Source organism: Fistularia commersonii, chromosome 12 (assembly GCF_037954325.1).
Source record: "Fistularia commersonii isolate RoL2024-O1a breed Wild chromosome 12, RoL_Fcom_v1.0, whole genome shotgun sequence".
NCBI classification, from domain to species: Eukaryota; Metazoa; Chordata; class Actinopteri; order Syngnathiformes; family Fistulariidae; genus Fistularia; species Fistularia commersonii.
In genome coordinates, this window is record NC_141295.1 from 14,041,816 (window position 1) to 14,185,994 (window position 144,179).

The 144,179-nt window shown below is 41.1% G+C and overlaps 5 protein-coding genes across 12 annotated transcripts; 3 read left to right on the forward strand and 2 right to left on the reverse strand.

Moving 5' to 3' along the window:
* Positions 1–34,002: 34,002 nt before the first annotated feature.
* Positions 34,003–50,561, reverse strand: papss1 (3'-phosphoadenosine 5'-phosphosulfate synthase 1). Its single transcript, XM_086157255.1, has 12 exons — positions 50,301–50,561; positions 46,311–46,425; positions 45,981–46,216; positions 45,461–45,599; positions 44,743–44,861; positions 44,455–44,568; positions 44,177–44,288; positions 42,168–42,373; positions 39,703–39,838; positions 39,068–39,336; positions 38,074–38,303; positions 34,003–35,183 (listed from the first exon to the last, which is right to left on the reverse strand). The coding sequence occupies exons 1-12, from the start codon at positions 50,382–50,384 to the stop codon at positions 35,045–35,047; spliced, it is 1,899 nt and encodes a 632-aa protein (XP_086013381.1). The 5' UTR covers positions 50,385–50,561; the 3' UTR covers positions 34,003–35,044.
* Positions 50,562–50,967: 406 nt separating this feature from the next.
* Positions 50,968–62,042, forward strand: sgms2a (sphingomyelin synthase 2a). Its single transcript, XM_086157257.1, has 6 exons — positions 50,968–51,091; positions 57,327–57,821; positions 58,102–58,219; positions 59,150–59,303; positions 59,633–59,799; positions 61,341–62,042. Exons 2-6 carry the CDS (start codon positions 57,376–57,378, stop codon positions 61,524–61,526), a joined length of 1,071 nt encoding a protein of 356 aa, XP_086013383.1. The 5' UTR covers positions 50,968–51,091; positions 57,327–57,375; the 3' UTR covers positions 61,527–62,042.
* Positions 62,043–63,092: 1,050 nt separating this feature from the next.
* cyp2u1 (cytochrome P450, family 2, subfamily U, polypeptide 1) lies at positions 63,093–67,746 on the forward strand. 3 transcript variants are annotated; one of them, XM_086157260.1, is made up of 6 exons: positions 63,093–63,741; positions 64,263–64,424; positions 64,497–64,985; positions 65,519–65,680; positions 65,854–66,021; positions 67,377–67,746. In XM_086157260.1, the coding sequence occupies exons 1-6, from the start codon at positions 63,312–63,314 to the stop codon at positions 67,556–67,558; spliced, it is 1,593 nt and encodes a 530-aa protein (XP_086013386.1). In that variant the 5' UTR covers positions 63,093–63,311; the 3' UTR covers positions 67,559–67,746. The 3 variants fall into 3 exon arrangements, with proteins under 3 accessions (XP_086013386.1, XP_086013384.1, XP_086013385.1); XM_086157258.1 differs by having other exon boundaries at positions 64,263–64,985; XM_086157259.1 differs by having other exon boundaries at positions 64,263–64,913.
* Positions 67,747–69,101: 1,355 nt separating this feature from the next.
* hadh (hydroxyacyl-CoA dehydrogenase) lies at positions 69,102–74,239 on the forward strand. The gene is made up of 8 exons (XM_086157276.1): positions 69,102–69,267; positions 70,601–70,729; positions 70,820–70,977; positions 71,629–71,755; positions 72,929–73,018; positions 73,515–73,587; positions 73,734–73,850; positions 73,922–74,239. The coding sequence occupies exons 1-8, from the start codon at positions 69,151–69,153 to the stop codon at positions 74,038–74,040; spliced, it is 930 nt and encodes a 309-aa protein (XP_086013402.1). The 5' UTR covers positions 69,102–69,150; the 3' UTR covers positions 74,041–74,239.
* A 1,763-nt stretch (positions 74,240–76,002) lies between these two features.
* Positions 76,003–116,662, reverse strand: lef1 (lymphoid enhancer-binding factor 1). 6 transcript variants are annotated; one of them, XM_086157275.1, is made up of 11 exons: positions 115,516–116,662; positions 113,596–113,662; positions 112,309–112,436; positions 93,904–94,036; positions 90,127–90,217; positions 88,593–88,712; positions 87,710–87,872; positions 86,813–86,920; positions 85,052–85,091; positions 84,371–84,412; positions 76,003–77,591 (listed from the first exon to the last, which is right to left on the reverse strand). In XM_086157275.1, the coding sequence occupies exons 1-10, from the start codon at positions 115,717–115,719 to the stop codon at positions 84,378–84,380; spliced, it is 1,089 nt and encodes a 362-aa protein (XP_086013401.1). In that variant the 5' UTR covers positions 115,720–116,662; the 3' UTR covers positions 76,003–77,591; positions 84,371–84,377. The 6 variants fall into 6 exon arrangements, with proteins under 6 accessions (XP_086013401.1, XP_086013400.1, XP_086013399.1 ...); XM_086157274.1 differs by having other exon boundaries at positions 85,052–85,094; XM_086157273.1 differs by having other exon boundaries at positions 85,052–85,100.
* Positions 116,663–144,179: the final 27,517 nt, after the last annotated feature.

A 144,179-nucleotide genomic window follows, 5' to 3' on the forward strand; every position in this document is an offset into this window, starting at 1 on the left:
GAAGCAAACCCCATTGTGTGTAAATCAAGAGCAAGTCTTTATCAGTGCGAAAGCTGTAATGCAAATGAAATTGAATAACAACTTGACATTTTTTTTGAAGAATCGTAAAATACCAAAACTATCTTTCCCACAAGGGCTCAATGACTCCTCTTCCAATAATGCTTTACAACCTCCAATCACCTATTCAGGGGCTGTGAGCTCGGCTGGGCTGGGATGAAACCAGTATACCGGTAAAGGCTTCTGACCTCAAAAGCTATCCATCACAGGCTCCAATTCAAAGTGTCAAATTCTTTTGTCTGAGACAATAGAAGACCAACTGAAGTGGGGAGTGGGAGGAAGTATTGGACTTGTTTGATGTAACTATATATGCTTAGAGGTGATAATATTTTAGCCACCTTTTGTCACAGAGTGCACAGTGATTTACCTTGAAAGATGGCCGTCAGGCAAGCTGCATTTAGCTGGGATGAAAGCTTTTTAATCCATTGTCAAGGGAGAAGACAATGCACAGAAAGACGTGCATCTTCAAAAACCGGCGCAAAAAGCTCCGACGGCATCGTTAAAACGTCCCCTGGTATGAATTTAGAAAAAGATTTTGTCTGAACAACCAAAGCAAACAAAGCAGTGACTAACAGAAAAGAAAAAAAACCAACTGTGCAATGATTTATTTGTCAGAATCCTATGTTGATGCCAAGATGGATTTGTCTGACTTTAATACCGCTGATTAAAAAGCTGGAAAAGTCCCTAGAAAGAGCGGCAGACGTGTTTCAGGTCTCGCAGCGAGACAGAAAAAAAAAGCAGGGTGGGATCGGACCGGTTCGGAGGGTCTGCGACATTTCACACAGTCATCATTAAAACACATTGCAAGCGAGACACAGGAGGCCGTTGAAGTGACGCAGAACCAAAACCCCATCGATGCTCAGAGTCCGTTAAATGTGGGAATAAGGAGCAGCGGGAGTTGGTAGTTGACAGCCAATGGTATCGTATAACATTCTAAATTATTATCATTATTGGTGGTGGTGGTGGTTTGGGTGGGACTGGGGGTCGCGGTAATGGATAATCTGATAAAAACAACATTATCAGTCTATTGCGTGTGCATGTATGAATTGTTTTTTTTGCAGATTCAACCTTTTTGAATGAAATTCTGCACCAACTGCCCTCAGAAACATTATACATTTTGAATTTCTCCCGTAACTCACTATGATCGGTATGCCTTCAGCTACAAGTCACCTGCCGGTGACGTCTCCTTAAGGAGTTTTATTCAAGCTTTCAGGAGATCACATCGTTTTAACACACAGTCCGGTTTCTCTACAGCAAACTCGTGGATACCTCCGGGTTTGCCGCATTCTTTTTTCTTTTTCGGTTGACGACCTCTTGTGCAAAGTCAGTGAAGCAACTAAGAGAGGCAATCAATAACGTTAAATCGATAGCTAAGAAATATGAAACGTATGCAAGGAAGGAGTTCACAAGGCAACGGGTGACAAGTGAATCATTTAAATGGGATTTGGATATAGAAACTCTGAAAGTCTGGGGTTTTAGCAGCAGTTTTACATTTGTTGCAAACCACACTTTGAGAGATGGATCTCACAAACCTGAAAAAGACATTACGTTTGACTTTTAGTTGTTTAAGCAGTAAAAGAAGAAGACTTACTTAATTGTAGTCTATGATCAATACCCATCACATGTATTTAGCACTAGTGAGACGTCCAAGCTGCTGGTAGAGCTGAACAATGTCAGGTCAATGTCAAGTCTTTTTATGGAAGTCACATTAGTTTACCTGTAAATAAACCAGACTTGGAGAAGGAGAAGTTCATTACCAGGTAAATAAAACAGATTGATGCAGACTGTCTGTTCATTTTAAGCTCTCGTAAAGGCTGTTTTTTGGCCGCGTATGGCCCCGATCATCTGTTTGGCCTTAAACGGCACAGAGGATCCTGGTCTCGAGACATCTGCTTTTCCGCACCTCGGTTCTCGGATATGTTTTCCTGTCTTATTCACGCACACGTACACACAATTCAACCGTTCGGTAAATGGCTATGACACCATACACTCGCCAGTGAAATCTTTTAGAGCTATGCTTACTTACAAAGTATACATACTTTAAAGTATAACATCTTGGATGCTGGGTGAACTGAGGCTGGAAATTAACTTTCTTGGAATTGGGTTAAAGGACTCATTAGGAGTTGGTCCTTTCATGTAACTGAAGACAATGTAAAGACTTTCACTGTGGTGAGGTGAGACTGGTTCTTATTAATGGATCACACGGTCCGGGACCGGTTTCACCCTTTTGGTTGACCACCCGCAGCCACGCATCAGTACAACACATCAGTCAGCCCACCGTGTTTGCCTTTGATTCAGGGCTGTTCAGAAATTGGGGTGTTTATATACAGGGCAGAATACGGGGTTCCCCGCACATGAAACCGGGCTTTGGGTCAGTAAATCATGCTTTGTTAGTGTGGCGGAGCCCGGCGGACGACTGCTTTGCTGACTTTGACGTGAGTCACGCCGAACATGCATATGGGCTATACCCAGACAAGATGATAAACAAATGAGCCAAGAGACTGTCTCTCTCCTCCTTGCTTGATAACCGCCTAACTACTATGTGGCCTGTGCATGTGGCTCATCATTAGGTCAACAGCTGAAGAGGAAGCGGGTCTGATTCCAGACAACGGAACATCTGAAATCTTCAAATGCAGATGACTGATCTTATTGCTTCGCAGACAGACGTTGATGATGGATTAAGGCTGTTTCTTGACAGGATCTCTGTTGGCAGTTTTGGTCATTTGCAGAGACAAGTACATGTCTGGGCACTTTACTTCTTATTATTGTTTTAAAGTGTTTCCAAATCTGTTGTTAAAAAAAAAAAAAAAAGAATAAAAACATCCTATGCATGTGTTTATAATTGACACCGAACATCGTTGCAGACAAAATAAATGGGCTAAAATAAGACACAAACATTTGAAGTTTGGAATCTCTTTAGCCTTTCAAGAAATATTCTAATTTCTTGCATTTTTTTTTTTTTTTTTTGATTTCTCAAATGCCACAAGACTCACTTTGTTCTTTTCAAAGTCCTTGCAAAGTCCTTCCTCATTTATCCTGAATTTAATTCATAATCCCCTGACACTTGATCGGGGAGAGGAACTCCAAGTCAGTCCTATAAAAAAAGCTTCCCACGAGGCCGGGGACCACTCATCTTCCACATATAGGCCATTTGTTCGGGCAAGTGTTATGTAAGGATATTGGGACGAGCACACAGATGACACAATATATCTGAGCCTATCAACGAAGGGAGTTGGAACAGGCTGGACCAATTATATATTATATATGGGCTCCTCTTAGTCCCTTTAATAACAAGATGTGCCTGGTAAAGCCTCGTGAGCGGACTTAGTGGATGATCTTTACATTGAATGTATAAGCTTCTCAGTCTGCTTAAATAAACGGATGAATTACTGCAACGTCATCCCCTCTATGTAATCCCATTTATCTTGAGTCATTTTATTGATGCCTTCAAAAAACCAAGCGTCTGAGATTATACAAGCTGGCCTAATAAGTTTATTATACAGCAAAGGAAGCTATCTTATAATGGCAACCAAAATGTATGTAGGAGTAAATCAAAAAAAATAATCCTTTAATTCAAGCTAGATTTTTTTTTTTACGTCGCAGTTGTAAATAATGTTTTATATTGCGTTTTGGAGTCATTTGAGTAAACGTGCACACAGGCACCGAGCAACACGGCAGTTAGCGCTTTCGCCCCGCAACAGAAAGGTCCCCTGTTCAATTCCGACAGGTGGCCTTTCTTTTCGTTTGCATGTTCTCGCCCCATCTGCGTGGGTTTCCTCCCGCAGCTCCAAAAACATGCAGGAGGTCCATTGGATATCCTAAATTGCCCTGGCGTGCGAATGACAAAGGGAATGATTGGTTGTCTCCACATGACGTGTGAATGAGAGAGAGAATGGTAGTATGTCTTTATATGTGGGCCTGTGATCATCCACGAGGAGAATCCTGCCTTTGCCCAGCGTTGGGTTGGACTGCAGGATAACAAATGGATGAATGAATACAGTGGCAGTTTTGTATAGAAGCAAATAAAGTTTCCTCTCTGCTGAGATGCCATGAGAATGCTATGTGAGATTTGGAAAGCCTTTCCCTAAGCTTGAGGAAAAAGAAGGAAGAGGCACTCCTCTTAATCCCATCCCTGCTAAGTTTGTATCCAATAACTAATTTCTGCAGCTGAGAAAAGCACTTGTCATGGTATGCAAACAAGGTATTTGAAAAAAGGAATAAACATGCATGTTTTTGTTTGTTTGTTTGTTTGATATTTGGATAAATGTAAGTAACTGATCCAGAAGGTGGCATTGTGTATTTACGAAATTGGTGAATGCAACCAACCATCAATAATAAGAAGTCCCGCGTGCATTCTTGTGCGTTGCCAACCATTAAATTAGCAATGTTTCCAAAGCAATTTACATTTTAGATGTGCCAAGATGCATGTGTGAAGGTATATGCTTCCAGCATTGTCAACATTCTCACATGCGCACCAGAGACCTGCACTCATTCCTGTGTGAGTAGTAATACTCATCTGCTATTTGCCGTTGCTTTGTTGATAATTCAACTTCCTGGTCATGCTAGTGGGCATCAGCAAGCCCACTGAGTCAGACTGAGTTGAAAGCCCACTTTCTTTCCATGGGTCAACTTTATAACAGTTTCAGTGATAGTTTATTAACACGGATGACACACACACACGCACACACACACCATCAAAGAATATGAACAAAAGAAAGAAATGAGAGTTAATAATAATAATACCATAATGACTGAAAGCTAATAATATTGCATAATCTGCTATACTGCTATTTTATTCATCAGGTTGAAGTGACATGAAACGAATGCAATGAAATGATTATTCGTACCATTCTAGATAAAGACTCATACCATTCAATGTTTTTTTCCGTAGGTCTTAAGCATTAGGTTTCATTATATGACAGACGGGGAAGAGTACTTATTTTGTCATTAGAGCAGTATAAATTTCTGATTAGGTCACCTTAACCGTATGTGGTCGTTCATTAGTCAAAAAAGGAAAGTCATTTGAAACCAAAATGAGGACATTTTGCTCTCAAGAATGAAACAGCACCGGGCCAGTTGAAGGCAAGCCAATGAATACTTCCCTTCGGAAATCAAGTGATTCATTGTTCCACCCGTGGCCACTTGACACACAGGACACGTCCTGTGGCTCTGATTTGGATCGTTAGCATTCTCCCTTTAATCAAAAGTCCAACACTGCTTTCATAATTTCTTTCAACTGCACATTCCAGCAAGATCAACTGGAGGCTGCAGCGAGCAGTGGGCATGACTCTCTTTAAAAGAGGACATGTTGCTCTGCAGATAATTGTTCCTATCCTCTCATTTCCCTGGAAGATGGATTAGGCCATTTCCGAAAGACTCGGGCCTTCAGTTGGAAGCATGAATGCGCCCTGTTGCTCGCTTTAACCGCCCCAGATTATTTAATCGATAACAGTGACCCCTCTCTGGCAGCGTGCTGACCACATGAAAGCATGTAGGGTTCTGGTAATCAAGGGCCTAGAAGGCCATTCCTGCCTTTAAATCAAATGATGCCCTCTTTGCCTTGGGCTGTGAAGAGTGGCAACACACAGAGGCACACTGTCATTGCTGCCTCTGCTTTTTGAAGTCCTTTTTTTTTGTTCTTTTTTTTTTTTTTTAAAGACGTCGCTCTCTATCCTCCTGATGTTTCATTACAGACAACTGATACAAGAGAACCGCTAGGATTAGCATTCCATTATCGTGTCTCACAGGTCAATCCGAAGATGTGTAAAATACAAGGAGGCGATGAAACGCAGGTATTCCGACAGAAACAGATGGTTTTCTCTTTCATCTATGGATCTACTTTTCTTAATGTGAATTCACAAAATAGAGTTTATTTGTGCGTGGTACTGAGGAGTAAATAGAAATAACATTTTAACATTAACATCTCATTTCCAAATCCTACAACTTTTTTTTTTCCTTTCCACTGGAGCAAACAACTTTGTACAAACTACTATTCTTATTGAAAAGTCCTTCTACAAGTACGCTGATCACTAAGCAAACCGGTATATATGCAACCAGTTGACATATCCGAAAACCCATTTCCATTGACTCCTGCAACCAATTGCTGCAGACTTTTATGATTTCATCAAAAATGTGATTTTTTTTTTTTGTTTCCCTTTGATGGCTATCATTTGTCGTCACGATCCAACTGGTAATTCCAAACACAACAGTCCACAGGGCCCAACATCTGAACAGTGTTTTTATTCATGTCTGGGGAATAAATCGGCCAAAGCTTAGGCGTATATTCATGAAATCTTTTGCCGACCGTTTCACAACACACTGGTAATGCAAACACACAACATTGAATTTCATCTTTCGATAACATCGAAGTGTTTCCTCTGATGGTAATTCTTGCCTGCTCCAGCTGAGGATTCTCATAGACGCACGCTGACACCTTCCCCTGAGATCAGAGAGAGGCTACGGTTACATGAACAAACACTCGTTCATAATGAGAGCTTGTCGGACACGATGTTAAAATTCAGAGGCTTAAAGCGTCTAAAACAAGCGAGTCCTTTTAGTGACCGAGCTTTGCTGTGTGACATTCCCCGTGATTTTACATAGTGTCCTTTTACAGGCAGCTAACTTGCTGCACCTAATAATTTGGGTCCCTATCAATCATTCTGACACCCACACATGGAGAAATAGAACCCTGGTTGAAAAATACAAGAAATTCTCTATAAACAGTGCGGCCGCCGAGATATTACATGCTGAGGCCGACATATTTGAAGAAAATATCATCTTGCGGGTTACATACACCAGGTACAACTCAGCAGAGCTCTATACGACAGGGGCCGAGTCTGGCAGATTGTGGCGAACTCTCCAAATGAGACTTACAATGTGTCTGACCAATACAGGCTATAAATACTGTGTTTTCATGATAAACGGCGATTTTCTAAATATTCCACTGAATCAATATGGTAAACCAGAAAATTAGGTAATACCATCTGTGGGATTCTAATAACACACTTAGAGCTCAGCAGTGCATGAACAGCACAGATAAATGTAAGCTTGATTATTGTTGCTGAGATCCCCGAGAGGAGTGTTGATTAGTTTTGACAGTAATAGTGTTTTAATTGAATCCAGTCCCAGCCACATGTATGTGTGCTTGGTGGTATACATGCTATGTCTGGCTGATGCATTCACTCAGCAGTTCAGCCCAGAGTAATTAGAGTAGTATACAATTTTTGGTCTGCAACTCATAGGGTTTGTCTGTGGATGTCCAGTAGCGTTTTTGTGTTTTCACATTTAACACTTACTTGGTCCAATTTTTTTTTTTTTTATTTCGTAACTATAATAGTTGCATTTTTTTTTGTTTTTTTGCTTTAAACTTTTTACTCGAGCTCAAGCAAACCTATTTTATGTAACTTTATATGATGTGTTGAAATGTTAGGGCTGTGATTTTGTCTCGTATCGCATTGGCTTCGGACTAATTATAGTTCACAAGGAAAACCTAATAGGATTTTTTTCCCCCTCTCCATTTTGTTGTTAACAAAGAACAATATGAAACTATGGATAAAGAGGTTTATGTTTATATTTAAAGCTGCTGTGATACCTGTTTCTCTTCCAATTTTTGACAAGTGGCCAGCTACTTGGATCGCTATAGACAAGCTAAGTAGCGTTTTTGGCGCTTACAACTTTCACCATGATTAAGGAAGGTAACAGCCACATACACAGGACAACATTCATCCCAATTTTTTAAAATTGATTTTATAAAAGTTATTTTGCTTGAGCTACTGATAAAGCTAAATTCCATACATCATCTTTTTTTCCGACAACAGAATTAAAAGGCATTAAGAAAAGGATGGATGGATGGATGGATGGATGGATGGATGGATGGATGGATGGATGGATGGATGGATGGATGGATGGATGGATGGATGGATGGATGGATGGATGGATGGATGGATGGATGGATGGATGGATGGATGGATGGATGGATGGATGGATGGATGGATGGATCGATCAAAGTGCATAGCATGTCCAGACCGCAAATGTGACAAGTCAGACATCTCTAGAATAGGCTGACACCAATGTAGACTAAATGCCCCTCTCGCTCTGTGTGTGTGTGTGTGTGTGTGTAGCACACAGTAATAAGCTCAAAGCCGGACCAGTCTTGTGGAATGGGATACACTTCTGCTCTCAGAGGCAGGCGTGGTCACCTCTTCCACAAATTACTGGTCATAATTTGTGGTCAACATCACCCCCTTTTAGAGTGAACAGACTCAGGACCTGCTTTTAGTCTCCCAAAGGAGAGGTTCACAAATACTTTCACCCTCTGACCCCTAAACTAAAAGGAGTTAGTTACTCCAAAAATGACTAGATATGATGTAAGCGTGATTAAAAAAAAAAGCAGTACACACATGAAGCAACATTCATATCTAAATACTTCCACATGCAAGATTTTCTAAATATGCAATGCCTTTTTCAGTTACATCTAAAACACTAATTTCCCAAAATTATTTTTGATTGCTGTATTTGATTTCTGCAAAATTGTCTTGAATCTCCCCGTCTGTTTTCCAACCCCTGAGGAATGACAAGACTCGAGGTACGGGTCATAAAGGGGCAAGACTGCGGAGAAGCCAACTTGACCCCGCTACATAGACAGACCCCTCAGTCCATTGTTCTGGACCATCTTATTGTAATTCATCCTAAAACTGATTGGGAGATTATTCTGAACACTTTGTACAGAAGAAATACATGACTCCTATGAAACAGCACTTTCATATGGGTTCCGGTTCATTTGGGTATCACTGAAATCAAAGAACAGGAAAAATTAGCAAAAAAATAAGCATTCAGAAGAGGGGAAGTAGAAACCAATATACCATTGTCAAAGATTTGGGGAATGCAATACTGCCGAGTAAAATGCGTCATAAGCGGCAGCGGCGATGGGATAATTCAGTCTTAGAGAGGCATTTAAATTCTGTTCAGAACAGAGTAAGAATTATGAGAAGTAGAGGGAATAAACCAAGAATACAAGTAATGATGAACAGGCCTAAGACTGGACACAGTAATCTCAATATTAAACCGTTCATTACAGGAAATCCCCAATCAGGTTTTTGAGATCATTGCTTCTGGGTCAGTTCAGCGTGGACTTTACACTGTAGCTGATGCAAACCGGGAGGGGATTTTTTTTTTTTTTTTTTTTTTTTACTTCTGCGGTGCCGTGGTTGTTTTAAACAGCTATTACATCGGCAAATTACAAGTCAGCTGCGGGACTTTAATGCCGCTATGTTTAGGTTCTCCATATATTTGCAACAATGGCGGCTTGTTTGGCACTGCTGAAGCAAATAAATACTAAACAAAGATGTATTAAATGAAATCAGTGAAACCCGGGAGAAGAACTCAAACAATAGAATGAGCTGGTGTAGAAATTAGAGTGTAGACATGCGTAGGAGGAAACGTGATATTACAAGGCGGACAAGACACCATTGTTTGGTGACCGCCATTGTGGGAGGTGCACATCAAACTGCGTTTTAGTTACGGTGTGGTGTAGTGTTTACAGCTCTGTGTACCTACACCGCAACAATTAAAAGAATTATAAATCAACCTTTAGTTTGTGTTGCACTCCTGACGTGCATCATAGTGATTCATGATGTTTGTTAAATCAGTATTTCAATGCTGAATCTGAACTTTGTGTACGGATTTCAGACAAAAGGCTACCAAACTCATTACAAAAACCCCTATGAAATTAAGTGCAATGTGATCAATGTGCTGTGTGTGTCATTTGGACTTCCTCATACACCAACTTCCCCTCCCGGTATAATCTTATTTAAGATCTCACCATCCGAAAAAGGTACCTCTTTGTTGTTCCTGCGAGCAGCTGTGATGACATCATTTTTCTGTGATCACTCGCTATCGGTGTTTCTGCGTAGTAGTGGATTGAATGACTGCCACACAATGCTCCATTGTCCCCAAACCTGTGATGCCGGTGCACAGGTAAGTCACAGAGGTGGACCTCTTTGTACATTTGAAGCACAGGCTTATATCTGTGTAATTCGCTCTGATCCTTTGCTCCCTGGAACATTTGTGACCAATTAGCCGGTTTAGCACGGTGTAGCGATGAAAATCCACACATTTCATGCCAGCTTTGTTTTGAAAAAGCACACTCAGCGCTATACTAATTCGCATTTTGTGGGTCGAAGCAACTGAACTGAACTCCTCTCAGTATTCGATGGATGTGACTCAGTCAATCTGTTTATTAATACTTTAAGACTGTGTTTGATAAAGAATTGCAATGTAGACAGAAAAAAAAGGCTAGATCTGCTGCCCCCTCTACGTCGCAGATGCAAATTTGCAAATTACTCTCACTAGTTAGAAAAAAAAACAAACACTTTTTAAAGAAAAGATTTTAAAAAAGAAACCTAAAAAATTTATATTATTTAAGCAAAGCCTGAAAAAATAGATTAATATTATGCTATATTCCAAATCAGTTGTCAAATTCTCTCATAAAGTCCAAATGATTGGGCAACAAGTCCCAGAGGGTTTCCTCTTTACTCGGACAAAAAAAATGAGAGAAAGGCGCTGTGGATCATCTGGATCTTCTGCGTGTCTTAATCTTGACTGCCTCTGTCAAATATGGCCTTATATACCTATCAAACTCTGGCTTATGATGTGCAAATAATCATGATGAAGCGACAACAGACAAATGTAAAAAAATATGTAATGGACTTTTCTCGCTCGTATGGTTAAACCCGGTTGTTGTCGTTCCCTCAAAGATCTTTGTTTTCTTTGAAGACGGCAAAACAACACAGGTGAGACAGGAAACACTTCAGTAATGTCTGGGTTTCCAAGTCTGGACTTGGATTTGTTCACGTTATGGGCACCGATACTATTTGAATTATTGCCCCCCGAAGGCCTATTTTCTCTCTGGACACCCACTTTTCTTAATAAATTAATCCTGCTGGAATGTTTCTCCAGCAGGGGGCCTTTAAATTATCACAACCTTTCACCTTTTCAACATCGGCAATGTCCCACAGGCCCAGGGGCTTAACCTCCTGGACAACCTTCCACAGTGCAGTGGTGTCAAATATTGCACATCACAGAGCAACAGCAAAAAAAACAAAAATGCCAGGGCGTATTTTATTACTGTCATCCGTCCCGTTCCTTGGTGTTTTTATTGGTCCGTTGTAATGGACCAGATGTGTGTAGGTGTTAACTTTGACCTGCTGATATTGGTTTTGTCTTTTGCCCCCCCCCCCAAATTCCTCCATATGTTTCAGGGTCATTTCGTTTGTATGGTTTCTGTACATCTACAGTGAAGTTCACCCAGGGGGTGATTGGTGTGCAGCAGAGACAAGCGAAGTCCGCTGACTTTCATGAGATTTCTGTCACAGGAAAGAATCATTTCAAAGCCAATTGCTTTGCACTCAATGACATTTCAGGGACCAGAGGAACCAGTTTCTTCTCTGTATCATTTTATACATGTTGTACTGCTGCTGCTGCTTGTGGGTATGACTTGAATAGGAGCCACAGCCTGGTATGAATATGAAAGTAAAACAAATGAAGCATCCGACCCCGTCTTGGACAAATGAAAGAGAAGCATACCTGCATACCGGAGCCACACACTAATTCAAGATTTGACATATGCTCACCTACTGCTGTTATGAATACCATCTTAAAAGGGATAGTCACAACAATTGTTTGTTTGTGAGTCGCTATCAGCGGTCAAAATGTCTGTTTTCTCTCAGATGCAATTGGACTGAATGGAATTTGTCTTGCGGTGCTTAAAGTTCCAAATAATTACACAACAACGATGTCTTTTTCCAGAAATACAACAGATAATCCCCGGACGTTAATGTCAGCAGTTTTGTGGGGAACAATATTCTCCCATTCTAAATGTTTCTCCATATTTTATTTTATTTTTATAATGCCCATAACGTACTCTAGATTATCTTTAGGACGGGTGTGGAGTCCCTTTGTGCTCTTTGCTGTGATCATTACTTCCTTCTTTGCCTGCCTTCTCTATTTATTTGATATTAATGATGGGATTTTTTAGCTCTTTGAAGGGAGCCGGATCTGATGGCTCCAATCCCTTCATCTCTGAGTTTGATCCTTTTTTTGTGTGTTTTGTTTTTAATATGTGGCTGGAGTCAACTGGCTCCACTCCATTGATGCCTTTATTGATTAAGAGAATTCAAAGGCTGGTGTGTTTTCCAGTTCATGGTTCATTTTATTTTGTTCCCCGGTTCAGTGCTTTTCTTGTGACTGTGTGGTTGTCAGTGCTGTAATGTTAGATGACATCACTGTTTCGTTTAACTCCTCATCTGTGTACTCTTGTTTAAATGACAATGGGTTACAGTGACATGACTCACAACCCAACCATTTTACGGAATTAACCTTAGAGGACAAGTTAGCGATGTAAATTTTCCCTGTTTGCCACTGCGGGTCAAGTATGCAATTTGCTCTATTCACAGTGACCCACGGCTTCATACATGAAAACTGATCTACGTCAAGCATAAGGCAGCTCTTTTGGTGAGGCGGCGACCTGCCCAAGAAACTGATTTCCATGTAACTATTAAACTAAATCCCCGGTGTTAAAAGTTACAAACTCCATTCATATGAAGGGTCACCACTATGACGATTCAAAAAAAAAAAAAAAAAACAGATTGCATATTATTGCAAACATATTGAAAGAGTTTCCAGGTCACATTTTGAAGAAAACAAGAAACCAGTGGCTTGAAACAACAAACTGACACCTTACTCCGCTGGCCTCAACCGCTCTCCTTCCTGGAATGACACCATGAAACATCAGGCAATCACAGTAGTCGAAAGCTACTCAATCCACGACAACCGAAGACTTTACTTTGTCATAAACGAGCTGAAACGATTCTTGTTGAGGCTCAAATGTGCCCCTTCCCGTGGAAACCCTGTGCAAGCATGTTCATAAACAATGTCTTACAGACAAAAGGAACCTATATGTAAAAAGATGAAAATAAATCCAAGACAAAAGTTGATTTACAAATAAGATCTGGCGCAATCTGCCGATGATACAGTCTCTGCAAAGCAGTGTGTTTATCTCTGTGTCTTTTCATGTGTGAATCCAAAATTCTAATAGAAGCCAGGTGTCCAGGCGCTCTCACATAGAAGAATAATAAAGTGTAAAAGTCCAGATAGTAGACCTTGACAAATGAGGAAATAAGCTAGTTATGGACGAATAGTGTTGCAGTGATGGGAGGTTGGGTAAGGTTTTTATGAGACAGCTTCTGTGACTGCATGAGATGCGCCACGGCATGATGGATGATGTGAAGCAGAGCCGTGTGGGGCAAGCAGATAGCAGATGTTGGACTTCATGGAGGTCTGCTACTTCAAAAGAACACTGATTTACACAAACTGTCTCCAAAACATAGGAAAAAGTCTAAAATGCATTGAGTCAAAGCGGTTGAGTTGCCCACAGGAGTAGCACAGCGAAGTCAAAAAAAAAGCTAGTTTGATTTTGACTATAGGCCACCATTTCATGAAGGCACCGTGGTCTTTTGCAATATTCGCTGAAATATAAGTTGCCCCTACTGTCTGTAATTGTGGTGCAGAGCCCCATTTGTCAAAGTGGTTTTGACAATTCTTAAATACTAAATTGTTCTTCTGAAAGGCACGTTGACCCATTGTCTCCCAGGGGAGCAGTTGGGGGCAGATGTGTTGCATATTGGAAGGACGTCAGTTGGAATATTGCCTTGAGAAAGTGTTTGTGGGCAATGAGTAGAAACCAGAGCACAAAGGCAATTTTCATTCTTCATCCAAGAGAGGGGAACAAAATGTCCCCTCACTTGTATGTAAACAACACTTGAAACGTTTCCTTGACTTTCTCCAATAATTCAGCTGCTTTAGGCGTTGTAACAGAGACGCTATGATTAAAATTCAGTAAAACCTCCGGAAAAATCAGCACAGAGATTTTTTTTTTTAAAAGCCACAATCCCTTCTGATAGCTGAAATGAAACAGAACCAGTTTAATTTGTCAGGCATGTCTACATGGAGTAATGCAATATTGCAATGCCACAATTCATGATGTTCTACTACTTATGGAACTAATGTGAAGAAAGCAGTGATTTCCTGAAACTGTAATTTCAGAACCTGCGTTTGGAAAATCTATGTAAATAAATGAATTTGAATAATGCCGGCAAATATTGACCCAGCAGCGTCTGTTTTTCTTGGTTTTTGGATTTGAAAATGGAGCACATTAGATTATACATGCTGTACCACTGACATTGCCATTCAGTCATTCATTCATTCATTCATTCATTCTCTATACAGTTTTTCCTGCAAATAGGGTGGTGGGTGCGCTGGAGCCTATCCCAGCTGTCATTTGGCGAGAAATGGGGTTGACCCTGAACCAGCCGCCAATTGATCACAGGGCCATTTAAAGAGACATAAAACCATTCACTCACACATTCATTATATAGCGACATAACCATTCACTCGCCATAACGAGACACACTGTATGTACAACCATTCATTCTTTCATTGACACATCTGAGCAATTTAGGGTCTCGGATGAACCTTATGCATGTTTTTGGACTGCGGGAGGAAATTGGAGAACTTGGAGGGAGAGCATGCAGACTCTATACAGAAAGCCCCCCCCCCCCCCCCCCCCCAAAGGACTTGAACCAGGAACCTGCTAACCACTCCACCACCGCTTATCGATACTGCAAGATATTCTCAATACTTTGGGAAACTAACCAGAAAATGTCCCAGAAGAAGATTACAGGACTGATCTGCAAACATCCTGGTGTCTGTGCTGTAATTTGAAGAGATGGTAGCTGCTAACCCATATCTTAAATAACCTCTCTGGCATATTGTATTGCTATGTTATTGTTTTCTGGAACCAAAATAGAAATGAGATCACCACTAGTTTGACTAGTTTTCATTCAGTCAAGTATGCCAGAAAAAAATATGTCATTTGAAATAGATTCTTTGAAATTATTTATGTTTGGTGTTGAGGTGATTGAAGGTGTTAATATAACTTAGTCCTCTTTGCTCTAAAGGAATTGAATTTATTATTTTCATATAATGCGAAGGCAACCTCTAAAGATAATATAAAAATTTTAAACATCAAATGTTTTGTTTTATTATTTGAGATTATATATAATGGCAGAATTGGGTAAAAAATATTCTGTTGTCAAAACAATTTATAGGTTCATATATTTTGTCAGGAGAAATGAAAGTCAGTATTTCATCATTTCAAAGTATTTTTTCAACCACACAAATGTGTATTTTCATATGGTAATGTTAAAGAAGAAGCTGTTAAATGTGAAATATGGTAGCCATACTGAGCCATCTGCATTTTGCTTTGAACAATCTAACTGGTGCCTCAGTGCTAAAATACAAATACGATCAACATCAGAAAATTTACTTTCACTGGTACCAGAAAGTATGTTGTTCCTATTTTTTTTTTTATTTCATTGTATTAAAATCAGGTGGAAGGATTTGGTTTGGATTTCTGGGCACTGAAAAAGAAGAAAAGTTTTGTTTTAACAAAGAAATATAGCAATTATCAACCATCTTTATTTCTTTGTGCAACTTTTTTTTGTTTATTGTGGCAAAAGATACTGCTTATGCAGGCTGGCATTGTTTAACATATTCAATCTGCACTACTATGTCTATGTCTCATTTTGTGATGACATAAAAACCCATTCAATCCAAAGCAATTTCAAATCATGTCAAAATAATATTTTCACATGATCACTAGGCACATCTTTCTACCCTGTGTTTACACTGGTGGGATTAATGGAAATAGATGTCTTAAATTCCTAACAAATCCAAACAGAAAAGTTTTTATGCCTATACCTGCATTTTCAGAAATAAAAAGGATCTCTGCCAGCATATGTGTGCAAACGTGCACCTGACCGATTAAACAAGGCAGGTTTTCTGAAAAAAATTTCAAAGCTGAAGTTTATGGACAAGAAGTTTGACCCAACTATCTGAGTACGAGAAATATCAGAAGCCCAAATTCAAAAATGTCCTTGCTTGACTGCAGAGAATGCTATCTCAGTATCGTTTTTTTGGAACCAACGGCACATTTTTATTTTTATCTAAAACCCACATGTATTCAAGCCAAAACACTACACATAACAGACATGCTGTATACCACAAGAATAAGACTCATAAATTCTCACTTTTAACACTTTTAGCATCGTGAACTCAACTCCCTGGGGTCAGACAACACGATAGTCATTTCGTTTGACAGTTTCAGCCTCGCTGTCTCCATCAATGTCACTACGCCGCCACCCCCACCCCAGACCCCCCCCTGCTCCGAACCCCATCATAACCAGATTGATTTGCATCGTGGGATCGTCAACTTTTCACACCATGTCCAAAAAAAGTTTTTCCTGGAAAAGCCAACGAGTAGGACATTTATAATAGCGCATGCGTGTGTCTGTGCGGATGTGTGTTTGTGTGAGCGTCTGCGTGTCAGAGAGAGAAGACAGGGTGTTCTCCTTCAGAAGGTCTTATCCCCAGGCAAATGTAGGATAATATTATAATGTTGACATTCTGGCTATGACACAAACAGTGACTGATGGTGCAAAATGAACCTTGGATGAACACACGGCGCTGGATGAATGTTATTTTATGAAGAATAAACACAATTTTTGTTTTGCACATTCATTTTAAATCGATACGATCGTCTCCGAGGCCATTTATTGCCACCCCTTTCGATTTTCATTTGTCAAAAACACTGTCGTTTTTAAATACATTTTCAATGACTGTGCAAGGGTGAAAGAATATTTCATTCACATGCAAAAAAAAAAAAAAAAAAAAAAAAAATCATGGTGGGTTGCTGCCTTGTATGGTAAGGCAGCAACTATGAGGAACTGCCTCTTGGTGGATCCCGTCAGCCCTGTGGACCATTGTTTTGGTGTACAATCACGTCACCATACTGATTTCATCAGCATAGTTTTGCCGCAGAAGGATGATCTTTCCAAATATGACATGACTGAATATGAAACCAGACAACTGTTGGATGATATAATGTAATATCAACAGCCAAAAGAATATAGATACATATGCATCCGAATGAGGGGTGTTGCAATATACAGGATGCAGGGGTCTGACAACAAAATGATGAAGGCTGTGACATTTGACAAACGTAGAATGGAAATTACCTCAGTGATACAGGGATGGTGAGATTTTATAAGATTCTGCATAAGAAATTGAAGGTATCCATGGGACATCAACTGCAATCAACAGGAAGAAACAACAGACTAGAGCAGCAACTTGGGCACGGGAACAGTAAATACCAAAATGCAAAATTTAAATTAATGAGAAAAAAAAGGTTTATATCAGAAGAAAAACAAACCCTTAACTATTTGGATTACGCTGGCAAAACGATGACAGAAAACTATTTCGTTATGGACAATGACCGCTGACGATTTCCGTGACTGGTTCTTTGTCTCTTTTGATGTATGGATAGGAATCATTTCGCACCCATTGGCAATAAAGTGTTGAAAAATCTAACTGGAAAAAAGATCAGCCTCTCCACATAAATAAAAGAACATCGGGTTTCAGTTTTCCGTTTAGCCGTATGAAGTTACAGTTTTGATGTGTTGTCCAGTTCATTCCCGTCTCAATTTTGGAATTTGTCTCAGTGTTTTATTTTTTCTTGTGAATTTAAGTAGTTATAGACTCATTGACTGAAGGCAGAGGTGTCTCAAACAGGCAAATCGGAAAGTTAGGCTAGTCGCTCTGATATTGGGGGATATAAATATGCAATATAGGGCCAAAACCATGATAGCAGTCAATGTCAGGGAGACAGCTTGCAAAGAAAAGTTCAACTATGTTAAAACAAGACAGGATGGGAGTAAATTTGATTATACCCGTATTTGTGTTTTACCCTTAAATAAATGGGCCCCCATGGTTTGCAAATCAATGAGCTTTATTGTTTCAACCGTGACGCTTTTAAAACTGTCTTTTTGAGCATGTGAAGAATAGAAATACAAAAATATATTTTCAGTTTAATGTCTTTATCTCAACCCCAGGGCTCGAGGAAGGAGACGTTCAGCTCTGTCTGAATACCTTTATACAATGGGCAAGGGGTGAACATGAGAAAAATCGTAAATCCAACCAAGAGGTGGACGGAGAGACAGAATGTTCTTGTCAGAGCCTTGATTTCATAACGAGACAAGAGATCCGTTTTAACAGAGCTTGTGAAATTCTCAATGAGCGTGAATGCCACGGTTTAAAGAAAAAATAAGAGTCTGGATAGCGGGGACGATAACAAAAAGCCAGTCATTTGTTTGAGTTGCATGAGCCCCGAGGTTTCGGTATAACTACATGGCAGCTTGTTAACAAGGTTTTTATTCATTCATAATCTAAACCGCTTCTCCTGGCTGCAGCCTACCCCAAAATGATGATGCTCTTCCAACGCATATTTGAGTAACACTGACCATTCAAACCTACACGGTGCAGTCAGCTTGAATTCTTACATTCTAATCTTGCAATCTAGCAGGCTGTACATCTGCCTTAATGAACACATACAGCAACAACAACAAACTGGCTCTCACATGTAAAGTACGGAGGGTTTTTTTTACATATTATAGTCTCTAAATGTATCACATTACATTATGGCATCACTTGTCATGGTGACTTGCCGTACTGAAAACCTAGGGTTGCACTCTCTTGAACCCTGCTTTTGTGAGACAGGCCTCTGATTATGATGAACTTGCAGTCTAATTTTAGTACGAGAGCCCTGGTTTCTTTTCTCCACACCACTAGGCAGCCCTCTTATCAGCGAAGCTCAGTAAATCAGCGCTGAGAATCACATGCATCCGACCAAACCTATTTCTGCATTCAGGATTCCCTGCCACCTGCTGTATTTCTGCGTTCCTGAGTTCGACACCTGCCAGCCTCTCCTCCTCCTTCCTGCCTTAAGAACTGACTTACAAGCCTTGACTTATTTGCTCACATCCAGTCAAACCAGGAGAGAACAATAAATCACCTTCTATCCTTGTGTTAGTTTCTACATTCGGGTTAAGAAGAAGACACATGTCAACGCCAAGGTGAGCGCTTTTTGAAACTCGCCGCTATGTTCTCTTCTGTTTTTCTGGTTGCTGTCAAGTTTCACAAAAACTTTATTTTTATATTGTATTTGCCATTGTGATGGTTCGCTTGAGGGTGTTGTTTTTTTTCACTTCCCCATCAATGCTGAGCCCTTTGCGATGACAAAATTCCAATTTCCAAACAAAGCTGCCGCACCTAACGCCGCAGTGAGAACACGATTTTTTTTTTCCTTTCACTCCTCATGTGGTAACAGGCACAGGCAGAATCTTGATCTGTGTGAACGACACTAAATCCTAGCCTTGTCAAGAGTATTTATGTTAAACAGCAGTGTTCACTTGCAGAAGACAGTGAACAAACCATCTCGAGGTGGATCATTACATGTTGGCATCTGAACATACCACATCATAAAGTAGAGACCGCCCTCAGGATACACATTTGATACTGTTGGTGGGTGCATGTTACCCCTGCACTGCACTGAGGATGTTTTCCAGTGAGAAATAACATGGAAATGAAAAAAGAGTGGGTTGCACAATTCGATGCGAGCTGGGGTTGATTATGAAATTACATTCAGTCTTGTTTTCAGTCAAAATAAGCTCTAAGAGGTACTGACAAAAATTTTTTCCTCTCGATAGCTGTTTCATTTCGATGCTCTGTTTTTGCTTAGGACCCTTGTAAGTGTTATTAGCTACTCCAATAGCTCTCCAAAAAGAAAATGGAAATCAAACATTTTATCTCGAACGTATGTGTGTTTGGTTTTGAGTTCCTGGAAGTATTATATTCCCATGATTTTTCCTTTTTCCACTTCGGGCTCAAATCCCAGCAACAACGGTCAAATCCCCGTCATATTTTTGATATTAGATCAGCGAGCATCTCAGCTTGGGGCTGAGTGAGAAATATGAAGGGTATCGTTTCGCCTTCTTCGCGCGGACCACCCGTCGTCCTGCTCTGGGTCAGGCCCATGGACTTTTTGTCAGGTTGTCGTCACCTATTTCGACAAGGAGTAAATTGTAACCGATATTTCTGCAGTTTTCTTCAAGAAACGTTGTACCTCCGAGGAGTTATCGTCTCACCTACTGGGCCTCACCCTTCATCTGATTCCAATCGCCTCAGTACAATTATTCCAAATTTAATCCGTTGGACATTATTTTGGCGTTAGTGTTGAAAATCTTTGATCCAATGAATGATTTATTGCACCTTTGCTGCGATTGCTACACATCCCCCTTTCCTTGTCTTCAGGAGTGATTTCTCCGCTTTTTGTTATTTAAACAAACCCTTTAAAATCCGTTCAAACACAAAAAGGCCCAGATTCTTTTTATGTTTTTTGATACATGCTGGGTCAGTCACTGGGTCATATTTTAAAACTACGCCTTAAGTACGCGGCTTAAACCTAACATCCATAAAGCTTATATGGTTTTAAATAGAGAATTTGGGGAATGTCAGTCACCATATTTTGGGATAACCACAGTGAGGTTCCACCACCGGCCCAATTTAAATTCCCAGAGACAAGACAAGAAGTATGACAAGAATTCATCCATCCATCCATCCATCCATATTCTGACGCTTATTCTGCACCCAGGGTCGCAGGGAGGGATGCTGGAGCCTATCCTCGCTCTCATCGGGAGAGAGGCGCGGTGCAACCCGGACTGGTCGCCAATCAATCGCATGGCCGCCATATAGAGACAAACAACCATTTGCTCACTCGTTCATTCAGGGCAATTTTCAATAAGTCATTGGAATTTACACGTGTTTGTCTCCTGTTGCGGAGAGGCTACGACACACACGATATTTGTGTGAACTACTGTGTGGCCCCTGCGCTATTTAGGTACCAAAATTAGCAACGCAGCCAGTTGTTAGCCCTGATTACTGCTGTTTTCCAGACTCCATAATGAACTATTCCCCTGTCGAGTCTCAGGTTCTGCTCATTTATTTTATCTCTGCATGGAAATGGGATAAAAGGGAAAAAAAATAAGAAGGGAGGGTGAGGAGGACAAAACCGACAAAACCGTTTCCTTACCGCATGCACATTTAAGTGATCTCTTAGAACACTGGATGCAGTAGCTGAGATATAAAAGTACAAGGTGAAAAACATAAAGGCTGCATTTAATCAGGCTATTTATACTCCATATACTATAAGCCTCTGAGTCAATGTTTATGTACGCACCGGCTTCTCCTGTTCCATGCATTGTTTCCACAGGGAAGGATCAGGCCGGAGTAATGACTGCAATTTATGATCAAAGCTAGAACAATGTCCAAGACAAATACAATTGTGGCATTAGATAACAGTACATATGATGATACGGGGGAACATGAGACTCTCCGAACGAGCTGTGCCAGATCGAGGCAGAAACCGCATCAACGCAATTTTTGTGAGTAAAAGCGGCTCTCTCAGGTGCTCATTACAGTGTTGTGTATGACTCGACCTTGTGAACTCGAGGTGAACTGCCGTTTGTAAGTCATGCTTCACAGAATTTGATGAGCTAAGGTGGGACCCAGTTACAGTTTGGCACTACCTAAGTTGTACCTGTTACCTTCTTGTGGTGAGTTTTAACCTCCTAATTCATTGAGAATTTTTTTGAATCATTTTGAAGAGTTTAAATGGTAAATGGTCCCCACTTGTATAGCACTTTAATCATCTTGCAGTTCCAAAGCGCTTTACACCGCTTCACGTTCGCCCATTCACGCACACACTCTCCGATGACGGCAGAACTGCCACGCAAGGCGCTGGCCGAGCCATTGGGGGTTCAGCGTCTTGCCCGAGGACACTTCAACATGCAGACGGGAGAGGAGACAGAGAAAGAACCCGCCGCCCCCCACAAACCACTGAATTTAATTTTTTTCAAATTAAGTTCATAGTGAACACAATGGATTGTCAGAATTTGTGTGTGCTGGTGACTGATGGCCCAATCCTGAAAACTGTGGACCACTGTGATCAATATCTCTAATAATATTTTCAATGCATTCATGCATTCATTCATTCCCAGCTATCCCACCTGTAACTGGGCAAGAGGTGGGGTTCACCCTGGATCGGTCACCAGTCAGTCACAGGGCCACATACAGAAACATTCAAACCCGTCATTCTTCCTTTTACACGTCTGGGGAAATTGAGGGTCTCCAGTGAACCTTTTGCATGTTTCTGGATTGTGGGAGGAAAATGGAGAACCAAGAAGAAACCCATGCAGACACTGGTAGAACATTCAACCCCCCCCCCCCAAATAAACGCCCCCTATTGGAATCAAACCATGGACCTTCTTGTTGTGAGGCGGAAAAGCTAAGCTCTGCGTCAACAATTATTTTTTTCTGTTCATAGAATTAAACAAAAGACAGCTCAGTGGAATCAAGCACAAGAAAATCTCTTTCGTGCAGGAAAAACGACTTCAAGTCTTGATTTTACATATGGTAAGATAATTTTGTATAACCTTTGTATGATGACTGAAATAAACAGAAACTCTGAAATCAATAGTTGATCAATTCATTTGGTTTACAAGTGATAAACTAGAATGTGAGAAGTAAAGAGCATGGGAAGGGAAAGAAGTCCAAAAGTTGGGAGTGGAGCGGGGTATGTGTATTTTTATATGGTTTTCATTGTCTTTTTTTTCCACAGAGATGATTTCTTTTGTAACAGTATGGCATTAAAACTCTAAAAACATAGCAACATGGTAAACATCACGCAGGGCATGGAGAACTCTAGCGTTTTAAACTACCCGAAGAAAACAAAAACAAGTGGAGGATGAGGTAGGAGAGTCTGCCAGCACCAGAAACAAGCAAACAACTGTGTAACATGAATTATAGTGTGAAGATCTGCGATCCTTGACAGTGAAATCTGCCAGTCTATTTATTCAACATAAATATAATGCCCTGGGTACTGTTAAAATGGGTCTTTACCAAAAGGTGACTGATGGGACACATAAACTTTTAATTTTATTGGTCATTTTATTGTGCCCTACCTTGAATGGGGTAATTGTGTTTTTTGTTTTTATCACTTCAGCTTTGGGATCGGCTTGCTAGTCAGTGAGGTTCATGTTTAACAAACAAGATATTCCTTTACTGTCTTGAGGTAATGCCATCAAGTTATATCGTATTTAAAAAGCAGATTGTATTGCCTAAAATTTATATCCTATTATCTTCTGATGCACGGATGGTAACAGCGCGCGTCTCAGCATGATCTGTGCTTTCTGAAATTTCAAAATAAATGCTTCTGGTCAGATAAAGCACAAGTATGACATCATGGTATCTGTTTTTCCAGGCGGGGAATTATCGGGACATGTACAAAAGTTCAAAGAAGGGATATTTTTGGAACTGTTATTGTGAAACTCCAAGAAAAAAAACAAACAAAAAAAAAAAAACACAATTCCTTTTTCTTGTGGTTGTACAATGCCTTCTGTCTGCCTTGATTTTTTACAACACGTGACTTCACTCAAGCACTGTGACCATAAGACTGAACTCAGGGAGAAAAATATAGTAATAAAGTACTTTATATACATAATATTTAGTGAAGCAACAGTTTATTAATGCCCTCCTCAATCACACACACACACATCCTCAGATGCTGCAATGCCCTCATCGACGCTTCAGTGACTTGTATTTGGAAAAACATGGTGTGTTGTGATTCATCTGCTCGCCAGCTCTGCTCTGCAGAAAACCCACGACCATGACACGGCCCACATGAACCAAACACAATATTTTTCTTTGACATTACAAGCCCACTTTCTTTATAGTGGGGACATAGTTGGATAGAAAGCTACGTGACAGGATGTTTTGATGCACAAGTCCCAACTGAACAATAATAGTTTGTCCGAGTTATTTATGTCTCTCACAAAAGATATATATATAAAACTCCACTCATCCTTTTCAGGTGTGTGTTCCTTGACCTTGCTCGTTCTTTGAGTTGAGGGATTTATGCAGCATTTTAGTTGTTCCAGGGATTGCACATTTCCAGACCCATATGTTGCTCCTGGGCTAATGCAGCCTCAGGGGGACACAAGCCACTGTCTCTCTGAAACAGTCCCAAGCCCGAATAAATGCAGGGGGTTGCATCAGAAAAGAGAAAACTCGTGCCAATACAACATATGCAAATCGAACCGACGAATCTCATATCGGATCGGTCGAGGCCAAGGTTAACAAGGACCGCCATTGGTGCCGATAACCTGCAGGGTACCAGTGGAAATTGAGCTGAAGTGGGTTGAAGAACGAAAGGAGTGTTCAGACACAGAGAGAGAAAAAAAGGACACAGGTACACTAAATCTTCTGTAGATGATGTAATCCGAAAGAGAGAATGTTTTACACTGCGTGCACAATTATTAGGCAAGCTGTATTTTTGAGGACTCATTTTGTTATTGTTCAACTACAGCGCTCATGGTCAGTCCAAAATGTTAACAGACCCTCAAACCTGAACATTTAAGTAGTAAAAATGAAGTTATGGCTTTCTAAAGAAAGTATCTATATGTACATCATTTTAGGCAACCATCAGTGTGCAGAATTATTATGCAACTAAATGAAAAATGAATATTTTCCAATTCCACTTGTTTATTTTCACCTGTTGAAGTGACATTAATAAAGAAACTTGAAATTTACAAATAAACATTTGTGAAATTAAAAAAAAAAATACAAACCTCAGGGACCAATAAAGCCCCCCCGTAACAGTCACAAGCCTTCCATTCAGTCAGTCAGTGTCTTGATCTGGTCAACCTACAGGACTGTCTCAGAAAATTAGAATATTATGATAAAGTTCTTTATCTTCTGGAATGCAATTAAAAAAACAAAAATTACTTTTTCATGATATTCTAATATTTTGAGATCAGATTTTTGAGTTTTCCTAAGATGTAAGCCACAATCAGCAATATTAAAATAATAAAAGGCTTGCAATATTTCAGTTGATTTGTAATAAATCCAGAATGTATGACATATTTGTTTTTGTAATTGCATTGGAGAAGATAAATAACTTTATCACAATATTCTAATGTTCTGAGACAGTCCTGTATGGGTCTTGTTCAGAGGTGGTCGAGTTTCAGCCGTTCTTACGTTGGCCACGTCTCTGAGAACTCAACACCTCGTACTCCTTGACACTTCAGGTCAGTTGCAGTTGTGGAATATGGCAGCACTGGAGGATAATGGGTTCCTGATAGCTTCATGTTTGAGTCTTCTCAAATCTTTGGCGGTTAATTTGTGCCGACACGTCGACAATTTTCCCAACACGTTTCTTGCAACCCTGTTGACCGTTTGCAACAAATGGTATGATGGTTCCGTGATCATGCCCCAATATCTTAGATATTTCAATAGTGCTGCATCCCTGTCAATGACTTTTTACAATTTTTGACTTTTCAGAGTCAGTTAAATCTCTTTTCTGGCCCATTTTTCCTGAGGAGAAGAATCTGCCAAATAATTGTGCCTCACCGGATATGCATTAAATCCGATAAGCATTCAAGTTTATACAGTTTGGAGTTGGAAATTATGGATAAAATGGTGATTACAGTCAAAATAATAACTTCCCTAATAATTGTGTACACAGTGTAAACAGGTTGGCAAAACAGAGAGAAAGAGAGGATGTACAGCAAGGATAGAGAGGGAAATATATTGACAGATGCTAGAAGAGTGGAAACATTACTTTGAAGATCTGATGAATGAGGAAAATGAAAGAGAGGGAAGGGTAGAAGATGTGACTATTGTAGACCACAAAGTATTAAAGATTAGTAAAAGTGAAGTGCGAAGGGCATTGAAGAGGATGAAGAGTGGGAAGGCAGTTGGTTCTGATGATATACCTGTGGAGGAGTGATAGTGTCTCGGAGAGGCAGCAGTAGAATTTCTGGTAAGATTATTCAACAGGATTCATAGAGAGTGAGACTTTGCGTGAGGAATGGAGAATGTGCAGCAAAAAGAATGTCACGCTCCTGGAATATGCAAAGCCCTTTCACACAGTCTGGTTGATAGCATCCCCCAATACTCCAGTCACCCTTGATAAATGAACGTTGACTCTACCTCAGTAAATGAAATTATACATCTCGAGCAAGTTCATTAGTTATGGGTTTTCACATGCAGTCATCTGTGCTAAAATGCATATATTTGCACTCAACTAAGCATATATATATATATATATATATATATCCATCCGGGGAATGCTGGAGCCTATCCCAGCTTAGGCGAGAGGCGGGGTGCACCCTGGACTGGTTGCCATTTGTGCAACAAATCCAGTCGTAGAATTTCTTCATTCCTAAATATTCCACAGTCAACTGGTTGCTTTATTATAAGAACATTGAAGTGTTTGGGAACATCAGCAACTCCGCCACAAAGTGGTAGGCCACGTAAACTAACAAAGCGGGGCCAACGAATGTTGAGGCGCATAGTGCGAAGAGGTTGGCAACTTTCTGCAGAGTCAATCGCTAAAGACCTCCAAAGTTCATGTGGCCTTCAGATAAGAGAACAGTGCGCAGAGTGCTTCATAGAATGGGTTTCCATGGCTGAGCAGCTGCATCCAAGCACATCACCAAGTGCAATGCAAAGTAGCGCATGCAGTGGAGTAAAGCACGTCACCACTGGACTCTAGAGCAGTGGAGACGCGAGCAGTGATGAATCGCACTTCTCCATCTGGCAATCCGATGGACTTGTCTGACTGCAGTGTGCCAAGTGTGAAGTTTGGTGGAGCGGGGGGGGGGATTATGGGGTTGGGTTATTTTTCAGGAGCTGGGCTTGGCCCCTTAGTTTCAGTGAAAAGAAGTCTGAAAACTTCAGCATACCGAGGCATTTTGGACAATTCCATGCTCGCAACTTTGTGAGAACAATTTGGAGCAGGACCCCTTCCTTTTCCAACATGACTGTGCACCAGTGCACAAAGCAAGACCCATAAATACAGAGATGACAGTGGGGTGGATGAACTTGACTGGCATGCACAGAGTCCTGACCTCAACCCGATAGAACACCTTTGGGATGAATCAGAGCGGAGACTGAGAGCCAGGCCTTCTCGTCCAACATCAGTGTGTGACCTCATAAATGTGCTTCTGGAAGAATGGTCAAAAATTCCTATAAACACACTCCTGACCCTTGTGGACAGCTTTCCCAGAAGACCCCGACACGTCATGAGGACTGAAGAAGCCTCTCGGATGAAGGGCGAAATGTCTTCTAGTGAAGAAATTCAAGTCCAGTCGCCACGACAAGAAGATTTTAACAAGAATTCACCGTGACCACAGACGACACAGATGTCCACAGACGTCATATCCAAAAGCTCTGTGGCCTAATTTCATTGTAATGTCTGGGACAAACATTTGTACAGTAGGAGCGGCACGGTGGAGTGTTTACTGCTTTAGACTCACAGCATGAAGGACCCTGTGTCTGCAAGGGTTTTCCTCCCATAGTCCAAAAACATATGGCAGGTTAATTGAAAAATTTGGGAAAATTGTCCAGATGTGCTAATGAGAGAGTGAATGGTGGGTTTATGTGGCCTTGTGATTGACTGGTGTCCAGTCCATGGTGCCCTGCCTGTCCACCGATAGCAGCCAGGGTAGGTTCCAGGATCCCCCGCAAGCCTGAGTGGGTTAAGCGGTAGACAATGGATGGATGGATTTGTACAGTATGGAGAGTACAAAGTGTGTAGATTTTGTTTTCTTGACAAATGTGAGGATAGATAGAATAGATTGTTAAATAAAAATCATCTAATGCGAAAGCTGCGGTTATATAAAGATGGTCACTGAGCAGAGGCATGTGAGGAACAATGAATCAAAGTCCAGCTATCGTCATTTACTGCACAGGTGCATTCGAACAAAAGCAGATGAAGAACAAGGTCAATATGTTCTTGAGACGAAGTGCTTTCTTCCTTGGAAAAAAAAGCAGAATTTGTTCCTGAGAGAGAAATCCAATTTGTGGGGGGAGAGGATGGCCGCCCCGATATAGAACCCTGGGGCACATCTTTTCATATCGGTGCCCCTCAATGCGAACACACTCATTTTCTGCTGACAAGTAATTCTAAAAACAATTGACAGCATAGATGGGTAAGCAGATACTGTAAAGTTTATTCACCAGAAAGACGTGGTTATAGGTGTTGAAAGCTTTTGACAAGTCAAGAAATAGTTGCAGTTGATTGCTTCAGTAAATATCATTTACAAGGTTAATAGCAGCAGTCATTTTGCTGAGGGAATTTCTAAGGTCTGACTGGTGCAGTGACAAAGTACCATTTGGATTTAAAAAAGTATAGAAGTTTTTTGATTTACAAACTTTTCCAGAAGTTTGCCATGAGATAGAATTTGGAAAATGAGTGATGGATTGCCTCCTTTCAGACGAAATACACAGACTCACTTCCATATCATAAGAATCACACAGTTGGAAAGACGGAGATTAAGAATCCAGGTCAGAGGTTTGGCGATAAGGTCCACTGCCAATTTGAGAAGTGAGGATCAAGCTTATCTGCACCAGCAGATTTATTAAGATACAGTTATTTTAAATCTATGTGTACGTCCACTAATGTAATGGGAGTACAGTCAAATATTTGAATCCGTATTGATGTGCAGTCCGAGGAGAAGCAAGGCTTGTTCTCATTTGTTTGATCTGAGACAGGAGGTAAAATGATTTCCAAGCTGTCTAAAAATCAGCCAATCTGCCTGAGACTGGGATTTTCAAGTCTTAACCCATGCAGCCTCCCTGTCTTGATGCAGACTAAAAAAAAACAGGGACCGTTCCGGCCTTTCCCTCTTAGCCTACGAAAGAGTGTGCTTATTTTCAATAATTAGAAAGTATCATTAAAGTGCTTCATTGCTAATTCAACATTATCAATGAGAAAAACATTTTCTCCATCATGGGGTTGGTAGTATAATGTTTGGTGAGCTCCTAAAAGCGCAAAATAAGTTCAGATCCCAGATTGTGCTCTTAGAGGGAAATAAAACAAATCGGACTCATTTTGGGACTCATAATTTTCGTGCACCTCACAGGGTTGTGAGGTGCATACAGTACAGTCAATGACAGCAAGAGGGGTGTTGAAAATAAAACATTCTGACCTGCGTGCTGAGTCCTCCCCAGGAGTCCCGGCCCTCCGACAGGTGATGAAGTACCGAGATGGAAATTAAAACCAGCCTGGTTTTAGTTGGACAACGTGTTCTTATCTCAAATCTGGGAGGCGGCCCAAGGAACTGCAGTTCAGCACATCCAGGCAAACATGCAGTTCAGGATCAACAGGGTTCAGAATCCAGCAGAGGACAGTCAGCAGCAGGGCCAGCAGCAAAAGCTCACTCGCCCCCTTCGGCACTGGCAAGGTAACATAAACTTCGTCACGAAAGACTTCAACTATGTTCCAGTTGTCATCCCACATTCGAACACAGTAGACAGGTGCACAAAGGTACAAACGTGGCTCCGCCATCTTGGATTGACTGTGAGGATCAGCTTGTATTAATTCTCAATGTAACTGGCAGGATGTGGTTCTCAGACTTGAGTCCAGCGAGAACAGTTACAGGCTACTTCCAACACAGGGAATCTCACCTCTCTTTCTTACTGCATTAAAAAAAGAATGTTATCTGTTGAACCTCTGGTTTGGCTCAAGTCAAGGCATCAGTCAGTGTTACACTCTCTGGCAACTCAGGATGATTGCGGTCTCAGGCTGAGAAATGTCTGCTAGCCTGGGATGGGGTGTTTTATGACAGCAGTTCTACCCTCCCTTCAATGACTTGCACCTGTGAACACATTTATTGTTAACAGTTGAATAAGAAAAAAAAAAAAGAAAGAAAAGTTTCTGAAACATGCCAACCTTTATAAGATGTCCAGGTTCAACAAACCATTGAGCTGCAATTAGGAATTGGCATGAAAAATTAAAGCCCGGCTCTGGCAACAAATCCACCAATTTAAAATGCATCCCAAAACCTGAAAAAGCAATGATCAGTCAAGTGTGTGTCTACACACATTTTTCAAACCTCTGGGGACCATTTCTGGTATTGACATCTAGTTTGTCATTGACAGGCAGACCTTAAAGAGACATTTTGCTGCCCCCAACCCTTTAACACACACTGCAAAATATAACTTCTGAGATTATAGTTATACTTTGAGGTAAGGGATGCATAAATGATTGCGCATGTATGTGCGCATGTAGAAAAGGCATCTTACGCACAACACTTACATGACATGGCAAAGAACGTGAGCTGGATATATGTAATTGTTCAACATTTTATTGATGCACTTTGTTAAAACTGAACAGCAATATAACTGTTGAAGTTATTTAATTAAAAAAAAGTTCAGGGTCTCAAATTTGTTGGTAGTTTGTAGATCTTTGTCAGCATTTTAGAGCATTCAGACAGACATCGCACTCATTTATTTCTGTTGAAATAAATCCATATGTTACAATTATCTATGTCTGGTGACATGTCTTATTTTTTTCACAACCAATGTGCAGAAATAAAAGATCTGCATGAATGTACAGTATGTGTGTGTATATATATGCGTGTTTACAGAAATACTTACGCTTACAGTACAGATACAGTATAGATATCCTACACTATATATATTCAAGATTCAAAGTGTTTATTGTCATGTGTACAGTATGGAAACATGTTTCCCTGTACAATAAAATATTCTTACTTTGCTGAGCCAAATGCTATTTCTCACTAATTCTTACTTTGCTGAACACACACACGCACATATGTATATGTATATATATAAAATGTGAAATAATAAATGAAAATGCCATTTGAGCCGTACCGAACTAATGAAATAGGGTAAGACTCATCTCTTGTCTTCTGCAGGTCCCTGTGTTTACTGAGATTGGACATATCTTCTCCAGGTGACAGGTACAGATATACTGTTTCCTCTCCCTCAGCTGTTGCATCCTGTGGGTGGGACACTTACAGAGAGAGGGTCATGCTGTGGAGGACTTTGGACCTGACAGCGCATTTGTTTTTCGAGAGTCTGGAATTTCTCTTTTCCAGAGGTCGTGAAACAGATGCGTCCCTTTGATCAGCTCAGGAATCATTATTTGATGCATGATTTTTCTCTCTCACTCTCTCTCTCTCTCTCAGTCAGGGAAGCAGTCTTCATGTGGTCCTGATGTTGTCTCGTCTTAACTGAGCACAATGTGTCGTCAAACGTCTTTACACTATATAGAATTCACCCATTCGCACACACACTCAAGTCAAGTTATTTATATACTGTAGCACAAAATCACAACACAATTGTCTCATGACACTTAACATGTGGAGCAGATCTGGACCACCAACTTTAAAATGATTTACAGAAGTCCAACACCCCCCTTGAGAAAGCACTCTGCGACTTTGGCGAGGAGAAAACGCCTTTTGCCAGAATGCAGGCAGCCTTCTGTCTCGACCGGCTGTCACACACCAATGCCAGTAGAGCTGCCATGCAAGGCGCCAACCACACCATTGGGAGGTTCAGTGTCCCACCCAACGGCACTTCGGTATACACAGACAGCCACCCCACGCATGCTTGCAAATGCTGACTTTAGGCTTGTGCAGTGAGAGCAGAAACTGACACACACACTCAAACACACTTAAAAGATTCACGCTAAGGGTAAATAATTCATTAAATATTGATAACAAAGCGCTGCTTTTTAAAAAAATCGACAACTGGAAGGATATAAGGGAGGAAAGCAGTCAATTATCGATTTTTAAGCTCCGAGCGTAACAGTAAAACGGCTACACCAATCGCTATCCTCCGAGAACGTGGTTTTTATATTCGGATGAGCGGTCAAGGAGAAGGAAATGGAAGCTGAATTAAAAAGAAGGAAAAATAAGTGTTTTCGCGGAGGCTCATTAAGGACTGAGTCAGGCGGCTCTTTCCTCCTCAACCAGGGCCGTTCAGACGATGATGAGCATGGACGGCACCTCACAGCTGTTGACGAGGAACACAACTTCGTTTGAATTTTGACCTTGTCCCCTATCACTGTCTTGTGTTTACCAAAGTAAAGCCGGTTTTTATCATGGTTTGCTTTGAATAAAATTCAAACCAGATGGTAGGAAATTGGAGATAACTGCAGCTGGAGTCCAATGAAGAGCAGAACCTTTTCACTAGAATTAGGATAGATAGAAATGATGTCATGTTATAGCTCTGCGATGCATCCATTTATATTCTACGTATGCAGTGGAGAAATAGCTATTTGCGATTTGCAAAGTCATCTGATAAAATCTTAATTTGGGCTATCCAAGATAACCGGTTCTAACAGCCTCACCTAAAATAACTTTGACTAATGTTTTGTTTGATTGTCCGTATCCTCGACGACTGATCTCAGTGATGACTAAATTGGGTGGAACAGGTGAGGGAAGGTGTATGATGTTTGAACAGTAGTCAAAGCTCCAAATTACCACGGTGCCTTTGGGCCTTTTCATACTGGCAGCACGCCGAACTGTAAGACCGCCGTGAAAGGAGATGAAAGCTGTCAAAGCCAAGATTGCCCTGATGTGTTAACAGACCCAAAAAGCATTACTGTCCCACATACATTTCAAAAATTTTCAGTTTATTCCAAGTAACCTCTCCATCTCATACTGTATATATGTACTATATACATCTCATGCTGTTTATTTATATTTAGATAGCCATGTCATTAATTAATCCGTATATTATCTACACTGCTCTTCTTGCACTCAGGATAGTGGGGATGTGGTGGAGGGCTTCAGTCTATCCCAGCTGTCAGTGAGAGAGGACCATATATAGAGTGAAATGATACCATTGATCCTTTCATTAACAGGTCATGTAAAGGAATTCAAGCATTCATACGTCATATAGACATTCAACCAATCGTTCCCACTTTCACATGTTGTGTAGAGAATTATAGCCATTCACGCTCTCATTCAAATGTCATATAGAGGGATTCAATTACGCATTCTCTCATTCACGCATCTGGACAATTAAAGGTCTCCAATTGACCCACTGCATGTTTTGGGACTGTAGGACTTCCGAGAACCCAGACAAAAGTGTCTCAGACAAGGGGAGAGCATGTAAACTCCACGAAGAAAGGCCTGCTCTCAGAATCACACCAGGGACCTTACCGCTGCGGGACCGGGGTGATCCATCCATCGATCATAAATATCCATCAATAAAATCATATCATACGATACTTTGTTTTCCAGGGCGGGTAACACCTAATTAGGGTTATGCTACCCCTTATAATGCATGATTGTGCCTGGCTGCTATGACAAGTTAATTTCCCCCCAAGATAAATCAAGTGCCTCACTCTCTCTCAACATACATACATATATATATCATTAGGAAATTAAACATGTGCACATTAAGCAGAATCCCGTGTCACCCGATGAGCGCAATTAACAAACAGATAAAACAAGTATCACAAGAAAAAAAAATTCAATCACTTTCCATAGAACAGCTCACTTTTTGAAGTTGGACCGAGGTCCCAGCTTGATTACCATTTTGAGATTAAACAAAATCTGTTCAAAGGTTTGTAAAAAAAAAAAAAAAAAAAAAAAAAATTGCTGCTGGCAGATTTCTTCATTACATCTTGAAGTTGAATGTCATGAAGTATCCAGGGTCTTTCTTACAGAGCCGGTCTTCTCGGGCTGGATTTAACCCTCTTTATTCCACGTTCACTGCATCTGGGAGCCAGCTGTAGCTCATTGTGTACAGTCTACGTGTCTGACACTGATTGGGGTCAAAGCAGGGTATGTCTAATTTAATATACAGCCCATTGACCAACTGGGAGGTCGTGTACGTTCCAAACAGCATAAAATATCGGAGTAAGCCTTTTCTTTGAAGAGCTACATTTATGTGAGGTTCATCACAAACATTTGAGAGTTAAACCGATTGAGATGTAAGGTCATAATACATCTTAAAATGAGATAGAAACTTAACAGAGTGAAAAACAGGCTGTCTGTGTCATTTAAAAATTAAAATGTAATTCTGTATTATCATGCTGAATATGTAATCAAAATATTCCCAGAATGGAGTGTAACAATCCCAATGATTAAAAAAAGCAAAATAATCAGAATGTTCTTTTTTTTTGCTTAAAATTATTTATTGGACAATGGACATTACAAATCTGTTCCCTTGATGGTAACTGTCAACCATCTGATCAAACAGGCCAATGTTAAAAATGAAATAGCACATGGAAAATATTAGGTAGGAGCCCCAAAAGGAAAGAAAAAAAATACAAAGGATGAAAATGTAAGAAAGGTCAAACTGGAAGCTACACACAAAACAAGGTTAAAAGGTTAAATGTTGCATAATTTAGGACAATATATAAACCAAGAAAATTCTTTTTTTTTTTTAAAGCAGGGGTTATGCATTCTAATAAAAAGACTTCATCCAGGTTTAACGCTCATCTGTTTTGCAGACCGTTTTTTGAGCTACTGGACTCTTCTAGTTTAGTGATGCGATGAAGCAGGACATAAAGCAGGTGCCTCTCTTGTCCTAATTCAAACAAGACATCGTGCAAGTTCATGTCGAAAGACAGAAGTTTGAGGGAGACCAAGGCACTCAACTTCTACATTGGTACTTGTGAGCACGAGATCGTGAGTGACAATCACAAACGTACAGTACAAAGTGACTTGTTTTGGCGTTCAGTTGTGCTGCGGCATTAAAACGGTGTAACAAATACTCAACATTCATCACTGCCATAGTACTGGTCAACAGTACTTTTCATCATGTGTGTCACTGAGCTTTCACCTTCCTGTTTATTTTATTTTGATACACGTCAGTGAGCAGTTACAAGAATATACAGTTATTTAGTTAACGGAGAGCGAATGACAAATATTCAAGGACATACTGTAATTATTTATTGTCTTGAATGCCACATTATCAGTATCCTATCCTCTCTTACCATACTTCACAGTTCATGTAAGTTAAATAAAAAGTACATCGGTGAAACAGAAGTGATAAGACTAAAACAGCAGAGTCAAACGCTTAAGTGTAAAACAGACGGGAAGACAGAGACAAAACCCATAGTGAGCTGAGTGATAGCTGAATGGTCCTCTGTTTGTAAGTTTAAAATTCCGTAGATACTCCTGTCATTATTTTGCCGCTCCTGGCTTAATCTTTAAGCCTTCTCCAGTGACTTATAGTACTCCTTCAGCACTGCCCAGGCCTTCTGTGCCATGAAGCCGTCAGGGGGATTCTCTCCTTCGCGAGCCATCTTACGCATGCGTGTGCCTGAGATGAAATCATAATCTTGTTGGCTGGAAAAAAAAAAGGGAGGGGGGGGAGATAAACCAGATGAATGTGATAAATTCAACATGAAGGTCATCAGTGGAATAACTAGCATAGATGATGGCACTGATGTAGACCAGTTCAATACGAAGGTACAAGGTGCCTGCTTCTTCAACATGCCTGGTTTAAAATTTTTAGAAACTGGGTTGATTCTGCTGAACTAACCCATCTCCGACCACTTAGGAGCCAATTCCTTGCTCTCCAGTGATGGTCTGCTTCAGACCTCCACACCCTCCACTCTCTATCTCATAACCCTATAGATGCCAGCACACCAACCTCTGCCTTAGCACATCCCCTGACATGACAACCTGAAAATAAGTATACAATTCAGGACTGAAACCTTTGACTCAATAGCCCTTTGCTGAGTCATGAGATATACACAGACCATATAAAAAGCCTTAAAATAATTACTTTCTCAATCCATTTATACTCATATTAAGAAGACTTCTCACTGTAACATTTCAATGGCACCAGAAATTACAACCTCCAGATGAACGCTGAAACACATAACAGCTCTCTTGAAGAGATCAAAAAAGACTTAGCTTTGGAATTTCCATGACGTGAGGAGTTATTACGCTGAATTGGTAGGTGAACATTTAAAAATAGACTGCATTGAACCAGCAAGGTATTTTTACTTAGTGCTCGATCTTTTGCGATATCTTCTAAAATATGGCAATAAATCCAGAACAGTGGCCAAATCTTTGAGTTGCAATCACATCAGGAAATAAAAGGGTGCATGTTTACAATTGCTGAACAAGTTGCGGGTTCTTGTAGAATTATGAATATTCTTGTAGATATTTTTTCTGATTTTTCCATTTCTTTGAAAGACGTGTTTTGAGCTGTAACAGACACGGCCTTATCACATCTTTGCCGGGCCAGTCAAACTTAAGACCGCCAGGATTTTAGGAGCATCAAGGTATTTGAACTCACTGCATCAGCAGATATTAAAACGCAGCGGAAAGTGGGGGTCCTGTTCTTCCTGCCTGCGGAGCGATATTTTTTGATAGCTTTCACATGACAGAGCACATCTGAGTCATGAAGACTCTGTGAAGAAGACCCAACCGCTTGCATGGCGTGAGGTACAGGCAAATTCTTCAGAGAGGATTTTTATACTTTGGTCCAAATTAGAAACAGCTTGCAGTGATCTTAGCCCTTACCCTTTTCCCATGGGCACATATTCCTCTGATATTTGGCAAGGCCCCCTCAGAATGCGCATGAATGAAATGCCATAATCCTAACAAAAACCCTGAGTGACAACAACATACTTTGCAAATCCAGTTATCATCTTGAATTGTTTCCAGACTATAGCCTCGGTATACATATCTTGAACCTTTGACAGTTAATAAACATCATAATACTGGTTGGTTAATGCAGCATGAAGTGGATTTAAAAAAAATAGATGAAAGCAAATCACATAGGAATATACACATGTAGTTACTGATGCCTGCCCTGCATTACTGGGACAGTAACACCATCTGAGCAGGTATTCACCATTGCAGGTCCCAGTCACTGCACACCAGACTAACCTTTCGACTTGCTAAAATACTGCCATTTCTGAAAGAAACTCTTAGCCCCTTGTTTAGTATGTTAAGGACTGAAGCAGCCCTGTCCTGTTTATTTCTGGTCTGAGAGATGTGACCTCCAAGTTTTTGCTTTCTTTGACTGCCGGCTGTGTTCGATAAATAACTACCAGACAACAGCGGAGAATGAGTTTGTTTTGTTACAGCTGTCATTGCTGGATCATCCGATGTATATTTTGATAGTTAATTTGATTTTACAGTTTCGGAATCTTAGCTGCTATTCATTATTGCTGTTATAAACTTTGCTTTGGTCTTCACAGCTGCAGCTGCAGTGATGTCCGATCTCAGGTTCTATTGTTTTTGTTGGCATAAGTCAATAATGTATATCTTCCTATTAAAGGTTTGAATGTTGGTTAATTGAAAATTCTCAGTTAGAAAATAATCATATATTTCAGACAGCAGTAAAGTGAATTTACTGATTGAATTAAAAAGTACTTTAGAAAGAAGCCTACAGTATCATCATCATATCGCTTTGCTGCGATATGTAGTATACAGTACAGCTGTCTGAAATTATGCATCAAAATTTATATACATGTCAATATATTTACCAGCTCTTGATGTGTATTTATGTCTTGGGGGACAAACAGAAAGCCAAAAGGTGAACCATTTACACAAAAAGGCTAAGATTGTCTAAAAAAGGACTGACGTGTTGTTAAGGTAACAGCAATCATGTATTAATTTAACCACTTAATGCTGCTTATGACCTCCAATCTATTCTTAACAGAGACAGGGGATATTGTATGATTAACAATTAGTTTGAACTTTGTGCCACATGTACACATCATGGAAAACAAAACAAAGGTTTTGATTAGTGAGCCCATATTTATCTTTGACCAAGCCAGATACAGATACAGTTATATAACCTCATAGAGGTTGAGACTAATTTGGAGGTGCATTGTTATTCATCATGTGCAGTGTTCATTTACAAGGTTTACTTAATGGCAGCTCTTGTATTGAGCCACAAAACCTTTCAACTGGATAAGAATAACGATGTGTATTGATGTATTTAGAGTAGGGGAAAAATTGATGAAAGTTTATTTTAAACAGTAGGCTTAAGAACTAATTTCTCTGTGGGCCTCTGGTCCTTTTTCATCTCAGTGAGACAGTACTCTGAACTACAGATATGACTTGTGTGTGCGCACAGATCCACTTCAGATTCAAAAACCTCTTTTTCCTGCGGCCCAAAAAACTTAAAAGTAGTGAGGAAGAGGAATAGAAAGGTAGACACAGCCAAAGAGCATAGACATACACGAACGCCTGAGCCACAATATGTACTCACTGTTTGGGGTCATAAAAGTCCATGGCTTTTTTGACCTTGTTGTAAGCAGCAACCTTAAAAGGAACTATTTCCAAGGTGATGAGCCCCGGAGCCATGGTTAGGACCTTGGCGCCATGAGTGGGCTCATACAGGTCCTTTCCAGTGTCAGGATGGGGCATGCCGGCGGGATCACGACCCACAATGTAGAAGTTGGCGCCAGCAACCATTCGAGCTCTGCAGTGCCACTGGACCTGTGAATGCGGCAGAAAAAAAAAAAAACTGGTAGGCAGACTGAGGGCAATACCACTTGGAGATATGAATGCTACTGCCCTGAATCTGCAAAACAAAAAGACACCACTTTATGTATTTTTTAGAATTATCATACATTATGCTATTGGATCCAAGCTTCAATCAATATGTTTTTGCAGTACTGCATAATGTTAATGGTGTTGATAGACTTTTGTGGTATAAAGATTGTAATTGCTGGTCTCTCACTTTGATGTGGCAGTCTCAAAGCTACATTTAGTAGTTAATGGGATTTGTGTCATCTGACTCCAGTGGTAACTAACTTAATACTGAAAATATGACATTTTAATGAAGTCTGTTTATGATTAACAGTAGCCTTGAAAAAACAACACACTCAAACAAAAAAAGATTTCTATTTTCACTTTTTGAATGAGTCACCTTTATGAACTAAGCCCATTCAGTTTTAAACATCTGCAGCCCTTCATAATCTGCACTGAACCATAAACACTGAGGTGCAGTTTCTGTTTGTCAGTAACAATAATTGACAGAACTAAATTATCACTCCCATTACATTCTTAAATTGTATAGTTTTTTTTTCACTTTAGAATCTAGGGTTTTTAGAAATGATTGTCACAGAAGTGGTCTGTGCAAGGTGGCTGCACAAAACCATCTGGCGGGAAGATTTGTCTTTGAGAAAGGCCAGTGATACAGGTTGACTCAGACTCATGTCTCTAAGGCCAGAGAGAGGGAAATTCTTGACCATCGATACCTCAGTGGGTCCAGCGTACATCATGGGCGAGGGAAAGATAGCAACGATGGTAGAATCTGGATTAAGGACGCCCTCCTCCAGCACAGCAGCATGCTGCTTCATTCTCCAAGGCAGAGGCACATCGTCATCCTTGGTCCAGCCCCCCAGAGGGTGAAGCAGCAGGACGGGGCGGCGGTAGCCTCGTTCAATAAGACGCTTATGGGTGTCCTGCATCAGAAGAGCATGGCCATTGTGGACTGGGTTACGCAGCTGGAAGGCAAATACAGCATCTAAATAGGAAGAAAGGAGACCGTTTTGTTAAACGATCAGTTGTAGAACAAAAGACCAAATTGGAACGAAAGCTAATATAGCTGTCACAAACACAACAGAAAACCAGATTGAAAATCCCACAATGATGAATGGCTAAATCACAAGAGAAAGCCATCTCTCATAGGTTTTCCAAAACTGTTAGTTAAACATTTCGGTATGGCGGGGAATTAACAAAAAGAAAAATGGAAGGAATTATAACTGCTTTGATGTGGTTCAATTCAGACAGCAGTCTCTGAAAGAAGTGTCAAATTCAATCCCTGCTTGAAAACATCTGACAGAAAATTGACACACATAAGTCGTATGACCACCATCATCGGGCTCCCCACCTGCATTCATTTCTTTAAACTTTTGTTTGAGCTCAGTGGGTGTCAACCGGTACTGGTCCAGTCCATCGTTCCAGTAGATCCTGTCCAGGACCTGCAAGTCCCCTCCAACCAACCAATCACCACTCTCCATCACCATCTGAAATACGAGACATTATGAACATGACAACAAAACTCAAACATAATCCAGACTTAAGACACTACAGCCTGTAAAAGCCTCATTTCACTGGATCCCTGCCAGAACTGAACTCTAATAAAAGCTCCAGAGTTATTGCCCAGTTGCAACATGGACACGCCTGCTTAAATCAGCCTCCCTATATGTCATTAAACAGTCAACTAAAGTCTGGTGTGTCTATTCCTCTGCATTTGGCCACAAGTGCGCTTTAATTTTAGTATCGGCGACAAAATCAGGTTACATTGCATAACAAAACCCTACTTATGGGCTCATTACCACATTGGCAAGGATGTTTCCCCACACCAGCTATATCAAATAATGCCAAGCAGGTAATAAGCAAGCAAGAGCTACTGTTTTAGGGCACCACTATTGCTAGCCTCTTTCGACATTTAGAAAATTACAGTTAGAGCTACTGAAAAAATAGGCCTTTGCAAAGGTAATATGATAGGAGGTGACAATTCTGTGCAGGCTTTGTCCCGGCTTCAAAACAGGATTTCAACAACAATAAAGACATCTCTATTAAATATTGGAAAAAAAAAAGTTGGCTGTTAATAAAAAGTCACATATTCCATTGACATACAATTAATATTGTACATTTCTGCTAAAAGATCACAGCTGTGTGCAACTCTTCATCCTGAGGAGGATGAATGTTGGGCTATCTGTAAAAAAATGAGGCATTTTTCAGCTGAAGAGGTAAAGATCACTCGTTTGTCGTGTGTTTTATGCATTATTATTCCAACCCATCTACTGTTGGCCTGAGAAGAATCACGAGAGTCGATTCACATTTTTAACCTTGAGACGACAGACAAAGCACTTTATTCAAGAAAATGTCTGTGTGGACGAATCAAAAAGGGACCAGGCCTTGATGTGCTCTCTTAACAAATGTATGTGCCCAATGGCTTCAAATGTGAAAAGGGCTAAGCCAAATAAACAAACACTACACCATAGTTTCGGAGGAAAGCGGCTCCTGTCTGATTGACGGACAGGTAAACAGGAAAAAGTGGATTAACTATGTGTAATACGGAGCAGGCCGTTTCTGCTCGGAAAGGGACGGGACAAAAAAAGAAGTCATAGCTACCAGTTCAGAGGTGTGTTGACAGACTGGCTCCGGCATGGGGGTCAACCATACACTTATATATACATACACATGCACTTTACTGACTGACACCTTAATCACAGCAAGCTGAGAACACACATGTTCTGCTGTGACAGGTTAGAAGGGATAAAGCATGACAGTTGTAGAAATTTAGAGCGCTCAACATCACTTTGCCTTCAGTCAGTGGACATCATGTGCCGACACTGAAGAGTCCTGGTACCAGATTATTAAATTGGCAGCTTCTAAGGCACATTCAATGTGAGTCTAAGTCAGATTTGACTGTATATCAGAAGAAATTAACTATGTCTGCCGGCTGTTGTGAATATATAGACACAGCTGTTGTCTAATGTTCAGGTTCGTCTCTATTTGAAAGACAACTTTGATCAATAAAAGGGGTTTAACAAGAGCCAGAGAGATCTAGCTTTAGCCCAGGGATGGGATGAGTTTTTTTGCCAATATATAACTGGAACAAATCCTAAAAACAATAGGAATCAAAAGTAGCCAGAGGGTTGGATTTTATGAACAGCTGTACTTTATGACCTAATGCAATGACTGCGAGCAATAAAAGAAAACACTTTGACAGCTATCTTTGCCTGAAAACATCAGTTTTGCTCCTTTACTGCTTCAATAACTAATGTCAGTTTCTACAAGCGGGGGATTATCCCAGTCTGTTATCTTGCTACCAAATCTACTTTAGCCCCACAGCAGTCAGATGGAAACTATTTGAAAATATATTTGGTGGGGGGTGGGGAAAGTGGACAGGATGGAGTTGGCATAGACTTCTTTTAAACTGGACACTACAATAGCAAAAACATTTGGTGGAGCCGCGCTAATAGCCTCAGCATCCAAATATAACACCTGCAAAACGAGTGGACAAAAGAGATCAAATGATTACACTGGGCGTCCTGACAAACTGAGAGAAAGGCGCAACCCAGCCACCTATTCACTTTTTCCATAAGCAAAGCGAAAAAGCCAACTCGGCTCTCGCATTCTCTCAGTGTGGGTTCCAGGGAGGCAGTTTGCTTTCGCATTCATCACTAAGCAAAAACAGACAGAAAAACCTCTGCAGATAATGCTGAATATTTGCTACGGGGTGAAACTTTTGGTATTTGAAATAACAAATCCAAACAGTGGTTCGTGACATTTTGAAACAACATGCTTGTCCACTCCCCAATGACCCTAAATGGGTCATCCGACCTTGATGTAGGGATGGTCCTTGCAGGTGGTGCCCCACTGACGAGCGCAGCGCTCCTCTTTGCGGTGCTCATAGAAATCTGGGTTACGAAGGATGGCCACCCTCCTGCTTTCATACACCAGGGCAACGGCTGTCACTCCATCTAAGCGCTCTTTATCAGCTGTGGACACAGGCAGCACCACTGGGACCGACAGATTGATCACACCACCTAGGTTGGGGGGAAAGCAGAAGATGAACAATGTGAATACACAATATGAAAAATCACAACCAGACTGTTATCAAAAAATATATTAGTTCTTGCATTATCTAATAATGAACATGTTCAAGTTGCTTTTCCTCACTGACCAGAAGTAATAACAAAAATAATATAGCGTTAAAATTAAGTCAAATGGTTGAGACACTGATTTGCCAAAGATCTAAATGGTGTGTCCAGTGTAGAATTCACAAAGGACTACTGAAAAAAACAAATCTCGAAATTAACACGTACCACACGGAATCAAAATTAAAATAAGGTCTGTGTTCCTTACTCATTAATTTACTAGCAAAATTGATATAATTTTAGCATTTTAAGTGGTTGAACATTATAAGCCTCCACTTCATGGCATAATAAAATCAGACAACAATCTAAGGGAAAAAAAATAGTGCAAAACAGAGACAGAGATTGGAAACTGAAGAAAAAAACTTGAAAAGAAGTTGACATATACAACAACATAAAAAGTTCCAATCATTCTAATGCCTTTCATTTTGTACCTCTCAAGGTTTTAAGTGGCATATAGAGCTAAACCACAGGGTGCCGAGTCCACAAGTCTGCAATTTTTAAAGGTAATCGGGGAAAACCCTCTTCAGCAACATTTGATCTGAGCCTTCTTTTTCTTTTTGTGATTTACGCTGTGCAAGTAGAACTGGTATGCACTTCACACCAGATCATGTCATATGCTGTGGAGACAGGAGGTGACTCTGACTGCTGTTCCCAGCTTGCTCCCTTGGAAGCTCCTCCAGGCCTGACTGTCACACTGTTGAGTACACAGCTGGTTCTAATAAAAACACACACCACTGCCAAAGGTCTTAAGCGAGGGAGACACAAACTTGAATTTGTGTCTGTTTATTTTTGCAGCCTATTTGATTAGTGAAACATGCTGCTTTAATGCTTCTCTACCAGTTTTAATTTTGTAATGCAGATGATCAGACTTTAAGGGTGATAGTTTTCCTCATTAGATCCATGAATACAATATGTAAAGTGAGGTGTCACCCAATACAGAAGCATCTCTCGAAGGACCAGGAAAGAAAATGAGATCAAGACTTTGCATGTCAATATCAGTTTCTGCTACTATCCAGCAGGCTCCAACACTCAGGTTAGATATATTTCCTTGCAGGACAGCTGCTGTAAGCCTATACCTGTCAGACAAGGAAATACAGATTAAATTTATTCAATCCATTTTTTATTTGACTGCCGAACAAAATATGTGCATAACACAATCTCTGGCTCCACAACACACAGCAGAGGATTTGGTTTCTTTTCTAGGAATTTCAAAGAATACATGAAAAATTGCTGTTATTTAAATGGGGCACTCTACAACAAATTATTCCAATCTTTCCTGAGGCCCATAATGTGGGGCAGTATTCCTTTCCTTTCAAAAATGTGAAATAGGGTGAATCTCATTCCATCTTTGAGACTGATTCTTCCTGTTCAGCTGGGCCATATGTCATTCCAACCGAATCAGTCAACCTCCTTCTGAATTGCTTTGACCAACACCTGCATTTTTCTTATCAGTACATACTTCAGTATAAGAATAAATATGGTTTTCAATACATTTAAAGAACCTTATAATAATGATGGATCGATGACTTGACAACAATTTCTCTTAAGAACCCCCTAAACCACTGCAGAATGTAATGAAACAGAACTTCATAAACAAGTTTTCAGTGATTCAATATCTGGTCCTTTGTCTCCCTCTATTGCTTCTAGTCATGTATTGCAGGGGGTTTCTTCCTCTGAGCTCAAGCCTCTTACCATCAAGTAGACAGTCAAAATGAAGACACTGTAAATACTCTCTCTCCCTCATAAATCCATTGAGAGGTGTGGCCCAACCTTCAGCCAGGACCTGCACCCATTGCATGTCCACCTAAGAATCAGACAAAATAAAATGTATTACTATTTGTATGTTGAATTGAATAAACAAAGTACATACAGAAACGTTTGGGTTTGACACAACCGTTCTGCATTATCTTTCATACTGTTTGCAGAGATAAATGGTGGGGCAAATATTAAAACTAGGAAAAAAAAGGCACCTTCCCAATTTGTACAGCAGGCAGAGTTTCTGCATCAGCCTTTGCCAGGTCTAGTTTGTTCTCCTGCACATAGAGCTCTTTCACTTCATAGGAGGCATCAACAGGCACTATATCCTGCAGAAATATAATTTGAAATGTGGTTAATTAGTCTGCATATAAATGGATTAACCACACATAGCTTTAATTGCCTTCGCCAAAACATAAGCTATGTGTATTTGGCAATGCAGGAATTGCAATAAAAAGTTGAAACATTCCATGGGATTGATATGAAACTGATCTCCTGTGTACCCTCTCCTGAAGCAGGTCAATCAGCTGTTGAATGCACTCGTTCACACTGCATGAATCGGTCTTCAGCACAAGCTCTGGCGCCTCTGGTTTCTCGTACTCCGAGTCAATGCCTGTGAAACCTGAAAAAAAAAAAACACGTGTTCAATATACAGTGGGATCAAAACAATTTCCCAAGCATGGGATCCCGTCTAATTATCTCAAACTGCCTTAGATCTGCATCATTTATTTGACTTGAAACTTCATCAAATAATGTATTGTGTATGTTAATGGTCTACATTACATCTGATATTACAGAAATGCCTCTGGGGACAAAAAAAAGTTGATATGAAGGACATTTTAGAAAAGACTAGAACCTTCTGCAGCACCTCAACAAATCTCAGAATACTAAGTTGAGAATTCACTCTCAAAAGCACCGCTGGAAAAAACTGGAGGAACCATCCTATTATGAATATCAAATTCATGCAGTAAGATACAGTTAACCAAATAAAGAGAGAAAAGAGTGTCTGGAATCTTGTGAATGTAGAAAAGAATCCCAAACAGAATTTCTATCCTTAAAAATGTGTTATCTGAGCTACATAATATTCATTAAAGTTTTTAATTCCCCAAATGAGTGATCTCTGTTGACCTGAATATCTTTAAATCTGAAGAACTGGTTTAGAGGCTGATGAGTAAGTACATGACTTGAGCCTCACGCCAGAGGATGTACCACATACTCTACCTCTTATCTCGCCTGCTCTGGCTCTCTTGTAGAGACCCTTTACATCCCTCTGCTCACAAACATCCAGTGGTGCATCCACGAATACCTCAAAGAAAGGCAGCCCTGCCGCCTCGTGAATCGTCCTGGCATTGAGGCGGTCCTAGGTGGCAAGAACAGGAAAAAAAAAAAATTAAAAAAAGTCAAATGTGCTACGCAAGATGAATTTGATTGGGGCTACGTTTTTAAGATTCCCCACATCCACCAGCTCCTCCTTGCATCAGGACTTGCACTGGGAGGTTACAGAAGCTGTTCAAATCTCATTAACACTCATTCAAATCCTGATTTCTTTTTTTTTTTTCTTTTTTTTTTACTGTAAAGCTTCTAGTAGGCCTGACTTTACAGAAAAGACCTGGTAGATACTTCAATACAGAGCAATAGCTGTTATACGAAACTGCCAATAAGCTCAAGAAAAATTCTTCCAGTCTTCATTTGTTATGCCAATTTAGTGGCACGTACTCTCTTTGGAGAGCCAAACACTCACCCTGCTGTATGGAGAGATGAAGCTAGCAATGCAGACCAGACCAGCATCAGCAAAAAGGCGAGCCACCTCGGCAATACGTCGGATGTTTTCTTCGCGGTCCTCTGGGCTGAAGCCAAGGTTCTTGTTCAGCCCCTGCCGGATATTGTCCCCATCCAGGGTGTAGCAGGGGATTCCATGACAGACTAAGTACTCCTCAAGAGCCATGCTCACAGTGGTTTTCCCTGCACCTGACAAACCTTTAAATTGACAAAAAAAATATCAACATTATTATGAAACCTAAAGGATTAACGTATTTCAGTCAACCAAAAGACGTTACATGTCTCAACCCACCTGTAAGCCAAACAGTACAACCTCTGAACCCTCCTCTTGTGCCCACAACCTGTCCACGCTTATTTCGGCTGACATGGTGGGCTTGATAGGTGACATTTGTTGCACGTTGCATTCCCTAATAAGAACAGGATTATCACTCAGAAATACATTACAGAGGGAAATGACAAAAAATGTGATAGTAATAGTAATAGTGTACTAATTATAGGGAAAATCAAAACTCCCCAAAAATTCTGATGGCGCTCCAGAATTCCTTTGCCATATAAAACATAATGGCCTAGACCCAATTATTTGTTCTTTCTAGCTAATTGGGCTGCCACAATATATTCAAGCTATTTCAGAAGGGAAAATGTCAAAAGGGTAAAAGATAAGAGCCTCATGTATCTTCAACATTGTCTAGAGAACCTAATTTTCTAAAGGTAGATTTCAGGCAAGATAATAGAAACTCAAAGAGCATCAAGTGTACTGGCAGCAGTTTGCAAATACCCATCAAGCACAACCCTTCATGGAAAATGAATGAAATCAGGCGGCTTCACATCTGTTTGAATTTCTGCTGTCAATCTGGCAAAGGTTCAGCTTTGTAAAAGGCATCATAGACAGAACTATACAAGAGTAATGGTCATGACAGACCTCTTTCACTTACAATACTCAAAATGTCTTCTGGGTTTGTTCAAGGGTGGAAAATCAGATTTTTAAATATCAGTAGTTTGGGGGGAACAGTGTACTTCTGATGAAGCAACACCGGAAGTGGCAAACGGTTCACCACAATGGACTGCAGGTTTTTTTATTTTTCTTCGATATTTATTTTGTTTCTCGAATCATATATTGGGCAGCAAAATGTTATACCGCTGAAAACAAATTCTTGTTTCCCTTAAATTGCCATATTAAGAAAGGTATGTTTTCTCACTTTATTTGTTTTTTGCTAATGTTCAAATTTGTAACTTTTAGACAACAGCAGTTATACCATTAGTGCAGACATTTTGTATTAATATAGTTTGTTTCCTCATTATAGTATGGTTGTAACTAGCCTACACTTAAAGAGAAGTTCCACAATGTTGGATTTAGTGTGGGGAATTGTGATTCTACCAATAACAGCCAATCAACTTTGGTTAGATGGCCTCCAACTGTTTCCATTATATGAACTTATTCCAGATTTAAAATGTCCCAAAACAAACAGTACAATTATAATATTTATTTATAAATTTATTTTGGTCAAAAGTGGCTGCAAAGGGCAGGCAACATCAGCCATCTTTCCATTACGTCAAAGCAAAACTTGTCCTGGATTATGAGAAACGCAAAGAATGCCTACTGCCTACTCGTACATCAAGTGTACTGTCGAGCAGTGGGGGGGTCTCTGTAAGTATGCTTTTTCTCAGACATTTTCCAACAGAAAAACATTTGAGAAAAAAGAAACCTAGTGTCATGCTGTAACCAAAATCAAGTATTTTTTTTTACTTTCAGCAGCATGTATAAACGTGTTAATCAAGTGTTTTTCAGATGGGTGTTATTTGACTTCCTTTTTACGCGCATTCTTTGCGGGTCAGATGTTCGGAAAAGCGTCGAAAGCATCTTTCCAGAAAGTACAGCAATAGCTGCCAGGCAGATGCCTTATCAGTGCTATATCCCTTCAGAGATAAATTAATGTGCTGTGATATAAAACTCTTGTCTCACAATGACAGCATAATACAAATTTTATCTTATACCAAGTTGGTATGTAACCTCCATCTGCCTTTAAACATGTTTCATCCATTTCAGAGACTTAAAAACATATTATTCTATAGTTCTAGCATGCCCATCTCTTGCTACATTAAAATTGCACGATGAAAGCAATGACTTTCATTCAGAAACAAGTTTTCTCTAACCTGACCACTTTAATTCAGATATTTAAACTGTCAGCATAACTGACCACTTAACCTCTCACTGTAATTGAAGCCTCCCTGCAGACTCAGATCACCTGATTAGTCTAATTCTCCCATGCCTGTGGTATTTACCACACACAGCAGTTCAATTTTGCCTAATGCTGTTGTTAAATAACAAAAATCATTATGTACTTTGAGAAATTAGCTGGAGGTGTGCTTCACACTAAATAATGTCCACCCTGTACCCTGCACAGTACTTACTGAAGCTCATTAATTTGGTAGTAGTATATTCATTCATTCATTCATAAATGAAAAATGTCACTGTTAAGAGTTGCAGTCATTTAACAGCAGTCACACGAGAAGGAAATGTGAAGGTAGGTAGTTAACATTTTTATATTTGCTTAAAAACAAACACGACTGAATTAAGATTGTAAGAACCTCACAGACACATACCATGGCAGATATCCCTTTGGTTAAAAAATACAGAATAAAGCTGGAATGACATCCAATATGTTTGTCATTTCACGTACCATAAGACAACCCCATCAAAATCTTAAATATCTAATTTAAAAAGGCACAGCTGCATCCTTATGCACACAAACGACCCCCAAAACAGGACATGCATGAATTTGTGAGTGAGATGTACAGTAAGTTGGCGGTTTAGTCATGGTGACATTAGTGCAAACTTTTAATATTAAAACAATTATATGAACCAAATTGAGGAAAAAAAATGAACATAGCCCTCACACTGTTTTTGCATTTCTTTAAGGACAATTTAACAGATTAAAATGAAAATCATGAAAAATTAAAAAATACCACAGACCGTAATGTTCTCATGCTCTTTTGTAATATATTGAAAAACTCATACAACTGCAAGCCATGTAAATGTCTTTTCGTCATTACAAGTGTTCTGTCAACTGTCAAAGTGTTTCGTGAAATGCTAAGATTGTTTATATCCTTAAGCGACACTACAGGTTGGCACATGATGACCTACATTAGAATATTTGTCAATTCGTCATTAAGTCATCATATACACAGGCTCATGGATCAAAAACAGGTGGCACCACTGTCAAATTATTAAAAAAAATATCAATTACATTTTGACAAAATTGTAGGCTTCTCATTTCAAAAAACTATTTTCAATTTCCCCTCTGCCAATTGGTGAATGGACAAAATGGTGGTGTTAGAACTAGGGATTCAGTAAGTGGAGGACAGCAAAACACTGAATGGCAGTCATCATTCTCAGTAATGGGAGTCAAACCCTGGAACCCATCACCACCTGAAATGAAAACACTGGCAGAACTGGTGATTTGTAAAAACAAACTTGCAAAACAAAGGCTGAGACTTAAACAAGCCTGTGATTGTTGACTCTCACTCACATATCTGTTTGCAAAATTCTGCTTTGTTTTGCCTGTTTTCTATTTTGTATATCAACATTACATTACTGTTTATTTTCGCTATTGAACTTTTGTTTTCAAAATAAAAGACCTAACCAGGGACAGCAAATTAGTCTTGGCTCAAAATCTTTATGCATGTCATCTGCTTTGAATTGTGTCTAAATAATAAACAGATCGACGGATTAGTTGGATAGATAAAATGAATAAAATTGAGGTCAACCTCCATCTACTCAAATACAGTTGAGCGACGGCTTGATGGGAATGCGTACATTACTAATTAGCGATATGCTCCATACAAGGGATAATTAATTTTCAAATACAGATCTGCAAAAGGCTAATGAATCACCTGTAATATCGCCAGGTTCTTGATATATAAGCAAATAATAGTTGCAGTATTTGCCACCCAGGGGAGATGGACTTTTAGAGAAAGTGTAATACTACAGATACGCAAAATTTGAATAAACCTGGTTTCTATATTGAGTGTATCCGACTGATGAGAGCATCAGCCCAACGATGAATGCGCTCTTAACTGTATAGCAAGCCAGGAGTTTCTAGTTAGCCCTTGGCTGCTAGCAAGGTTTTCACTGACAAGCTAGCATTACAATAATATACAATGGCAATCATGTTCATGGGGAAGCCAACAGGCGTTATGGTCAGCGGGTGCCCGCGGGCGCAGGTGAACGGGCACCGCGGAGTGATGGAGGGAACGAGCATAAGTTATCGAAGGGGGAACCCACCCAGCTCTCCGCCGCGTTGCTTAGCTTCTGCTTCTTGTGCGAGTTGCCGAACGACTCCATGGCTGGCAGTAGCCCGCGGCTCATTCAACCCCTTCTCGGAAAACACACGAAGCCACAACAGCAATAACGACAAAAAAAAACCCTTGACTCTTCTGCTCGGTCGGCCAGGTAGCGTCCCGTTCAGGTATCTCCGGTGAGGAGCCGAGGAGACCGTCTTGTGGTGCCAGCGAGAACCGGGAAGCGCTTCCACCGGCTCGCCACGTCACCGCTGACGTGTTTCCTCGGCGAGCCGCGGACGGAGAACTGATCCCGGGTCTGTGTCCCTCCGCCGGCCGACGCCAAATATACCTCTCAACTTACGAATACATCACTTTATACTCATTGATGTTTAATATCGATTATGAAATCTATTCTAATCCCCCAAAATACAACTACACTACTACATGTTGAACACGAAATATGACATAAGGTGTGTTCATTAAGCCAAACCAGGTGTCACAAAATGTCACATCCCAAAATCCCAAGTGTTTGGTGTAGTTCTGATGAGTTGCAGGGGAACCGATTACAGGCCAGGACATCCCTCTGAATCTTTTGCATGAGAGGGGCTGGAAACGGAGGCTGGATGGAGGATGAACGGCGGCGGGGAGGAGCGCTCCCTCTAAAAGCTCACGGCAATGCCGTGTAATGTAACAGACCAGCTGGAGCGGAGCAGCGATCAAACAGGGCGCAGCATCGGAGACTCAAGGAACTGCAACTACAGGAAGAGACACTAGGAGGCCCGAGCAAGGCAGGTAGGATGCTATAAGCTGTGCAACATGTGAGCGTAAATACCCGATCGATCGCTAGTCCTCGGGTCGTGATCAATGAATGCGTGGCGTTGCTGGTAAATGATGCGTTGCTCATGGGCAGCACGTTCAGGCGAGATCCTTGCTGATGGTTTCCAACTTTAATAGCTGTCTCGCTTACAGATGCTATGATACTCTGCGAGGTCTGGCAGATTTCACGCCTGTGAGTTATTATTTCTGCTGGTATGTGCTATCACAGATTCATGCTAGGGCTTGTTTGGATGGATGAATGAATGGATAGGTGGCCAAAGATGGGCTGAGTGATGCGTGTTTATGTTACTGTTTCATGATGTCATCTCAAGACAGAATTGTATCATCAAGTGAAAATGACAGGACAAGCTGTCACATATAAGCCCTTGGACGTTTTCACTTCCAAATGTTGTCCCTGCAGAGCCGGCAAACAAACAATTTGTTCCATTTCATGTTTTTTTTGTTGCGATTCAGTTCTGGAATAACATCTGTATAACACGTCCCCGAGTTGCAGGCTCTCACTGGAAAGGAGAAGGCTTAATTACAGGACACTCAGTGACCTGTTGCCCCACCCAGTAGCCTCATATGGAACATGGTGTTTAACCCTGAGCGGGGCCACCCTGCTACACCCCAAATGTAAACTTCAAAACCATCTGCCGTACTCATCAAAAGTGCCTGAGTGCCGCCCTGACGGCCGTCGCCTGCTGTCGGGATCCGCCGCCCATGCAGCGAGTGCCACCGCAAATGTTTGGGTAGTGCCATATAAAAGGTGACTGTTTTTTTAGCTTCAACATTTACTTGGAACTTTAATTAAATGGCAATAATAGCAGAGATACATTCAGGGAACCCAGGGAGTCTCCACAGAGAGCAAGAAGAGATGAATGTGACGAATCAAAGATACCCACAATGAATTGATGTGGTGGTTTGGGGGAGGGTGAGGGGGTCACTTGTAGGATGCTTTCACCAATACAAAGGACAAACAAGGTCACGGCAGGATATGTATAGATATCTATTCGAACTACAAAGCCTTTGCAGACATAGGATCACATCCTAGAATGACTTTGAAGAGGGATTTTATCATTGTTTGTTCACAGACAACATTTTCCAAAAGCCTCATCCATGAACTAAACAGATGTCTCCTTTGGAAGAATGATCGTCCAGAATAGTTTTCGTTACTTGTGCTTTATTTATTATTTGAGTGTTTTCCAATTGAGTTGCAACCCCTTAGCTGTAGACAGTAGGTCACACTTTACCATTCAATCAGTTGTCATCTATGCACTTGTTATAGCATGGTTACTGTCAAATGACCAACTATCAGCTGTCACAGTGGTATTATCAGTGGTTATCATAAGCAGTGATACTTCAATTTCCAGCATATCTAGGGCGTAGATAGTTCTAGAAATAAAGTATTTACATTTCTTAAGCTCCAGACTTTAACATTTCACTGGAATTTTGTAATTTGACTGCAGCTATTTAGCAACATCAGATAAAAAGCTTTATCGAACACAGCACCATGTATTGTTTAAGATCAAATTTAATTACATAATCTATTAAATCAAGAAGGCTTCATCTAAGTTAGCCTGAGGATCTACTTACACAAACGATGCAGAATATAGGTGACATCGATCTAGTGTTATTTGTCTGCCCAGCAGAATCGGTTTTAATTGAATGATTTTTGTAATATTTTCTAATACTTGGCTTTTGCTTATGTAAGTAGTTGCTATGTAATACTGTGGAATTACATTGCATATTTCAATTTAAAGTCATCAAATAAAACAGTTGTAATATTTTTTCATTTAATATTAGTAACTGTTTCCATCATAAAGTTATGATAATACTGAAAAATAATAAAACCTATCATGGGATTTTGCATGGCACAAAGGGGACTCTTCTCCCACAGACAGTGATGACAGTCATGACTTTAATTACAAACCTTCATCTTTTTGTATAATGGAAATTCAAATAAATATCAAATATTTCAATCAAATCAATGATCGTATACACAAACTATGTCCGTAACAATGTGTTAGTATGAAACAAAATGTGGAAAAGCAGAACTGAAACCTAAACATATTCGATTGTAAATCAAACTATTTGAAACCTTTATTACCAGAAATGAAATCGACAACATATACAGACGTCTCATCGCTGTAAAGTCCACGGGTCCTTGAGGGCCGGGCCACTAATGTGACTTATTTTTATCACAGTCTTTGATGAAGATAATCCACATGGTGCCGAGGAGAAAATGAGTGGACAGCTATAGTAGCATGTTATTATAAAGGCCCAGAAAAGGAGTCAAAGCACTGGTTCCCCTGGAGTAAAATACAGCCTGTACAGCAACTGGATTCTCTTGAAATAGCTTGGGTGAGTGGAGGGAGCCAAGTTATCCATTACGCTCTGCGACCATGTGGAATAGTTTTTTTTTTTTTTTTTTCTGCCAGTTTTCCATCACCACCCATCTCTTCAGAGCACTGTGCACACCAGCTGGTGGGAAAACAGTGTGTACTGTACACTAGGGAGGTGAGGAGCAGTGGAAAACTATCCTAATGCAGACACTCACATGTATTGTACACAAAGTGCAGTTTCATAGTCATCATGGGTATAAACACATCTCAAGTAATCTGTATTGAATCTCAAACTGATCATTACGATATAGGGAACCAAAGAACCCTTTCATTTTTCAAAGACCCTCCTTCCCCCACAGTGTTTTCCCAGAATTGCCCTTATTAATCATCACTTGTAAAACATTTAAGTTACTAGTGTTTATGTTAGCAGAATGAGCTCTTCAAAAGAGCATGCTTAAATCTAAACTGAAGAAGTACCTTCCATCCATCCTTCCATCCATCCATTATCATTACGCTGCACTCAGAATCGGGGCTTGGGGATGGGTGGGGAGACATCGTCACTCGAACTAATGCCAGCTGTCTTTGAGCAAGAGGCTTAGCTCATGTCACCAGTCAATCACAGGACCACACCTATGGACATACAATCATTCATTCTGTCATTCACACATCTGGGCAATCTAGGATAAGAAGTACAATTTTACACTCTTTTTTGACCAATCATCTTTGAATATATATTACTTTTTTCTTTTTCTTTCCAAGCTGTTCTCTGGACCGAGGCCTTTTTTAAAGTCTATTAATGCAAAGCATTTTGAGTTGCCCTTAGCAGATTGAGGTATCACAGAATGTAATTGGTTTCTGTCTTGTATTTTGGCAATGTGCAGAGAAATTAGTTTTCGAAAGTAGTAGGATATGGAGCAAGAGTGATGCAGGGAGCTCATACAAGCAACATATAAAGCAATTCTTCTTGATCCCACACAAATGGAAAGTTCTCAAGAACTATATTTATATCATCTCACCGATCTCGTGGGAAAGTGAGTGTGTTTCAATCACTCACAAATATTGTATATTTGAAAGGTCAGTAAAAAACAAAGAAAATCTTTTGAGTTGTTGATTTATTTTGTCATGTCTGCAATAAACATGCTTATGTAGAATAAATTACTTATATTTGAGACTATACTTTCAGGGATCATTTCAATAGGCAGTGACTTGAGAAATGTTTTTCTAAAATGTTTGGTCTCGCAGGGGGCGGTGTGGCACAGGAGGTAGAGCAATCATCTTTGGAAACAAACACTCTTGGTTCGATTCCCGGCTCCTTCTAGTGTGCTGACGTGTGGTTGAGCAAGATACTGAACCCCTAACTGCTCCCCTGGCGCTGATGGATGGCAGCCTACTGCTCATGGTTCATCCATGATGGGTTAACTGCAGATACCTAATTTAACAGAGTATAAATTGTTATTATTTAGGCACAGATTTCACAGATAATTCATGTATATAAGATAATATGATCGATTTGATACATGCAATCCGACTATAAGTGTTGTTAAAGAAAGTAGAAATAACCAAGCCAAAATTGTTGGAAAAGGGGTCAAAAAATGATGATAAGAGCCATATTCATATGTGCCATCTGTGAGGAACAATAAGAAACAATATGGAAACCCAGTAATATCAAATGTTATATAAAATGTTAGTCACAGTAGTCACTGTCAAGTTAGATTTCATGATGTGTGTGTTTGTGTGTGTGTGAGTCTGTGTGTGTGTGTTTGTACATTGCACACGTGTTTATAAAATCCTGAAAGTATGTATAAGCCATGCAGACAGTTGTGTAGAAATTACGACATTGACAATCCCATCTCGCAGGGTGATATTAAACATTGTCAACATCATCTTGCTAACAACCGAAGAAACACGCCTTTGTAATTGCTTCATGTCATTTGTTTGCTCATGTTGATCTTATTTGCCATCTTGGTCAGTATTACCATACATCATGACCTGTTCAAATCAAATATTTTCATCTTCAGCCACCTCTCCATTGCATGAAGCTGTTTCTTTCGGCTGTAATCTATTTTTTGATTTTTGTTTTTCCAAAAATGGATCCTGAGGAACATGATACTTTAGGCGTCTCCCTTGGATCTACCCACTATTTCCATCCAAGCTTTTGTCCTAGGGTTGTATTTGTGTATGAGTAAACATGTTATAATCTTTTTGACATCCGATGTGATGATTTCAAGAATGAAAGCAATATACTCAAACTCATTAACTGACCTGCTAACAGAACTGGGAGCCTTTGAAATGTGAAAGAATGAGAATGGCTGCTGCTCATGTTAATATAGATGCTTCACTCTTCTCTCTCTCTCCCTCTATCTATCTATCTATCTATCTATCTATCTATCTATCTATCTATCTATCTATCTATCTATCTATCTATCTGTCTTTTTGTCTGTCTGTCTATCTGTGTCCATCTTCCTCTAAGTGAAAACAGTTCAGCAGCAAAGATTGCACTAGCTCAGTGGAATCTTAGTTTGTCTTCTGGGGATCATTACTAATCGCTCACTTCTTGCTCTCAACACTCCATTATTTCCATGTATTGACAAAACAATATTACTGACACCAGCACACCTTCCACCACTGATGGAGTTTGTATAGTGTGGTTCTTTTTTGTCATTTATTCCAGCATCAGCAGTGAGATAAAGAAATGAGACATCTACAAATTCCACAACTACCAATCAAAGTCTGTCTGCAAAGGCGGCACAGTGTCACCTCTTTCAACTATGAATTGTGCTGCTATCGTGCACCATTAAAACCACTTCCATTGTCAAAGTTAGGGGACACATTGGTCGCAAATAATCTGAAAATTCAGTGATGTAAATAACGATTTCTGTATTATCTGGAACTTTTTTTTGGCTTATGTCAGTCCCAAACATTCCTCTTGGATACTATAAACTTTCAAGTTGGAGCGCTTTAAATTGACAACAAATTAAGTTAACCATCTCGATTTAAATTTTTGAAAAAAAAACGTTTTTGAATTATTTTGCTTATTGTAATTCTTTAATTTGTGTACTGTATATTTAGCATCAACATTGACTTTCGCCCAGCAATTTTTAGTATTTGAACAAATGTGAATAACTGCAGGAATAAATTGTCCCCATGAAATCTCACAGTGAAACTATTTATTACAGTTATGATGGGTCACATTAAATCAATATTGTTACCCAAGGTCCTCTTGGAATGTGGTGATTGGAAAAACAAACCAAAAAAAATTACATAAATAATGTCAGTGTCTTAGTTGATTTGGGAAAAAGAGCATACACTTGTCCCACTAGCCAACCATGGCCCGTTCTTGTGGAAAATAGTAATAAATATTATTTTGAAGTCTGCAGTCCAGAACGAGAGCGTAATAACATAGTGCCGCACTGCCAGAAGGATGAAAAATTGTAGTTATAATTGGTTTCAATCAGATTTTTCTGCCTGTTTAACTGTTTTCTGTATGCAGTGTATTTCAGAGCTACTAGTGGCTTGAGCTGAAATTCCAAAATTAAAGCAAAGGTACCTAATGATGCCAAAACTTAATTTCATAAACAGCCAAGAGCTCACCGACATCTCACCAGTGATTAGTTTTCTGAGCGTTTAAATCTAAACTAAATGTTTAAGAAAGTAGAGCAAGGGCCTTTTCATGAATAAAAGCTCAGGCTGCTGCTTTGGAAATCCTTCGGACAATAAAGAGCTGAGACTAAAGTAAACAAGAGCTCATCTCCTCTATTTGTTAACACAATGGTGTGACTTACTTAATACTACCAAGCGGCCCCTCTTGTGGCAAATCGAGTGTTGTTTGCATTTAAACACAACCCATCTGTTTTCTATCATTTCAGTCAACAAGCCTCAGTCCAGCGGTGCGGTGAATGGACAGAGCAGGCACCCATGGCATCGCAGGAGCTTATGGCTGCAAGAGACTCTGCCACTGATCGAAACGCAGACATGGAAGGTGGTGCTGGACCCAGCGGTGGTAAAAGCTGCCCCGTCCACACCCCGGCTGGAGAGGACACAAAGCGTGGCTTTCGTAAAGGCATAGGGAGGCATAATGACTATGTGAAGATTTCTGTGCCAGAATCCAAGGTCAATCGACTGCCCATGGAGTGGTGGAAGACAGCGATTGCTTTCTTTTACGCAGGCTTTAACTTGGTCCTGACAACGGTAGTCATCACAGTTGTCCATGAGAGGGTCCCACCCAAAGAGAGCAGCCCGCCTCTTCCCGATAAGTTCTTTGACTATATTGACCGGGTCAACTGGGCCTTTACAGTAACAGAAATCAATGGCATGGTTTTGCTGGCCATTTGGATAATCCAGTTGTTCTTCTTCAGATACAAGTAAGGCTTTTTGGATTGCAAAAACAGTTACACTATAAGTCTTTTTTGCATGTTTGTGCCATTTATTGCATTACGCGATTTGTTCTGATTTGTACACAAACAAAAAAACGAATTCACCGAGTCAAAATTGGCTCAAGATGAATGTAGGGTATTCAAGACTGCTACAAGATCTCTCCTATTTACCTGACTTATCAGGTTTTTTTCAAGATGGCCCAATTTTTAATGGAACAAAGTAGTTCTGTGGGGATTCCGCTATGTCTCTTACATTGTACATTTGCAGGTCAATCGCAAGCAGGAGGTTCTTCTTCCTCATTGGTACCCTATACTTATACCGCTGTGTCACCATGTACATCACCACTCTGCCTGTACCTGGCATGCACATGACGTGCGCTCCCAAGGTGAATCTTCATGTAACATCTCTACTCATCAACACCTGCTAAGCTGTGAACACCCATTCTCTGTGACTCATGCAACCACACAAGAGGCAGCTCTGAAAAAGACATTTTCTTACATCTACATGAATCACATTCAGCAGGGTTTGATCAAAGAGAGGACCTCCCATCGGGTGTGATCTGTGCTGTGTTGTTTAGAAGGATGAGAGATTGACATTTGGTCCTGTTCCCATAAATTACTTTTGTGACTCAATATTTTTCAATGTTTATTGAAGCTGAGAGAGTAAAACATGGTTATATTAGTTGTAGAGTTGGATGACCACCTTGCTCTTTTTACCTGTCTACTTAAAAAGCCCATAAATGAGTCTGACCCCATGCTGTTTAGTCAGTTAAAAAGCTCTTAATGGCATAGCAACATCAAACATCATTGTCTTACCTAGCGTTATATATTGATATCCCATCTCCCCCAAAACAAAGTTATCTTTTAAAGCTGGTCTTTTAATCATGCAAATATTTACTACTACTACTACTACTACTACTACTACTCAATGCACTTGTAGTAGTAGTACTACTGCATCCACAGTGTATGAGGGAACGCTTCTGCAAGTCCTTCATTCCATCTACTGCCAGGCTGTACAACTATAGTTGCTATTTGCAAACTTTTGTACCCTGAAATGCTGTTATGACAATTGAATTTCTGCATTGTGCGATCAGTTAATTAATCTTTATAATTTTTTTTTATAAAGATTAAGTTATCATTTGAAATTTATGATTTATAATTTGAAATTTATGATTTGTAATCTGAAATTCATAATTTGCTGCTAATATGTTTGCACTTGAACTTGCAATAGAAATACCACTGAGTTGTATCCACTTGTATAAAATTACGTATAAGTTTAATTTCCTTAATCGCTTCCTACCTTTGCTCCCTGTCAGCTGTATGGAGATGCCCAGGCTAAAATGCAGAGAATCCTGAGGCTGATAACTGGCGGGGGTCTGTCAATCACTAACTCCCACCTAATGTGTGGGGATTTCCTCTACAGTGGACACACCGTGATGCTGACTCTTACCTACCTGTTCATCAAGGAATGTGAGTACACAAAGTCACACTTTTTGTTTCAGAAAAGTATGTAACTTATGTAGGATCTGAATTTATCTCATTTGGCAACAATACAGACACTGGTGGTTTCCAAATATGCAATGTACAGTTGATTATATACAGCTTTGATTTGCAGGAATAAATAGAGTGTGTAAAAAAAAAAATCCTAAATGTTTCCCAACCTTTAATTGCAGCCCTGGTTATTGACCAGCCACAGGGCATCGTTCACTTCCTTAACTGTTGTGTCTGGACAGAAGGTGTAACAGATAAAAGAAAATGTTTTTTATTTAGTTAAACGATCTTCTTCTCTGTTGCTACAGACTCACCACGGTCGTTCTGGTGGTACCATCTGATGTGCTGGCTGCTGAGTGCCGTGGGTGTGGTGTGCATCCTGGTGGCACATGAACACTACAGTGTAGATGTTGTCGTTGCCTATTTTATCACATCCCGCCTATTTTGGTGGTACCACACCATGGCCAACTTACAGGTCTGAACACAATGTTGAATCATGGTTCGCAGTGTGTGTGTGTGTGTGTGTGTTGCATTGCATTGAAACATGATTTAAGGAGGCAGATTCCTCTAATGTTGGACAAAATGTGGCTACATTTTGTTCAGTTCAAGGCACTTGCAAAAGTTACATACCAAGACAAAAATGAGACTGACTGTTCAGTTGAGCAAAACACACTTTGTATCACGCATAATTATATACAAGGCTCCAAACATACTTCTGGAGCCGGATGTCACAACCACAAAATGAAAGAGATGCTAAACTCCATCTTCAGAGTTTACAAATCACACTTGGATTATCAGTGAGAAGGGTCTTGCTATATAGTAGTTGAGCAATCCTTCGAGATAATGTTTACATTGCTATCCATACACACTCAAAGGTGAAGGAGAGTAAGTGAACATTCAGAAGTTAAGAGTATTCATAGCTCTGTTGTGATATCAAGCTTTCAAGGCTCATGCAACAAATAATTTGCATGTTTTGCACTTTACAACAATGTTTTAGACTGTACAAGTAATTTGTTATTAATTTGTCTTTAACTTTCAAATACTTCACCTTTATAGTGATAGATTAAATCTAATCCAAAAAATGTAGATACTTATGATGCACATATTACTGTTAAGGTGGTTGGTTTTCTAACAGAGTGTTTTGTTTATTGCGCAAATAAAGCTAAAAGGCTAAGGAGGATGTTTAGATGTAGAATGCAACAGCGCAAGGTCAATACATTTCATAATAACCTTTCTTAATCCAGAGGAGTTTAACAACGGGGGTGTATCCTAGTCCAAAACAAAATAACCTGGGTCAGCGGTAGCAAAGACAAAATACAGCATATATTTATAAATCTAGTTCTCAGTCTTATAGTTGTAAAAACTTTGAATGACAAGTATCAGTACATTACTAACAATATTTATTGCATCAAACACAAATTCAGAGACCAAATATTCAGCATGATGTGTGCAGCTATGCTTTGAACATTTGTTTAAAAAAGAACACATGCACTTTTATTATATTCAGTTTGAAGCCAATATTATTTATTCAGTGATTGTTCATGACTGATAGTCTTGGCCATTTTTACCACTACATAAAGGTACCAGTTATTACTGCAGAATTATGAGCCAGGACTTCATTAGTCGGTCAAAATGTGGGTCCTGTGGCTGGACCAATAGGGAAACACTGCCTGAGAAGAATTCTTTATTTGTATGTTATTTGCACAGACAGGAAATTTGGCTGCTCCTTTTAACCCATCCAAAACACACAAACACACTCTACACAGTTACAAAGTTGGAGCACTCAGGACCTTGGGTGCTTTTCTCAAGGACACTATTGCCATTGGATATTGAAAAGGGAAATGTGGCATTTACTCAGTCATTGACATTTTTCTCTAGCCAGCCTGAAAAGTTAATCCAACCCCTGCACCTAAAAGTATTTTCTTTCGATTATAGTAATTCATAAAGGGATTTCCTTTTATTATTGTTACTCCTTTTGTTATTATTATGCTACAAGATAATTTGTCTTCTGTATAGACCCTGAAATGTTCACCCAACAACTACCTCACAAAGACCTGGTGGAACCCTGTGTTCAACTTCATGGAGAAGAACGTCCAAACATCTGTGCCATGCTCATACAGCTGGCCCATCACTTGGCCTCCCACCTGCCTTAAGAACCCTTGTAAGAAGTACTCCATGGTACAGAGCACACGGGAGGAGTAAGAGGATTTTGAACCCCCTAAGAGATATTGCTTAATAATCCACTGGTGGTATTTGTCTTATCAACTGGAGAGGAATATTATCGTTGCAAAGCTATAAAAGAAACAAATATGTCTACATGGTTAAATATATTTCTGAGATATTTGCCGCTATAATTTATTCACCAAATGATGGTCCCGCAACATTGCCATTGTTTTTGTAAATTATGCTTGTGTCAGTGAATCAAGACCAAACAGTTTGTAGCATATAACTTCGAAAAGAAAAACTTGATTTTGGATCTGCTCCTGTAACCCCCTCATATTATATTTGTTGGCAGGGTTTACCTCAATATCTGTCCGCTCAAGTCACAAGGTGCCTTATTGTGTTTAATGTCAGCAGGTGTACCAAAACCACCTGTATATGTCCTGTGTTTTTTTCTATTACATTTTTTAATTATTATTTCTAATTTTGAATTCATTTTATTACCCCTTATGTGTGTATCCAAACTGTAGTCAAAACATTGTATTATATTAAAGTTTAACCACTCTGAGGTTTGAGTGTTTTTTTAATTTTTTTATCCATGCTAGAAAAATTTTGCATGCAAAACTAATATGTAAGTGAAACATCTGTTTCTTTAATGCTCTTTGAAAATCTTTAATTGGCAATTTATGAGCAGAATTTGAGACATCAGATTAAATCCTAAAAATCAATTCCGACATCAGTATGATGTGGAAACTCAAAGCCTCACTCTTTCATAAAATAATGAGATACTGTGTTCAGCAGATCAAAACGAAAAATATTTTTTGACATTCATATATTGTGGATTTTCTCAAGAGAAAAGAAGGATATGTTCTTTCAAGGATTTAATGTGATTATCTTTGATGATCAAATTAGTCAGAAGTATGCCAAGTGTTCAGAATGCTCTGAAATTAAGTATTTTATAATAAGAAAAGCTTTTTGTGGTGGAGACTTTCAGACTTTGGCAATAATCTCATTAAATATTACTTTCATTAACTTTTTTATCAAGATTTTGGAAACTTCTCTGTGGAATTGTAAATTGTGATATGTATATATAATAATTTATAATTAGAATTTATTCATCCCCCAAACTGCTCCCCTGGCGCTGATGAATGGCAGCCAACTGCTCATGGTTCATCCATGATGGGTTAAATGCAGAGAGGGAATTTACCCAAGAGGGATTAATTAAGTATTAATTATTATTAATCAACATGCCCCTGTAAGATAGCTTCTTTACTGAAACAAAAACACTATAAAGAAATGTAGGCTTCCCTAATCTGGTTTTCATCAGGCCTCCCATTCCAATTAAACTAAAACTATTTAAAATGAATGCATGGCATTTTCTAATTATAATCTTATATTTATCATTGAGCTAAATGGTTTCATATTAATGAAGTTTAATTATTAAATGACTTGATAATCATGTCTCCAGTCATGACTGTTGTTGACTAATGTGTTTATTGAAAAATCAGGTCTCTTAATCCCCAAAACATGGATGAGATGTTGATAAAAGTGGAGAAGAAACATTTAATTGTACCTTTAATTAGGAAAAAAAAAAAAAAAAAAAAAAAAACAAACACCTGTCGTCACTGCCACAAAGGGCCAATCACAGGAGTCCCGATTAGTTCCCTCCGCCAACGGGAGGCTGGGATACTAGCGATTGGAAAGCGCTGCCCAAGTGTGTTCTGCTGCAGCTCTATGATGACGATTCTTCGATAATGTTGCTAAACAGAGATAGTTTCTCAGTATTCCTTAAAAAAATATTACCAGGTCCGCTTTAACTCGAACGCCATGGCTCCGCTGTCATGGCTGGAAAAGCTGGGCAGCTTTCTCCTATCAGAGGCAAACGTTGTAGCCCTGGTTTTGTTCTTCGTCGTTTACCGTTTAGCTCTGTACTACCAGAGACGGCGGGACCTAGCTAACATCCCTCCGGGTCCTAAACCTCTGCCGGTGCTCGGTAACTTCGGCGCCTTTCTGATTCCGTCTTTTATACTGCGGAGGTTTCGAAAGGGTCCGAGCAGCACCAGCAGCAGGACTCCGGTGACCGGTCTCACGGAGCTTGCCAAAGTTTACGGTAACGTGTACAGCCTGTTTGTAGGGAGTCAGTTGATGATCGTACTGAATGGTTACGACGTGCTCAGGGACGCCTTGTCAAACCATTCCGAGGTCTTCTCAGACAGGCCGGACATTCCTGTCGTGACCATCATGACCAAACGTAAAGGTTAGTCAAAGTACCACTACTTTATTTCATTTTAGTCTGCAACCCTACTGTCAATAGTGCTTGTGGTCCATTCGGAACTCAACTGCTTCCTTTAAAGACGTGTAAGTGTCTCATGCCAACTTTTGACCTATTTTCCATGACCTGAAAAGTAAATAAACAAAAAAAGGACTTTGCTTAGCTTAACAGACCTTCTGTCCAAATAGGTGTAGGTCACACTATCTTCTTACATAAGCAAGACCAGATGTCACAATTTTTCACTGCTATATTTCATTGGTTCTCACATGGTAATGAATAGGAGATTAAGTCAAAGTGATATTTTCACATAATATACACTTTCACATAATATACCTATTTCAGAAATGGTTATTTAAGGTACTTACGTAGTACAACGGTACTGCGATACTTTGCGACTTCTTCAAATTGAAACAACAAAAAATTGCCCTGTTATATGGAATTTTTGTTTGGGTTGGAAAATAAGACTGATCTTGCCTGTTTCATTTCCTGTTCAATGTAAACTTAAGGGATAGTCTTTGCACCTTATGGGCCAGTGTGGAGAAAACATCGCAAGTTCTGCCACGCATCACTACGAAGCTTCGGTCTGGGAAAGTTGAGCTTGGAGCCTTGTGTCCTTCAAGGCTTGGCGACCATCAAAACAGAGTTAATGCGACTATATGCAGAATCTGGTGAGGACGGCGTGGACCTGGCACCGCTGATCAGCAACGCTGTTTCAAATGTCATCTGCTCATTAATCCTAGGCCAGCGTTTCCATCATGAAGACCGCCAGTTCCGCACATTGTTGGACCTAATGGTGCGTGGCTTGGAAATCTGCGTGAACAGCCACGCAGTCCTCATCAATATCTTTCCACTGCTCTACTACTTGCCATTTGGTGTCTTCAGAGAGTTACGGCAAGTAGAAAGGGACATTACACTTTTTCTGAAAAGGATTATTGCAGAGCACCGAAATACGTTGGACCCTGAGAACCCGAGGGATCTTGTTGACATGTACTTGTTGGAGATGGTGGCCCAGCAAACAGCTGGGGAGCAAGACAGCAGCTTCAATGAAGACTATCTCTTTTATATTATAGGAGATCTTTTTATCGCAGGCACAGACACAACTACCAATTCAGTTCTGTGGATCCTGCTCTACATGGTCATACACCCCGATATCCAAGGTAGTTGGAGCTGGATGACATTTTTTACCAAGTCCTTTTCAAATTCTGTATGTAATGAAGTTTGCACAAAAGGTACTAATTATTTGTTATTGTTATATAAACAATAACAATGTTATTCTAAATCATCCATTTGGAGTATCCACATGATATCTAAACAAATCTAATGGCTAGATAAGCCTATTGAGAATGGAGATGTACAATCTTAGCTGCTTTTTTAGAGTACGGATATGGAAAATATTCATAATTATCATCCGTCTCTGTAAATCTGAGCCTTTTGTATTGTCAAGAGGCTCGCTCGTTCTTCAGCTGTACAGATACAAATTTCCTCTCACAGCTTTCATACTGTGTCTCCTTTAGCAAAAGTAAGCAGCAACTCCCTTCTCTACCTACACAGCAAGAAGATAGTCCACACTTAGATGAAGAGTCAAACATCATGACAGCTATCTGATATTACCCATGACATTTTAAAACAATAAAGTTTGGCTTAATTAATGACCCTGTATTTATGTATCTGTTTCTGCTGTTCCTAAGTGATTGTTGATGCTGGCAACAATAATTTAGGATCTACAACACTGAATGTTGCTGTGGTCCTATTCTGGTCTCAGACAAGGTCCAGGCAGAGATCGACCAAGTGGTGGGAAGGGATCAGCCCATCTCTCTGGCCGAAAGGGGAAGGTTGCCCTTTACTGAGGCGACTATTATGGAGGTCCAAAGACTGACTGTAGTTGTCCCCCTGGGTATTCCACATATGGCCTCCAAGACAACAGGTGACACTCAGCAACACCCAAAACACAGTAGTTTCTAGTCATTACTCAGTATTCCACACTGTTATTATGCCAACTTAAAACTGCCTACAGAAAGAGAAACATGGCATTGTTGATTTCTTGTCGTTGCTAAGCAAGTTGATGCTACTTGCATGTTTTTTTTTCCCCTTTGGCAGAATTCAGAGGCTACACTATTCCCAAAGGAACAGTTATTCTGCCCAACCTGTGGTCTGTCCATAGAGATCCCACTGTGTGGGACAAGCCGGACAGTTTTAACCCTGGACGTTTCTTGGACATTGAGGGAAAGTTGCTCAGGAAAGAGTGCTTCATGCCTTTTGGGATTGGTAAGCTGTTCTGGTTGTATGAAAAATCTCAACCACACTTATATAAAGGTGTTCACATATACTCCACAAAATACTGTGTGACTAAAACAGGAAAAGGAATATTTTTAAAAACATTTGTAATGTACAAAATCATGCTTGTGGGCAAGACTCACCAAATCGCATTTTCCTTTAGCAGAGACAATTGCGCCTTGTTCAGATGATGGGAAGAGACCACATTTAAGACCCAAACTTTCCACAAAAATTATTCTGCTAGCATTCAGCTGGAGGAACACAGTACAATTACGCAAGAATGTACAATGAAAAACATATTTTTGACTGGAGATTGTTAGAACAGTTTAAATTTGAAGTTTGGTGGTTTTCAAATCTTCAAAAGGAACTATATTAATTTGAACATTTTGACTTTTTCCTCAGGAAAATTTACTTTCATTTATACTTAACTCCATAAAAAGGGCCTCTTAATGTGGTGTCTGTACATAATTCACTTTTGACAAAAATTTTCATTTTATACATTTTCTGTCTTAATTTTCCAGGTTTTATGTTGTGGCCTGTTTTTGGTAATTTGAAGAAAGTATTTCTTCCTAAGCAAATTCAGATACATTTTACAGACATTTAGATGATGTTATCACTAATACTCAGGCAATTTAAAAAAAAAAAAAAAAAAAAAGTTTCATGAAATGAATACTGTCTTTACTGCCCAATTATACATGGTTTTCTATGTTATTCTATTTTTCTGTGTTGATTTAAACTAGACAATATTCTTAAATTCCCTTCCTTACAGCAACAACCAATAGGGAGTTTCAGTGAGCTCATAAGCCAACACAAACTGGAACATTACATATTTCAGGGTTTGTAATATTGTAGCGTGGGGCAGGGAGACTGCCTGGTAGAACAGCAGAATCATTTGCAAGTGATGATGATGGTTGGGAGCTTCTCATGGTTCTGTGCTAGAGGACTCCATTGTTGATTAGTTGTACAATGTTGTGGTTGATGTGTGACACTAACCTGCACCGTTAGTTGTCGTAACAGGGAGTGCACCCTCAGTCGAACTGTTAACACGGAGAGACCCCGCCCCCGGGTTTCCACCGTTCACAGTGTGATGAATTAAAACCAGCTCATAGAGAGCAAGTTATCCCTGACTTGGATTGTTATCTTGCTAAACCCCAGCTTGCCCCAATATGGCACAGCGGTGCGGTGGTTAGCACTGCCTGAATCAGCTGATGACCTGGGTTCACTAGAGTGAATGTGAACAGCTATAATAGGCTCCAAGTGGTGGGAGCCTATTACCATGAGCAACATGGATAATGAATGTTTCCAATATTTCACAATACCGTAAGTTGCCTCCTTGTGTTCTGCAGGCCGCAGGATGTGCATGGGGGAACAGCTGGCAAAGATGGAGCTCTTCCTAATGGTTACCACTTTACTGCAAGCCTTTAAATTCAGACTTCCAGAGGGAGTGCAGGCCCCTACCTTGGACGGACGCTTCGGTCTGACTCTGGCCCCTTGCCCGTTCACCGTGTGTCTGAGCCAACGGAGTTGAAGCAGTCAAAGGATGTGGAACTCAGATGAAAAATCTCCTGGAGAGACAAGATAAAATTCTTTGTTTATCAGAATATTAGTGTTTAAGTCATTTAAGCTTGAGTTAATGGATTATATTATTAGCTAATTTATTTTTTTATTAAATCTGTAATGACTGATTGCGCTGTGCAATAAATACAATCAAAACTGCTTCAGTGACTTTATCTAATTTGCAATAATAGGAATCAGAACTGATTCAGTTCCTCTCAGGTAGACGATACTAACAGAAAAAGACTGTAATCTGCAATTTTACTCTTTATGTTGTTGGTAGTTGCAAATTCAGAGCCAGTGATTACTCAAGTCTTTAATGTAATTGCTGGATATTTCAACATTTTATCATCTTGTTAGGCATTTGGTTTTAAAGTAAGATAATACTCTGTAAAATGTTACTACATTTTTTGTAAGATTGAATATTTACATACCTGTTATTAGGCATATTATAATTATCATTTTAGAAAAAGATTATTTTGCCAAGCAATGCACTGTATTATAGCATCTTCAAAAAGTGTGTGGAGGCCTTGCGCAGAATGGCAGTGCCACAAAGGGTAATTATGCCTAACAAGATATTTGAATAAAGAAAACAATATGCCAATGTCTCTGTAAACAAAAAAACAGGTTATCATTCATATGCCTGTTTTAAATGGACTGTTTTAAAGACTGAACAGTGAACAGAAGGTTATACGTTGGACACAAACAGTAGTTTTTAAGACTTTTGGGAAGTTGTGATAAACAGTAAATTGTTATATCCCAGCTCGGAGAGGGGAAGGCAGGCAACATAACCGAATGTAGATGGTATTTGATTATTCTATTTATTATGGAAGTCTAGAAAAGGTGCAGAGTTAAAAATTAAGGAAAAAGAGACAGGCTGGCTGCTGCGCCAATCAACTACAGGAATGAAACAGTCCTCATAAGGAGAATGATCCACTACCTAGGTGTCTGCAGGTAGCACAACAAAAGGAAACAAAAGCCACACAAACCTGGAACTGGTGGAAAAGAAATATATCAGGGTCAGCAACCCCAACGCCCTCACAGTGTTTGGGCCCAAAAATCATGTTAAGACACAGAGTTCCTCCTTGGCGAGCGGCCCATCAGCTGCTTCATTGAATTAAAAGTCACTACAAGCACATGGTGATTTGCTTCAGGTGTCCTGATAGACATCAATGAACACCTGCATGACAATTTGGAAAACACAGAAAGGGGGGAGGGGTGCAGGCGCTGGCTGTAACTAATTCATACATCTTGATTTTCTTACTTGCTGTTAAAGTACACTGGGTGCATTCATTGATTCTTATTGCAGCGTATACACAATTTCATGAGTTAATTAAAGCGTACAGTAGCACTTTATACCTGAAGAAGTAAAGTTGTTGCAGCAAAATTCCGCTAATGTCATTTAAACCGCAAACTGGTCAAAATATGATTAAAATCGATTCGGAGTCGGTGAATTTTGTAAATAAGAAACCAGTCAGGTATCTGTGTGAAAGGTTGCGGATCACGTGACCGTCGACCTTCCGGGTCTATTTCTGCCTTGAAGTCCCGTTGCAGATCCGCGACACCATGGCTTTCTTCACCCACCAAATTTGCAGAGGTTTCGCCTCCACGGCAGTCAAGAACTTGGTCGTTAAAAATGTAGTGATCATCGGGGGAGGACAGATGGGGGCGGGAATCGCACAAGTAAGCGAAATAACTTCTGGATCGTGTTAGCATAACAGTTAGCACGTATCCAGCTATTATAAACTAGCCAGCTCTAACACACCACCATAGAGGGCTTCTTGTATTATAACTTAGTTACAACATTTATTTGACAGTTTCTTACACAAAAATAACCTTTTAGCACGTACTTTTAAAACGGACTATTGCGTTAATTCTTTTGGAGACGTTTTAAATAAGTATGATTTTCAAGTTGGATGACTTCGCTTAAACAACTCAGGTCACTTTTTGTTTGATTACCTTTCCTAAATGTGTCTTAACTGGAACTAAATTTCAATTGAAATACTTTTTTTTTTTGTTGTTGAGAGAGTAGCTTTGCGAAACCAAATGATTATTATGATAGTATATTATTTTTGACTAACACGTTGCCATGACAGTGTCGTTTATATTTAATGACAATAAATGCTTTTTATGGCAGCACAATCACACATAGACTCCGTATTATCATTTCACCGTGGATTACTTCTGTTTTCTTTCACTGAACACGATTTTACGCAGTATTTCCCTCATTTTCTGATCAAACATAGAAGATGCGCTGCAGGGCATTTACCTATTTTGGCCGCTCGATGTCGCTCTTCGCCTTTATATTTAATAACCCATTACCAGACAGCCAGGGGGATTGCACACTAAATTTACCTTGTGGATTTTCACTAAACTCTGTGGTGGATTCCGTGCCAAAAAGTAAATGGTATTATATTTCCCTTCAAGGATTTTATTTTTGTAACTGCTATACAGTAATAATCGTTTCTCTTTTATAGTCTCTACAACCGTAGAGTAAATGGTATTATATTATACAATGTACTCAAAGTAGGAGCCATAAATTAAGAATGGGATAAAGAAAGCATCATCTACATTTTACAAAATGCATCACTTTCATGCAAAAAAACAACAATTTCCAGCTGCTGCAGGTCCTGAATATTCAAATGTAATCCAGAACCACATACAAGCATCATGAACATTGCGCTTTTGACCTGCTCTCGACAGATCTCGAGTGCCTGAAATGCTCTAGATTGCACAAACATAGCTCTTCATCAGATAAATATACCCAACAGTATGGTCAAGGATTTAATATGTATATTTCATGGAATTTGAAAAGAAAAGGATTTAATGATGACATCACTGAAGCAGGAACAAATCAATTTGCCGAATAGTGTCCCGTTAGCTTGTGTCAGAAAACATATCAGCTGCACACGTTATTTTAAGATGCATTTGCCGATTTAAATTCTCACTTCGGTCGGTCTGCATCATCTGTTGCGTTCACCAAAAGAGCTTTATCAACGCGATCCTCTATCTACAGGTTGCAGCGTCGACTGGCCACTCGGTAACACTGGTGGACACGTCAGACAGCGTCCTACAGAAGTCCTTGAAGGGGATTGAAGGGAGCCTCAAGAGAGTGGTGAAGAAGAAGTTTGCTGATAAGCCAGAGGTGCGTCACTCTGCATTAATAGGCTGAACGAAGAGGAAGGTTGTCGAGAGGCTGAATAATTAATGGGAGACGTTGTTTGCTTTGTGTCAGGCAGGTGAAGAGTTTGTTCAGAAAGTTCTGCAGAACGTTTCTACCTCAACAGATGCCTCAAGCTCGGTTCAGAGCACAGACCTGGTGTTGGAGGCCATCGTGGAAAATCTCAAGATTAAACAGGACCTCTTCGGCCGGCTCGATAAAGTGGCACCGGAGTGAGTGTTTGTTTTTTTGCGCTGAAGTGTTATCCCAGAGTTAAATACAGCCTCGCTTTGTTTTTCCTCTGATTACTATCAGTATTTATCCATCTGAACCCACGGTTGTTTTACTGCGTCTTCATTCCTGCGCCCCAGTTTTCACTCTCGATATCAAATCTCTCCGGCGAAATGCCCCGAGGCTTTTTCACTTACCAGAGACTGGTGACCCGCACTGTTTCCTGAATCACACACATATTCACACGCATTCTATTCCTGTCACTTGCAGCCATGGCGAAAAATTCAATATCCTTACTTTTTTTTTAAACTTTGTGATTAATTGTTGTATTTTTTTATTTTTACATCATTCCCTGGGATGTTAAAAAAATTTAAAAAAAAAGGTTTTAAAATTGAAAAAGGTTCTTCCTCAATATTTGAGATTTTTTTGACACATTTTGTCCACTGAATGGATTTCTGACTCAATTTTTTGTGGCCAAACAGGGATCATTGTCATATAGTGTTGCTGTAATATTGCCCATAATTGCTGTGAGGTAAAATGCTTATAAATATTGAAACGCAGGCATTTTTAGCAGCTTTGATGAACAGTAGATAATGCAAATTTAATTTATTGCTATCATAAAGTGTGTGATGCCTCTTCATTTTTCTTGTCAGACACACCATATTTGCCAGCAACACGTCGTCCCTCCCCATCTCAGACATCGCCAGCTCTACCAACAGACTGGACCGATTCGGAGGCCTTCACTTCTTCAACCCGGTCCCGATGATGAAGCTTGTAGAGGTCGGGCTCTGACGCAACACTCCCTCCGTATTTAAATTATGCATTGTAGTGTGTTTGACAGCGCATCAACAAACTTTATCAGGGATTACATAATATTAACACTTTTTCAGTCATTTTTTTTTCGTGCCAAAATATGTATTGCAGGCACGTTGTTTAGCCCATTTAAAGTTGAATCATTCATTTATTATTTATACTGCTCATCTTGCACCCAGGGTTGCTGGAGCCTATCCTAGCCTTTGAGCAGGAGGCGGGGTTCACCCTAAACCGGCCGCCGGTCGATCGCAGGACCGCATATAGATAAACAACCATTCACTCACTCATTCACGTGTCTGGGCAAGATCTTCAACTGTGGTAGGGAGCTGGAGAACCCAGAGCAAATTCATTCGGACACCGGGAGAACATGCAATCTCAACACAGAAAGGCCCCCTGTGGGAAACGAACCGCGGACCTTCTCGTCATGAGGCGGAAGCGTTAACAGCTGCGCCACTCTATAAGGTTTCAAGTAAACCAAAATAGTTTTATCAGAGATGCAGAAAGTCTTTTTCAAACAAATAACAGGAGCAAAGACGAGCAGATGATGAACATCATTCAAACGTCAACGCATCCATGCCATCTGACATCGCATTAGCATGTGGGACGGAGCCATGTCGGCTACCGCCTGGCTTCCTCGAGAGATCTGATCTGTCAAAAATCACTTAAAAGAGTGTTAACGCGTTGTCTGGAATAATAAGAGCAGATTCATCTTAAAGCGGCCGTTATAAATAGAGACCCCGTCAGGGGAAGACAGAATTGGGATGAAAGAGTTGACAGTGAAATAAAAATAGGATGTCCTAACAAGTGAGGTGAGGAAAGTGTATTTATAAAGCAGCGAAAGGACATGAGGCGGCCCACACTGCCTCGTGCCATAAATATGCTGGGATTAAAATGACAAGAAAAGTGTATTTAAAGATGCCAAAGACATCAAAACTACATCCCAGAGACAAGTACAGACTTTTGCATGTGTTTTGTGATATTTCAACACACATGACAAGGTAATTATGCGTTAAGAGATCGTGGCAGGTGTTTTTTTTTCTGTGACCATCTGGTGCATCTGACTCCCTGTCTTTATTGGTTCATAAAGAGGTTATAATGATAATGTTTTAACGCGACGGCACCTCACTCTTTCATCCGCAGGTCATTGGAACTTCAGCAACAAGCCAGCAAACTTTTGATTCACTCCTCAACTTCAGCAAAGCCCTGGGGAAAACCCCGGTGTCCTGCAAGGTGAGGTTCTGTGTCGCCTGTCAGAGATACTTTCCTGACCCCCGGAGCAGGAATTAGATCACACATCGGACTCATCCAGTACGACAGATAATCGATAAACCAATTAGCGATAACACCAAACGAACTAGTCAGAGAACTGCCATGTGTACTTCTTGGCGCCTCTCGGAGGAAAAAAAACTGGATGAGCCTCTCTGACACCGCACTTCTTTTTATGACAGTGGATCAGAGAATCTACCGCACCCTGAATTTAGATGCGCAAAACGGTACCTGAATGCACCGCTAGTCTGCATGGTTTAGAAGCGTGTTAATGTTATATACGTGTTGCTTGATGAAGATAGGGGGGGTTAATATGACTAATGTGAATTTTTATTTTTTTATTATTATAATTTCATATTTAAAGCACAACTTAAAAATTAACCCAGTTCCAGGTCTCAATGCTCTCCTGTCTAAATTGCACAATATGTTGTACCTATGATCCTATTTACCTGCTTATCAGGATACACCCGGATTTATTGTGAACCGCCTGCTCGTCCCCTACATGATGGAGGCCATCCGCTTGCACGAGAGAGGTGATTTAACATTGATAAATACCTCAGGAAATTTTTTTTATTTTTTTTTTATAAAAGGGCCTTGCCGTAAAGAAGTACATTTATAACAAAGGGGCAGCTTTTCCACACAGTTAGTTTCTGAAGCTCTGCTTCTCTTGTCCCCGCAGGTCACGGATCCAAAGAAGACATAGACATCGCCATGAAACTCGGCGCCGGTTATCCAATGGGACCCTTTGAGCTCCTGGACTACGTGGGATTGGACACGGCGAAGTTCATTATGGATGGTGAGGCCCGCGAGATGTGAAAGGAAAAAAATTTTTTTATTTGAACACATCTGAAAAAACGATCATTTCAGGTTGGAGCGCGATGGATCCCGGAAACCCGCTGTTCGCTCAGAGCGAACTGCTCAACAAGCTGGTGGCAGAGGGCAAATACGGGAAGAAGACCGGGGAAGGATTTTACAAGTACAAATAGTTTTTGCTGCTTCTGTTTTTATCCAAGCAGGAATGAATTTCCATCCAGCAAAGAACTGAAATGAGAGATGGAAACCGCATCAACAACATCGCTGACCTGAATTTAACATGTGCCTTGTGAGGTTTCAGTTCGTCGGTCCATTCGGTTTTGGACGAAGAAGCCCAGGTTGTCCAATTAAATAGATTTTGGAAATGTGTCATCACGACTTCTTGTTTTTTACAAATCTCGACAAAATGCAAACACCTTGTCCATCTAGATGAAAATGAATCCACGTGATTTACGTAATAATCACCAACTGCATGTGTAAGATTAGATATTTACCCGTCTCCTTTTTGACTGATCGCTATCTTATCTGTTTTCCCCTGTGATTCCTCTATTTTTATTTTGAAATCCCAGGCCATGATTCCCGTGTGTTTGACTCAAAATGATTAATGGGGGGATGAACATTTTCAGAGATGTTCAGATGCTAAGTGAAAACAGCTGGACTCTGTTTGTCAAGAGTCAGAGTAAAGTTCAATAAATAATTGTTTTTGCTCTTGGAAGCATCAGATTATTTTAAATGTCAGGCGGGACCTTAAAGAGATAGGACTTTTTTTTTTTTTTTTAACTTATTACACACTACTGGGAGTTCCTCTCTGTAATTAACTTGCTATCATCTGCATGGTTTTCTGGTGCCAGGTCAACACAATATTAACATGACCTGCCCTCTGTTCGCGGCAGATCTCTCCGCTCCGTGAACCGCCTTTTTTCCTGTGGGGAAACTGCTGTCAGTGATAGAAAAGATATAGAAATGTGCACAATAAATGGACAATATTTGCTATTTTACTCAACATTTTCTCCATGTCCGTCTGACAGTGATGGCTCATCTTCTCAAGACTTCAGTAACACTTCAGGCAGTTGACACAGACTGTCTATGAGGAGATCATTCAACTTGTTATTTTTATTGAAATATTGTAAGTGCGCAAGATCATCGGTCACAGAAGCGAGCACGTTTTGCTTGGACTTTTTACCTGCAGATAAGATTCGCAGATCCACAGTTGGACCTCTTAACATTCTCATCCATTATCGGGACTCAGGAAGTTAAAGTCATTTGACTTTAGGCCAATATTTGCAAATATTCCAAAAAAAATCATTTGTGAGAGAAATTTTGTGACTTATTTAGGATTATTTTTAACATTCTCTTGCTGCAAAATTATGAATGGCAGTGCCACAGCTGTAAAGCTGCAAAGGTGTATTCAGGAATATAAATGGCCCAAATAAGAGACCCATCTCATCCATCAGACCTCTGACGAAACCATAAGAACGCAAGACTTATGTTTTAACCTGATAAACAAGTTCTAAAACAAGCCAACCGTTCCGTCTTTGGTTTCCATTGGACGGATTTTATTCGTGATGTTTATGGAAGAGAGTTTGTGTGTTCAGATTATCTTCTCTGGGTCGAATCTGGCCTTTTAATTAAAACAGCAATAAAGTGTTTGTCACAGGAAGAAGTGGCTGCAGGAGGCCTCGCTCCAGCATTGTTAACCCGCAGCACCACAAGGTGGCGCTGCGATGCTGGGAAGGGGACGTCAGGGGTCAAGCTTCTTCTAAATACAATTCTCTTTGATGTTGGCTTTTTCATTAAAAATGTTTTTAGCTTCAACATTTTTTTTCACAGAACACCAAATGTGTTTACCTTGTGATTTTTTTTTTCTAACCCTAGAAATTTATGCATTACACAACTTTAGAGGTCTTTACACTTGAACAGTGTAGGTTTTCTCTTTTCATTTTCATTGCAATAATGTATGAATGGTTCCCCGGGGCATTGTGTGCTTTCTGAGACAAGCGATTGCTTATCAATTTTTTAAGCTTTTTGAAGTTTCCACAAAGACAAAATCACATTCTATTTGATTTGTTATCCTTGTTTTACACCACTGCCTATGGATACTTCCATTATCATCTGCAAGGATGACACACATGCGGTTACATCTGGCACTTCCAGCTCTGGTCTTTCCACCACACGAGTGATCAAATGAGCCAATGGTGCCTTTTTATTTTTCTTTACAAAATAAAATAAACAAAAATAAAGACAAAAACATGTTGAAACAGTTCAAATATGACCACTTGGGGAGCAAAATGCTTCACCAAGATGACAGTGACCCAGAATATGATAAACAAAAGAGGAATTCATCAAGAAAATACTAAAAATAAAGCATTAAAATCAATATTACAGAGATGCTTGCATGGAAAAACAACATGGCTAAAGACCACACTATTTGCTACTAGAGAGAAAAAAGAAAGGTCCATTGCAATAAAAGAAAGACTGCCAAGTGCTGGGGTAAATATATATATCTGCTTCATTTGTCATGTTTTAGAACAATAAAATATAGGCCTCTGAGCTATTACTCTCGCCTTTGTCCTAATGTTGCCTGCAAAAATACCAAAAAAATCGACATATCCTGACAGTTTTAAAAAGTACACATACTGAGCATTATTTTACATCTGAGCAAGACTCGAGGTCACTATTTGTTACAAATAGTTATCAAAAGAAGCCTTAAGTTTCAATTTCTGCAAGATGCTTCAACAAGAAAAAATGGCTTTCCTGTGTCCAAAGCTTATTTTCATATATACCACTATATATAAAAAAAAAAAACAATATTAAAAAAACAAAACAAAAATCACTAAAATATACACCAAGAAATTAAAGTTCAAGATACAAAAAGCATTCAAAATAAAAATTCAGTCTAAAATTAAAAAAAAAAAAAAAAAAAAAGCAAATCATAATGTTGATCCATTTTTGCACCAACTGGTCATCAACAAACTAAAATGGCGCCTTGAGGACGTTTTCTTAGACAAGATGAGATCCCTCCATCTTCCTTAGTGCAATCTAAAAGAGGTGTTTGGTCGGTCGGGTAAAAAAAAACCCAAATGGTCTCAAAAATCCAGTGAGAATGAGAGTTGGGGCTTCTGGGGGGGCAGAGGGAATGTCGGACCTATGAACTACAACAAACAGAACGAAGGTGAGGAATAACTTACAATAACTTAGAGGCAGGTGATGGGAGTGATTGCGGGGGAGAGGAGGTGGCGGTGGTGGCGCTGGCGGTGTGCACGTCCAAATCGTCGCTGTTTTTCAGTGCAGTGACTTAGATTGCAGTAAAGCTGATTGGAAAGAGAGCGGGCGAAACACAGACTGATCTTTTCCTGGCTCGCGGCAAGAGAAGTGTGGTTGCGTGACGGTGCTCCGACTAATCATGATTGTCTTGTTCAGTTCAGTGTCTCTACAGCAGGCGCCTTCGGGGAAGGGAGTAGAGTCAGTGAAGTGTTTTTTTTTTTTTTTTTTTGTTTGTTTTGTTTTTTGGTGGCGGCATGTGACTGTTGAATGCAGACGGGGGGGGAGTAGAGATATGAGGGCTTCGGGGGCGGGGTGGGGAGGTGGGGGTCCTCTGAGAACTGGAGGCTTCAGGTTGGAGATCGAAGGGTCTTCATGGAATCTTAACAGGCCTCCATTTCAAGCAGAGGCCCCGTAGCTGCTGCCTTCGCTTTGCATGTGGAGAAATTGTTCCTTTTTCCTCCTGCAGTCAAGAAACACAAGCTGAAGCTCAGTTGAAATGCATAAAAAAAAAGAAACACACATCAACATCACAATTGAGTCAGGAGCCAACGCCAAGTGTCCTTGCTAACGGCGTTTGGTCGTCTTTTTTTTTCACGTAAACGGTTGAATCAGTGGTGGCCTTTGCAGCGCCGCCGCAGCCAAGCACCAGAGTATGAAAGAGGTTAGAGGTCAGCGGCAGGATGTGGGCCGGCCAGCTTTGATGTAGTCTAGCGTGGGGGTGGGGGGTTGCCGTGACCCAGCTGGCAGCACTTCGCTCCTCTCTGACCTCCCTAGACTGACTCATTCCTCCTCTCGCGCTGGAGGCGAGCACCCAATTGTGCAGCTTCTGGTTGACATTTAGGGCTGCTGCTGCAGGTGGGTGACGGAGAAAAAAAAAAAAAAAAAAAAAGGACAAGGAAATACTGTCAGCGTGGGAGGATTGCCGCATTGACCCGCTTGATTGAAACCAGCGGAGTTCATCGAGAAGCGTAGGTAATAATCTGACCTGCCGTGGCTCAGGTGCACATTGAGGCAGCTGTGTGAAAAACGCTACCTGACTGCTCGCTGCACTTCAGAGGACTCGTCTGAAATTGGCTGCTTTCCCTGACAGGGAAATTGTTTGTCATGCTGTAAGAAATATTCCTTTTCTCCCCCTTTGCGCTCAAGGTTTGAGCTAACATAACAGTTAGCTCGTGTTATTGACAAGTCAAGGAGAGTTATTTTAGACCCGAGCGGCATCAAATAGAATCAGTGATCAAAGTGCTGAGGCACAGACAGAGGTGGATGGATGCCTCCTGCGACTAAAAAGATGGATGTTTCGCGAGGGTGAAAAAAAAGAGACGGTATTAGTTTGCTTCTCCCTTGTGGCAAAGCCAAGAGTGTGTTTTCGTAGGCGAGGAGTCAGCTGAGCCCCGCTGCTCGCCGCGTCTCAAAAGTCTTAGCGCACACCACCCTGAAACTGCTTTACCACATGCGGATAAAAGGGAACAGGACGGAGGCCACCTCTCCCAAAGAGAGCTGACCCCGAGCTGCACGGAGGAGCGACTGAAAAGAACACAGCGCTTGGACGGAAAGAGAGCGAGAGAGCAAAAGAGCGAGAGAGAGCGAGAGAGCCCCTGTCGCTTTTATTTACCTCCGCCGCCCTCTCTCTTTTCATCCCAGGATCTGAAAGCCGGCCCGCACGCCCGGCTCTGCACCCCGTTTCCTGGGGAACATTTTTCCTTCCCCCACCGGAGACATGAAAAGCACCGGCCTTCCTGCCCGGGGAAGAGGGCCTGGGGGGCTATGGGCAAGAAGCGTGTGTGTGTGTGTGTGTGTGGGTGGGTGCGTGCACGCGTTTTTCTGAAAGCGATGGCGGTAACAGTAGAGGTGTGTGCTTGCGTGGTGGCAGGTTGTAGGGGGCACCGGGCCAGCGCTTCACAAGGTCCAGCCGACACAAACACTGGGCTTCAGGAGCAACTTGACCCCTCCTCTCCCATCCCCTCCCTCCGGCTCCTCCTCCTCCTCCCTCTACATTAGTGCTCAGGAATGCCGGCTGGACTTTTTTGCAGGAAATGAAACGCTCCTCTGTTCCGAGGGTTTGTCCCCCCCCCTACCCCCCAACCCCCCACCTCCATTCCTTTTCCCTCGACAGGACGGATGGAGGGAGGAGGGAAAGCAGTCGGACAAACTATCGGCCGGCTTTTGAAGTGTGGGAGGTTAAGATAACTGGCACAGCCTCGCATCTCAATCGCCGCTTTCACCTCTTAGGCAAAATCAAAGAGGCTGCAGCTGGGGACCGCCCGCCTTATAGCCCACCTCCCTACATGCAACTCTGGGATTTCATTTGGTGCCATTAAAAAAGGAAAACAGCTCGGACAAATTACTCTAAAAATAAGCAAAGGAGAGCGCCGTCTCAAGCCGGGGTGCAGACGTTATCATGGCGGAGAAGTGGGGACATCAGGAGGGTAAAAGGGGGTAGAACCGGCACACGCAAGGAGCAATCAAGTCACAAAACATCTTTTTGAAATCCTGTGTTTTTTAATTGGAGCAACGAAACCAGAGCGAGGACGGTTGCAATCGAGAGAAAACCTATAACTACCAGAATGCAATGAGATCACTGAAGGGTTTGTCTTTTTTTTTCAGACCAGGTATTCAGTAATTCTGCAAAATGACCAGATCCCTGATGCAAGCTCACAATGCAATATTACTGATAGGAATCAAGAAAAAAGTCCTAAAACTACAAATTTTGATTTATCATTAATAAATGCGATTCACTAAACACATCAACATTGACCATTGCGCTCTACTCTGTGTGCTGCGTACCCTGGGAATACCACATCACTATCTGCTGAGATCCCTTAAAGTTGGACTGTGAATAAGCCAAGTGTAGTCGGGAAAGGCCCGCACGTTTAGCTCTGGAGTCTGCAGAGGTGGCGTGTATTGGCAGTGACCTTGGCCCAGATCCCGCCGCCACCTTTGGTGACACCTTTTCAAAGCGGCCTTCACTCTATAAAACCGAGATGGTGCCGCTCTTGAAGACACGAGAGAGAAATAAAAGAAGCAGGGCAATAAAAAAAGGGGGGGTTGAGGGGTGGAGGGGGCAACCAGTAGAGAAAGCAGTGTTTTAAAGCAAAAATGCTTTGCACGTTCAGCACTTTTTTTTTTTTTCTCTTTTCCCAGCTTTGAGTCATTCATCATAAAAGAAACGCTTTTATCCTCGGGTCAAAGAAAAAAAGCAGTGCATATTTTTCCCAGGAGCCTTCAAGAACCCAGTCAGTCAGGAGGGGCTAAAACTGAAGGGGTTAACAAGAAAGAAGTGGGAAGACGGGTCTCTGTGTGCAATATTGAGGAGACGGATAGGGTGGGGTCTGGTTGTGGTCGAAAAAGGGGAAAGGGGGGGGGGGGTTTCACCAAAACCCCAAACCTCAGGCATGTGTGGGTGACACTAGGGAAGTACAGGATGGTGTGGGAGGAGGGGGAGGTAATGGGAGGCATTGCCCACATCAGAGACGGCATTGCTGAGGGGCCCGAGCAGCTGAAGTCTGGCCGTGTGCCCCCCGCGCAGCTCGGTCTGAACCGCTGCTGGTGGGAGGGGGGTGTGTGCGGGGGGGTTCAAAGAGCCGGCACAATGACTGCTGCCTCTACTGTGGTCCTGCTTCAAACGCCTCCGCCACCAATCACATTCACCACAAAGCCATAGAGAAGCAGGGGGAAAGACAAGCGACGAAAAGCCGGCATAAAGAGGCATAAAATTAGTCAAGTTTTGCCTTTCAACAAAGGCTAGATGGTGGAATTAAAAAAAAAAAGTGCTTCTTGCCTCAGCCTCGGCTAAAACCCCCGTCACCTGCACCCTCTCATTCAGAGATAAGCATCGCCAGAGGAGGAGCATGTTTCATAAGGTCAAATATCTTCCGCCTTTCGAAGGGAGCGCAGTGTCTCCGTGGGGAGGTAGGGGTTGGGGGGAGGGAGGAAGTGGAGAAGACATCACAAAAAAAGAAGCAAAAAAAAAAAAAAGTGGAGAGACTGGACCCTCATACTGTTACTGCAGCTGGCCAAACCACAACACAATGGGCCCGTGACTCAATCAAAACAAATTTCAAGCCCAAGTCTAAACAATAGCAGCGGCAGAGCTGCATTTTCTCACATGCAAACACAGACCTATAAGAGTGTTAGACCCCCCCCTCTTGTTTCTGTCTCAAGTAAGTGTGAAACAGGGGTTGGCCAATCAACTTTTTAGAGGTTGAGAGCTGTTCTGTCTGTTGCTTCTCGGCCCGAGGAACGTGGCGCGGTGCTTCAAGCGAATCGGACACCCTCCGTACATCCGTTTGTTAAGTGCTGAGAAGGTCACTTTTTGACATAAAGAGGGATTTCCATTCAAATCTCTCTCCCTCACTACCCCCGCCCCCACCCCTTTCCCAAAAAAATACGGCCTTCTCATTGCAGCTCAGGGCGAGACCCTGAGTCGGTTTTGCGATCCCGAGTCCTTCCCCAATTATCCCGGGTCACTAATGAGACGGGGTGTGGGAGGCTTTGCAGTGGCCTAGAGGCTCAGTGCCAAATTGAAAACGACTCGAGGAACGGAGGCAGACGCTGAATCTTCCCTTATTGCAGACAGGGTGCGCGTGCACGTGCATGTCTGCGTGTGTGTGTGTGTGTTGACTGATGAGGGTGTCGGAGAGAGGAGATGAGAGGCAACAAATAAAGAGAAAAGCAAAAGAAATGAAGGATGGAGGCAGAAGGATGAGTGGCAGTTGAGTAAGATTGGGCAAACTCGGAACTATTTTGTAGGAGGGATTTTCTTTTGGCCCTTTTCTTACCCTCCTTTCCCCCCAACACTCTCCCTCCCTTCTCTCTCCTCTCCTTCCCTCCTTGCTCATCAACGTCTTCTGACAGCTGACTTCTGGCTGCACACATCAGAGGGAGGCTGAGCGGCTCGGAGAGAGGAGCGAGCAGCCACCAGGGCTCCTGCCTCAATGTTCTTTCTTTCATGTTCGTGGGTCAGGGTGCTGTGACCATAGTTTAATATCAGATAGCTATATATGCTATTGATATTTTTAGGAGGAGGGGCTTCTGCGCGAGCTAAAATACCTATGTTGTGTGTCATGGTTGTGAGTCTGAGAGAGATGACTCACGTGCTTCTTCACGACGGTCTGCAATTGCACAGCCTCCTCTAGTCAAATTGAAAAAGCCACCTTTTTTTAGAAGTGCCTTCCCTTCAGTGGGGGGGAAAAAAATGCTAAAAAAACTGGCCGAAAAGAGGAGAAAGCCTCAAGGGCATGTGTGTGTGTCTCGGGCAAGATCTCAAAATGTTGTGAATCAGCCGGCTTAGACAGACAAAGGGCTAACTGCTCAAGAGTAAGCGGGACAGGGAAATGTGATGAAGAAGGGTGCAGAGAAAGCGAGCGAGGGAGTAGTAAGAGGATAAATGCGGCACATTTACAGTCTGAGTCAATATAAGAAGAAAGGGGCTGGAGTGACGTGGGGAAGAGAAGGAAACCCTAATTTCACAATGTCAGAGTAATGGTTTCTCGGAGAGCTGTTCCACTGTGGGGAGAGCCAGCTGTGTGGTTGGCCCAGTGTTTGACTTACCAAAGATAACAAAGAACTCCTGGTTTGCCTCACAGGCGGGGAAACTCGGCTAAAGCCATCAAATATTTTTGTGGAAGTGTATCAAAGCCGATGTTCCCTTCATAAAATCTACATCGACCGCAGCGTTCTTCGTGTTACGTGCGATGCTCTTCATTACATCTGCGCACGGCGCTCAAGAAACACGGCATTTGAGAGATCACACAAAACGAATTCAAAAATTAGCTCATTACCGAATTTCACAATTTCTTTCCCCAGCTGAGGCTGAAACAGATGGGGTAAAGAAGGTAGCTCGCATGAAAAGAAATATACAAACGAGTTCATTCAAAGATGATTTTTGGCATCTCAACCAAGCTAACCTCAATCCAGCTCTTTGGGATCTGCATAAATTGAGGGCTTGGGGAGTTGTGGCAGTATCCTTGGTATTATGCATATTAGTTTAAGGCTGTCACTGAGAATCAGCAAGGGTGTCCATCCCACTGCGGCTAGGCACTGCTAATTATTGGATCAGAGATAAAGTGCTTTTTAGCACTCGCTCTCTTGCGCTTTGAAAAACGTCTATGGTGAGAATAAAAAAAGAAAAGAAAAGAAAGAAAATAAAGCAAAGCAGTCCAATTTTGGGGGCTCAGAGAGAGCCACTGGGTCAGGAATCGATCAACTGGAAAACCTTTGTCTGGTTGGGGTGATTTTGACGTAAGGCCAGATTTGTCACATCTGACTGGCTTTTTCAAGCAGCAGAAAGGGAGTGGAAAACAGGATGCTACCCGATTCACAGGGAGGGAGATGGAGGGGAAGAGATCCTGTGAGACTGAGAGAGGGAAAATAGAGTTGCCTTTGCCCCATAGTGAGAATGTTAATCCTCCTTTCAACAAAAAAAAAGCGCAGGTGACAGTTCAGCAAAGGTTCGACATGTCATGTGAATCAATAAATCTCAACGTATTTTTCACGTGTAAAAAAAAAAAAAAAAAGACTCCTTTGTTACGGAGGCATTACTGATACCCTGAAACCCCAGATACCATGAAATCTTATTAAGGTATAGCATCTCATTAAGTTCCAGCCAAAAAGAAAATGGAAAAACCCTTCTGAATCTGGCTCTGCTACACAAAAGATGGGAGAGACATGACACATGTAGTCCATATGGAGCCGAGATGACGTCTCGCCTCCACTCGCAGCAGCAAAAACGTTCCAGGCATGTAATTCTGCTTTCAGATTTGTTTCTTTATCTATTTTTAGAAAGCAGGGCGGACGGGTTTTATGATTTATCACGCGGTCTTCTTTCCGGACCGTTTTATTTAGGCAGTTTTCTTACACACAACTGATGAAAAATAACTGCTGACACACACGCACACACACGCACACACGCACACACGCACACACACAAACCGAACAATTCGAACAACTCAAGAGTTCAACATACACACATGCATGTTTTGTGTGTGAACACATGCACAAAAAAAAAATCCAATGCTTATTGTGCTGAGCCCACTGGACAAACACACACGATCCACAAGCCCTCTTCAGGTTTTAGCACCACGGACACAATGGGCATGGCGAGGTTAGGGTGGACCTTTTTAGGATTAGTCTGTGAGTACATACTCTCGAGTCAGTGTTTAGCAGTTTAAATAGACTTGACATATATTGTCACTGACCAGACATATTGACATATTGGAGGGGATAGAGGGTTTGTCTTACCATTTTCTCAGATGTACGCCGTTTTCATTCTCTGGCCTGTACCTGCAGAAAATTGCATCTTTTTTAAAGAAAATTTGAGCTACGTGGACAGCAAAGATATCAGCCGTCCATTTGGTCAACGCAATGCGCAGACCAAATATAAAAATAAATGAATGAATCAATAAATACTGACATTTTACTTTAAGTGTAATTCTCAATGGATTATTGTTGCAGTGCTGAGAGGAGGCTCAAAAGCGCAGCTAGACAGGTCAGCATAGAGACATACTGGAGTGCAGCAGGCAAACAAACAGTGCAAAGCCCAGCATCGGTAAGTAGTTGAATAGAATGGACAGACTAATCCCAAAGAAGGTGTAGTGTATAAAAACAGGGATGACAGAGAGGCAAGGGACATACAGATGAAGGGACAAAAAGAAAGGGGATACAAATGAACAGGTTGTCTACTGTGTGCAGAAAAACAGTAGCTGTTTGCGGATTCGATGGGTGCCACCTTACATGTTGTTGGCGGTTTTAGAGGGTAAGGCGTTTAGATGTCGTTTAGAGATTTAGATAAACTGCATCAGAAGAAGTGCCGGCCAAAGAGCTGAAGCACGTTAATGGGACGATGTTGCTATCTGAAGTTGCAGACAAAGAAAGGCGTGAAAAAATAAAGGAGTCCACAAGAAAGAATTAAAAAGAGCTTACCTGTGGCCGATTCTTGCATCTTTTCTCTCTTCCGCTTCTTCTTCTTTCCCTAAGAAATATACAGAGGAACACATAAAGTGTGGCTCCAGCACTCACGCTCACTAGACCACTCTGATATCCTGCTGCTGACTGCCATGTTCACTCATCCCCTGCTGGGCATCCAACCAGCAGTCCCCCGACTCCGGAGTCCACCGCAAACTGCCACGCTGAGAGGGACGGACTGATCTAGATGTGATACTCTTTGATCAAACGTGGGTGCGCAATTCTTGCCCTGAGTGACAATGGCAGCGTCATGTGGGGTATTTGACCAGTTTAACTGCGCAGAGGTACTCTGCCCTACTGTTGCCACCGGTAATGTCAGATTTCCTCATCCGAACTGCCTTTCAAATCCCTAAACACAAACATTAAATAATAGCTGCAATTAAAAAAAACTCCCTGTAATTAAGCTGGTTTGGCTATGTTCTCAGCAAGGTGCAAGGAGTGTGTGAAGATTTATAGCTTATGCTAAATCCCCAGGGGGGAGACTATAGGTATAGATAGCAAGAGTCGTTCTAGTCAAATATGAGCAGCACTTTGGTTTCCTGCTGCAAAGTCTGCTAATCCACTTATTCATGAGCTAATCTGCCTTCTACTGCTGCGGCAGACAGTGAAGAAGAGAGACTAAAAGAGAGTGGGTGAGAGAAAGGATGAGATGGGGAACATAGTACAACTATGAATGCTACACACTCGTCACACCAGTGCATTAACTATTTTTAGTGGTTCGGGGCATGTGCTGGATGTATAGAGCTTGAGATTTTTGGGGCGGGTCACTCACAGATACAAAAATTAACTTTTGTTAAAACGTCGTCAACAATGTTGTCTAAAAATGTTTAGCATTAAATTCACAGTTGTCCCTTTCAATCCATTCCAGGATGTTTTCTCTACTGTCAAATAAAAACAAACTATCAAAGATGAAAAATCGAAGGGGTTCAACACTAAACAGCATGCACTGATGCAGTGCATCTTTGACTGAGCTGCTTCCGAGGGAGAGGCGCTGTGAAACTGCAACCCCCCTCTCAGCGAGGCATTTTGGCAGCGGCACAGCGGAGGCTGAATGTGGAGGGATGCTGTTGGTGTCCGAGGGGAGGCAGATAAACACCACAAAGCACTTTGGTGGTGGAGTGAATGTGAGTGCCGGAGCCACACTTTTAATAAAGGCTGGTGCTCTCTCGCAAAATCATGCACACCACATTCTCAGGGACAGATGTGACATTTAAAAAAAAAAACACACACAAATAAACACATGCATAGGGATGTATGCCAAAAAGGAGACTGCATTGTAAATCCAGCTAAACTTCCTGCATTCATAAACAGAGTGGGCAGCATCGGGAGCAAAGGATCCTCTATACGATCCAGCCTCCTCAGCCCAGAGTATTTGCTTTTTCATTCACAGCTCCATGCTTTGAGACATCAAAGACTAGCATAACGATTACCAGGCAATTTTAACTCAGTGTGGCAATAATAACAACAATGATACTACAATCCATTTCTGTGTGGATGGTAATGTGACAGCGATATGAACAGTGTTATGAATTACACATAAGGCTGAAACAAAAGGAGTCCAAAAATGGACCCTATTAGTATGCAATGCACTAGTTTGAATTAACGTGTGTTTCTATTGTGTGCCATTTAGAGAACAAGTCATGCAAGACTGACATAAACAAACAACATAAAGCATCATACGCACGCGCACCTCTGCAAATCTGTTCTGTTGATACTTACATAATTGTCTCGAGCAGACCAGCCTGGGTAGAGCTGCATGTGGAGCTGCCGTTCCTTGCGGGCTAACTCATAATATTTAGCTTGCTCTTCCCGAGATAAAGCATGCCACTGTTTCGGTACAAAGGAGATTAGGGAAAAATAGCATACAGTCAATTACTGGCATGCACTTGCATGTTCCCTGCAAATAAAAGTGTGCTGGTGTTTTGGTAAAATGAGTGAAAAAAAAACTCCCCCCCGAAAAAAAAAGAGTAAATCTGTTTCAACTTCGAAAGGCTCGGTGAAGGAAAAAAAAAACAGGGAGAGAGAAAGAACAAAGGGGACACACGATGAAGAGATTAACATACAACAGAGACAGCGAGGAGGAGAAAAAAAGAAGGAAAAAAAAAACTTCGATTTCATATCAAAACACTGGTTCCAATTTAGCAAGAGTTTTTTATTCAAACTATGTCAGTGAGCAATTACCCAACACAGGCCACAAACTAGGCTTTGCTGTGGCTGGTTGCCTCGACCGCCAGGCCTATTCGTTAAGGCTTTTAACATGCCTCTGTGGTTCCACTCTTTTCCCAATCCTCAAAAGGAACAAATTTTGTCATTTCCAACTGTGCCATTATCCAGGCATATTTTATTAAAGCCAATTGGATTAAATGTCAGTTAGATATGCAGCCTCTATCTGTGCAGCAAAGGGGGCGGTAATTGGCCGGGCCAATCAGTATGACAATAATCACAACTACTTCTTACAACGACTGTATGTTAATATAGACGGTGACCCTCGTACTTTTTAAACTAAGTGCGCCAAGAAAGGCGATCTATGCAGCCACGGGTTGGACTGTGATCTAGCTCAATAAACAAAGACGGAGGAGGGAGTGGGAATTAGGATACGGCATCCATATGACCTACCCTTCGTCCCAGGATCTGATTGATGGCGGCGCTCTCTTTCAGTGTGCACTCTGCAACCACGTTTGCACGCATCTCTTTCATGTAGAGCATGAAGGCGTTTAGCGGCTTCTTGATGTGCGGTCTTTTGGGTTCTTGCTCTTTTCTCTGTTCGTGCTGGGGTTTCCTGCAGTAACAAGAGGACAGATAATAAAGAAAAGACACCCTGTTGGCTTTAAAATATTTTTAAAAATGTGAAAAAAAATAAACAAAAAATGCAAATTATGGCGCTATAATGTTGACAGAATGAGCGTTGGTCTGGCTGCCACGCCACGGGACCCGCCTCTTTAATCATGTGCAGTTGTACAGTCGCCGCCATCATGCCGAGAGATTACTTCACCAGTAATGGCAACCAAACTTTCTCGTCCACAGCACGTTGGCAATTGCTTAAAACCAAACGTTTACACTCACACACATACACAACAAGCACTTTGCTTCAGCTCTTGACTTACTTTCTAATAGCCTTTTTGATACTAATACATGCCCGATAATGGAAATATCAGTGATCACCACTCCAGGGCTCTTGCATCACTTCCCACTGCACAAACTGGGGATGTGAATTTCGGTTCATCTGAGCACTAATCTTGGACCCATATCTGTTGCTGGCTAAGTGTGCTGTGATCCCTGAGGCCAAATGAAGCGGAGGCCTGTTATCAGTAGACCACGGGTCCTTGCTGATTATCTACTCACATCAAGGGACTGAGAACAAGGCTCCGACTTGTACAGTGATGGTATACTCTTGTAATGGAGTGCAAAAATACCTGGAAGTATGTTGTCTCAGAATATTTCAGATAGAGAGGGACGGGGTGGGGGAGGGGACGGTGGCTCGAGCTTTAACCATACTCACATGTGCATGATGTCTGTTTCATGCAGGGGCTCAGGTTTCACCTGTGGGTTGACAATGGCTGGGTGGGGGATCCCTGTTGCATGTGGACCTGGAGGTCCAGGCACCATGTGGTGCGAGAACCTGCAAAAAATTTTAATTTGATTAGGGAAGAGGAAAAACTTTTGACCGACAGGCTTATGAACTATAAAAACATCCTTTCTTGATACTTAACATTGAGAGCAATACATCTTAAAAGATAATGACAATGTTGGAAAAAAGATCACTGATTGTTGATAATCAGTTCATCATTATTTTTATCCAGATCTTCCTCCCTTGTCAAGACAATGTGCTGAATACAGTACCTGAAGTAATTCAAATGTAGATGTCTGATTTCATTTTAAAGTCTTGATTTTCATTGAGCAATTTAGCTAACTGCGGTTGCTAAAATGCATCAGGAACATTGATTGGTAGAAACTATGTCATCGACTCATTAGTGCAGGGATTCCCAGGGTGGGGATTGGAAGCCCTTCCGATTTGTAGAACTCCAAAAAATTAACTTTCCTTAAAAAAAAGGGAGGACTTGAAATACACTCTTATCTGGACCTTTTTCCTTAAGGTAAATTAATGCATGTGAGGGCCATGCGTGAATTCCACCTCTGGGGATGGTGGGGTCGCAAGTCCCTGTTAAACTTGAGTTTGGGGGTTGGGAGCCGAGAGGGTGGGAACCTCTGAGGAACCAGGATGTAATAGCCTCCCTTCTTTATCTGTTTCAACATTCACTTCCATGAGCTACGGTTATTTATTTCAAACTACTTTTTGGGATTTTTTTCTCTGCATGAAGAGTATTAAAATCAGAAACCATGACACCAATATTATTAAGAAAGATCAGACGTTCCTTAAAATATAAAATCAGAGAGGTTTTTTTAGATAGCATTTGGAGAAAGGTCTCTAAATCAAAACATGATCTAATATACAGTAGGTATTTAAAGTTAAAGGCTTCCCAGGAGGAGACCATCTGTGTTTCCACCGTCGCCTGATCCTGCACCTTACATCTGGCATTACTCAGGATATGCCTGAAGCCCACTTTACAAACGTCAGGCTCACAGAAAGATACTGACAAAAAGGAGGCAAAAACATGGAGTTGTATTCAGCATGTTGCTTTCTTGAAAATAAATAAAGGAAGCACAGCAAGATAAAAAAAGCATGGTGGGTAACAGATACTAAACACTTTCAGAAACATGAGGAGAAGTGCTTCCAGAAAACTTTGATGGCAGCAAAGCGGCCACATGGTTATGCCAGGGCACGTATATATGGTGATGTGTTTGACATGTGCTGGGCACACAATGGAGCTGTGTGGCGGGGAGCTGCCACAGCGCAGCAGGAACAGCCACAGGCAGACTGCCCTGTGTCGGCTGCCGCTGAAGGCAACCCGAGCATTCCTCTCCTCGGCTCATAATGTGTCTGAGCACAACTAATGTGAAAAGACATGATAGTGATTATACCTTGTTTACATGAATCAACTGGGCATGGATTTGTTTTCGTCCGTTTGACTCACCATCCCAAAGGTGGCGTGATCTGTCCCACACCGCCCGGAGACAGGGAGTAGAAGTTGGGCATGTCTGGTCCGGGATGATGCCGCGGCATTCCTAGACAAACAACAATGGCAACCATATGTTGGGTTTCAGATGTGTGGCTGCAGACGCATGTGTCTGTGCGCACATGTGTGTGTGTGTGTGTGTGTGTGCGCATAAGGAGTTGGCAATCAATCCTCAAACTTTTTTATGCATTGACCAAAACACGCCTGTAGCACAAAACATCAAACAGCAATAGTGCGAAGCTCCCCTGGGTCACAGCACACAGACAATATTATACTTGTCTCTTTAAGCAATGTCCTTGTTGTGCTGCTTGTGTTAAAGGGACCTATCATTCTCATTTCAAGCTTTACATTTCTATTCTCGGATTCAAAGTAATCCTCGTCTTAAAATAGCTCTCAGAGCAGCTCTTTAGTTCATCCACTGAAAAAAAAATGCTAGCTCTTGTCTCATTTATGTGCTAGTTTGTCTTCTGATTGCCCACTTCCAGAAGACAAGCAGAGGGTCAAACTCCCTGTATTTCCTGGTTTACTGTGCATGGAGCAGCTGCAGTAAGACATTTGTGACAACACAGACAGCTGCTCAGCATGAAAGTTACAATAACAGAAACTTGTACGGTACAGTTAAGGTAAGCATTATTTTTTCACCGGGATTCTTTTTTCACAAGGTTAGAGTAAGGTAATGACTGATAATTTCTTTGTGGGAATCGTAACAACTCAAATGTTTCAATGATGTGTCAAGTTCTTTCCATTATGCTCAATAAACACAAATCTTGACTGCAATAAAATTATTTTTACGACAAGCAAACATTAGAAAAGCTGGGAGGGTAAGATTACACAATGTTTTAAAAACCCTAATGTCATGGACAAAGCACATGTCAGGGCCTAACTATTCCTTTTGACCTCATATTATCAATTGGTGAAAAGGATCATATTTTCCCTGCTCAGCTTAAGCCCTATCCAGTATGTTTCAGCATCTTTAAGCTGGTTAATTGAGGCTTCCTCTTTGTGGCAGAGGCTGCCGCTCTCCCTGCAGACATGGGCTTGACTTGGACTAACCGTTGTTGGATCTTCAGGACTAAGCTCTTCCTTCACCAGTTTGCTTGCTCCTGCAGGGTTTCAAGGTCAAGGGTTCCCTTTTTGAAGGAAGACTTAGAGAGAACAGTTCAAAAATCTTTAAAGATTTGTGTTTCGTGTCTCACACCTTTCAGATTTGAAGTGAATCATTCCTTGATTCCAAAAATTGGAATGTCAGGTGCTCGGACATGGACAAGTGTAATGTGTATACATGTGTGCTTATACACACATACACACACACAGACACACGCACACAAAAAGAGGGCAAATGCCTCCAGATTAGCACCATCCTCTAATCCCTGTCGGAGCCAGCCTTTTCTCGCTGCCTCTATCTTTTTCTCTTCCTCTTTTTTCTTGAGTTTATGGTCTGAAGGGGCCTACCACCTCGGAAAGGCAGGGTGAGCGAGGGGCTTATATTTCTAAAGCCAGTGTTGCACCGCTAGATTCATAGCGTGCATAGCACAACCCCCTGCCCACTAATCCACCAGCTCACCCTCCTCGGGGCCCTCCCAAGGGCAAAAAGAGTGGGAGGCGAGGGGTGAGGCCGCACGGGAGGAGGACAGAGCCCCAGCGTGTTAACCTTGTCACTCATACCCCTAAGGTGGCTAATTACTCCCTACCATATTCACACGTTCACACTGACACCCAGCAACACTTCACACCAGCACTTCCTCTGAAAACAATCAACACCAGCACAATTATCAATGTAAAACCTGGAAGTGATCTTTATTCAAATTACTGTTCCCACATTACATTTCTATTAATAAAATACAATAAGGTTTAAGTGTAAAACGTTCAAAGGCCCTCTGCTCGACCTTCTATCCCACGAAGCAGTCCTGCGCATATTAGCTCTCATAATGAGAAAATCCATGATTGTTTTTCATAATTAACGAGCAGATCAAAGTCTGAGCCCACTAAGGAGGGCAGAGCGGCAATTGGTCGATACGCAAGCGAGAAGGAGGGAGAGAGAGGGACAGCACAAAGAGAATAAGAGAGATTTTGGTCTAAGCATCTTCAGCTTAGTTTGACTGGTATACACGCATGAATATGCCTAGGGAAATCATTTGCAGCTAATTCTGCAACTGGATCGCTTGGACACGGGTTTCTGTTGGGCTGCAAGTGCAGAGATCAAATGTAGCGAGAATAAGACCTCCGGGGTCCATTCTGTTCTTCAGTGTTTGTCAAAAACTTAGTCCACACAGATCAGCAAGACCAACATGAGCAGTCAAATAATGAGCTTTTTGGCATAAACTGTTCCACAATTTTTTTTTTTACAAATTTTGCATTTGAGGATGGTGGAATGATTGCTATATTCCATAAAATTCAAGTATTTTTTTCTGCATTGGAAAAAACTTATTTGATGCATGATTCCTCTGACATTTGTGGGGCGCAGTTTCTTTATATGTCTCGCTCCCTTCATCTCAATACGCTGTGTTCTCAGTTCTACATTGTTATTTATAGCTGGTCCCTCAGAACCTCCCAGCATCATCTTCATCATCGCCTTCATCCTGTCTGATTCCTCTTTTGCTTTTCAACTTGCAGCCGCAGGAAAAGGAAGTCAGTACTAAAGAAAAGAAAAGAAAAGGTGTGGGGGACAAAACTGTGGATGGCTCACGTCTTCGCATTCGTGAGGAGCTGCCAAAGTCTCCAGCTGTGCAGGGCTGAGGAGCTCGTCCAAACTACTGAAGAGCTCCTCTGCAGCTGTCAGTTGTGGCTTGACGTTGTTAGGAAAAGAGCGAAGAGGAGTAGGGCAGCAGAGCTCAGTGTGCCGTCCCACATGCGGCTTCCAGTGAGTTCATGGAGCCAATACAAAGAATGGCTTCGATGTGACACATCTTAGTTTGGGATACTGATATTTGACAGTGTTTACACACTCACACACACACACACACACACACACAAACAGTAAGACACCAAGTGTAGCAGTGTAAGAACCACAGAAACAGATTTTGGTTTTGTTGTCATTAGTAGTCATTCACTTTCCTATTGATCTAGCCAGTAATATGCAAAGATGTGTTTATGTTTGATTTTGTTTAAATCCTCGCCACACGTGTGAAAGACTAAATATATCTGTTATGCAGCTTATGTCAATTTTGCCTGAAAAAAATCACTCTGAAATCCAAAAAAAGCACTAACTGATGCCTCATTTAAAAAAAACAAAAAAAAAACAACAATATATGAAAATTGATTTTTTTTTTCCAGAACACAATTATAAGAAGACCATTTTCAGTATTTCTGACCTGGAGGCTGTGCCTACTGAGTTTTGGAGCAGGAATGGCTTCAAAAAATGTGCTCATGGTCATGTCTCTCAGCACAAGATGTTCCATGAACAAAGAGATAATTTACACTTTCCATCATGCAATTTAAAATGAATCGTCTGTGTCAAACTCTGCATAAACACATGTCTAAACAGTGAAACTCAATCGTTCAACTACATCTGTATTGACTAGAATATATCTGGAATACAAATGTCAAACTGAGATGGCAAAAAAACGTGTACACCCCTAGTTTTTTCAGTGAATTACCAAAACTAGTGATGCAAAACCGCAGATGCCTTTCTTCTCTTGTGACTATATCAGAGCAATTGCATATCAGCCAAAACCCACACCTGGTGCCCATGCCGGGTTGTCATATCATGTCGGGCTGTGTTTTCTTGGTGTTTACCTTGTTTGTTGCTGGCATCCTGAGGATGATGGCCGGAATGGGACCCTGGAGCGAAGTGCTCGTCACTATATGTGATCAGCGGAGTGAGCGGGTGGACTGCATGCGACGGCTGCACTACCGGGACTTTGTTGGACTGTGGAGGGAAAGCAGGGAAGGCTTAAAATCGTAATGTCAGACTGATAACAGCTTCACCTTTACGCTTCCATTTGAGTTATGTCCCATTTCCCGCCAAGTGATCTTGGACCTGGTGTGGCACATCCTGTGCAGGGATAATCTATCGGACTCCTAAGCCTCCTTGAAGATGTGGGTGAGGCTTAACAGAATAGTCAAGGGAAAAAAAGTGTTTTAACGCTTCTACAATTGATTTTTTTCTGTTAGCCTGAGTCAAGGATCTTGAAACTTTGTTTTGTCTAGGTCAGCAGGATCAAAAACCTTACTCCCATAAGAAACCAGTAAAAACAAGTCAAAGAGAGTGCTTTAGCATGTTTGAGACAGCTGAAGAGAGAAAGACGCGAGAAGAGAGGGAGGAAATAGGAGTCAGCGAGCAACAGAGCAAAGAGAAGGGAGAGAAACGGGAGACTCGCAGGGTAGAGTTAGAGCAGAGGTCTTAGGCGGGAGATCAAAGGCAGTCATTAGCTGGTGAATAAGGAGAGTTCATTACAGAGCAAGAGCCGGGGGAAGCAGAGATGAGGGATGGAGGAGGAGAAGGGGGGGTTGGCTAGGGAGTGAGAGCACGAGTGAGACAGATGTCTGCTGAGGTACTTAATGCAGGGGTATAATCACGTCAACAGTGGCCTGGCCACAGCCCCCCCGTCCCTGGCTGACTCACAGACCTGCCTCCTGACAACTAAAATAGACCAAGCCAGGCCCAAAAATCCTGGCCCCAGCCCCTAACCAACAGTGCTTACATGCTTCAGCAGCAATGAACACATGGCAATGCTTAGCCATGCTAAATGTACTATTTACAATCTGAGCCCATCACTGAGCTGCAGTCAAAATATCACCTCCACAGGATTTATGGCTTATCAGAGAAAGACCAGTGTACTGCTGGATCAGATACTATGTGAATTATTCAGAATTTCTCACTGGTCCAGTCAACCGATTAATAACATAGGTGAAGATATTCATAAGCTGGAACAGGGATAAAACACTTTGTTGTTCTGGTGACTTGTGCAATAAAGCAACATTCCTGAGTGCTAGGTGGCGATCGCCGCCCCTCCTCGTCACACACACACACACACACACACACACCACTGGACACGGGAGAGATTGGAATGTCTGTAGTTCCCAGAACCTCTCACAGGCTGGCACCACACTAAAGTCAAGACCCCCCACCTTCTGGGAACGTCCTAACTGGGAACACAAAGTGCAGTGTGTGTGGTGCGTGGTGAGTTTCCAAAGATTTCCTCGACCACATGAAGCATCAGCCATGTCCAATTCATTATTGGGCTGAGAAGCTCGTCTCTTAGGGCCAAATTTCTTTCCCATTTCCTCTCTTCATACAAGTCTCACGACCATTTTCTTGCTGACCGACTCCACATTGTATTGTTTCAGGCAGTGTGCGGTGGCTGTTTCTTCAAAGAGCCTAATCCTGTCCTATACCAAAACTACTGTGAAGAGTTTTTTGACGCTACTACAGGTGAGTGCAGTTGCCTGACCCTGGTCAGTGAGATTCAGAGGTGATAGGATAATCTCTCAGTGTGGGAATGCTGAAGCTCATCTCATGGACGGGGCTTATTAGTAGGGGTGTTAACCCTAAAGGAGCGTATACCAGACCTAGGCAGCTGGGACAAGCCCTCACTAGGGGCTAAATGATAGCATTCTCCCCCATATTATTTTACGCCTCTCCACTCCCATTTGTTATCCTGTGGGAATGTGATAAGAACCTGTGGGATTATCATTTTGACTAAAAGTCTTTTTTCATGTTGAAGCAGACAGATGAGTGAGAAATGAAAACAGATGAAAACTAAAATTAATGTCTTATACTTGTTCACCCACATAAATAACTATATGGCAAAGAGGTGGTGATTGACTCTTGGGCACCTTGAATCTTCAGCCAGAAAGGAGACGCCCACTTTTGCGCTTTTCCCAGTTACAGCTGTCAAATCTGATTTTTCTCAACTTCTTAATAACATTTCCTCCATTGTGGTACAATCCACCAGTGGAAAATTAGGGAATCTGTGACCAATACAAAATGTATGGCTATTTGTGTGTGTATATATTCTCAAACTGCATGGCCCAGTTTACCAAAGGTAAATTTTAGCAGGAAGAAAAATGTTCATCATTAATTGTTTTGTTAGGTATTCTATTAATTAAATATCCATTGGCAAAAGAGAACTATGCCATTTGTATATGAGTTGAGCAAGATCTTCAAATATTTTGAGCGGTTCTTATCAACAGTACATATAATTTGCTATTACGTTCAAGCGGGGGTCTACCATCAAGGTGAAGACTTGTTGACTTGCTTTGCTGGTTGTCAAGGTCTTGGCAAACCTGTTTACCTGGTTTGCAGGGAAAATAGATGGTGACCGAAGTTGAAAGGGTCATGCTAGTTTGTGACAATTGGATCCCGCCTCATCCCCGTCCTCACTATGACAGCCTTTAGCGGCAGCTGAAATGATGTGGCAGTGGAGGGCAGCCATATTGGAGGTCCCTCTTATTGTATAGGAGAAATAATAGGCTTAGGATCTCTCTATTCATATTTTTCAGGGAAAGAAAAGAGTAGAGGCAGGGAGGATTGAAAAGAAAATGTTGCATTTGGAATTTCATATCAAGCCTTGGCCGGCCTTTTTAAGAAGCCCTCAGATGTGGTTTTAAGAGAAATTCATTGTGCGGAACTGAAGCTGGCAGGGAGCCCTGCGTGGAGGAGACACTCCAGGATGTTTCAGCAAAGGGAGCCAGTGACTTGGCGTGCAGTCTGTATTTGGGGGTGGGGAAGGGAAATGGGACGTTTCGTTTTTCTTTTCTTTTGTTTTTTTTTTCTGAGGGAGGATTTTTTGACGGCACGCCCATGTCTGAGCTGGTATTCTGTCAGATTCCACCAACATCCTGCAATGGTTGCTGAGAGTATGAATGTGTGTGTTGGTGTGTCCATGGGGTAGAGGGAGTAACAATCCATGCTACATTGCCATTTTAGCATCTCACTCCCCTCACAGCACGGCTTTTGTACTCCACTCAATTATACCACTTCTGCAGAAGTGGAGTGGAAAAAAGGGAAAGCGGGAATTTTATAATAATCACTTCCCACTTCTGTAATTTATATGCAATGAGGACTCTTCGCGCCTGCAGCTACAATCAAGTGTGTAGAAACCATGTGAGGCGTTTCACAAACAGCTGGGGAGATGGCAGCTCGAGTGGTGGCTATAGATTCCCATGCTGCTAAATCTTTTCACTAAGAAGCCCTTCTCACCCCATCTCTTTCAAAATCCAACCTCACCTACTCATGGGATTTTCTGCACTCTAGAGGAAAAAGGTTCACAGAGAAAATACCGCTTGGGATATTAACACAAGAGGAAAGATTAAAGCAAGAAATTTGTTCTTACTTTGCCAAGAAGTTCCAGCAAAATGGTAAGATGATTACCTGAGATTGATTAAATGCAGTCTATTTCTATTTTCAATAACATTGTAGGCACAAAGAAACAAGGAGTTGTCAGTTTAAAAGGTTGTAAATGAAGAAAAAGGCGTGACCTTCAGTCCAGCACTGACAGTGTAGCCTCAGACCAGGTGTTCACTCCGTATATATGTGTAAGTTGTCCAACCCTTTCCCAACAAAAAGGGAGCAAACATTCCCCCATAGTAGCACGACAGGACAGGAAAGAATGGATCTGTATGCCCCCCCCCCCCCCCGCGCCAAATCCAGCAGAGACCAACCTGAGGAAGCTTAAATAAATAACCAATTACCATTCGTAGAGCGGGTTGAACCTCACCAGCTTTCAGTGGAGTGCTAAAAATGGAATGTTTTATTGGCAGGATGGCTCTTTGTCCAGGGGGCTTAATGTAACGAAACCCAATTAATTGAGAAGAAAGCCTGGCCGCCAGCAAGCGGAGGAGCGCCACGTGCCCGGGGTAATGAGACGAACAAGCGAAGCCAACCACGGGGACAAGAGTGGAGGAGGCTACAAATAACAGGAAAAGCCTGCCCTGGAGAGAAATTTACATCTGTGAAGCCCCCAATCTTTCCTACTCCCTCCTCTTTGCATTTTAATCATAAATCCTGCATGCTAGTCAGTCAGTTGAACAGTTAAAGGGGATCTCTGACACTTAAGGCAAAGGCCATTTGGTTAAAAATGTGGAAATAGAGAGGGGTTACAGGAACAAGTCACAAACTTGATGTGATGTACGGTGAATGTCTTGCACATACACAAAAATAGGTGTGGACCACAGTTTCAATGTTGTGTTCAGCAGATAAGTTTCAGCATGAGTTTATCATGTGAGGAAACTTAATGCAGTAGGGACCATCAAACTAAGTGCTTCACAGCAGCACACATAAACAATGCATAAGCATGAAATTCACACTCAAATCCCACGTCAAAAGGCAAATAGACAGACTGTAAAATACAGTCATGCTACATGGTGAAGGGATCAGAGACAGCAGAAACCACGCATTTAATGAATTTATCGCGTACATGCTACATATGAACACAAAGGACTTATTAACAGCCTCGTGCCACCTTTTCCACCACCACCAGCAGAACTGAATAGGACGAGGTGGATTACCCATCATCCTTCAGCTGGCATGAAAAGTGTGTGCTCCAAGCAAACCAATCGCGCTAGCTCTCGTACCAACATTTTGAATTTGCAAAGAGGATAATTTGTGTGAAATGTGACTGCCCCAGAGAAAAGACTTTATCCGCTTTATAAAGTGTTCAACACTTAATTTCTATATGTCGTGGAGTCATTAAAAACTAAAGGGAGAGCAGCAAAACACTGCAAATATTCCAGATGCTGTTCTTCCGACAATCAGGCTACTGTGAGTTAAGGAGAAAGAGATAAGTACAATAACAATAGTATGTTGAGCTTTTTTATTTTTTATTTTTTTACCATTATATTGTCACAGTTACTTTTACTGATTTTACAAAAGCTATTTTTAAATGCAGCCATCATGGCTTACTTTTATAAGTCTGAGATATGTCAGGTAGAGCGCATTACATTTATCAACACCGAACACAAATATCAAGCAAAATGCAAAGCATCACTCTCCAGTCTTTAACTCTAGAAAATATTTTCAATTCATGTAAAATTGCAAAGTGACATTCAGTGAAATAAATATTTTTGAATTGTAAAAATAGAAAATATTTGTGTTTTTCACTCATAAAATTATCACTCGTTATTCCTTGTCCTTATATACGCTAATAAACACACCAAATAATACAGCCTGTTTACTGATATGCATGTTTCTGAGCTTCGCGAAGGACTGTTATCATGTTTACACTCTTCAAGCACCATGTGGAAGTCGATCGACCCCGAGTGAGGTCAACTCTTCCACTGTTGTGTTTGCAAGCTGTGTGTGTGGCTGGGATTGGGTCGCTGCTCTGGCAGAGCCCTGGGCGAACTGCAGGATCCTCACCTTGCGGCGGGACACAGGGCTCATTATCACAGCAGGACCTGGTCACATCAAAGGATTGAGGAAAGGGCAAACATTCTGCTGAAGTGCAGCACACGCAGACCGCACACACACACACACAAACACACACTTGAGCACCCACTAGTCACATACACTCCCAAAAAGAACATGGCTGCTCCCTGCACAGCCACCACTTATCCTATTGAAATGTAAATGGAAGCGATGTCTACAGCCAGCCGGTTTCATATATGAACACCAGCGGCTAAAAGAAAGGTATAAACACAGGTGCCTGCTCCGTCCACCTGTCTGGCCTCTGGACACTGTCAAACAAACTTCAGCTAATATAGGTTCATTCACCCGATCAGTTCACTTTTAAGGTAGTGTGAATGTTAGTCATTGGGCTCTTTGTTTGTACTCCGTGTTTAGAACTGACCACAAACAGAACATTTTTGGAGCACGGTTTATTTTTCTTCCTGAATCAATCAGCATCTCTCTCTCTGACACTATTTATAGCAACACCACTGCTGCATTAACACACTGCATGATTTATCATTAGAAGCCAGCTTTGGTCTGCTGAGTAGCTACATTCATGCCAGGCAGCAATTCAGAGCCAACATCCACATTTACCAACTACACTTGGAGGGCCCTGAGAGATGTACACAAATAAAATCGCAGCACAAGCTAACTTTGTGTGGCTTGTTTGCTGAAATGTTAGTCTCTGCACAATAACAGATGGGGAGAAAGAGGTGTGAGAGAGGAGTGAAAATGCAATGAAGAATTAAGGGAAAGTGCTGATGAGTTTCCTTATGCAGAAGCTTCGTATATCTGTCGAACAACAGAGGATTTGCCTGCTACACCTAGATAGTGCACCCCTCTCGCCCCGCTCTGCTTTTGCCCAGGTATTCTGGGCATGAATGGCTGTCAGTTTGGATTTGGGAGCTCAGCGTTGAGGGGGAAAATAGTCTGGTGGGGGTCTTTGTGTATCTCTACCTGTGGAGATGAGAGCTTGAGACAGTGCTCTACTCACTAAGCCTTAGCTAGCTCCAATGCAACGCTACACATTATATCTATGGAGTCGAATGCCTTTACGTTACTCTTGCTAACTAGCAATAGAGTACAACATAGGAGGCATTTAAGCAAGCTGCAGTGTTTTTGGGGAAGGGTTTCATTGGCACAAACCAGAAAAAAATGTGGATGGTGAGGTGATTTGAATGAGAAGTGCGTCTCCCTGGGCTGTGGAGTATTGACCTAGTTTTCCTTCTGTATTTCACTGAGACAGATTCACACCCACATGCCATGTAAGAATAGAAAGAATAAAAATATTGATTCAGTTTAGTAGGGCTGTGCCACTGATGATTATATTAAGAAAAATGTAATCCCATTAAAATGTATGAATATTATAAACAAATCACATGTCTGTGGTCAAGTTAAAGTCTGTCAGTTATGTAACGGCTGGAAAACCGCAGGTCACAGGGTCCTTCTTGCCTCAGGTGTTGAGACACCTGTGACCCAGCTTTGATGTGAACTTTTCACCCAGAAGTCAGCTGATCAATGATGCTTTCACCTCAGTGCACTTTGGGTTTAAAGATAAACACGTTTGTGTTCCGGCTGCCCATGTTTTTTTTTCCAAAAAATATGCATTTTACACAGTTTGACAAGCCCCTGGACAAGGCTGTTTGCAATAAAAGATGTAGCAGTTTTGGCAATGAAATGGGGCGAGGCTCATTCCACAGGATGAGAGACAGTCATGGTTGTGGATTAAATGGCCAACCTTGTTCACATTTGGGACCATACAACAATACCAGTAGCCCACTGTTTGGGTGTGATTCTGCGTTTTAAGGGATTAACTGGTAAAGACTACCAACAACTGCCTTTCAGTCTGGAATTAGTCATTAATCGAACCATACATTTTTGTTTTTTTTCAAGCAAGCCACACACGCCCCCGCTCAGATCTGAATGAAAAGCACAAAGCTATTCAAATCTGATCCCCTCCGAATAAATGGCTTTTCTACATCCACACAGAAACAGGAAACACTTCAAGAACCCCTCCAAGGACTTGAACAGTCACGTGACAACTCCGCCCTGTCAATTAGCTTTGTGGCAGGGTTTTGTATGCCTCAATACAATCAAAACAATGACCATGTACAACATGGCGACAGACGTCTGATTATCCCTTGATACCTGTAAAGATATGGTAATGATGAATTTCGGAACAACAAAAGGAAGTCCTTACGCTCAGGGCAAACGGTTACAGCAACATTCATGCACCTGATGCCACTGATCGCCACAATACCAATGGTTTGTGTTTCAGCTGGATTTATTGATAGGGACCATTAGTTTTTCGCTTTCCAATTTGTGTGCTCTTATTTGTGTTCATGGAAAGCAATGATAGATTTAGCGATCAAGCTGTCGAATCATTTGGACCAACTTTTTTTACTGGGTTCTTTAATATGGATGAAATCCTGACTGAAACCATCAAACCGCTGATGGATGATACATTTAATGTCTGCGTTTAAAATTATATTTTGCATTATCATAATCTAATAATAGGTTTAAAGATAAAAACAATGGATTGGGGAGGTCTGATAAGATCAAATCTGGTCCAACATTTTACTGTGAGTTTACTTTCTTGTGTAAGACAGTGGTGACTGTTTGTGATGGGTAGAACAGCAAACGTAGATTAGATATGCAGGGCTGCAGTGATCACTTACATTTCAGGACCTTTTATCTCAAAAGCTATGGGTACAGTGGGTGTGATTGGATTTGATGTTTTGATGCTTCGTCTGATGACGGGAAGCTCAAAGCGAAGGACGTCTCTGTGATGTCTCTCCACTGGAGGACATGAAAAGTGTCACCTGGCCCCTGAACCCAGTGTTATGGAAGCTATTGGGTTTAAGGGCCCCTGCTGAGCTGGACAGTGACCCCATTGGTGCCACATAATCCATTCAGCATGACCTTTATATTTTTAGACTCGTCTCCACTTCCATGACAGACATTTTAAAACAAAGGTCCTGGTCAGCTACTATGCATTATATTCGGACAGTACATCTATTGCATTTCGTATGTACTTCCCATGAGAAGTGTCTCTCATCACCAACCAAACAGCCCAATGATCAAAAGACACAGAGCACAAGGCAAGATCATCAGATGAACAAACACATTCTTGCTCGATATCTTGGTGGGTTTCATCATCCTGCATCAAGTGACTGCTGAGGCAAAAAAAAAACAAGCCTTGTTCTCATCCCTGTGACATCAGTATCTACAGCCGGAGTGCAGGGGAGGAATAAAAGCCATGGTACACTTCCAAGAGATCGAATAATACAATTTGGAAATCCACCCTTCGCTGTCCTAAAAACCCTCTCATTAATTGTTTCTAAATTCAATAACATTGACTTAAAACATACAAATAATACCTTATAATGCAATCCTGTTTCTACAAGCCAGGAAACTCCTACCACATTTTATATTTGCCTGAACTAAGAGCAAATATAATTGGGATGAATCTCCTCAGTAAGCCTTATAAAAAGAAGGAAGGGTGTAAATTGTTGCACTGCTGTGTGTCAAGACATTGAAACAGTTGCACAAATCAGACGAAGAGCAGCAGCAGGGAAAGAGGAGCATTCAGCTCTTCTGTTTTCCTCAGTGACTTGGGGCCACAGAGTTTTTCTCCAGCCATAGTAAATTGGGCGCCTGGGGCAGGAGACTTGGCCGAGCTTGCATTTCAGAGCGGACTGTGGAGGGCATGAGAGATAGAGATATGGCACTGGAGGGGGGACAGAGTAGTGAATAGCGGGGGGAGGACTGGAGCCGCAGTGGAAGTGACATAACGCACATGTTTTAACACAAAGGAGACCCAGCTCGTTAGCACACTAACTAGCAGGCTCCATGGCAATCAGCGCTCGTCTTTTTCTCTCCATCCACCTCCTCACAAATATGGCTACATCTGCAAGTGTAATCACTCTATTGTACTGCGATTTTCTGCTCTGCTGGACACCAGTATGGCGGCTTGCTTTTCAGCACCTCTCCCTACTCCCTCGTTCCCCTCCTTTCCCTCAAGTGCCCTCGCCTGTTCCTGGCTACTCCTTTTGCCGGTGAGGCCTGTGCGTCTCGCAGATTACAGAGCTTCGGTCGCTCAGGTAACAGGAGTCACTAATCTGGCTGAGGTTGAATTACACATAATTGCCTCGGCACCGTGATTGATTTCAGCCCTGGAAAGGAAAAGACGACGGCTCCCTCACCACCGCCGCCGCCGCCCCCCCTCCGTGCCTCTCTCCAGTGCTCGCGAGCGGCAGCCAAGACTCTCCATCTAGTAGGAGGCAGGAGGCTTTGAAGAGATCAAAGCCAAGGCCGGGAGCAGTTGCGCGCCCTGGGAATACGGGAGAGAGGCTTTCTGCTCCTCAGCCCTATTTTCTAGCGTCATGTCGGATTGCAGCTGTATTGCATTTCGCCAGTTTTCTTAATGCTCTTGGTTTTGACTTTGACATCAGTGATCCCCCTCGGTTTCTTAAAAAACAAGGAGGGCGGCGAGGGGGGGGTGAACGAGGAAGAATGAGAGGGGGGGAGGAAAAGAAGGAAAGAAAAGAACAGGGGAAAGAGATCTACAGACTGATTCTTATTTTCACAACTCCATAATTGGCCAGTTCAAAGGAGAGGAGGGGAGCATGTAGCATTTGTTTTCAATTCCACTGGCGATATGAAAGGAACGACAAACTTTTATGGGTTCCCCAAAAATTGAAGACAGCCTTTTTTCAGAGTCAAAGAACAGGGTGTTTTTTTATGGCAAAGACCACACAAAATGAATTGATAGCAAAGCCCGCCTCTTTGTCCTCCCACCGAAAACCAAGAACAGCTCACGCATCCATGCATGCGTCTGTGCATGCGCGTATGAGAATGTGTTTAATATCTGTTTAGTGTATGCGTTGGGGGACTCTTTGACATAAAAAAGGTGGTTTGATGTTTTGCGCAAAATCAGGAGGCACAAAGAAAGAGAGCGAGCTGTATCCATCTATTCATTTAAAAACTTGGCTAATAAAGCCTGGTGGCGAGAAGGCACCCTTTGTACTGTAACTATGCAGTCTTATACCAACCTCCTACACTGGGGACCATTAATATTTCAACACTGTCAGATACACATTGCATGTGAGCCTCTTTAGCACTCACACCCACAGCAGAAAGAAATAATGAGCTTCTGAAACACATGAAACAGCCAAGGAGGAAGGGTGAACGTGCCACAAACTGACCAGCTTCACACAACAGAGCAGCTATTGATCATAGCTCTGTGTCTTAGCCGGACAAAGTGAAGGCTGTTCCTGCTTCTCTGAAGTCTGGACAGAGCGAGCGGGATTTGTACCCATGTTTCACTCCTGTGGTCCGTTTGTTTCGATTGCAACACAGCTCGCTTCTATCTTAGACCTACAAGCTGTCAAGATGAAATCATAAAGCTATTCATCCTTTTTATGGATGCATCATAGAACAGTGAGGTACTGTGATCATTTCCTGGGGGCAATTTACAAGCTTCATCAAGCTTGAGGAATAAACTGGACCGAATCAAAAGAAAATGTACTCATCTTAATTGTATAGTTAGATGGTAAGTCCAAAACTACTTCTAAAGAGTGCATTTATTATGTTGTGTAGCTCATATCCACAAATGCATGGTTTTCGGATCGACAGATAAGTTATTCATCTTCTATCGACGATTCAAAGTTGAAGCAGAGTGAGCTACACAACAAAACATGATTGTGTTGTTCAGTCCACTCCTTGTCTGATCCGCCTTTACAGGAAGTCCACACCCAGGCCATTCAGAGAGAATTGGGCACTGGGGACAACCTTGGCGAGACCCTTGGAGATCAGCAGCAGGCTGCTAGTGAGGAGTGAAACTCTCCGAGCAGGTGTTGCAGGCCTTAGTGGTCTCTTTGTGGCAGGTCCCAGGCTGCCATGCTTGATAGGTAAAGCTACATTTGCTTCAGTGGAGGATGAAAGAAAACGTCATCATCCATGAGGGCATTTTTTTGAACAGTGATAAATATCCCAAAATAAACATTCAACCTATGTGCCTTCATGGCATGCTCTTGACATTCAGAGTTTGTATTGCTTTCCTCAGACACAAAGAAACTGCATATGTATTCATTCACCCATTTGATCCCATTTTGAAGTGGTTAACATGAAGAATGTTAGTTTCATGGTATATTGCCCGCAACACTCGTCCATTACTATGTAGTTTATTAATCCCGACCCAGAGTCTCTCTACTTTAACAGTTAGCTCCGCTATCTATAGATCATTTATACAGGAAATGCATTCTTCACTTATCTCAAGCAGTTGCCTAATATCACAGTAGCCATTGGGAATTATTAGCAAACAAGAATCGGATACAGCAAGGAAAAGTTCAAGAATGTGGGAGGGTTACTCATATTCATCTCACCAAACAACATCTAACCAAACTGTGATTGGCAGAACTTGTACAATTTGCTTAAGTTGTAATCTGATGGGTATAAGATACAAAAGGTGACACGCCGCCGGATCGTGCAACAATGATACAATATATCACATCCGTTCAGGCTTAGAAGAATATGTTATTCTAAAGAAAAATGTGATTCATTAGAAACACATGGATATTGGATCAAAACTTTGTGTCAGCAAATACACAGTTTGCATATCAATTCTTTAAATTCTTGGTCAATTAAGATCAGTCTAACAGAACTCTTCATCAGTTTAAAAAGTGCATGCATGAAGTTATTGATTTCATACAGAAATTATTGTAAACCCACAACTGTGTACACTCAAATCATTAACCATATGCGTATGACAAGAAATTATTTTTCAGACACACACACACACACACATATATATATATATATATATATATATATGTCACACACACATATGAGTGTGTCTGTGTGTCTGTGTGTATATATATTTATATATATATATAGTTCAGAGTAGAGACTCTCTGCTGTGCTCCATTTTGAAAGATGAAACGCATTGATAAGCCAGTGATTGTAACCACATGGCATCATTATTGCTGCACATATGGAGTAAATGTGTCAACCAGCGTCACCGTACAGTTGAGGGTGAGAAGAAACCCTGGCGTTAATGGCTCTGTTTATATAACAGCGAGACCCGGCGGCACTACAAAGAGTTTAAGGGGCCAAATGTTTCTTCTGTGGGAGGTCCCTGGTGCTGTCATTTATGTGTGCACACAAGTTGGACTGCTTGATATGATTTCCACGGCAGATGACATAAGTGTCAGCGTGGCTTTTTGATACATACATGGGCTGAATGAAAAAAAATTTAGATTTGGTGCAGCATTCATAAAACAGGACTCATAGAAGATGGGGCGAGATGTGATCTAGCTGCTTTAAGACAAAAATGCTACAGCCAAAATTTGTGTACTGTCAGCAGCATGTCCATCCTGTAGTAAGACTTCAGTAAAAGTACACATGGTGCTATAAGCTGAACATTTAGTGTGGACATGGAAGGCTGCTGGTAAATGCAGCGCTCTGTTTAACAGGGATCTTCCACGGTTGCGCTGGGGGCATGAGCTCGGGACACAAATGGCACTGAGGGACACCAGAGCGGTCCTACCAAATCCCGTTAGGTAAGCCTGGGTTAGTGATTCCACGCTGCGAGACACTGGCTAGCAGATCCGTCACGTTCCTACTACATCAAAGGAAAATTGGCTGCTGACCCCCCACCCCATCCAACCCAAACCCCCGCTCTTACAATGGCGATCTGCAATTGAAGGTCTGACGGGAAAAACAGTCCAAGGCACTGGTGGAGGAGCTGTCTGAACTCCACCCAACTCCGCCCAACATTGGCAAAACTCAGATTTAAAAAAAGTCAATCATGCTAACCATTTCCCTCCACAAACCCTGGAACAGGAAACGGCTTAACACAGCTGGGGATCACCTCCAGATCTTCCCAGTCAGGTGAAGAGCATGAAACCTGAGGGTTGAGGTTTTTTTTTCCACCACAGCAGGTGTCTCTACAGTGGGAGGAGAAGCATCCTCTGAAAATAGATTTCAGGTCATTTAAAAATATGCATAGTATATCACATGCAGAGCAATCTTTATTTGGAATCTGTTGTTCCCAGATCCTGACTTGAGTTTGGTTGGCTGAATGAAGCACTCTGAGCAACAAGCCTTTCTTCCTTAACTTGTCACACCAAAAAAAATGATGAGCTACTGTAAGCTTTGAAGCCGAGACATCAGAAATGCTCCAATCTTTTTGACCAAAATTGGAAAAGCATGAACGGTTTGTCAATAAACAACTAGACAGAAGCCAGATCAGAATCCTTCCATATCTTCATTATCTTCTGTCATCACTTTCCAAACAGTCCAAAGCTACAAGGCAAATCCAAAATTACTGTGAGGGAAATGCTCATCCTGATAAAGATCAATGACAACAAGTGTATTTACATGTAGTTAAGTGACCAGATTATGGTCCGCTTTCTGCTGTAATCTAATTTCTTTAACACTTTGTAAATAAGTTGCATCAATTGCACAATCTGGATGAGTGATGAAGTGAAACCTCAAATGACTTTTTGCAAACACAAGACAGCAGGCATCAAACAGGTTTCAGCAGCACCGTGAAGGGATGACAAGATGGTTTACAAACCTGAGCTTTTCCAAACATTTAATGGTAGATTCTTCTTGTTTGAAATTAGAAAGTAAATAATAATCCAGTAAAAAAAGGTCAGCGGTCTGTAATCATAGAGCCCATCCCTGCATGGTTTCCTCCATCCTATTACTCTTTCCAAAGTATATTTCTACGTGAGGTTTAATTAGTACCACTAATCTAGTGAAGGTCTACAAAGCAGAATCAAGCACTGATCATATTTATCCTGATCACCTGTGTAAGGAGATATATCTGAGGTTAAGAAACAGATTTCGAATGTGGTTATCACTTGCAGGCTCTACTCTAGTATTTGAGAATGTAAATCCCAACCAAACCTTAAAAGGCTGATTGCCTATAAATAAACAAAAAACTCTTGCTATAGGTGTCCTTAATCCTTATAGATACTTTAGGAGCAATTTTTTTTTGAGATCACATCCATTTTCTCTCAAATACAATTGGAGAGAATGAAGCTTCTCTTGCGTTCAAAGTACCAAACACCTATATTGCCATGGATTTTTCAGAAAGCATGGCTTTGTTACACAAGGTAATCCAGACTATTTTTTAAGTAGTTCTACGGGGGGAATATTTTCCACCAGCCTTCAATCATCTTTGTAAAACTGCTTACAGCGAAGAATGGCATATCTCAGGTTACCCTGTAATGATTTCTGGAATGAAAGAGAGCCCCCCTTTTATATGTGATTTAGCATTTAGCAAGTATGATTCACATCAACGGTACTCCATGGACATTTCTACAAGCAAAAAAGTCCAATGTTAAGCACCAAACGCTAGAAACAAACAGTTAAAAAAATGTGTGAGTGGATGTCCCTTTTACTAGCATTGATACACTAAAAAACATTACTAATTGAAATGACTTCTTGTGTGCAGGCTCAGTGAGTCTGACAGCAACTAAGCCCATCTCAGCAGAGAAGGCAGCAACCAATCACAGCAGAGCTCACTAATAAACCCCATTCTCAGGTATCATGTTGTCACACAGCTGACAGACCTCTACCTGGTGTGCCTGTAAATATACACATTGAAATGATGAATAATAACAATCCAAATTGTGCCAGAAATACAATTGCATACAATCAGACACAGTTTTAAATTATCACTGGAGGTAAACGGAACGTGTGTTCACTTCTCCAACAAAGGACACACATCACATGATGATGAAAATGTAAGTTGAATTACTGAACTCCGGTCAGGACACCCAGACTTCACATGCTAAAACAGTTATAGGTTTAGTCTAACGTCAATATATTCATAACACAGAAGCGACCGTTTGAAGCGGCGAACTTTTAAATCCACATCCACCACAAACTATATGCAACAGTACACCATCTACTATCTTCTCATCAGAATCTCAACTCTTGCGGTGAAGGCGACTTATCAAGCAGGAACCACCTAAAATCTGCTGACAATCAGCAGCCCCATCATGACTGGACGGCATACGCAGGAATGTCATGGTCAATGGAAATCAATCTAAACTACTGGGATTCGGGGGGCAGGCGGCGGCAGAGCCGGGGAATGGAAGGGAATGAAAGAGAGAATATCCCTTTGATCTTGGTGAAAACTGATCCCAGGCCTGCTGATACTGCGGCTGAGGTGGCCAGCAGCAGCAGAGGCAGCGAGCTGACATCAGCCAGAGAGCCAGAAGACTTCTACTCTGTGATCCTTCCACCAAACTGACTTGTTTTTTATTGGATAAGTGAATGAATGATATATAAAATGGCTACTGTTTTATTGAAGACAGGGTGAAGGGAAAATTGGGCAAAAAAAAAAAAAAAAAAAAAGCCAGTGTACTGAATGAAATGAAAGTAGGGCTTTTAAAAGTTTTGGCAGCAAGAACTGGGAGGTGTAATTTTCTCTCATTCAGTCCACCCAGACCTCTACAAGTTTTATGTTGTTTTCATTGTGTACTGAGGAATAATTGATCAAATTGACCAGAAAACAAGCCATAAAGAGCGCATTTGGAAAGCAATATACACCAGCTTTCATAAACAATTCTATTTGTGAACTGGGAAGTGAACCATGCTGTAATAGGGATCCCATTTTCTCCACAATGTCACGTACTTTCACCCTCTGAAACTTTGGCAGAGGAGAGGCAATGCAATTTGAACATCATAGTTGCGTGTGAATACAGATCCTTTACACGCAGCATGTGGCATCTGCCTCACACAATCACATCTGCGTCCAAAAGACGCTTCCTTAAATAACACACATCTCACAATTTTACCCTGACGAAAGTGACTCTGATGCCATGCAAAAGCACAAACAACCCAAGGCACAGTGTATGTGTGTGAGTGTGTGTGAGTGTTTCCTGCACAGAGACACCAAACTGTTCTCAGACCGAGGCTGGTTGCCTTCCCAAGTGTGATACAGAGACATGTGCGTGGACATAACAGGATTAGAGTGGACAGCTGCTTGTGTGCCCTGAGTTTTTGGTCTGTCTTGAGAGGAGAAATTTGCAAACGGGACAGACACAGGAAGCCGCCAGTAAAAGATCTGCAGCTGGCCTAATATTAATACTGTTAAAGGGACCATATCTGCAGCAACACACGCCACCCCTGGATGGTACCACTGACTCTAAGTAGGGTTGCCTCAGAGCCTTGCGACCACCTCCGTCACGCTGAGGTAATTAGGGAAACTCATCAGTAAAGATACAAACAAAAAAAAAAGGGGGGGGGTTGATAAGGTATGTCTAAGTTTAATCCTTTGCAAAGTATGGGAGGTGTTTGGTTTCCTGCAGGCAACAATGCCAGTATGTCAGGAGCAATGCAGCACAATAACAAAACATTTACTTGAACCTTTTCATGATTTGAGCACAGGATTCATTATTTAATATATATGAAATGGGTGTCAATTTATACATTTTTTTGCTTTTGTTTTTTTGTTTTTGAGACATTTTTAAGCACCTCCATTCCTAAGTGTGTGTGTGTGTGTGTACACACACACACACATATATATATATATATATATATATATATATATATATACACACACACACACACACACAGACAGATAGATAGATAGATAGATAGATAGATAGATAGATAGATAGATAGATAGATAGATAGATAGATAGATAGATAGATAGATAGATAGATAGATAGATAGATAGATAGATAGATAGATAGATAGATAGATGATAGATAGATAGATAGATAGATAGATAGATAGATAGATAGATAGATAGATAGATAGATAGATAGTTGTGTAGAACTAGGCGTTGGTATCCCACCATGATACATAAACGGTATAGTCATATCACTCCAAAGTTCAATGCTTTGTTCAACTTTTTCATTTCCTTAAAGCTAGGATGCAAAAAATAATAATGACATTGAAGTTCTCCAAAAGCAACAGCAATAATGGCAAATTTTGAGAGGACGTTCCATTTAATTCTGGATTTGTTTCACAATTAAAACTCAAGAGACAAATATACAAATAAGCATGATTCAAGATTTTTCTGTCTCTCATATCTTAAAAATGGACAATTACAACAGTTATGAGCCATTAAAGCCTAAATGTTTATTTTATTTATCCTTTAAACTGAGGTTTGAAAACTTGAAAAAAAACCTGAATGCAATAATTTTTCGGAGGAATGTGATAAAAAATAAATGCTCAAACATCAGGAGTTTATGGCAGCAAATGTTTGGGACTTTAGTCTTAAATAAGACTGTTAAGATAAAATGATACAAATTCTAATGTTTTTTGAAGAAAACTGTAGTCACGTTTACCATTGTTTTAAAAGCAGGGCCGGGCAGTCGAGTTTAAAGGAGCCTGCAGGTTGTCTTTTGCTTCAGCCTCTAACTCTGGAAAGGGGTTTGCAGGGTGTGACTTGATGCTTGTAACATTTACCATAATCAGGGGCTTTGCTACGACAACATTTACAAACAGCTCTTACCGTCTAATTTCAGCTGGTCTTTTAAACAGGGACCTCAGGCCACTCTGACTTACAGTAGGTGGATGCAGCGCGATTTTAAATCTCCGCTAATCACGGAGTTGTTGTGTTGCTGTCACTCATAATGAACGCTGAGTGAACGCATTGATTTTACCACTTCAATTTTATATTTTTACCTTAAAGTATAGAGAACGAGTAGTTCTTTTTTCATAACGGTCTGGCATAGAGGTCTGGCTTTGTTTTTTCAATGACATTCATTTCATATTTCAACATCAAGAGCTTAATTGACAATTTCACTTCACAATAAAAAAAAGAATCTGAACAAACCGTTCTGGGCATGGGCGGCGAAAGGGAGCCATTGTTCATGTAGGAGTCGTTGTTCATGTTGCTCATCATGATATAGCCAGGATAACCCGGGTATGGATGGCCTTTACTATACATGTCTTGATGCTTTCCTGATAAAGTTGTAAAAAAGAGACAATTTATTGTGTTAGTATGTGCAAACGGTCGCAAATTTATAAAAACATATATTCGAACGGCAATGTGAATTCTTTCAACAACAGCACTCTTACATTTACAAAAATTACAAGTGCTACATGTGCGTGAGTTGGTAAATAACACGAGAAGGCGGAACACAAAGTTCGCCTCACTGTTTTGATGCGGCAATGATATCGCTTTAACCCGTGCCCTACTTTGCCTCAGCCTTTTGTTTGTGCCCTTTCTTGCAGTCTTGGACAGGGGAGACATATTATACAGAGGAACAATGGAGCCCCTCTGTGCCAATTAGCACCAATTAGAAGACCATGCAGACTGTGTCAAAACAGGAGTTGCCCAACTGTTCTTCTATGCGTCTGACCAAAGGGGGGGTAGCTTTATAAAAGAGGCCTCAATACAACGCCACTCGCCACTCAACTGCACGCTGTTTAATAAGGCCAGGGGGTTGGGGGTGTTTGTGGTATTCAGCCTGATGGTAACATAGATCTTGTTGTGAAGAAAGCCAGTGTTTGGTTTTGAGGGGATCGTATTCGCGAGTGAAAGGCGAACAAAGAGGAGACACACTCCTCCTCAGAGTCCTAATAATGACCTGCAGCAGCAGGATCAGCCTACAATAGCCAGAGAGTAACATGTGACAAGCAGAGAGCTGATGTATTTGTGGAAATATTTTACTGGGGTAATTGCATAATAAGAAACACAAGAGCTAGATAAAAATAGCACTCCGAATATCTCCAATTGTAATGTTGTTCAATAATGATCTTTCCAAATTTATACATGACAAAAAAGTGATTCATCTACAGAAAAAAAAAAAAAAATTCATTCACCTAGTCTGTGTTTTCATTTCTGCAGGCACCCACATCTGTGATAGGTAACAGGTAGCTGTGCCCATGAATGTTTAACATGTCTGGACTAGTCATGGATGAAAAATGAAGAACAGGAACAAGGATTCTGGTAAGAACACGACCGGCACTGTGACTGAACTACTTCACACTTCCACCTTCAATGCTTTTTTCCCCGAGTCATGGTGAATTAATATCCGAGGCAGTCGGGTTTTGTTGCAGCTAAATGACATGCTGTCCTAACATGCATGCCGACTTACATAGCTCTTATGTCACTTACCATCCTCTGAATGGTCTCTGTGTTTTTCATGATATGAATCTTGCGGTATTTGGGACTGTCTAGCTGCCTGTAAAAGAAGGAGACACGAAATGATGGTGAATTAATAAGTAGGGCCTTCGAACACGGTCAGACACACTGACGTAGTTATGCGGTCAAAAATCCAAATGCATTGCCGGGGCAAATGCCGGCTCTTTGTTTTGTCACCAAAGCAGAACATGCACGCATATGTGTACACACACACACACACACACACACACACACACACACACACACACACACACACACACACACACACACACACACACACACACACACACATATCTATATACAAGGGTGACGGGGCAGCCTGCCTCAGAGCTTCAAAAGAACCACTTAATTAAGCTTCATGTCCTTAAGGAGCTTATAAATGAAGTTGTTTTCAAAACCATAGGTCTGTGTTCCCTTTATTTTTCAGTGTAAAGCTCACTTCTATACTCTGATTTAAAAAAAAAAAACAGTATTTGTTTCATGAATTAAAATGCAGCACAAATTAAAACAAAGTAACCCTTTGACAGGGAAAGAAAAACCTAATCATTTAGAGTTTACTGCAAAAACACTGATGCATTTCAAAGACTCATTTTCCTTCTCTTTCCAAATGTGAATTGAGGAGAGGACCTTTTTTTTTTCAAGGTTCAGACCCCTCAGGATGGCTTCACGCTGAGCGATGGAGCTTGACTGGATTCCTAATCAGCCTGTGTCTGGTGTGTCTCCAGGACACTGGATGGTGGATGTGGACTGGTTGGGTCGGGATTTGCCCCAAAGTCCATTAACACCGCAGTTAATGACAGAGCACCCAAATAACTTTGTGATGGAGGAGCTACAGCCAGCATCCTGAAGCCAGGGCACAGACACATGGATGCAGAGAAATTAAATTTATAATTTTTTTTTCAACTTGTATGATGTGTGACTTCATTAGCCTGTGAGGGTGAATAAATTAAGCGGAAAACGGAGAGCGTTGTTGTAGTTCTGAAAGTATTAAAAATTCATCATTAATAATTCTTCCGTTGGGATTTTTTAATTAACACGCGCTTGACACATTTATAAACGATAAAAAACATCCCTGAGATCATCCATGTGGCGTTTTGTGATAAAGAAAAAATTACTGGTTGATATAAATTAATACTAAAACGTGCAAAAAAAGAAACATTCACCAGCGAGATTAACATTAATATTTTCAATTAATAAATATAAAAACAGTGCAGCAGTAATTTAATCACGATTATTATTATTATTATTACTATTAACGACCATTTAACGCACATATACGGTGCAATTAAATGCGTTTTCTGTTTGCATTAGCTGGCATTTAAAACAAAGCCAATGCCAGAAAACACACCATATGCAGCGAGGCCCCAGATCCGTGCACTATCAAAATACAGTTCCCACTTCGGATCCCATTGATAAGTTGGCGTTTTTTCGGCCTCACAGGGTTAAACAGGCGCCCGGGCCTATCGAATGTCCTGTTACGAGGTTGATGTGCGCTTATGGGGCGGAGTGTAGATGAGCATCCTCAGGGTTTCTGTTGGAGCCGAAACTCCTGCGCATCTAAGGTTAGGGTACCAGGACTGCATCACTGGTTTTTTAATTATTAACAATTTGAAAGAAAAAAAAATCAATGGAAACTGATTATTTGACAAGTGTTCGAGAAACTTTATATCACAAGAATCCAGCAGAAATCTGAGGGGAGGGAGGTCTGCAGTAGGCCCGTCGTCTCCGTTTTCGGACGCAACTTTTTTTTTATCAATAAAGATCGGATGAATGGAAAAGGCTTGAACGCCAAGTTTACTGGAAGGTGTGGGGGTGAGGGATTGTACTCCAAAAGGGGGGTTGTGGGTTCGATACCCACCTTCCTCATAACCCGAAAACACACGCATCACTCACGTCGTGGCTGTTGCTGTTCGGGCTGCTCTCGGACTCGTTGACCAGGGACGACTTGATATCCGCCAGGTCCCCCTCCTCCTCCGAGTGGCTGAGCTCGGCGAAGATCTGCTCCTTTTGCGGGTCTCCTTCGTCTTTGAAGGGGATCATCTCGTCCGTGGCGCACAGCTCCGGGTCCCCGCCACCGCCGCCTGATAACTGGGGCATCTTCTCTCACTCTCTAATGTACAGTTATATATATTTTTTGTATATTAAAAAAACTGTTTCTCAGGGAAACGCCAGTCCGAGACTAAAAGTGTGTGTGTGTGTGTGTGTGTGTGTGTGGAGTGGGGGTGGGGTGGAGTGGGGAGGGGAGGGGGACTCCCACTGAGATCCTCCCCGGCGTGTGAGACCGTCCTTCCCCTTCAGCGGAGCGGCTCCTCACACGCTGCCGGTGTGTTCGGAGCTGAAGCAACAGGAGTGTGTGTGTCGTCCTTTTCGTTATAGATAGAAATATATATATTTATCTTTTTTTTTAAAACACAGTTGGGATTAAAAGTGCGACTGAAGACGTGAAGGGGTCGGAATGAATGTCCCGTGTGCGCTCCGGTGTCATGAGGGAAAAGAAAAAAGAAGAGAGAGGGAGGAGGAAGAGAAAGAGAAGGAGGGCGAACCACGAGTTAAATTCTCATTTTTCTCTCTTTCTCTCTCTCTCTCTTGCAGACGGGTCGATTTATCCTGTAAAAAATGTCCCGACTTGTAAAATCGTATTTCCTCGGGTGATCCAGGTGTCCTTTCAGAGGAAAAAAATAATAAAAAGGCGAACAAAACCACATAGGAAGATTAAAAAAAAAAAAAAACAAGAAAAAAACGAGAAAAAGAAAACACCTTGACTGGAAAGTGATGGAGGAGCGGGAGGGGGTACGAACCCCTTGGACGAGACGAGCGGAGCCGCTTCAAAAATACATCCTTTAAGAGATGACGCGCGGAGGAAGAGAAACAACACCAGACAACAACAAGAATAAAAACAAACAAAAACAAAGTTGAGATAAAAGAATCTAAACAAAACAACGACCACAACAAAATAAAAACACAAGAAGACGGAGAGGAAGAGAACGCCGCGGACCGACTTCCCGCTGCTCCCGCAGCGCTTCCACCGTGTAATGTAACCGGTGTGTGTGAGTGTGTGTTGGTAATGTAGCTGCGCTTCCCTCCCTCCTCCTCTTCCTCCTCCTCCTCTTTCTCTCCCAGTCACTGGGAGGAAGGAGAGATGAAAGCGAAGCCGAGACTGTGATTGACAACGCACCGATTGACACTCCTCCTGAGAGAGATTTATACACAGCTCACAACAAACGGCCAGACGGGAGAAGGGAGGGTGGGGGGAGAAAAGGCTGAGGTGCGCACGGAGAGAGATGACTTAAAACTTGATCGATTTAAAAAAAAAAACAACTTTCTGATTCATTTGAAAACAAACGCTAGCAAACTCGCGGACTAAAAAAACGCGCTATCTTGTCAAATCCGGGTCACGGAGATGTTGTGTTTATGTTTATTCGGCGACGAGGGAATGCCGTGAAATCTATAATAATAAATATTTAAGAAAAACATTTTGAACTCCAAACTTGTCACTGTGTTGCTTTTTTTTTTTACAACGAGCTCAAACAATGGTGACCGACTTCCCCCTGAAACAAAACGTTTAAAAGTGTGGAAAGATAAACTATTAGACTTGAACCGTGAATATCCAATGACAGTGAACGCAACACACACACACACGTGTGTGTAATGAAAAGTTTGAGTGACGCCAGGCCTCGGCTTTGAGCAAAGGGGAGGAGGGGGGTGAAGAAAAACAACACAGCGCTAAACATCCGAAAACTCACACGTAATTCATGGAGAGGAAGCAAAAAAATGAGAGGAGTGTGCTTTCCGCGTCTGTCTGAGAGGCGGAGGTTGCGTGAGAATCGGTGCCGGGGATGGAGAGGCAGATCTTTATAAAGCGCGGAGGTGGGGTTAGCGGGGCGGAGCCGCGGTTCCCTTTGATCTCGCTAGCGGCTGGCTCTTTCATCCCCCCCCTTCTCCTCCCGACCCCGCTAGCTTCCTCCCCCACAACCAACCTCCCCTCTTACCCCCCTCCCGTCCGCTCTCACTCGCCTTTGTATGACTAAATTTGGTCCGAGCGTGGAGCCGCGCCAACGTTTCCACGTGTGCGTTCATCCCAGCTGAGAGAGAAAGACTGAGAAGAAGAGAGAGAGAGAGGGAGAGAGAGAGAGAGAGAGAGAGAGAGAGAGAGAGAGAAAGAGAGGGAGGGAGAAGGGGGTTCTCTTCCGGGTAAGGGAGACAAAAAAAGAAAAAAAAAAGATCAAAGGCTTTTGGGTTTTGGAGGCCGCGTGTGGATTAGAAAGAGACTGGCTGCATTCCAGAGCGGAGCGGAAAGCGCGCGCGCTTGAAATGCACACGCGCACGAGCGCACGGGCGCGGTGGACACGCGCCCACCGCGAGAGAGAGAGAGAGAGAGAGAGAGAGCGAGCGAGAGTTAATTAGAACGATTCGCACATGGAGACCAGAACAAGCGAACCTTTCATTTTTGTTAAAAAATGAAAAAAAAAAAAAACTACTTATATTTCTTGTTTGTTGCCAAAAAAGAAGAGGAGTGTGTTGAAAGTGTGGGTTCTACCTCATTACAGCTGCGACTTTAATTTAATTAGTCGCCTTTTTCTTCCTCCCCTTCTTTTTTCTGTTTGAAATGACGCCACTGCCACCCGGAAACCACGCCAGCAGGAACAAACCCCGCAATTCCTTAAAATGTACTAATTTCGGTCCCGTTTCCTTTCATTTATTTGTTTATTTATTTATTTATTTATTTTTCACAAATTCACGCTGGATACGGGTTGGATCATAGAATTAGGAGATATGGGAGAGACTGTATCATAGGCCGATTAAGAGAAGAGAAGAGAGACAGCAGCAGGCCTGCAGGGGCCTCAGGTGAGAACACATCCAAATAAAAGAGATTAAATAAATCAGAGGCCTCAGATTTCTCATCTTTGATTCATTTTTTTTTTACATTTTGAAATACATAATATAAGACTAATTACCCATCATTATTGATTTAATTCGTTTTTAAATTGGTTTAATTGTATTGTTTTGTTTTGCAACACAATTTTTTTTAAATATTTAAAAATATTTGTGTGATAATGTGACTGAGTTACTAAAGGGAACAATTACACACCTAAATAAAGTATTAACCCTTTTCATGAGCAATTACAACACTAGATCTCAGACTTAATCTTAATTTAAATGAGGGGTGAATAGTATTCACCCTAATTTTGAGTTTTTCTTAAGCGAAAACACAATTTTATGTAGAGAATATCCTCATAATATGCTGTTCTACATTTACATCCAGTGCAAAAAAATGGACATGGAGTCCTTTTTGTCTCTCTTTTTCCGGATGAACAAAATTGAGTTAAAATCATCACAAATATCAAACAAATCAGCGTTAGAGTTTCCTTATGACTCCAATGTGGGAAGGCAGAATAAATGAATTGAATGCCTGTATATATTCAGTTACGTCTTACTCTTCACTCTTCTCATTTGTACAGCACTTTGATGGGAATCACTCTATAAATACTTTTATCATCATTACTTATTTAATTAATTTACTTTTTTAAGCACTTTGTCACTGTCACTGTTTTTATTGTCATTTTTTTTTAATCTGTATATTTGTGATGTATGTTTACGTATATGTCTGTACACTGTCCTTGAGTGTCAAGTCAGGGTCCTTAAATACAATGTATTATTATTATTATTGTTATTTATTATAGCCAGTGTGATCCATATCAAATAACACTGTTTTGCCAGGTAAGTACCTGTCTAGTAAAGGTCACAAGCAATAGCAATGATGAAGAAATGTAAGAAAGCAATAACGGAAACAGTTCAATCCTTTGGCTGTTCTGGCAAATTGCAAAATAATGGAAAAGTTTACTGTTGTTTCATATTCCTATCTTGCACTGGAAGCAGTTTGTAGAAGTCTTAGGCGAGTGAGATTCATTATTTAATGCCCTCTGCTGCACAAGGAGAGACCGCTGGAGAGAAGTTCATCTCCCTGATTAGAGGGCCTAAGAAAGGGGGTCATCCGTTCACAGCCTGGATACTACTAGTGATGCAGATATTTCACTGTGCTGTACAGATTTGTTTGTTTGCAACGATACAACGAGTGAAACCAAAAGGAAATAGGCTTTTGTTTGCTTTATAATGATGGGTGACTAAGTGACAAGGCAACAAACGACGGCCTCCTAATAAATGCTTGTGCTCCATGCGCTTCACCTTCATATCTAAATGCAGTATAATATCTGGCAGTGTTGGTAGGTGCCGCATCGCTGGCTGTAAAATCACCAGGAAAAGTTAATGCGGGAAAAAAATAAGCGAAGAAAGAAGGAGGGCTGAAAAAACACAGCTACATTTGCATTTCTCTCCTAATGAGTTCATAAGAGTGACCCCTCTGGATCTCACATGAAAAGGAAGGTTTCCTGCTGCGTTGTGACCTGAATTCAGTTGTCTCTCACTTTAGATATTACATTTTACATGTTATATAAGGAAGAGGTATATATATATGCATAGATATATATTCTGCATATTTTTTTTATCAGCGAAGAATTTCCATTCCTCGTTTCCCTCGTTAAAGACCAAAAGACAATCTGAGGGGGGTGATAAATGTATTAATGGCCTACACATCGTGGCTATATACAAAGTGCACTTCGGACATACTGGATAGGAACCGTATTTCGATTAATATGATATTTTTCCTCACGTCTCGCCAAGTTGTGCCACAGGATCAGTTTAGCACACGATACAAATTGTGTCAAACAAAATGCTCTTTGTTGGAACAACATCCAGTCAAGGTCCTCTTTAGATCTATTATTGTCTTATCTTTTATCTGTTCTATTTTCATTGCAATGAATAAAACTTCAAACAGAAATTACCCTAATTATCTCCAGTTCGTTCCTTGCACGTTGTGACTGGTGTGTGTGTGTGTGTGTGCATGCGTGTGTATGTGCTTGCGCACGTTTATTTGACTGCAAGTGTGTGCGGCCTGTTCAGTTTGATGATTTATCAATATGAGTTCCTAAATCACTTGTCAGGTGACTCCAGTGGTGAAACCCCTCCTCACCTGTATATTCCACCTGCTAGTCATTCATAACAACTTCCTTGATGTAGAAATTATAGCCTTGAGCTCATCTCCACAAAAACGACAGGAAACAAACATCAAATTATGATGAAAAGAGCTGGCAATTAAAGCTGAAAAAGACACCATTTATCAAATGTGTAGATCAAAATCTGGGTGGCGGTGGTGGGGGGGGTCCAAGGTGAGTGATTTTTTTTTTTTTTTTTTTTTTTGGCATTGCTTTGATAACTGGAAGATGAGTCACCTTGAAGGGAAGGAAAGTGTCTCGAGGGTAAGGTGAAGAAGGAGAAGGGCAAACGTGTGATCTGCTGATTTACGGCAACAGTGCCAGGAGACGAACTGTCATTAAAAAGAAATTATCTCCTTGACAGGAGAGGAGGGAACGTCTATTTTGGATGTGTGCGCAGTTGGGAAGGTGGGTTGGGTTGGACTGGTGGGGTGGGAATGGGTTGGGGGGGGGAGTCTGGCGAGCAAAGGGGAAGACAAACGACAAACACCACATGTAATCTTGTGGAAGAATTAAAATTGATGCACGAAGGAATTTTACAAGAAAAAAAATAACTCCACCCACTAGAAGACTAAATCCAGTCAGCTGACGACTCCATTGTCTCACATATGCAGAGAATGAGTCAGGCAGTGAGGCAGAAGATCCCCCCCCCTTTCAAAGTAACACCTCATTCTAATCAGATTATATTTGTCTGCAACACAGTGCCCCAAATTCAGTAATCGCTTCACAATTTCTCATCAAACTAGGATGCAATATTTTTTAGTGTTCCAATTTACATGAATAACAGACAGAAGATGTATATTTCTGTAACTTGTTTTTTGGGTCAATACATTTGTAATGTTTTCTATGATCATATTTATGCGATACTGAATGTGACACATTTTAATGTACACACCACATTCAGCTTCTGAGCAGATTCATATACATTTATGGAGTCAATATTTTCATTTCTGATATTGATTCTTATAGTTTTATTTATTCGACAGTTACAGCCTGCGGCCATTGCCACCTGTCTTTCTGGACATTTTCTGTTAATGTGCTCGGCTCAGGGTTATTAAGAAAAGATCTCCACAATTTCCCTCCCATATATGTTTATGAATTAGTACTAGTATTTGGCTAGTTGATAAAAAACGTAACCATTGTGTAACAGCAATTGAAATTGACTTTGCAGGTAAATAAATAAGCAAAAGACATCAAACGATACAACTGAATTGGAAAATGGCAGGTTATTTGGAATATATTTTTCGGGTAAGAAGCCTGGTTCTGCCGGTTCTGATGCTGAAGGAAGAGAGAAGCACTGGTTCAGCATATCAGACAAAGACCGGGAGAGTTAGAGGATCGCTTTTCCCTGTGACCTGACTCACCCACACAGGTGAGACCATATCAACTTACGATCTCCAAACTTCAAAAAACCCCGAGCGCTTGCATCCACCACCGTTGCCAGACATTAATGGAGAAACGTGCACGGACACAATCTCTAACTTTCCTGACGGTTTAAACACATGGCGTGTCCGTAAGGTGCAGCGATGCTGCAGCCAAAAGAACAATCCTCTGGGGCATATAATATCACAAGAGGCATTCTGTGTGTGTGTGTGTGTGTGTGTGTGTGTGTGTGTGTGTGTGTGTGTGTGTGTGTGCGCGCATGTGTGTATAAGCATCCCCGTCCTGCTGTCACCTGCGAAGACTAATGTGCAGATTAACACTTGGCTGACCCAGGAGCCTTCAGGGGAACTAATGGTGAGGGTGTTTACCCACAAACTTCACACAGCTGGGAAAGTCGCCTGTAGTACAGCGGACCTCAGGAATTCATGGAAACTGACCAACTTGCACATCGATACGATGAGACTTTTGTTCGTGATAGTCAGGGATTAAATCTGAGTGCCACACAGATCATATCTTTTGGCCAGCAAAGTTATGAGAAAGTTGCTGATACACAAAAAAGCTTGACTGGATTTTCAGGTCATCCCTTCAACATTTCTCTGAAATATCAACTTTACGCTGTTGGTCAAGGATGATAAAGTCACATTTAAGAGGTTTAAGCCTATGGGGACTGAAAATTTATTGCAAAATATTAATTAAATCGGACAGGACAAAGTTAATAGTTAGATTGTGACTCAAAATGCCAGATAAAACCTAATATGAATAGACATTGACAGAAGCCCCCACCTGGATGTAGAGGGTATGGATGGAGCAAAATGGGAAAATAGTTAACATAGTTAACAGGTTGGGTTAGTGGGTAGAGTTGAAAAAATCAAGGCAGTTTTTGAGGCGAGGGATGAAGTTTTTTTAAAAAAAAAAGGGTTTACATAACCCTGAAACACGATTTCAGAGCCTATAGTTTGATTGTGATTGAAGGTCAACTTAAGGGATGATGTATTCGCGAGATTTTCCCCAAGTTGCCAATTTACACTCGACCAGCAGTTTAGGACCATTGTTTTCGTGCACACAGCCACTTGTTTGGCCCTAAATCAAAATATCGAAGGAGTTCCTTCTATTACGCGGTGGGAAAGGGCACAGTCTCCACCGGTGTAATCGATAAGGTTGGAAAGAAATGACAAGGCTCCCTTTTCACAAAGGAGGGCCTACATGTTCAGAGGAGAGCCAAGCCTTTCCACCAGCTGTCCTCCCCTGTGCACTGTGTTGTGTTGCATTCCCCGGGTCCAAAGGGGAAGTGTCCAGACCTCTAAGCACACACAGTCCCTCCTTTCATCCCACTGTGTTATTGGAGAAAGTAGTGCACATTGCGTCAGTGCTTGCTGTGTCAGGGTCAGGGGGTCGGAGCTGACCTGCTAAGGGGTCACGGAGCCCCGGCCAATCTGTAATCAAGCACGGAGCACACCTCACTAACCCCGCTCCTTCGTCTGCGCCCGTCACCCTGCTTCACCCCGCCTCGGTAGCCGGAGATCAAACAGGAATCGGCACTACCTCTGGCCCTGTGTTATCAGCCTGAGTGTCTCATCACATCAACACACAGGACTAAACAGTAAACACAGCCAGCCTGCATTGACTCACTGCATGTGTCTACACACATATTTGTGTAGAGGTGGCTGTCTGCATTTGGGTGCGTGAAGGTTGAGCAGTCTGATGAAAATTAAAGTTAATGCCAGGACTCTTTATCTCTTACAGTACTTATCATATAAGTGGCGAGTTACAAAGCAAGTTTCAGTAAAGTGAAATCAAATGTTTTCACTTTTTCCCAATTTCCTTGCTCACTTGTGTGTCAGAAAAATGCCACCGTGCTGGATTTCCATCCACTGTCCAAAGCAGAACAGCTAAGATGCAAGCAGCGATTCAGACCAATGGAAATAATTAAAACTTTGGATGGTTGAAAATGTTTGAATGATCCATTTGAATGATCCATTTATTCGCCTCTCCTTCTCTTTGGGTTGCAGCCCCCCTGCGACCCCGAGATATTACATTACATTACATTTGGCAGATGCTTTTATCCAAAGCGACTTACAATAGAGGACATAGGGACTGCAAATAACACTTGCAAATACGAGATGCACAGGAAATATACATAACAGTAAGCTTGGGTTTGTGAGGTTTTTTTTGTTTTCTTTGTTTTTTTTTGACAAAGACATACACAAACGTACACCCCCACACACACACACACACTGCATAGCCTAACTTGGTGAGGCTATGGAGATGCGGTATGAACACCCAAAGGGGTCACACCTTGGATCAGTCGCCAGTGGATTCCATGGCAACATATAAAAACATGGAGCCCTTCACTCTCTCATTCACAAATCTGGGCAATTTAGGATCTCCAGTGAACCTGCTGCATATTTTTGGACTGTGGGGGGAAACCAGTGAAGCTGTAGGAAATCCACACAGACACAGCGAGAACGTGCAAACACAGAGTGGCTCCCCTGTCGGGACTGAACCTGTGAGCTGAAAGCGCTGACCACCGCGTCACAGTAGTGCCCGTGTTTGAACTGGTTTCATTTAAATGTTAAAATCAACTTAAAACGCTTCTTGAAATGATAAGCTTGAGGACGTCAGAATGCCATCATGAGGAGACAACACTGGCAATAAACGTCCTTAGGAGGAAACACTCCCTTTCAAGATACCTCTGTGGCTGTCCAAGATCATTTTCATTGTTTACGTTATGTTCTGTCTGAATTTGTATCCTTTTTTTTTTTAATGCAGATCACAAGATGTCAAATTCAAAATGTTTTCTTTACTGGCTTGGAGTTTGTTGGTTCACATGCTGGTGTGTGAGCTCTTCCTTGATTCATACCGAAAGATGGGAAATTGAAATGATACAAGTTGACGTTTGCACAATTACTTGAAAATTGATATCTATAATAGAGGACTTTTATACGAGCAATACGAGAGGACTCGTATGGCTTAAGGCACGTTTTGTGATTTTTGCAAAGATTACTCTTGTTCAATAGTCTACCCAGTATTATTTGCATCCTATGTAAAGAGCAAGCCATAGATGAAAGCGGATTCCTGGTGTGCCACCAGCTTACACCATCTTTTTTTTTTATTAACTGATAAAACCGCTGGAGTGTGATACTTGCTCCCCTTGATTGATTTCTCCCCAGTCTCACAGAGGAAAAGTCCACAATTCCCGGGAGTTGTTACTAGAGAGGAAAGCGTTTTAAGACACAAGCTCATGCTGCCAATTTGACAGGTTTAGTTAGGCACCTTGGCTCCACTCCTTTGTTGTATTTAAAAAGCATCAGAACGGGATTCAGTTATTTATTTATTTCCCCCCGGCCTCGCTGTATTTGACAGGGGAAAAAAAACAATTTCTTTCTCTCGTCTAAGGGTCCCCCAGCCCCCTCCCATATCTCCCGACATGAAGAAATTGTTGTAAATGACTCATTTTTTCTTGGCAGGTAAAGGAGAGAGAACAGCAGCAAAATTCAAAAGCGGTGTATTTTAATCACGCCGGTCGATGAAGTCCGACGGTGATTGAGAATATTATGTTTTCTGCAAGACCTCAAACACCGAGATGTTTAATTGGTTCTCAAGAACAGTGCCAATTTAGAGGTTTGTGTCTGTTAATGCATTTGTGGTGGATATACAGTTTTGAAATGTGTATTGGTGTTTTCTATGTGTGTTTATGTGCTGGTAAAACAAGTCTCATTTTTCAGTCGGTCTGGGATTCTGGATTAAAACCTGACCTTGTTTCTCCCAGCCACCTCGCATTTTGAGTCGGACTCAAAACTAGAAATGTCATTCCCCTCCCAGGTAATATTTGTGTGTGAAACATGAAGGAAGTGTCAGCGGGGCGGGGAACATACAGCCCGCTGTAAACCCAGTTTGTCTTGTTTCTAATTGAATTTTTTTTTTTTTTTTTTTTGGAAGTATCACGTGGCCAAGACAGCATCTGAACTCTTGCCCTTGTTCTCGCCCAAGTCGTGGCCCAGTTTAAGCCAAATTTGAAGCAGTGGAATCCCAGAGGATGCATAGTAAAGTGACTGTGCCGAAATCCTTTTTGCAATGCCTCGCCCACCATCTGCTCTACGAGGTGTAGTCGCATAAGAGCTACACCAATGTGATGTAGTTCATCGCACCTTGCAAAAAATGTCAAAGTTCAGTGTGATATTCTAAAACATTTATAGAATTCTCACAATGAGTCAGATGAATAAGGATAATTTTTGTGCCTTTCCTCGGCTGTTGATGTCATTTGTCATCTTCCAATTTCCCTGTCTGCTTTGCCCCGTCTTTGACTCCGATGGTGATCATAAACAAGCCTCCCCTGTGCAAATCGCTTTTCATCTCCTTCCAGTGCAGTCACTGCCTGGATGCTCGATGTGTCTTGGAATGCCAATTCAGTTTTTCCTCTGCCACAATGTCAATTACAAAGACAAAGACGCAGAGAGAGACACAGGACAGCAAAAACCGTGGTACTGATCTCGGAGTGGACGCTCAACCTGGAGGAGAGAGAAACACATCCTACACAACAGAAAGTATGTAAATGTTTCCAACATTTCCAGCATTTCCAACTTTTTTATCAAGCCTTTGAGTCTCATTTTACTAGCAATTCTGGCTTCAATCCAACTTTCACGCTTTCGTTTCATTCCCCTAATCAATAATAAACACATTTAGATGAAAAGTTCTTGAAAAGGCCTCGTGAAACATAGGCACGCACTGCAGCGTAAGTCTCTGTAGATCGCAATGATTGCTTAAAAATAACATGGAAAATTCACTCTAGAATTTTAGGGTTGGCGTACAGTACACCCACAGGAACGGCAACATCCGCTCCGTAGGACCTGCTGACATGATGTCAAGGCTGTCATGACTTAATGAGCATTGCTGTGCGCAAAAGAACTACCGGGGCCTTTGCACTTTATGCAGTCAAGAGACCAAAGACAGGATACGGGAGGGAAAAAAAAAAACTTTCTCTGAAGGAAATAACTTGCAAAAGAAAATCTCTTTGTAATGAATGAAGCCGCACTGGCCTTACAACCGGAGTTGTTAAATGAAGATGTTTTTTAGGTGCCCCGTAGCCCGTTTGGCTTCAGTGCATTAGCAGATCATAACTGATCCACAGCGGGATCTGTCATGGAGGATTGGGTTGGATCTCTGCCGGGGAAAACGAAAGCCTCAACCCGCCACAACACCCCACGACTGTTTCCTCCCGCAGATGTGAGAGATCAGTGGAATTTTCGCTAATCGCAATTAAGATGAAATGTAACACTTTCTAATTCGAACACACGCTCGCAAAACGCGGCGTCTTCGAGACATTTGTCAGAAAAGTTCAATTTTCGTAAAGAGCTTCGATAAACAATTAACGCTGATGAATATATAAATAGCCTTTGGGGTGAGGTTTAAGTGTAATTCATTCGAAGACAAATCAAATGTGCGTGCAGGAAACAGACAGACATTACATTATGTGTTGGTTTATCAGAACACGCACACCTTTTGTTTGTATTGATCCAAGGAGGGCATCCGACATTCTAAGAATTTGGAAAGGTGAAAGATTTCTGCGGCTTTGGTTTTGAAAACCCTGGAAACGATGGTCTGCTAAAACAAAACCTTTACCACGTTTAATGTACCCTTCTTATTTTGAGCAGATGACACTTTCTTAGCATACATTACACATGCATATCATCTTCACTAATCATGCTATTTGTGAGGCTGATTGCAGTGTTGCTTAAGATGGGGTGAGCGGGGGGCTCCTTTGTGCTGGAGCTAATGATATCCCTTTGTAATCGGGCTGGGTGTGAGGCTTGAGGACACTGGTATAGACTCCGAAGAGCTGTTGTGTGGGTCTTAGTGTGACTGGCAGCTGCAGTAATCCGCCCTTTGTGTCTTCAACAGGGCCCCACTGAGCTCCCCTGACAGGGACCAATGTTCCCAACTCCACCAGACAGCCCAGATGGGCTGACTGACACAGTGGGGAGAAGATGAGGAAGGAGGGAGGAAGAAGAGCAGGAGCGGAAGGGACTGCATATGGAGAGTAGAAATAGGGCAGGAATGTTATGAAAAAAGTGATCTAAGACATATATAGAAAGAGCTCCTGAAAGCTCTGTGACATCTCGGAGTCGCAACGGGTTCCACGGCCCCCCGATAAGGGCACGTTTGTTTGCCAACCATTTGTTTTTTTGTTCCTTCACAGTCTCCCCAAAGCGTGCCTGAGTAAGCCATCTGATGGGTGGAGGCAATCCGAGCACAGTGCAATTAAAATCCATGGTTGCACACTATTACAGCGATACACACGAACAACATTTACACATGACCACGTCACCAGGCCTGACAGAACTGAATATTTCTCCGTCATTTGTGGTTCGTGTCTGTCACATCTAATTGACACAGTGATTTTTTTTTTTGTGGTTTCCAATGTGAGTTATTTGTACAGTGTATGCAATGTGAAAAATATAGCCATTAAAAAATAGTCATTCCCACAGTGACATGTCCATAAAAAATAATGACATTCATAATGTGTATTAGTACATTACAATCAAATTGCTGTGTGCAGTCCTGTATAAGCCATAAACTGTTATGTGCAATATGTTGGCTATAAAAACAAAACTGTAGAGTCAAGGCAAATTGGGATAAATGTCGCCTATTGGTTAACATTAATATTAATTTACTTTCTCCAGACCTCCCCTAGATATGTAACCATAGGATGTTAAAATAATACAAATGTCAAAATATAGAATGGGATGTGTTGAATTTCACAGCTCTTATATGCAATCCAATTCAGTAGACATAATGACAGCATTTTTAGTGACGCTAGTAATACTGGTTTTTACAATGGGCGAGATATGATTTCAAGCATCACAAAATCAATTAGAGGTACTAATTTTGTAGAAGATACAACTAGAAAAGCATCATATACAATAAAATGTTCTTTTCAATCATATGTTTCAACCATATGTTTCTCTAAAATCATGGCTATGATATAATGAATGTAGTATGATATCGTATCGTAATATATATCATGCGCACAACTCAATAGCACCCAGTGATGTATGAAAAAACAAATAATAGCCTTTCTCTGGGACATATAATTCCTTTTAGTCAATTTTACTGGTTCTCCCTTGCCAACAAAAACATGTCTCAGAGCTTGTTATCTAGATCATTATGATTTGGACACTGCCAGTAATATTCAGATCTATCTAGATTTTGCCTTTTTCCCACAATTGCTTTGTATCTTTTATATCTTTGGTAGGTGTCATTGGAATAAGACAGCCCGCGCCATTCACTTCACCTTGAAGTGGTTGTAACATCATGTTCAATGTTGTTTTTGTTATGATAAATATTAAAGATTTTGTACTTAATATTTTTTCTTAAACATGACAAAGTTAAAGTTACAAAAAGATTATTAACATGGGTAATCCCAGTGATTCTTGAGAAAAAAAATGGTCAAATGGAAATGACAGACATTGGTCCAGTCAAATATTAGATTTTAGTAGGACGTTTAGGCAAGATGAAAACATATGCCTGCTGTTTAGCTATGTACTGTTTTACAGTTGCAGACGTCCCGGTGTGCGGCTAAATATGATTTTTTCAGTTTCATTATGTTACATCGCCGTAACCTGCACCATATTTTAGATAACTTCTGCAAGTTCGCGGTGACAATAATGGTGCCTTCTAATATTTCCAGAAACATAAAAATGACTGGGAAATCTGTAAAAACTACGCTTTTCTTACTGGTACAGGTGAAGGCAGTGAATTTCATTTTCAGCTCAACACCGCTTTGTTGAAACACTAAAGGAATCTAGTGATTAACAGAATAAACGCAATAAATACAAAAAAAAATTGAATACAATCCAAAAAAACAAAAAAATGACAACATTTTTTTACAAAACTGACCTTTTTTCAATATGTATTCCCATGCAATCAGTTTATTCATTCATTTTTGTTTGTTCCTTTGATAAAGGTGCACATGTACTCGCCACTTTCACTATATATTCTAAACCAAGCACAAAAGGAAAATCTAGCATCAAATCCCATGCGGCAGATCGCTGGCTCCTATTAGCAATCAATAAGTGTTATATAATGTGGGTCAGCAGGCACGGGCGTGAAAAAGTCAGACATCCCGAAAAAGAAAAACTCCCATAGGAAACAACAATTTCCTCAGGGCTTAAAAGCTAACCCGTAAGTCCTGCACCATAAAATTATCCACTCTTAGCTGAAACCAAGATGACAGGTCTTTGATTTTTGTGTGAATGAGCTCCTCACTTAAGACTTCAAACACAACACAAAGCAACGGAGATAGGAGAGTTATAGAACCCTATTGATCTTCCCCTTTCTTCTCAATTGATATCTAACCATTGGCACCAAAAAAAGATATTCTAAAATGCATTATTAATTTTCTTATTGCTAAACAACATCATCAGAGTATTCAACAAGCTTTAAATTCTTTTGAATCCACCGAAAGTAGAGGAAATAATCGTCCATGAATCGAGTTAAAATCAGAATAGTTTTGAACAACAAATTTAAAAGTCTGTATAATGTTAAATTTAAATAAATAAATTTAATTATCAATATTCACAATTTTATTGCAATATTTTAATATAAATAATTTTAATATCAAACAAATTTAATAATGAAGGAAAACTTTGTTTAAATAGCTGGGAGGGCATTAGTTCAGTTGGCCATATTCTTGGTGAGGATATTTTGTTGGAGTTGGAGAAATACCACTTGAATGTTTGCATGTTTGCGTGGCTTTTCTTCGGGGCTCTCCGGTTTCCTTCCACAGTCCAAAAGCATGCATTGGAAATGCTAAATTGCACAGACATTTGGATGAGAGAATGAATGGTCATATGTCTCTTTATGTGGCCCTGTGATCGACTGGCAAGGCCTCTTGCCCGGTGACAGATGGCATAGACTCTTCCCCCCTCCCATTACCCTGAGTGCAGAATAAATGGTATATATAATGAGGGAATGAATGTTCGGTTAGATTAATAGTGTATGTTTTGAGTTGGTAAATGAATGAATCAGTCATCAGCGATTCTCACACACTTCTGCTGTCCAATGGCAGCAACTAACCCAAGGCAATGCTGTTGCTTGTACCCGGTGTTCCCAGTTTCCTCCTCAGCATCCTACTGTAGGTAGTTTGACCTTATGGAGGGTAAATGATGTCATTGCTCCCCACTTCCACACAACCCAAAAGATGTTGTACAGCTGTGAGACTTACAGAAACGTGTGAAATTTACATTTCATATGAGTAAAAATATGTAGAGCAGGCAAATATTCTCCACTTTCTTGCCTTCATCGAGGTTACGGTCAGGTTCGACTTTTTCATGATGAAGAGCAAAAACTGAAGTCTGAGGCACTTGGTCTCCAAAGTCTAGAAAGGATTATAAAACACAGAGGTGGACAACCAGCTACATATCTCGGTCTAATAGTTATGTCATAGTTGTGACTCTACAAAGCTTAGTACTGTCTTGACAATGGGTGTTTAAAAGTAGCTGTCTTTGCACTCCAGTTTTACCAATGTGCAATTTGAGTGAGGAAAAGTGGTGGTTGAGCCATGCTCTTCAATGGCTTTGGATACAGAGAAACTCAGATCAAGGTTACAATTCAACATAATTAATGCCCATAACCATCCAGTTACTTGTATTTCCTTTTCCTTGAACTAGAAACATTATGTACATCCACGAAGATCTAAAGATAACCAATTGCGAGGGTAAAAACAAGCAGCGAGAGCCGACATCCAAAAAACAGAGAAGCTGTGTGGAACTATAAAGGCTGCAACAAAACTTTCCAGGGAGTTAATGCTAGTTTCACACAAGTCATATTTGAGCGTGGTCTCAAGTGCTGCTTCATGAACATGATGAAATGGCCTTTTAAAGTACTCTCGGAGGAGTGAACACTTCAAGAGGTTCTTAGAACCCCTACCACTGCCTTGTATCACCCTAGGAGCAGGAGAGAAAAGAGGGCCAAAGAGAAATAGAGCGCAAGAGACGGCGAGCATGAGGGAGAATGCCCTAAAACAAAAATGCAAAAGAGTCGTAGGGGCTGAGATGAGCAGAGAAACCCTCATAGTGAAAAAGAAACTTGAAATGAAAGAGAACTGAGCCAAAAAAAACTTTATTCTGAGCTGATCCTCTGATCAGATGAGATAAGAGCACAGTAAATTCACCCTCTGTTGGCAGCAGATTTCAGGCATTTCTTTTTCCAACTTACTGAATGTAGGACTAAAAGGAGGACCAGAGGAAGAAGAAGGCAGGAGCAGCATGAGCGTGCCCACTAGCTTTTAGAGAGGAAGCCTAATGAGTTCCTGTGGGATGGAGGCTGGCTGTCAATCACCGTCATTCTTCTCCAACACGATGCCGTGTCGTCCTGTACATGCAGAACCAAAGGGCATGAAATAATTAGAAATGGCCAACCAGTCACAGTGTGACTTGGAACGTCTAGCAGTGGAAGGAAGTCACAGCTTGTTTCTCTCAAGTGAAAGGACATTTGAATTTGCTGGATTGTTGTGTTGGAAGACATTGTACCCGCTACTGTGACAATGGCTAATTGTGACAATGAGTCTACAGTGTTGCAGCATATTGCGTAATGTCGCAACGGTTTTCCGACTTATTGTGGGGGCAATGAAAGTAAAATAGAGAGCAACGCATTCAGCGAATGATGAAAGGGAGCCCCCGCTGACAGGACAGCTGTGAGACTCATTTTAAAAGAGTGATGGCAGAAAATAAAAGGGAAACAAGTGAAAAAAAGGAAAGGACAGATAAATATCGTGCTTATTGTTCTTAAGATTCCTGATTAGAAAGATGACACCAAGCACTACAATGGGATGCTATACATATAGTTTCTAGCGTAAATGAAATATTTATCCTTTTATCATCCACAGTCACCCTGAGCGCGCAATAGTTTATTTTATAGAGCACACAGCCAATTAAGATTTCTTTACCATTCGAGCTTTTTGTTTTTTTTTCCCTGCTTTATGCAAAAACAGAGACATACAGAGGAAGGCAGGAAGCATGGAGGAGGGGGGTGAAGGTTGGGGGTATCCATGCCTGTAACAAAGCAAGAGAAAGATTTAGTAACATCTGCATGTGAATAGATCAAGGCACATCGGCAGCGTCGGCAGTAAGGGCTTCGTGTAATTGCCGATGAACAATGTCATAGAAACAGAACTGGCACGGATGGGCAGCTCAGACTTAATGAGCATTATCTTTATTTTGGAAGCCGTGTTTGTGCCGTATGACTGTGCATGTCTAAATTTAACAGTAATGCCTTCTGAGATGATTCACAAGTCTCTCGCAAACTCACACAGTGGGTGTGGTCTTTGCAGAGCTTGTGATGTGTGCTACATGCAACGCAGTATAAATACACCTTTTTTACTCTGTGTTTGCAGTTTATGCTGAAAGGATTCATCACAAAAGCTCAAACTGAGGGAGCAGCCGCGGAGGCAGTAAGGTTAATGGATGGCTTTTTAATTAATACCGCCCCCCCTCGGGCGCTTTACCATTTCTGGTTGTCAGCTACCCCGTCTTCCGGACCTCTCCGCAAGTTTGACACAAGAGTAAAATCACCCATGGTCTAAGGTTAATTGCCTGTCCATCAATTAACCAAAAGACTGTATTGCATCCTCTTCAGTGTGTGAAAAATGTTGGCAGTGACGGCAGAAGTGTCTGTGCCAGGGGTAGTGGGATGGGCATCACCTTGGGGAGGGGAGAGTAAGGGTGTGGAGAGCAGCAAGGTTGGCCTTGGAGGTGGAGCGGGAGAATTTGGCCCTGGATCTGAGGCGGTAGCGCAAGGACGCAGGGGAGCTCCTCCATCAGCAGGCATCCAGCCAGTTGTGAGTCAATGTATTTCGCTGTCTGACAGGCCAATGGCAAACCGGTGCCAAGAGAAGAGGAGCGGGCATGGCGTGTTACAAAGACAGGGGCGATTATTGCAAAGGTGAGGGGAGAAATGGAAAAAGACAGAGTACTTCCAGAAAAATCAACAGAAAATCTAACATTCTCAAACTGTGTATAACTACTGACTACAGAAGCATGGTGAATTCACAGGAGGCGGTTGAAATATTTGGTGTTTCTTAACATTGCATTATGGTGTGACGGCTGGGGTACCTGTGAAACAATGGCAGTGTAAATATTTCAAATAAAATGTTGCCCAATTTCCTGAGTCAGCAAAGTCTCATAGCTCATCTGCTACGAACAGGCCCATGGAACGGTGGACAAGTACACAAGTCAAGTTTAAGTCTTGGTTATTAAACTGTATTTCTCAACATTAACCAAGTATATGAAACCCGATTACCCATTTTTCACAACCACCAAATCAAACTGTATTCATCAGCTCAGTATTGGTAAAAAAAATACATACAAATGTCACAATGCCTTTGCAAGACATTGCAGAGCCAGCAGAGGATCTGAAGGTACTGACTTTTCAGTGGTTCCAACAGATAATTTTAATACTGTGAAAACTGACAAACCTTTTGCATGTTTCTTAATAATTTCAAACATCATGTTCATGCTCATTATTTAGTTTCTACCTGGCCCATCGGCAATGAAGACAGAATTTACTAAATCAGACCGATACTTAAACTGCGTGTAAAACAATGATCAGTTAAATGGCTTACAACACACACTGTAACCCCTAATCTTCACAAAAAATAGTATACACACAGGGAATTACTTCCTTGTGTGTATACTACAGCGAGCAAAATACACAATAGATATAAAAATAAACAATACAAAAAAGGTGCTTGTATTATGTATAAAACCATATCCAAAATATGTGAGCAGGTGTTAAAGTAAGCTTCTTTAAGACAAAGCTTTCAGAGGTTTGTTTCCTTTTTTCTTTTTTTTTTGGAATTGTAACAGAGTGTACTGAGGAATGATGCGGCATTCACCAAAACCCCACAATATCTCTGGAGAGAAAACTTGGGAGACTTACTCTTGGAGAACAGTAAGATACTCCTGTCCTGTCAGTAATTTTTAATAAGGTCATTTTTTTTTTTTTGTGGTGACCGAGTGGCTCTTTAATATGCTTTCCACTTCACATATGTGGATTTGGCAATCTTCATCCAGATCATTGCACTGATGATAAAATGCAATTCTTTCCCATAAGCTGTTGAATCCGTTTAAAATGCAAACACCATGCATTTTGAGGTGGAACGATTTGACCTGCTTTTCACCACCTGAAAGTTTTAACCATAAACTTTGCAAAAATTCTGACCCCTCACTCCTTCAAAAGACATGAAAAAATCCACCATCTCAGTGTCTGATGTGTGGTTGAGAAATCTTCTCCTCCCATCTTCGGATTCTAGTGGCATACATATTTAATTAGTTATTGATAACAAACCTTTCATAGATTTAGATGTTTTTTTTGTCAAGGATTGCATGGTGATGCCCTGATATGTAACTTTTGTAAATAAACTTCATCTCACAATGAGGGCACGAGAAGAATTCCACTCTGGGATGCAGCTGACTTGACTAGCCAGGGGTATTTGTATTAGAGTACGACATGTTCAAGAAATTAATTATGTATATGTTTATAAAAGCAGTAGCCTGCGAGAAACAAAGAGGTTATCAGGATCATAGATAATCTTACTCTGAACTTTGAATTGGTGTGGACTAACTCCTTGAATCTGCATCAAAGTAGGGGAAATTACGTGGACTGCATGATTCAATGGTCAGCTCTTTGCCTCAGAGTGAAACAGATTCTTTAAGGTTTCGCCTCAGTGGAGTGGAAAAATAAAACAACCCGGTGAAAAAAAAAAATCATGCTCCTTTAGATTAGATTATCTCCATTATATTATTTGGTATAATTAAGTTACTCCATATTAGAATTATATATAAATTCTCACCAGTGTGACTTCTGCAAATACTTTCTGAAATCTGATTTTCGAAATGACAGCCAACTCCAGCCCCCCGGCTCTGCCATCTTTGTACCTTTTTATGAAGGGGTCCTTTCTATGGAAACATTCTAGACAACAGAATGTAGTTGTGAAGACGATATCAGGTAGCTCGATGATACAACGTTAACGCCTGAATCAAATCTCTCTATTTACAAAGAAATTTGTAATACCAACTAGACTTAGAAATCACTTTTTGTCCAAGCCAGCTTTCTTACTTCCACAAAGGAGGTCATGCTTTCATTCTCATTTGTTTGTTTGGTTGATTTTTAAGCATGTTTACACAAAGCGCTGGGCCCCATTTAATGAATGTTGGGTGTGGAGAGCGCTGCCCGGCAGACAAACCGACGATTTCTCCGTACAGAATTTTCATTTTCATATAAGAGTTTTGTTTAGTTGACGTTTCCATACCTTTAAGCGATACCTTTATTCTGATACATTTCAATACTATTTACAAATTTATTTTTGTTAAAGGCTTTCACCCAAGACACTGTATGTATGTGTGTGCGTGTGTGTGCATGTGTGTGTGTGTGTGTGTGTGTGTGTGTGTGTGTGTGCGCGTGTATATGTATTTTTATATTTTCCTATATACATATACAATATATAGATGGACATACAGACAAATAGGGAAAACTATTTCTATTTTGATATATTTCAGCCATATTTACAATTAAGTTTGATAAAGGGTTTCACCCAAAAGATAATATATACATATTGTATATATACAATATATCTGTCTTTGTGTGCGAGAGAGAGAAAGAGTGTGTGCAGTATATATACATATTTATATGTACCTATATAAAGTATATACCTACATATACAGTAGATAGATAGATAGATAGATAGATAGATAGATAGATAGATAGATAGATAGATAGATAGATAGATAGATAGATAGATAGATAGATAGATAGATAGATAGATAGATAGATAGATAGATAGATAGATAGATAGATAGATAGATAGATAGATAGATAGATAGATTTCAACATTTGCATTGCTCTTCATGTCAGGACAGCAGTATAATTATTTTTTCAGCACGCTTCAGTCAAAGGGTGGTTGCAGCAGGAAAGCAGTGCAATATTACTGCTTCACAGCTGGGACAGAAAGATATCTGGTACATCTTGTCTCCATCGCCTACAAGAACAGACTTTAAATACTCTCATATATAACTGCAGTATACATTCTCTCTCCACTCTAACCCAGAGTCCTTGCTTCTCCACATTTTCTCCTTTACTGATGTCCTTGTCGATTCCCTTCCCCTTCTTCCATCATTTTCCCCATTTCTCTATTTCTCTCCCTCTTTCGCCTGAGCGTCTGCTGTCCCCAGGGGGTATGAGAGCGGCTAGGAGAATCCCTGTATGCGCCGCTGTCATGGCCTGAGCTCCCTAGTTGAGGATCCTTTGATGATGTTGGGGATTATTCATCCTGTTCGTTGGGCCATATACTACTGCACCAATGCACCGATATTTTTTTTTTTTACTCATGAATTTGTGCTTTCTACACTGCTAGTCTTTGATGTGGGAGCTGTCATTGTTAAGAATATCCTGTTAAGTTATGCAGTGCAATCATTATTTACTAATTTTAATCCATATAATGATGCAAGATGATGGAATAAAGTGTTTTTTTCCACTCTATTTTTCTGCCAAAAGCCTATCAGAACCTGACAGAGTAGGCCAGCGCATGTGAGCAAAGAGGTGTTCGACTCGGAAGGGACTCACGCTGGGCTACTCCAGAAAAACAGAGACTCTGAACCCTCTCCAAGAGCTTGGCTCCGAAACCCACATTGCCTGAAGGTGAGTCCATCCATATCAAGCTTTTACCGCTCTCCCACACTTCCTCTGGCTTCTTCCCTGCCACAGAGGCTTAGCTCCACAATGCAGGTCTCCGCCACTGTCTGCTGCCCATCTAAATTGCACTTGACCACAATTCCTTCCCCTGTCAGGGTAGCCAATCAAAACACAAAGCTTCTGCTTCATGGATCTACAACATAAACCTCTGCACCACAGGGCGGGTCCGAATTCGCACCGAAACGTGACGGTATTATGACTAATTGACTCTCTGTCCTCTACTGTTGACTATAACATTCAGGAGGTGAAAGGTGAAGCACACATAGTTAGAAAGATAAGCAAATGGGTACACTGGTGCCCTCCAGGTCAGGCATGCGAAGTAGATGAGCTACCTTTTCAAGTACCAGTCACTCCAGTAAGTCTTCCAGTGATTCATTAAATTAAGGAGATGCTTTGTCCTGATATCATTTCAACTACTAATCAATAAAAACCCCATATGTGGGAGGCCACACACTGAATACTAATGATGAGGTTTGCTGGATCAAGTCATTATATAGTGCCGCTCTCTGCTGTTTTCCATTTTTTGGAACTGTTGATATTTTTATTTTCCAATCACTGAAGTTTTTATCTTCTGTATAACCTAACTACCTCAATTGCACTTTCCACTTTCTGCTGTGCGGATTGAAATTTCCCTATTGTTTGACAATTAAAGGCGCACCATGTTCTATCCTACATCTCTCACATTACCATAAAAACACACACACACAGGCACATGCATGTAAATGGAGGCACACATCATCTTACGAACGCCAATCCATTATTTTGGCTCGTGAAATCCAGCAATTGGATTTTTTCAATCCACTGACTGCCCCTGCTGCTAAGTTCAATTTGGGCCCTGCTGTTGCTGGTGGACTACAGAATGGTGGCACAACACCACTTGGTGCAGCTTTGACAAGCTGGGTTCGTTGGCTGATGTCTGGCCATGAGTCGCCGCTCGCTGGTGAGCTTCTCTACGGGCTTGTCTCAAAAAGAGGCATCTATTCTCGCTTTTTTAGGCAAAGATCCTGACAGCCTAGCATGACCTTTCATCAAGATCTCTTATAAATCGTTATGATGTCTGGAGCATCATGTAGGACCAAGCGGCCCTGGGGGAATATATCAGAAACCCCGACAACACAGCTCCAAGAATCACATAATCCTATGATAATAATATCCATAATCCTGAATATCAATATTTATATTTATTTTCTGCACCATATCAGAACTGATGTAACTCAAAAATTCTTTGCTATTGTTAAACAAAATCTCTGGGAGCGGAATCTCCACAACGATAGGTGGTGTGTGTGTGTGTGTGTGTGTGTGTGTATCCGCATGTACTTGCAAGCAAACAACGCATTCGGGCTGTTGGCAGACTCAATCCTGGTTTTAAACTAAAGTCCTGCATGCCAATCTTCGGTGCTGATTTTTCTTCTTTTCATTTAGGGTCCCTGGAGGAATTTGGAAACATGTCCTTAATGAATGTGAATGGTGCAGCAGTGGCAGTATGTGGGCTGCTGATGTGTAGGCGATGGGAGATGGAACAGCAGTGCTCCCAAGCACCTCATTAGGCCCAGGACTCCCAAACTGGAACCACATTAAAGGACAACCATGCCTTTCAGTGTGTCTGCTGGTCTCACATCCCCTTTCACCGCTGCAGGAGCCCACATTTCCGTGACATTCATGCAAAATATAAGGGGAATAAGGAATCATATGGCATATTATGAGAATACAATAAAGGACGTGTGAAATAAAAAGTCGATGAGAATACAATAAAGGGTTTGTGGAAAAAAAGTCGACGTTTCAATTCTTTCTCACTGTTTTGGCAGATGGTAAGTTTGGTGTTTTGCGGTTTTATTTTGAGTTTTATATTCTATAGCTCTAGGATGTGGCCTGTTTTAGGATATTCTGAGTCATAGGAAAAGTATTCTTACTTTTCAAAGAAATGGTTAAAAAGTGGCACCACAAATAAAACATTCATGTCAGGTCAGATTCTTAATTCTGTCCTTTGTGTAAATCACTTCAGATCCTCACCCTTCAAACACTTGAGAGAAGAGAAGGGATTGTGTTTTCCCTCTCTTTTTGGCTCGCGAAGCTCCATGAGGTCAAGTGCGTCGTAAACATTGTCGCAAACATTCAACTACTGTTAGGGACGGACGCAAATCAGCTATATTTAAAGTGACAACTTAGTTTGCCTTAAAGAGAAGGCATTTACAGCAAGCGTATAAAAATATTAATTGTTGAGAAGTAATTTTGAGTGTTAATGTTATAATACGTGCATGGATGCGTCTACACTCAGTGTTTACAGTTTAGACAAGTTTTGCTGTAAACAAGCAGCCATACGGGAGTTATGTGGTTAATATGTTAATGCACATTTCTTTTAAAGGCTGGAATCAATATCCCACATAATCATAAACATCTGAGAATTAGAGAGTGATGTTCTTCTTTAGAAGGAAGAGCATACACTACGCCGTATTAATGCAGTTTAATTCAATTTGCACTTTACTGGGCGTGCCATAGAAGCCCAGAGGGAAATTTTGTGGATGATATGCACTGAGCAAAAAATGAGCTGAGAGAGGATTGCCAGTTAATGCGATGATATGATGAAAACAGTTGGTGCCATCACAAGCAACAACGTGAAAAGTTTTAATTAAGAAAGAAAAAAAACAGGAAGAAACTGAAAAGTTTAAAAGGAGGCTGAAAATGGGTTTATTTCAACAGAGGGGGAAAAAATCCACCCGAAGAAGGTAATTTTCCAAGAAATCCCAGGGTGAACACAGACACCTGACAGTTGATGCTAGTGTGTAAGGCTGACTTTAAAAGTTGAGTAATACCTTATTTGCATAAAATAATGGCTAAATATGTTCTTGGCTGTTGTGAAGAAGAAGACAAATATCATGAAAGATTATCAGATATAAATCAAATTGAAACACAAGTACACTGTCAGCTTTGATTGGTATAAATTAAACAATCAAAGTAATGGTTGTAGTCAAAAAAAGAAAATCTGTGAGTGAATCGCTAAATAAAACTCATAAGGTAAGAAAATCATGTGAGATTTCAAGATTTATCCAGTTCTGTGTTAAGATAGCAAGTAAAGCTGCATTTAAAGAGAAAAAGTAGTCAGTGCATGAAATAAATCAGGGGCGGTCAGAGACTGGTGACATGGAAGCAACAGTGTCGGAATCAGGCCCCAAGACATTACAAATGAGGCAATTTCCTGAGCGTGTTTGGACAAGGGCATCTGCCAATAACCTTTCAAATGACTGAAGTTGTTCACAAAGACTGGAGAGCCAGTTTCGCCTGCGCGATCATCTGGTTGAGGCAAAGGAAATTAGTCTGGTTTGGTGACCTCCTTTACTTTAGAGATGTTAGTTATGTTTGAAGTCTTTGTTGCTATGAGCAATCCTAAAGATCCCCAAGATCAGGGAACTGCAACAGTGTATTCCAATATATATTTTCTATTATGATTCCATGTTGTCATGCAAGTGAATTTGCGGGAGTGTCTGAAAACAGGGATGTGATAGATTCAGATTCCATCAGTGCACTTTTTGACTGAAATAATTACTGCAATGATCCATCAAATACACAAACGGTCTTAGAGTGCAATGCAATAGACTTTCGCATCCAGCAAAATCACTCCTCTGCTGCATCTGATGTACACATCTACTTTATTTCTTCATTTGTATAAATACCTACCCTTGCAAAGAACAAAAAAAAAAGGAAAGAAGAGCCCACAGCTGTGGGAAAGTCTCAACTTTAGAAGTGGCTTGCCCCCTAGCATGCCATAACTAACATAAATCAGGAGAAATAAATCACCAGGAGGTGACTAAACAGCTAAAAGAAGTTGAAATGTCAGAAGGCATAAGTTGAAAACTCAAGCGAGTGAACGAGGCTCACTGGAAAAGAGCTTTCCACAAGATCCACAACATATACAACAAAAGATTTTTTGTTTGTTTTCTTGGCTAAGGTACAATTGCAGTTGCTTCAGAACAATGCAACGAGGAACAGAATTGATTTACTCCAAACTGGAACTGACAACCTGTAGAGAAATTCAGTGGCATACAATACATTGTATGGATGAAGGATGGTTTGAATCTAAAGGCAGAGAACAACGCAATTAGCTGACTGAATGATAGTCCTGCAGGATGACATCAAGCAGACTGAGAATTATCTCAGTAAAGAGAAAAATCTCCATGGAATCACTGATTGGTTGCAAGTGTCAACCAAAGGGATGGTGCATCAGAACAAGGTCCTGAAGTAGGAACTCCATAAAATCATGAAAGGGCATCAAAAGTGAGAAACTCTGGGGGAACCGCTTCGGGGAACTGCTCACCGCCATGGAGAGAAAACATCTCAGGAAAATCTTCAAAGAGCTTTTGTAGAATGCGTATGAATGTAATTGAGAAAATGAGAAATTGGCCCCTAAACAGGATCCTGCAACAGTTTCCGGGGTGAAAATGTTTTGGCCTCATGTAAAAACTCAGAGAAGTCAACATATTAATGAAGAGTCACAGAAATTATACTTTTGGAAGGGGGTTTAAAGGGCAGGAAAACATTTTTATGAGCCAGATTTACAGAGTAGAAATGCACCACAAAAGTCAAACGAGAGGAAGGATTTGATTGGGCTGAAAACAAGAAAATACAGTGGATTATTAAACCACACTTTCTTTCCTACAACAGCTTTACTCTAATTTTCCTCTCTAAAAAAATATGGAATTTTGTTTCATCCAAGACCTCCAAAGTAGAACACATATCTAATTGCTATTTATGAACATCTTCGAAAAAAAAACCTGACCACACACACACACACACACACACACACACACACACACACACACACACACGAGCACACGCATGCATTGAAAAGCTCCAAAACCAAAGATCAATTTGTTGTCTGTTTGTCCGCGAACAACCTTCTCTTTCATTTATTTGTTGTAACAAACAAATCATTTGAATAACAAAAAAAAAACTCTTAACAATGGTATCAAAATAAATAAATAAAAATCGCAAAGGAGAACCGAAAGGGTTTTTTTTTTTTTTTTTTTGCAGGCGATTCCCTGTCATGAGTGACACGAGCAGTTATTTTCCTATTTTCACAGTATTTCATTTAAATTTCTCTTCTGTGTCTTAGAAATTAATATTTGATCTCACAACCCCCCAAACCTGTCACCAATGGGCCTTTGAAGCCGAGAGACACTGCATTGTGTTTGTGACACTGCTGGATATACAGGAGAAAAAGATCAAACTCCTCTGCAGGGAGAGAACATGAAAAGGTAAACAGTGTGTCCTGGCAGTTTACCTGTTCAGAGGCCTTCTTTGTTTCCGCTGTTCTGACCACAAATGTTTTGGGGCAACAGGCTTGTACAACATTTGCTTTTTCTGGGAGTGACTACTGTGCTTCAATGTTTCCGTTTTTTTTTTTTTTTTTTTTTTTTGCATTCTTGTAAATTCTGCTGGTTAGCGGGGAAAAAAAAACAAAACAACAAGAAGCGTTTTATTTGCGATCCTCATCGTTCAACTGGAATCGGGTGACTTTTTATTCTTCCTCTTCTTTGAGGTTTTTATGGCGTTTGCAGGTGATTTCTCACTGCCAATGTATATACGAGCATGCTTGTACATGATGGAATGGTAGCAACAGCAGCACTGGAGGTCCGTGCAGTAGCAACCTGTGGAATTTCCCTTTCCTTAGATCAAATGGAGCAAAAAAAAAAAAAAAAAAGATATATGGCCTCTCATTGCTTTCCAATTAACACTTCACCTGTGCCAATGATAAGGTAAAAGTGATAACAACAGGGAACCGATGGGGAGGGGGGGGGCGCGGAAAAAAAGGGGAGGAATGAGTTTTATAGGTGTTTCGGAAATTTAGATTTGCTCTCTTGTTGATCAGCGCGTTCTGACATAACAAGCGTGGAGGAAATATACTCGAAGGTGTGTAACCAAAATGTTGATTCTATGCTCCAGATTACAGGCCTGTGTAAAAATAGAGAAAAACATGATAAGCACGGTCTCATAAAAAAGTGGAAATTGAGCACCCTAGTTAGTCATAATTGGCTAATTTTGTTTGTAAGGTCATGATAGCACTTAAAGCCTATTTGGATCCCTTCCTGCAGGAAAGCAACATGCAACACAGGCAGTCCTTTTGTGTGCCAGCGAGCACTGATGTGCTTTCTGTTTCCATGCCAACTCACTTTCATCTTTCATCTTTCTTACAAGCTCATCCTACGCTTCAGATGAATTAGGTTTGTTACAAATTCTTTTGAAGTGCACACACAACCCCCCCCAAACCTCCCCCACCCCTTTACCACCCTACTTCAGTGAAACAAAACAAAAACACTGAGGAGCTACAAACGTAAGCCAGTAATCTTGCTCGTTTCAGCTCCTTGGCTAACCAATGGTAACACG

Excerpts from the sequence above, each read along its gene's own strand:
- cyp2u1 (XM_086157258.1), top strand. The coding sequence starts at position 63,312 with ATGGCTCCGCTGTCATGGCTGGAAAAGCTGGGCAGCTTTCTCCTATCA. Across the intron at positions 63,742-64,262 it reads CATCATGACCAAACGTAAAG|GGATAGTCTTTGCACCTTAT; the intron begins GTTAGTCAAAGT and ends TGTAAACTTAAG. Across the intron at positions 65,681-65,853 it reads TATGGCCTCCAAGACAACAG|AATTCAGAGGCTACACTATT; the intron begins GTGACACTCAGC and ends CCCCTTTGGCAG.
- papss1 (XM_086157255.1), bottom strand. The coding sequence starts at position 50,384 with ATGAGCCGCGGGCTACTGCCAGCCATGGAGTCGTTCGGCAACTCGCAC. Across the intron at positions 38,304-39,067 it reads TGTACGCTGGACCCACTGAG|GTCCAGTGGCACTGCAGAGC; the intron begins GTATCGATGGTC and ends CCGCATTCACAG. Across the intron at positions 35,184-38,073 it reads GACTTTTATGACCCCAAACA|CCAACAAGATTATGATTTCA; the intron begins GTGAGTACATAT and ends TTTTTTTTCCAG.
- sgms2a (XM_086157257.1), top strand. The coding sequence starts at position 57,376 with ATGGCATCGCAGGAGCTTATGGCTGCAAGAGACTCTGCCACTGATCGA. Across the intron at positions 57,822-58,101 it reads TTGTTCTTCTTCAGATACAA|GTCAATCGCAAGCAGGAGGT; the intron begins GTAAGGCTTTTT and ends GTACATTTGCAG. Across the intron at positions 59,304-59,632 it reads CTACCTGTTCATCAAGGAAT|ACTCACCACGGTCGTTCTGG; the intron begins GTGAGTACACAA and ends CTGTTGCTACAG.
- hadh (XM_086157276.1), top strand. The coding sequence starts at position 69,151 with ATGGCTTTCTTCACCCACCAAATTTGCAGAGGTTTCGCCTCCACGGCA. Across the intron at positions 69,268-70,600 it reads TGGGGGCGGGAATCGCACAA|GTTGCAGCGTCGACTGGCCA; the intron begins GTAAGCGAAATA and ends CTCTATCTACAG. Across the intron at positions 70,978-71,628 it reads CTCGATAAAGTGGCACCGGA|ACACACCATATTTGCCAGCA; the intron begins GTGAGTGTTTGT and ends TTTTCTTGTCAG.
- lef1 (XM_086157270.1), bottom strand. The coding sequence starts at position 115,719 with ATGCCCCAGTTATCAGGCGGCGGTGGCGGGGACCCGGAGCTGTGCGCC. Across the intron at positions 113,663-115,515 it reads CGAACAGCAACAGCCACGAC|GCAGCTAGACAGTCCCAAAT; the intron begins GTGAGTGATGCG and ends CTTCTTTTACAG. Across the intron at positions 112,437-113,595 it reads CAGAGACCATTCAGAGGATG|GAAAGCATCAAGACATGTAT; the intron begins GTAAGTGACATA and ends CAACTTTATCAG.